Raw genomic sequence first — 143,684 nt, 5'->3', positions numbered from 1 at the left:
TGAAGCGAGTGATGAAGTCTAGCAAAGATTCATCTTTTTCTCGAATGCACTTGAGGATTGTCCATTGCTCCTCGGTATACTTTATTTGCTGGCTGAAGTGTTGGCTAAACTTCTGTTGGAAGTCTGCCCAGTCGTAGATGTGGTTGACCGGTAGACGATCGAACCACGCTCTAGCAGCCCCGACAAGCGTCATTTGGAACATGTAACACCACGTGGGTTCCGTCCAACTACTGACGGTTGCCCCCGCTATGAATCTGTTCAAATGATCATCTGGGTCGGATATACCATCATATGTGCCTATGCTGGACATTTGTTTGGCACTTTTTGGGGCAATTGCTTCTGCAATGTCCCTTGCAAATTTGGACGTTCCTGCATTTGCAACATTTGGTCTGAATGTTTTGGAGAAGTCACGTGGACTTCCACCTGTGTTTTTTGGTTTGAAGGCTTCTCCAAAATGCCTTCTCGGTTGGGAGTCCGTTTCCTTACGCTTCCCTTTTGCCCTATGGCGAGGGTTCGCGTCGGAGTCGGACTCCTCCGAGTCATCGTCCAAGTATTCTTCGAATTCGTCAGTCTGTTGGACGGAACGCAAGCGTTCGTCCAACTCAGCTTGGAATTCCTTCTGACGTGCCTCCGCCCATGCCTTGACTTCATCGAGTGTTTGGCGGGGGAGTCTTGTTCGTTTTTCTAACTGGGTATCGGTGATTCCCAGTGAGCGATTATTTACTGCACTTGCCCCAGCTTGGGTAACTGGGGTAGTGTTCGTAAAATTTACTTCACTTGCACCGGCTTGGGTAACCGGGGTAGTGTTTGTAAAGACTGTGTAGCCGGTATTCCCCCCAGTAGCTGGGGTTGTGGTTACCGGAGTTTCTTTAACCATCTTTCCAGAAGTTTGAAAAAACTGGAGAAAAATGAAGTTCTAGCTTTATGCACGAATGGCGCCAATGAAGAAACACTAGCCGGACCCCGGGCAGATTACTGGTAACCTGGGGGTTAGATAGATGTTTCCCACGAGGGGTTAGACCCGGTAAAGATGGTTCTTCTGATAACCTGCAAAACAGACACCGTGAGCTTGTCACTGAGAAGGGGGGTTCCTCCTTGTGACCACCCTCCGGCGTGAGAATCAGACTAGATTGCTCTTTAAATATAAATGTATATTAAGAGATTGCTAGAGCAGATATCAGGTATAATATGATGAGATATGTTGAGATAAGATGATCATACCATTTGTGGTATTTATAGCCGAAGGTAGGTTTCCAAGGAGGTGTGGCCGGCTGCAACAGTATTCCTGTTCCACCAACAGTGGCCTACGCACGTGCCCTGCTGGTAGTTGGTGGGTAGGCAGCGGCTGATAGTGACCAGGCCTCCTGTGTACTATTCCTTTTCCACCAACTGCCGGCTATGCACGTGGTATGGCAGTAATTGGTGAGTTTATGCCATAGTGCAAAAGTCTTGTTTTTATAATGTTTTAAAGTTTTGGAATCAAAATCCGGGAGAATATTAAAATAACAAGATTTGGGCCCCTTGAAGAGCTGGCCAGCTTTGTCTTTGTAGGGGAGTTCTTCATACATCTTAGATGCCAATTTGCATTTCCCTATTAACATGTTTCTTTTAATTTAATTTGATGGAGTTCACACACGAATGGAATGATGTCATTCATGAAATAAATATAGTGTGAATAATGGTAAAAGTATATTAGTGGAGGCTTCATTTGTAAATGCTTTGAATTTGCATGCATGATTAAAAGTTGCATGAAAGGTTAGATAAGTATCAGTAGCACATGACCGTTAGCGGTAATATGTATGCTAGTGGTAAAATGATTATAAGTGGTTTATCCATTCAACCATAGAGTCACTATGAATCACCATATTCCAATTTAAATGGAAATTTTCAACTAAGGTAGTGATATGCTTAAATAGAATTCTGATAGCTCTAATAAATTAGGAATAAATTAATGAGCAGACATGAGACCTGGATTTCATAACTGAGAGATATATTAAGAAAAGTCGATATTGACATGTAGAAAGGTATTCTTCTATAATTATCAATTGTTGTAACAGCAATCCCAACAGCTCCTCTAACATAATGTGAGAAAGTTTTGCAAATTATGATGGAGTTACGAGTGGTTGTGAGTGTAAATTATAAGATAGAGAGAGAAATGTAGTGATTTTTTGTAAATTTGGCGAGACTTTGTTTGCCCCTATTTATTTCTTAATATTTGTTGAATTGGTTGTGAGTAGAGAAGAGAGAAAACTGTAATAAAAAAGATATAAAAATATATTATTTAATTAAACAGGAGTGGAAAATGTAGTACTTTTTAGTGTAATTATAGAGATAGAGATAAGGGGCCTACTGAGAATGCTCTAAGATTATGTGTTAATGCTAACTAAGATACAACTGATGGATCTTTCAGCTTAAGGTTGTCCATTATGGGTAAACTGTTCAATTGTCGACTGGTATAACCACCGACTGAAACGTTGTTATTGTTCAACCTCTATATAAAGAGTATCATCTTGTATGCTTTACACAATAGATTCACACTTCATTTCACATAAAAAAGAGTAACTTGTTCTTGGTAGAAAACCTTTATTATCCGATTATTTAATTTGTATCATCTGAAGCAGAAACCATAGGAATCAGAAAACTATATGAACCATATTGAAATACAAAATCTACAAAACACATAAACGGTAAGCCCGTGCATTTAACGGAGACCGCAATTGCGACCAAACAGGCCTTAAATTTGAAAACATGTCCTCTTATTTCCATTCTCATGACTTTGTCCAAAGCAAACTTTAACCAACTCATTGATGCCCCCATGAACGTAGCGTATATAAATAAGTGACCATCTCCAAGAATCAACATAGAATAGCAAACAATGTGCATAATTTGTATTGCGATTTGTAAACTACTTTTGATCAATTCATTGTGCGCACCTCTCATATTACAATTGATATACTAAATACCATCATTAGCTTTGTGTGAACCAAATTTAGACTTTTTGAATACAAATTTGAAAAATAAGAACAAATTGACAATGGTGATGATTTTCCGGTTTGAGCGCCAATTGATAAACGTAAGCCCGTGGTGTTTGAATCTCGGTTTGCAAGGGTGATGGTTTCTGGTTTTAACAAATGCTTTGATGTATTTTGCCTCCAATTGTATACCCTAATCGAGGCAGCCGGACCTAATTGAGTCTGAAACCGAAATGCACAAATAGGTTTGGTTATGTATTCCATGTATAGGTCAACCTCAGACCTGGTTGGATTCTACCTGGTTTGGATCGATCTATATTACCCCTATTCTATTACGAGTAGGAATGCATAATTCAACTAATAAGTTTTATTTAGCTTTCTAATTAAATTTCGAGTTAATTAATGCGAGTAGAAACATAACTTTTAAGTATAGAGTCAATACAAAAATATATATTTTTTTAAATTTTTGTTACAACTACTCTACTGTGACATTTGTGGTCTGTAAGATAAGATCAGGACATTAGTCTATTTTTTTGACCGGTTGTAAGATAGGATTAACAAAAACAAAGTGATCGATGATAAATGAAATTGTACAAAGACCAGGGACATTTAATTTAAGATCAACAAAAATACCATGGGTCGATATCAAAGTTATAGTATAATAATATGTATGCTATCATCCTCTTTAACCTTTATGGTAGCGTTTGCTATGCATGAATGACAGTAGGAATGGAATGATTCATTACATGGGAACGAAAAAAGTGGTGTTTGGTTGCTCAAGAGAATGGAATCATCCATTACACATGAATGAATGACCGTCACCATTGTAGGGTTTTTTTTTTTTGGTTTAGGGTTAAAAAGTATTTTGAGATAGGAGTGTTTTTAGTATTTCTGTTTCATTTCTACTATTTTTTGGATACCAAGCAATAAAAATTAATAATTGATTTCATTCCTATAGGTTAACCAAACAAGACAAAGGAATGGCAATGATCAATTTCATTCCCTTGTCCATTCCATTTCTTCTCCCATTCCATTACCTCCAACCAAAAATACCCTATATGTCCTGTACCATGACAATGATATCTCAAAATTCACATATGCGATATACTTTTTTAAATAATTAAAACAAATAAACAAATAAGGCAATAGAGCATTTATCGTGATGTAGCCTTTTGATAAAAACTATGACCCAAGCACTAGCTTGATCTAGTGGTAAAGATCCATTACTATTAACTAAAAGATTGTGAGTTTTAGTTTCGTTTGAAATATGATAGAATTATTTATCGTTTAAAAAAAATAATTATTAAAACTATGACCCAAAACAAAATATTTATTAATTAAAAGATGAAGTGCTAATGTGAGGTGGTGGGTTCAAATTATTATGAGTGTAAGGTTTGAGGGATTAGATGAAAAAATATGTTAAAAAAAATAAAAGGATGAAGTAAAAATTATCTATCGAGAAGCCAGAGAACCAAAAAGGCAAAGAAATAATTGCAATTCTAAGATGTTCGACATAGAGATCACTTTGTGGTCGATTTTTTTTTCTGGCCCATCAATTAAAAGATGAAGTGCTAATGTGAGGTGGAGGGTTCAAATTATTGTAAGGTTTCAAGGATTTATGGAAAAATATTTTTTAAAAAAAAAGATGAAGTAAAAATTATCTATCTAGAAGCTAGAGACCTGAAAAGGCAAAGAAATAATTAAAATTCTACGATTTTCAACATAGAAATCACTTTGTGGTTGAATTCTTTTTTGTTTCTAACCCACCAAATATATCAACATGAAATCACCAAAATAGCCTCTATCAGTTTTCTCCTCTTTGCCAATACCGATAGATCCAAAGTTGTAGAGATGAACTCCATTGGTAAGCAACCTATATCGATTGAATTTTACACCAAAGGACAATTTGTGCCCAAATGAGTCTAGCAAGAGAACATACAATGAACATATAGTCCGTGGTTTTCAAATGATTGTGATATGTGTGTATACTTGATGAATCAAGACGCCCCGTTTTAACAAGACGTCTAAAGTTAGGATTTTGTTTTATTCACGCCCTCGAAGCAAGAATGTTTACATTTTTGGATAACCACTTAAACTTTGTTGGTTGAATTATTTATTATTTAGAAAGAGTTTACTATATGAATGATGTGTGTTCTGTTCATGTATCGAACGAGTTTGAAATTTTGAAACATTAATTGAACATTATGGTTGGTGGGGAGATGAGACCCAAATGTTTGATTCCATAATTATTACCTCAATTATTGTCTTAATTCTTTTTTTTAAGTAACATAATTGAACAAACTTATCATATAACACGCTGGTTTATTCTAATGTTTTTTTTACTAAAAAGGTATAATTATTTTTCTTTATTTATATAAATTTTGTACAAAATAGCTCTAGAATTTTAGAGTGCAGCCGTTAAAAAATGATATCAAACAAAAAAATATATACAAAATACTTTTTCTTAAAATATACTGAAGTAAATATAATCAATATATTATTGTACTCAACTAAGTTACTTTAAATCTTGGTTGATTTAGGGGAATACAATCTTCTTGGTGGATAGAATAATATGTGTTTTCTTACATAACTTTTCATTAGTAACTATTGGATGTTTTAGTCCGATTACTAATTATGTACAAAAATATTTATTCTTGATACTTTACTTTTTTCCTTTAAAACTCTATTTCATATCAAATATTCAACACACAAAACTTTAATTATGTAGGAAACTGTTCGCGTATAAAAATAAAACACTTTTAATAAAATGATTACAATACAAGGAATCAAACCTATCTAGGAAAGCAAGTAAATTACAATACGAATTACACCGGAAAAAATCAAAATTACAATACAATTGAAATAAAATAATGCAAGAAAGGTGTAGAAGAAGAATGGTGTCGTAGTCTTTGTGGCCGAGGATTGCAAATTTCGTAAGGCCGCGATTGCAAGAATCAACCTTATTGAGGTTATTCGCGTGACCGGCGAGTAAGTATCAAAATAGTCTAGACCTTCTTTTTGTCTATACCCTTTGATCACTAACCTTGCATTGTATTTATCAATACTTCCATCAGCTTTCATCTTCCTTTTGAATATCCAACGATATCCAAGGGGTTTACAACCCGGAGGAAGATCTACTAACTCCCAAGTATGATTTTGCAATATAGAATCTATCTCGTTCTTAATTGCTTCTTTCCATTGAGGTGATTCCGCGGAGGTAACCGCCTCGCGGTAGGTATTGGGCTCACCCTCAACCATGTAGCTCACGAAATCAAGACCGAAGGATTTTTCAATCCTTGGTCTTTTGCTTCGTCTAAGCTCACCTTCCTCAATTTTGGGTCGTTCATGTCTCTCATCATGAACAGTATCATCAATCTCTCTTGATGTACTTGCTTCATCAACCGCTCTTGATGAACTCGCATGCGTTTTCCTTAAACAGGGAAACACATTTTCGAAAAAATCGTTGGTCCTCCACTCAACAATAGTGCCTTCATGTACATTGGGATTCTTGGACTCATGTATAAGAAACCTATGCACATTACTATGGTGTGCATATCCAATGAATATACAATCCACGGTTTTAGGTCCTATCGTTAGTGCCTTTGGTGGCGGAACCGTCACCTTGGCAAGCCACCCCCACACTCGAATGTATTTGTATGAAGGTTTTTTACCCTTCCATAACTCATACGGAGTCACGTATGTTTTCTTTCGGGGTATCTTATTCAAGATATAATTGGCCGAGAGAATAGCCCCCCCCCCACAAGTCATAGCTCACGCCCGAGCTAATCAACATGGCATTCATCATCTCTTTTAATGTACGGTTCTTTCATTCCCGCAATGCCATTTGATTGTGGAGAATAAGGTGGGGGTACACTCATGTATTATGCCACTTTTTGCGCATATTTCCGCAAATTGTGAAACATGTTCACCACCCCTATCACTTCGCAAAGTTTTTATTCTCCGTTTTTGTTGATTTTCAACCTCATCTTTATACAAGATAAACTTGTCTATTGCTTCATCCTTCCTTTTGAGTAAGTATACATAGCAATATCGAGTACTATCATCAATGAATGTGATGAAATACTTATTTCCACCTCTTGTGGGGGTGGATTTTAAATGCACACATCGGTGTGGATTAAATCAAGGGGTTCGGTTATTCGTTGAACCGATTTAAAAGGTTTTCTCGTTAGTTTGGATTCAACACATGTTTCGCATTTATATTTTGAATCGATTTTAAAACATGGAATGCTATTTAATTTAATTAAACTTCGAATTGAATTAAAATTTACATGTCCCAATCTACCATGCCAAACATAAGAATTAGAATTTGACGACTCAAGCATGTAAATAGAAGTTGCAATTTTATTCATAGAATTTTGGACAACAATTAAATTCAATTTGAACATAGCATTGTCGGCATAGCCCTTGCCGACAAACATTCCATTTTTTGATAAAATAAATTTATTCGATTCAATCACCAAGTGGAATCCGTGCTTGTTGAGCATCCATCCCGAGACAAGATTCTTGCGAATCTCGGGAACATAGAGAACTTTGGTCAACGTGAGCTCCTTGCCGGAAGTCCACTTCAAGACCACATCGCCTTCCCCCATTATGTCCATAGTCGCTTCATTCCCCATGTAAAGCTTCTGGTCACCTGCCGCCTCTTTGAAATTCTTAAAGAGTTGTTTGTCGCCGCAAACATGGCGGGTCGCGCCGGTGTCAACGTACCACCCTTTGGGAGCGTCTCCCACAACGTTGACTTCCTCGATGAAAGCCGCTTCCTCGGAAATCATCGCCACGAGAGGAGTTCCATCCTCGTCCACCAAATGCGGGCGCTCGCACTTCGGTTGCTTGCACTGGTTCACCCAGTGCCCCATCTCGTTACAGTTGTAACATGGTCCTTGGAAAGGTGGAGGCTTCTTTTTCACAACCCCTTTCTTCAGGCCAAGGTCCACTTTTGCTTTCCCTTTGTTACCTTTGTCTTTGCCCTTGTTGCCCCCTTTGGAGGATTGACCATACTCGACTAAGTTAGCCTTGGCGGAAACATCCACTAGACTACCTTTTTGAGCTCTCTTATTGTTTTCTTCTATCCGAAGTCGAACAATAAGATCATCAATGGTCATCTCCTTTCGCTTGTGTTTAAGATAATTCTTAACTCAACCCAACTAGGAGGCAATTTTTCAATCATCGCTGCCACTTGAAATGTCGCACCAAGTATCGTTCCCTCAGCAAAGATGTCGTGAAGTATAACTTGCAACTCTTAGACTTGACTAATTACAGTCTTGGAGTCAACCATTTTATAGTCCAAGAAACGGGCGACAACAAATTTCTTTGTTCCCGCATCATCCGTTTTGTACTTTTTCTCTAAAGACTCCCATAATTCTTTGGCAGTCTTTATTGAAGAGTACACGTTATACAACGCGTCAACTAAACAGTTTAACACATAGTTTCGACATAAGAATTCTGATGTGTGTCTAATAACCCTATAATAATGACCCTCACAACTAAGCTTTAATATTAAAACGAAAATCCTAAAACCACACACAACCGGCAAGTGTACCGATCGCAAGTAGTATAGACTTAGGAAGTCCGAGTATCGAACACGTGGACACGTTAGAACGCTAAAGATCACTAACCCTAGACGAGACCTACCTTAAAATAATATTATATTGATTTTTGATTTCTTTTAACTTAACTGAACTAACTGGATTAACTAACAAAACTTACCAAAAGTAGAAAACTTAACGGAAAACTAACTGTGTTGACTTAAGATGGAGAAAAACGTCTACCTAGGTCTGAATCAAATTGTAGGCCTAACAAGCTAATGGATTGGATGACTTCAAGACACCGGTCCCTAAAGATGACACGACTAAGGATCGCTCGGGCTCACTGGATCACCTCTCGGTCTCACTCAACAAGCCTAAACTACTCAAAATCGGCTAAAACGACCAAACCGGGAAACAATTGCTAACGTGTTCTAATGAAGGATCACCTCTCGGTCTCACCAACACTCGACCCTAATGGCAATGAATACTACACAACCAAGGATAGAGGAACAATTCAACTTAAACCAAAATAGATCAACTTGTCGCTCAAAACACCTAAACCTGACAAGAAACGAACTCACTCTCGCGCAATCCTTATTCTAGCATGCAAAGGCAGTGAGACAACCCTAACTTCCTATCACCTCTCGGTCTCAAGAAAGGTGTTTAACCGTTGTACTTAATCCAACTAATCATGGAACAAAACCCTACGGTGGTACCTACCGCAAACAAACCCTAAACACAAAGTCTAGAATCAAACAATGCACCGATCAATCAATACAAAACTAATCAATCAACACACGGGGTTTATGCAATGAATCACCAAATTTTCCAGCCCTTAAACACAACCTATTTCATGTCTAAATCAAACTTTACAATAACAATTCAAGTCTATCAATCAAACAATCCATAAAACCTATCAAAACCTAACAAGAATCATCATTCCTAGGTAGAACTAACAAGATTAGCCGAGCATAATTTTTGGACAGCAGCAAACACTTAATAAAACCATTGATAAACTCATACCAATCATCTTAACAATTGCCCAACGATCAACAATAATCATAAACACTTCAATCTCTAACACAATTGCAAAACAAATTAACAATTAAGCAAGAAACTAAAAGTTTGATGAACAAAGTAATGAATGAAAGGATATGAAGATGTTTCGGGCTGCTTCTTGCTGTCAAAAACTATGGGGATTCAATCCCGAGGCTTGGTTCTTGTGTCTTCTTCCTTCCCTAGCCGACAAAACCTTCAAACCCTAAGCCGAAAAAACTTTTTTTGTTTTTTTCTCCCCTACTGTTGGCTGCTGTGCTGCTGTTGGCTGCTGTTGACTGCTGTTGTGCTGCTGTTGATTCCGATCAGCAGCTTTTTTAGGCTCATTAGGGTTTTATTTTTTTTATATAATATAATATAATATGGTCTTGGGCCTCCATGATGCATACGGGTCGGGCCTTGAGCTTTGTCTTGAACTTGTATGCGTAAAAGGCTCGTAGAATGCTCGAAAAGTCCCGGTCTTCTTCTTTCTTTCACCCAAAACCTACAAGATTAATAAATGTATGTAAAACCTATCTAAAACGAGTTAAAACATATAAAATATAATATAATACGTAGATAAAACGTGCGAAAAATACGAGTGTTTTACAACACATCAAATATCCCCACACTTAAGACTTTTTCGTCCTTGAAAAAGAATACTACACAGGATCATACCCGAGTTCAACCGACAACTCTTGGTTTTATTTATTTACTATTATTATTAATATATTTTTTTCTTTTTAAAATATTATAACAAGTACCCTGTTACCCCTTCCAACTTTCACCTAATAAGCCAGATCAGGTCGATTGCCGGTATTGCTGTCCACTTTAAACCCATGCCCCTGATATTTACCGAGGCAAATAAGGTGTGACGATTCTATTAATTTGTATGACTAAGTGGAACCCACACCTAAAAGCCTTGCTGCCACTTCACCAATTCCATTATGGTTTTACCGGGCCGAGCCACCCCAACTTGACTTAAACCTTTTGCCACATGATTAAAACATTTCAACTCAAATACAACCTATAAACTCTAGCTTGGTCGAGATCGACCGACAGTAGTTTCCTTCATGGTGGTTTTGATTTTAACATTTTTTTCTGCCTTTGGCTTTTTGCATTTTTTTTTAATTTATTTTTTATATACCATGTTGGACGAAACTACAGAAATGCATCAAGGCTCAGGTCTGCGCCACCGCGCAACAGAGGGCCGAGCAAAACTGTCTTCTGCTAGCATCAACGTTCAGGGTCTGCGCCACCGCGCAGCAGAGTACGGAGCTTCATAGGAATAGACACATATACAAAAGATTATACAAATAATATACAGACGATCATGTGACTCGAGGCTTGAGTATGACCCGGCTTTTCATTGCAGTCCTGTCACGAGCTTAGTTAAACAAACAAAACCCCTAAGATGTTTCCCACTATAGTCGGGCCATTTAAAAGGTTCAATTAGGTCAACAACCAAACCGCCCTTTCATTCTTAAAGGCTGAGCCTAACGACACACGATTACTGAGTCTAAACCGTTCGGTTACCATACATTACGTGCGGGTCTAATGGGCACTGTTCTTATTTATTATATATATATATTTTGAAAACACCAAGAAGTTATAAAATAACCACTACTCGGTAATAATATCATCTCCTGTTTAACGTAGAGAAAACATATTTCAAGGGACAATTTTTAAAATTTTTTTTTTTTTTTTTTCAAAAATTTTTCTACAACTAAGCAAAATAAACCCCATCCCCACACTTAGAACGAAATCGTCCTCGATGAGTATAAGGAAAAGAAATAAAATAAAATAAAAATAAAAATAAAACATAAAATAAAAATAAAGTATACAAGACTAAAAACAAAGAACGGGTTACTCCCCTGGTTTGTGTGCAGAATCTTCAATAGCTGAGTAGTGTCCAAACGACCGTATAGCATTTCATTCGCGGCCGCAACCTCGGGAGAACCTGTTCCAAGACGCCATCATAGCTACCATGCGCATAATATAACCTGCAAAAACTCAAAATCGCTCGCATGTAGCGGCATACAACACGGAAAACAAAAACATAAACAAATAAACATATTTTTGTGTTTTTGGTTTTTATAATTTTTTTCTTTTTTTGTTCAAATAGACAAAACAAATAAAACAGATAGCACACACAAATACAGAAATACAAACTCTACAACTCGGGCAGTATCCCGAGAGATGCATCCACACGTCTACATCTCGGAGAGTGAGTCAATGTAGAATATCTCGACCGTCTGATCAGTCATCGGCTCGCCAATGTAGTGCATCAGTCCATCACCGTTCACCATAAACGTCCCGCCTTTGTCCTTTATCTCAATAGTGCCATCCGGGAAAACCTCAGTAATAATAAACGGACCTGACCAACGGGATCTCAACTTTCCTGGGAAAAACCTCAACCGGGAATTATACCATAAGACCTTATCCCCACACTTGAACTGCTCAATACCCTCTAACTTACGACCCTGCAGTTCATTCACCTTCTGCTTATAACCATCTGAATGCGCGTAAGTATGGTCCTGTAACTCCTCCAACTCAAGCAACTGATGAACACGATGATCTCCGGTAGGTAACTCAAAATCAGAGGAAGACGACTCAATGTCAACATCAGGGGGGTGTTCAGTCAAGGCGACCATCTCAACCTCCGGGGTCTCCCTATCTAGGATATGTGTGTCTGAGGCGGGGCCTCCACCGGGGTTACTGGAAAACTCCCCCACATGAGTCATGATCGTATCTATGAAGCATAGGGAGTCATCAGTCGATTTGGGATGCTTAGATGACTGTCGAACGCAAACGTGACGTTCTCATCCCCGACTCGAAGGATCAGTTTGCCATCGCGAACATCGATCAACGCATGTGCGGTGGCCAGAAAAGGTCTGCCCAAAATGAGTGGAACATTATCATCCTCATTCATGTCAAGAATAACGAAGTCCACCGGGAAGATGAACTTACCAATGCGAATGAGCATGTTCTCAACAATCCCACGCGGATACTTCACGGAACGATCAGCAAGCTGGATACTCATCCTGGTAGGCCTCGGTTCGCCTAAACCCAGCTTACGATACACAGAATACGGCATGAGATTGATACTGGCACCAAGATCAGCCAGCGCATGAACCACTGTATCGTCACTCAAGGTGCAGGGAATTGTGAAACTCCCTGGATCGGCTCTCTTCTCTGGTAACTTCCTCTGTAAGATAGCAGAACAATTAGCATTCAAAGGGGTGGAAGCGGCCTCAGCTAACTTCTCCTTGTTCGAGAGAATATCCTTAAGGAACTTAGCGTGTTTAGGCATCTGAGTGAGTGCCTCAAGGAATGGGATATTGAGGTAAATCTGCTTCAAAAGATCAAGGAATTTGGAGTTCTGCTCCTCATCTTTATCTCTACGGACTCTCCCGGGGTATGGCAATCGGGGTTTGTAAACTCTCGGTATGGCAATAGTACCTTAAAGAAAATGATGAAGATGATCAAGAATGTTGGAATTTTTTAAGGAGAAAGTTTGAGAAAACACGAGAGAATGTGTTAATTTTGTGTTTTTTTTTGTGTCTACAACCAAGTAGCTCCCTTGGTATTTATACTAGTAGAAAGTTGAAATCATTCAACCATCATTAACCAAAACTTTAATTTTTTGACCAAATTAAAGGAACCATTAACCAAAACTTTAATTTTTTTGACCAAATTAAAGGACATTTTAATGGCTTTGACTAATTGACTAACAACTTTGAATAAAATAATTCAAAGTTTAAACATATATGTTTTTTTTTCATAAAAATTTTCCAACAAATTATGCACAAGTTTCAACGACAATGAGATTGGTTGAGGTGGAAGGTGAGAGAAGGTGAATCGGGAGAAGAAACAAAGAAGGAAGAAAAGAAGTAGGATGATATGTGGCATGGTGATAGAAGCAGGAATATCGCACTCCTTTTCAGTGTTGTGTCAGGAAATCACACTCGGAGGTGGATATGGTACGACTCCTTTCACCCTTACAAAGATTATACGACTCAGATTTTGACTTTTTAGTCAAATTAAATATAGAATAAATATAGAGAGAAATATAGTGAAGTAAACAATTATATAAGCATCTTATATTTTAGAGTTCCAATAAGAAAATAGAAATGTGTATATGATTATCGTAATTTATATTTCATGTATATAATTTAATGAGTTTACTATGATAGAGCTCGTGTGATACACGGATGGTTAAAAAAATAAAACAAAATGGAAGGTTGTGAATCTATACCAATTAAGAAAAAGAGAATGTCAACATTCATTCTAGTTGAGTTGGTAAGCCACAAACATTTTAAAAGCAAGGTCTTGAGTTTGATTCCCACCAGCAACATATTTTTCATTTTATCATTCATGAGGGAGAAATTATAAAAATGGAAATTTGTACACTTGGCAGCCTATGCATGTGGAAAACTTATCTTGCTTTAATAGTAAAGGTAGATGTTTTATTGAGTTGTACTATGTGGTTTGTTGTTTGTACCATAACTAGTATTATGCCCCCTCGTTGCGACGGGGGCGTAAAATCGTGCCAAATAGCATCCATGCCACACCACCGCCAGTTGACGAGTGACTCGTAGGGAAACCGTTAAGCGAGTTAAAAGATATAAATGCATTGGCTTAACCAACTTAATTTCATGGAATTAGTTGACTATGGTTACTCATATATTTGCAGGTAGGAGGAGGTAGAGGATGAAATTACGAGAAGGTGTGCGAAAACGGTGAAGAAAACGGAGTTGAAACGAGAAAGACACGAAGAAAACAAGGCAACAACAACAATTAACAATCGTACCCAGTAAAAATCCCGTCAATAGCCAAGCTATTAACAGGGTCTGGAGAGGGTGGGATGTAGGCAAACAGTACCTCTATCCAAAGAATAGAGAGGTTGCTTCCAGAGAGACCCCCAGCTCTAAAAGTAAATATGTGAAGCCGTATAAAAGGAAACATAAGTGCAACACTAGACCCCTATATAGCAAAGGAAAATCATCAACAAATTAATATGTTATAATAACGCTAATAATAGTAGTCTAGTATTAAATAGATACATGAAAACGTTGATAATAGTGATAGATACTAAATACTAGAAGATAATGTGAAAAAAATAAAATGTTATAATAGTATATCATTTGGACCTTGCAAGTAAATAGATGAATACCTAAACATATTACATTAGGTTGAATTAAAAGCAAGAAGAATAAATGACCAGAAAACCAGCAACACAAAACAAAAAGGGAAAGAAAGACCCCTAAAATACATTTCTAGCAAGAAACTATGCATTGCCCTGGAGGTATTTAACCTTAATCCTACGTCTCCAAGAATTTCTATCCTCAATCATTTCCTCAGAGAAGTGCATATCTATCAAATCATGTCTAATCCTCTCATCCTAATTCAGTTTGCGTCTACCTCTACCCCTCCTCCCCTCAATAGTAATATTTTCTACCAATCTAACATGAGCCGTCATCTGTCTTCTCTTCACATGTCCAAACCATCTCAATCTCCCCTCCCTTATCTTATTTGATATGCAAGTCACCCCTAATCTCTCCCGAACCACGTCATTTTTTATTCGGTCCAACCTTGTGTACCCACACATCCACCTTAGCATTCTCATCTCAGCTACCTCCAACTTTCGTGAATGCGTCTTCTTGATGGCCCAAGAATTTGTTCTATATAGCATGGCTGGTCTAACTGCAATCCTGTAAAATCTTCCTTTTAGTTTTAGCTGGGAATCTTTTGTCACATATGAAGAAAACAAGAAAATGAGAAAAAGCTCCACCGTGGCCCACGGTCAACACCGTGGACCACAGTCAACCCAGCTCCAATCAGATAGTTTTCACCGTACTGTGGTCATTCTATGCAACGTGGATGGACCATGGGCCACTGTCCAACTCGTAACTGCCGAGTTTGGGCCACTTTTTAGGCCGTTTTTTGTTGTCTTTTGACATACTTTTTTATTGGAAACACCTATGAGCGATTTCTGGAGTCCAAGACATTGTTTTTGGTGATTACAATCATTAGTTTGTGTGTTTGATTATTATGAACAAGACAATTGAAGCAATGATGATCAACCAAACTATAAGTGGCTAATTTCATTGGTATTCTCTTGGGATGTAAGGTTAACTACAAGACACTTTATGTTATTTGTTCTTGAATTTGGATTGATTGTCTAATTGTTTATGTTAGTATAATCATGATGTTTGTGTATGCTATCTATTTAGTTGTATTTGGTTTATTTTTGGGTGAGTCTTCGACCTCACGTCACCTGTGACCACCATCACTGGAAAAAACTTCATATGAAGAAAGAAAAAATTAATAAATAAATTGAACGAACAGTAGACGTAAAACATTAAACCAAACAAGCTAAATGTAATAAAAACAATAACTAAGTCGATCTAGGACCCTGCATGTTACGGCAGGCCCGTTAAATGAGAAAAATATGCGTAAAAAGTTTGAATCGCACACGCACGTTGCTACATGTTAACTCGCAAAATATAGACCGAAACATAAAACATATAATTTGTAAAAGATTAAAAGTATAGTGAACCAAAGTTGAAAGTAAAAGTGTTGGGATTAAATCGTAGAAGATGTTAAAGTATTGGATTAAAAGTAAAGTATAACCAAAAGTGGGTACAATCCACTAAAACCCAAAGTAAAATTATGAAGCATAGTTAAGTTGGTAACTGTATATCTATATAATTTACCATTTAACTATTATTTCCTTACACTTTAATGAGTTTTATACTTCTTTTCTTAAAAATTAATAATATTGTAATACTATGTTAGTATCCCATGTAATACACAGGCTGAATAAAGAATATAACATCAATAAAGAAAGATGTTTATATATCTGGTATAATTTAGGAATGTATAACAATTTCTCATATATGAAACTAAATATTTCATTATATAATAAATTTGAAAGCAGATTAAATACAAAAATTGTTCATAAACCTTCAAATATCTCATTGTACAAAACACATGTTGTTTTCCCATATTAATAATTCAATGCTACGAAATGATAACATTAAGATTTTAAAATGGTAATAAATAAAGATTCAAACCAAGTTTAACTAAATTTTCACATAAGACAAATTCTGGGTATTTAGATGTACAGACGCTCGAAAAAGAGATTTTTAATAGTTTAGGCATATGCAGTGGCGGATCTAGACATAAATCTCAGAGATAATGTTCAAAATTTTTTTTACCGCATTTCATACAATGTAAACGAAACAAAAATAGAAGCATGATATATGAGGTGCAAATTTCTCATATACGGTTTTTTAAAGCTTGAAATTGAGCCATCACACCCTATTCTTTTACTTTATAGAACGTTTCTCTTTCACTGCATAAATTAAAGCATTGTTCAAATATTTATCAGCCATCCGCTTACGTAAACCTGTATTGACAAGTTTCATTTTAGAAAAACATATTTCAATGGTTGCGGTTGCAACCGATAAAACCAACGCTAACTTCAATATTTGATAAGCAAAAGAAAATGTGACGTGCTTTCCGATTTCCACCATTACACGAGCAGGGTCACACATTCACCCAAATTTGAAAATTTATCATCTTCCTTTAAATTGTGATAAAAGGTCATACGATCACCTGAAAGACACCATATATTTTCATTACTAAAATCATTCAGATATCATTTCCGAAAATGCCACTATCTTAGATATGCCAATCTTGGAAAACGAATCTCAAGATTTAAACCAAACATATTTTATAACAAACTAGTTAATACCTCACTAAATCTATTTCCAAGTCTTGAATTTGCATATCTAAACTGTTTTAAAATTTTCAACCTCAAAATGATGATTATGTTTGTTTCTGTTTAATGTTTCTCATTCAAGCGGAAGGAAAAAAAAATTAATGATTTCTATTTGTTTTGGGCTATAAACTTTGTTTGAGCTTTATTGATTTGAACTTTTAAAATATGATATTCTATTGAGCTTGTTTATGCTTGAGTCCGTTTCTGTTTAATGTTTATCGTTCATACAAAAGAAAAAAAAAGATTTGTTGTTTTCATTTGCTTTGGGCTACAAATTTGTTTGGGCTTTATTTAATTTGAACTATTAAATTGGTTGGCCTTTTAACAAATAGGGGTAAGGTAAAAAAGTTTCTAGGGGTAGCGAAATACGGAAATGATCCAAAAGGAAAAAAAAATTACACTGACGATGAAAAGTTGAGGGGTAGCACCCTACTTATTAAGTGCATCCGCCACTACATATGTTAGTTGTTTTACGAAAATCAAAAGGATTTTTATAATAATATTTTGAAATAAAATATTTAAAAAAATTAGTTTAAAAGATGTAATAACGAATAAACATTAAACATTTTTTTTATTTATGGAAATCACATTAAAAATGAGAGGTAATAAAAATTAATTTAGGAATTTTATAAATAATAATAAATATAGCATATTAATTTAATAGATTTAAATAAGGTTTAATTTTAAAAATAGCTTATATATCATCTTATGTGGACACTTTAGAAAGATTCCATGTATCAATGTTGTTTGGTTTTAATATAGTGGTAAGATTTATGGTTTTACTTAAATTTTAATCGACTCTATATTCAATTCTTTTAATTTTAATAAAACTTATACTTTATAAATGTATATTTACTTATTTATTATTATTATTATTATTATTATTATTATTGTTGTTGTTGTTGTTGTTATATACTATACCAATTCCTAACCGGTTGAATAATGTTCTTTACTGTTTTAACTTAATTATTCTTTTCTATGTTTTACATTCTTTACCGATTCGACTTATGTATTATTTTCAATGTTTTATATATCAATTTATGTTTACGAGTTAACCGACGTGCATGGTTCAACATTTTTACAACCAAATTCAACGTTTTACGTCTATTTTTATCCTGCTAACAATCCTGTCGCAACGCAAGAGTCTTAAATAAACTAGTTTATTATTAATCATGTGTTGTAACATCTCGGATTTTTCGTATTTGTATTCGTTTAAGTTTAAATCGATTCGGGAACGTAATTTGGATCTTCCGAACTATTTAAAACTTGAATTTATTGGGATTTAACTTTTTTTAACTTATTTTATAATTCCATAACTTTAAATCATGCCAAATAATCCTTAGAAACCTTTAAAATCGCTTAAAACGGCTAAAAATAGCATTTTCGGGAACTACAGGGACTAGTTTTGCCAATTCTTTCCTGTTTTTGATTAAATTACCGAAACTTAAACTCCAAGAAATGTTATAGCTGGTCCAATTTCGTTTTCTTGGTGTCCAAGCCAAATTTTGTTAGTTATTGTACTAGATTTTCTCATTAAATAGCTTATTTTGTTTCGTAATTTGTTTTTAGCATCCAAATTGCTTATTTTTGGCATAAATCAGGTAAATTAAGGTCCAAGAAAAGGATTATAAATAAAATACAAGTCCATATTCTTAAATTACTGATAAATCACGAAATCATTGATATATTACATCGATATTCTCATTAAAATCGTATTTTGTTACTTAAACGAGTAAATCTTCTAAATATAGTTCGTTTTTGTAATCTCTATATAAACACATCATAATTCTCTGCCACAAACCTGTATCCTAACCCTAGAGAGACCTCCTAGCCGTCACCTACCTCTGACCATCACCAAACCCTTCGGTTTTTGCTTATTCGTTGAAGATACAATGCTTGTTCGTTTGACTTTGCATGCGTATGGACCTTTGACTCATCATATCTCTTGATTCTTTCACTTTTCGGGTAAGTTGTAAACATAAGAATCATTCATATACATTCCCTAGTCAATAACCTTCAATCAATTTTGGTGGTTGAAGGGTGTTGACTGGTCAAATCGTTTAAAATTCGTTAAAGGGCAAAATAGTCAACAAGTTTGACTATCCGTTTTCTCATACTTCTGGTCGGATTCAACGTTCGGTCCAGAAGACTTTTATTCTCGTAACAAAATTTTAAGGCTACTGACCAAAACCCGAACTCTGACTTGCTGTTCGGATTCTGGTCAGTACCAGCTCGCTTAAATCTTAAAACAAACATAACTTTAGTTCTAAATATCCATTTGGATTGATTCCAGTGGCCACGAGTTCGTTTCTATTTATATTATCATATCCTAAAATCTAAGATTCTGAATTGTTTATATCGTTTGACATATAGTGGACGACTCGCTTATTCATATTTATATTCGTTATTCATTAATCTAAGGTGAGTTTATCATTCCCCTATTTTATAAACTTTTCTAAATGTTTTGGGGACATATACGTACGTATCCGTATTTCATAATATATATATATATATATATATTCAAATAAATGCAACGTATTATTGTGAGTGATTTAATCAAACATACGTGCTACTTGCTTACTTATGTTACCATTCAATCAATCGCATAGTGGGTGTTCCTGCTGGTGACCAACGTCCGATTCGCTTGGCAGCGGTCTACATACTTGTTTATGATTTGATTATATTTACCGCACTTATCATGTTATGCTTATTTATATTGTTCTGTCAAAACTGATGATATTCTCACTCAACTTTATATTGACAAAACTCCATTTTATACGCATATGCAGGTTGCTTGTATTGAAGATTGAAGTTTGGACACGTAGACAAGACCTTAGGATATAATCAAGATAATCATAATTTGAGTTTATATTTATATATTTAAATTGTTTGTTGTATTTGGATATTGTGTGTATATTTGAAATAAAATAATTAATTAGATATTGTTACTTTTATATTATGATAGTATCTTCGAGCTGTGAGCAATCGGATTACGCCCCGACATTTCCACATTAGGTTGGGGTGTGACATGTGTGGGTTGCCAAATTACTACGTCCTTACATTGTTAGGGCATGTGTAGTGGAGGGGCTACATTGGGAGGCGATTTTTGACATGTGACGCAACGTCAGTAAAGAAAGCGATTTTCATTTTAGGGTTTAGTGGTTTGTAGGCCAAAATCACCCCACTAAACGTAACTTAATATTAATTTGGTTAAATGAAAAGTAAACAAAGAATCATGTGTAACAAGGGCTCTGATAAACAAGTAAGTCGAAGCCCACATTAAAGCCCAAGTCGACATAGAATTTAGAACCCTAAACTTCCGCTACACGGCTTATAACATACTTTACTCCAAAAAGTAGCCGTTAGCCATTGACAAATAAAAATAAAAATGGAAGAAACAAATTCAAACACGATCATCAACTGAAGCAAAATGGTGGATGAAGAGCATAATCGCAAATGTTTATTGAGCCCTGGGTTTAGATCTGTGGCAGCCATGGCCGGTTGGGACGAACAAACTCTGTTAATGGCTTCTAATGATAATGATAATGATAATGATACTCCACCCGATCGTAATTCCAAACCCAAGAGACGACCCGACCCCTTGTTCAAATCCCCGCCTTCTTTTTCCAGAAGGTATGACTACCAAACCCTGATTTTGTATCTGTCAAATAACAGGCTTATTGGATTTTAATAATCCCAAATAATCCAACTTAGTGTATGCCCATTGTCGGTCCCAAATTTTATAAATTAGAAAAAAAAACCTTAACGCCGTTTGATGTTTTAGGGCTTTTGATTAGATGGAGGATACGGCTTTTGATTAGATGGAGGATACGAGTCGATTGATGTAAAACTTAGCTCGGAACGGTGATCCAAACGACAAAACAGTGTTTCAATTCGGGTGCTTGAACTTGCAATTAACACAAAATCAAGTCGTTTGATCACCGTTTTACATCAATTGACTCGTATCCTGATTCCAATCAAAAGTCCTAAAACATCAATTTGAAATCTTAACGACGTTAAGGTTTTTTTAACGGAGGACCAATGAGAGTAGATTTGTTAAAATTTGGGACCACGGGTGGGAATAAACTCGGTTGGGATTATTATCGGCCAAATGGCATTTAGTTGGGATGATTAAAATCCAATTTGCCTAAATTATAATTGGTTTTTGTGATGTTATATTCAGAAAACGAAGAGATCAGAGGCCGAGTTCTGTTTCAAAATTTGTAGTTGCTCTTGAAGGTTTGTTGGGTTAGATTATTAGAGCCTTAATTTGTTTTTTTTTTTTTAATTGAGCCCTAATTTTGGTGTGATGTGTTAATAGAAACTTTAGATAAGAAGAAAGAACAGAAGGTCGATGCGGATGTTAATGGGAAAAAGTTGGTGAAAACTAATGAATCGAGCTCTGGAAACGCTTTGATTTCATGCATCGATCGACTTCGTGAAGAACTCTCGTGTGCGGTAAGTGTTATTCGGTTATATCTTTTTTTAATGAATTGATAGGGCAAAATTTGATTCCGTGTTTGTTATTTTTACAGATTTGTTTAGATATTTGTTTTGAACCGAGCACCACTCCTTGTGGACACAGGTAATTGCTTCACTAATTAATTAATTAAAATCCCCAAAGTAAGTTAGGGTTTTGGTTTCTGATTTTGATTTTGAAATTTTTTAGTTTTTGTAAGAAGTGCCTGAAATCTGCTGCTGATAAATGTGGCCAGCGTTGCCCAAAGTGCAGACAACTTATCAGGTATTACAGTAAAACTTTTTTATGAAACAGATGATCAATTTTACTTTTAGTTAAGCATTCATGATCGAAATCTTGAGTTTGTTGCAGCAATGGGAGTTCTTGCACCATTAATACAGTTCTATGGAACACGATACAGCTCTTGTTTCCAGAAGAAATAGACGCAAGAAAGGTGGTGACTAGAGGTTCAAAGATGGTTGAATCCGGTAGCGTAATTCAAGATTTGAGGAATCAGAGTTTTCGGCCTGCTTCTGTGGTGTTGCTGAACAGCAGAGAATTTCATGGGGATACTGCTTTAGCTCTGAGATTGCAGCGGGAGGAGTTAATGGGAAGGTCTATTGCAGATAGGAATGGCAACGGGGCGGGTTTGGGGCGGGTTTTGCTTAACCCGAACCCGAACCCGAAACCAAAAACCATCCCCGTACCCGCCCCATTACCCGTCGGGTTTAATTCGGGGATTCCCCGTTTGGTTTTTTGTACCCCCCCGACCCGCCCCGTCCCCGAACCCGAAAACCCGAAACCGATCCGACCCGACCCGAAATTGACTATTCTGGGTGATTTTGACCAAAACCTTAGTAATATGCTTATGAAGTCTATGGTCAACTGTTCAAGAATCCATCACAAAACTTACATATTGATTATGTAGCAGCGGCAACAACCAGTGGTGGATGTGCGGTATCGGTTTTAGTGGTTGCGATGGCGGGTGGAGGCGGCGACACAAGGTGGTGTGGAGGCAGTGACGCAAGGTGGTGTGGCGGTGCTTGGATTGCGGCGGTGCAAGTTATCGCTTCACCATTGGTGTTGGATTTGGTTGACCTCAAGCTATTTTAGTCAAAATTAACATGTAAGAATTAAGATGTCTGGATGTAGGTTTTTAATATATATATATATATATATATATATTATTTATATTTATATTTATATATTATATCGGGGCGGGTCGGGGCGGGGGTACCCGAACCCGAACCCGAACCCGAACCCGAAACAATCCCCGAAACAATCTCCGAAACCCGACCCGAAACCGAAAAAACAAAACCCGACCCGACCCGAAATAAGCCGGTTTTCGGGTTTCCCCGTCGGATTCGGGGATTTTTGCCATCCCTAGCAGCAATCTAACTTTTATGTGCATCTTAAGTTCAACCTGTTATATCAGTGTTGACCAACTCGGCATGCAAGTCATTGTAACTCAATGTTGACCAACCTGTTAAAATGCATGTTTTTGTTATAAATAAGTATATGTTTAAATTCTTTGAGTTAAATGTTTTATCTGATTCAGTTTGAAGAGTTTATGTGTTAGCATACAACTCATTTATGATTTTTATTTGCCGTTCAAAAAAAATTTATGATATTTATTTGCGATGTCTTGTTTCAAAAGAATTTCACTTTTGAAAGAAAATAAAATTACCAAGACAAAAATGTGTTGGAAACTTTGGCCATGTGGTTTCTTGATACACATTTTTTTGTAAATCTCCGATTATATTTTGTATATGGACATTTTTTCAAATCATTTTAGTCTATGCAACCTTTTAGACATTGTAATATTTTTCTCTGAAAACAAAAAAGTGCAAACTACATCAATTAAAACAGCCTTCTAATCACTTCACCCAAAACTAACAAACATGATCAAACCATTTAAACCCCAACACAAGTTGGCAGATTCATTCAATATCATCCATCGCTACAAATGTTACAATACTGTTACAAGAGAAGAGCAAGCATGTCCCACTATCAATCAACAAATATAACCTAGCATAACCTGTGTATCACAAAAAAAAAAACTCATAATAGTAAAGCCGACAATTTACGTATATATCCATCTGTATACTAATACGAGAACTCATGACCTCTAAGTGAAATATACTTCTTAACCCAAATAGCAATATCTTCTGCACACGCTTGCGCTTCAGGTGTTCTAAGAAGCATATCAAGAGTAGCAAACTCATGAACACAATCCTTATAATCCAAAACTGGAGCATCAACATTAACCTTCTTCAGTTCCTGCGCGTATGCAATAGCACGGTCCCTCATCCAATCGTGTTCTGCAACAACCGTTAATGTAGGCGGCATTCGTTTCAAAGGGGGGCCACCTCTGTTGGGAATAAGAGGATTGGCTGCAGGGTGGTCCAGGTCAAACTGGTCTTCTGGGAGGAAAAGTTTCCATGCAAGTATGCTCATCGACTTGTCAAAGAAGTAAGAGTTTGATAGTTTTATCTCCGAATGCGTGGGAGTGTTTCCAATAAAGAAAGGGTACATTAAAACTTGAGCCACTACTTTAACTGGGTCCAGTAGGGTTCCAGATTCAATTGCTTTGCGAGCCACGTAATCAGCAATGTTTGCACCACAGCTTGCCCCAAGAAGAACACATCTATATACAATATTAATTAGTAAGTTAGTTAAGCTTTATACACCATTACAGTGATACGTTCACCTTCAATATTTTAAGTTAGTGCGTAATACCTAGATTTTTTAATCAACGCACCACCTACACTTCCTAACAACAAGGTAACACTCTTAGCATTGCATAACTTGAGACATAGATTGATTTATGTGGTCATTAAACTCACTCATCAACATGAAACAACATTAATAGCTAGAGTGGCAAACTAGTTACATGACTAACAGGTTACTTGTTTCATTTCGCAAAACTCAAGATTCAACTATTAACTACGAAGAAGCAATAATAATCTACCTGGATGGATCTCCATGTGCAGCAAGCCAAGGCTCCACTAAAGAAGCCCCAAACGCATCCGCAATATGCCCTTGAGCATCCGCCTTTCTCGAATCCACCTTCTTCCCCAACGACTTCCCACACTCGGCCAAATTCGCCTGCTTCGCAAGCCAATGCATCACTCTCATCCCATCCTCAAATGCAGCCGGATACCGATCCTCAGGCGCCAGCCTGTACCCGACAGCTATCACAATCACATCACACACTTTGGCAATCCTCCTACAAAAAAAATCATTCGCCGCCGAATCACAGCTTCCCGCAACAAATCCCCCGCCGTGAAACTGCACCATCAGAGGCAGCTTCCGGCTTTTACGATTAAACGGAGAGTATCCTCTATACGCACCAACCTCATTACTCACACTCGCATCATCCGTACTAAAACCGATACTATAACTACTCCTACGATTACTCGACACAGCGGCGACATTATCCGTTACGGCTGGAGCGTAACTGTTCCGCCGAGACACGCCGTTGCCGGAATTGGTACGGAGGAATCTGGAATCAAGTTCAGATCCGTTAGTGTTACCTCTAACCCTAGCAGTGTCGGAATGGAGACACGTGTCCGGGAGGAATATTCGAACAGAGAGAGAGGAAGACGGATCGATGTGGATGTCTTTCGTGGCAACGCCGTCGGAGAAGGACGGATTGGCGGCGGCGATGGTTTCTTCAAGACGAGATGTAACGCCGAATGAAGTGTTGTTGTCGGTGGTTAGATTAGGGTTGTGGATTCGGTTGTGTAAGCGTCGTTTAAGTATTAATTTGAATAAGAGGCTGTATAATTTAACAGCGACGCTAGGCATTTCTTCTTCGCAAACCCTAATTAATTCTCGATGTGGATAGTTAATACACCTCTATCATATAGGAATCCAACAAAAGAGTTGCTAGATCGAATTCAGATTGCTTGCTTACAATTGATGAGTGATGAATCTGAAGGTTACTTCAATGGAGGATGATGATGGTGGGGCTGTGTTGGATTTTGGTATTTTTAGGGATTTGTTTTTTTCTTCTTTTTTTTTTTTTAATTTTAAATTAGCTGGGAGAATTGTTTTGGAAAACGGTAATCTCACTTCCTACCTTTCGCTTTTTTCAAGATTTGAACTCTCAATTTGAAATGCACTTATCTTTATACTATGTAAGTAGTTCTATATGTTTTCGTTGAAGTCCGATTTTGAATTCATCTAATAATACTGATACGATTCTATTATTATTATTATTATTATTATTATTATTATTATCTTTTATTTAGTTTCCTTATTATAGTCAAATTATGTTTCCTTATTGTTTATCTTTTTTTATTTTTATGTCTTTATTTCCTATATATTGTAATCTCGTTTAAGAATAACAATAAGAAAGAATTATTATTTTAAGTCTATTTTCTCTTCTTCTCTTGTGCTCTCAATGAAAGCACCAATTAATACGGTTTATTTGAGACAACTGTCAATCTCCCAAGAACACAAGAGAAGAAGAAAAAATAGACCCAAGATAATAATTCTTTCTTGTTGTTATTCTTAAACGAGATTACAATATATAGGAAACAAAGACAATTCTTTCTTGTTGTTATTCTTAAACGAGATTACAATATATAGGAAACAAAGACATAAAAATAGAAAAAGATAAACAATAAGGAAACATAATTTAACTATAATAAGGAAGCTAAATAAATAATAATAATAATAATAATAATAATAATAATAATAATAGGATCGTATCAAATACTGTATCATGCAGTGCTAATTGGATACTCGCTGAAGCCACTGCTGAAACTGCCTGAGCCTGTTGTGGTTCAGACGAACGGTGATTTCAATGAATTATCTGATTTATTTATTTATTTAATTTTTTCTTCTAAATTTGAAAACTAATAACTAAAATTACATTACAATAAAAATATTAGCAAATAATACTAGTCTAGTACAAGATCATCGGGATGTCTAGCCCATAAATGCTCAACCAACTAATGACAAAGGCTTCCGTGGACCTCGCGGTTCTTGAGATATAAGACGTTTTGAAGTTTTTCATCATCGGTGATTGTCGATTTGGGTCGTGAGATGTCACATTGGTAGTTTTGGCAATAACCATACCTTGGTCTTCTAGAATTATACAGGTGTAGACGACATCCATTATGTTCTCCCTTAACCAAAACCGTAGTGGCCTCGAAATCAAATGAATTTTTTTCTTTATAACTCCAAACGCCCAATTTCAATATCTTTACGTGCCGATTCTTGCTTCTTCTTAAAGTACTTCCATTTTGCTTCAACTAGAGATGTATAAGCTTGAACAAGCATCGACCATTCGTTGTAAATCCCATCAACCAGGTAGTAGCCATGCTTGAATATAACCTCATTCGCATAAAACGATTGACTTGGCTCAACCTCGTCAATAATGTCATCGAATATCGTTGACTGTTCCATAACATTTATGTCGTTATTTGACCCGGAAACACCAAAAAACGCATGCCAGAACAAAAGATCATGGGAGGCCGCCGCCTCAAGTATAATATTGGAGTCGGGGTGATCACCCCGGTGGAGCTAACCTCGCCAGACTGTAGGACACATATCCCATCCAACATGCGTACAGTTGATGCTACAAAGCATTCCGGGGGAACCATGTTTTTCACCGTGCACCTCGTATATGCATTAGATATCATACAAAGTTGGTTTGCGCATATCTTCATGAGTAAATCGATATGATCCCTATGTATAAACATTGTCAAGTAAACCCCCGGACAATATATAAAATATAACTAAGCGAAACATACATGTATATATGTATACCTTGACAGAAAAAATGAAGTGAGTCGCGAAACATTTTTAGATATTTCTAGGTATTCATTGTAACATCTCGGATTTTTCAAAACTGTATTCGTTACGTATAACCCGACCCGGAAATATTTTGGATCACTATTATTAATCAAAAACCAAATGATTATAAATATTTAAGTTTCTAATAATTCACTTGAAGCCCTTGTACTTTAAATAGTGTTTAAATCTTATTTATATTATCAAAAGTTCATAAAAATGCTCAAAGACCAAAATACAGGGACTAAATGTGACAACGTGTGAAACTTATCCCCCATACCCTCCGGAGCGCCGCGCGACGTCTAGCCTAATTGCTGGCCGCGCAGCGCGGTGGCCCCCCTGCACCCAATCTTGGTTCGTCTTCGTTCGTTAAAAAGTTTAAGGTATAAAATCGTTTATTTTAGGCATATTAGAGAGAATTAAGTACCAAGTAATCATAATATAACTAAAATACAACTCTTAATTCGTTTTCCCTTGTCCAATATCAGATCCTTATGAATCTTTTGGTGATTCTTTTCTTAAAGCGTATTTACTTGCTTAAACGGGCCAAAAAGCCCATAGTTAGTTTGTTTTATGTTTTTCTATATAAACAACCATTAAACATCTGCTGTAAACCTTAATCTAACCCTAATACAAATCCTTCAACCGTCACCTACCTCTGCTCATTCTCAAACCCTTTGGTTTTTGCATATTCGTTAAAGACACAAGCCTTGACGGTTGACTTTGCTTGCTTTAGGATCTTTGACTCATTGTTTCTCCTTGTTCTTTCACTTTCCGGGTAAGTTGTAAACTGTAAAATAGTTTATACACATTCCCTAGTCAATAACCTTCAATCAATTTCGGTGGTTGAAGGGTGTTGACTGGTCAATTGCTTTAAAACCCGTTAAAGGGCAAAACAGTCAACAAGTTTGACTTTACGTTTCTCATACTTCTGGTCGGATTCAACGTTCGGTCCAGAAGACTTTGATTCTCATAACGTAATTTTAAGGCTACTGCCCAAAACCCGACTTCTGACTCGCTGTTCGGATTCTGGTCAGTACCAGCTCGCTTAAACGTTTAATTCAACATAACCAGAGTTCTACTCATCCGTTTGGATTGATTCCAGTGGCATTAAGTTCGTTTTTATTTATAGTTTCATATCACAAAGTTTCAGGTTCTAATCAGTTATCTCGTTTGACGCGTGTTGGACGACTCGCTTATCCGTTTATTCTTAATTGTACTCACTTGCCTTTAATCTAAGGTGTAAGGCCCCGTTACCGGTAGCCCTACTTTCGTGTTGGATTTACTCATAAACGCAGTTCTAAATATCAGAGTTAATTAAAACATTCGCGGAATATAAAAGCTTTCATAAAACATTTCATAACAAAACACGTCTTGTCTTAAAACATCATTTTGTCTTTCAAAATAAACGAAACATTAAACTTAAACGTCTTGAGTCTTCCGATGCCAGCCTCTTATTCAGTGCCACGTGTCTCCTCAAGCGAGCTGCCTCATCCTACTCACCTGCGTGCATACTAAAAGTCAGCTACGCTGAGTGAGTTCTAGTTAATCATACACTATACAATACACATAAACTTATATTCTTACATTCATACTTTCATACTTTCATACTTTCTTTTGTATTAACTTACTTTCATATCGTACGTTATAAAGAGCATTACGCCCTACCTTCCTCGAGTATTATTAGGACTCGGTACCCTCCTTCCTCGAGTATTATTAGGGCTCGGTACCCTCCTTCCTCGAGTATTATTAGGGCTCAGTACCCTCCTTCCTCGAGTAATATTAGGGCTCGGTACCCTCTTTCCTCGAGTATTATTAGGGCTCGGTCCCTCTTTCCTCGAATATTAGTAGGGTTCGGTTCCCTAGTTCTCAAATATTAGTAGGGTTCGATTCCCTCTTCGTTACCATACAACCATCATTTCCTTCTTTTATTAACTTTATCACATTCATACACATAAGAATACATATCATACTTACTTTATACTTAGCGTTACAACCTGACAGTACGTGCAATATCCGAAGATCGTTCACGTACCGTCAAGCCATCATTCATACATATCACATCATTCACATAAGGCATACACTTATCTCTTAGGATAAGCGTATTGACAAACATATCGAGTATGCACACAGCCCCGAAAACATAACACATAAATGGAGCTAGAAACTCACCTGAATCCTGTTACGCTATCCGTTAATAGTTATTCCCTTGTTGAGCTGTGCACGGCTAACTGTATAATATTTACACGTATTAATTAACTACTACTACTCATGTTGTATTTCTATCTTTATATGACCCACAACGAACGGGGGTCCGGGGGCAGCGCCCCTGGCAGCGGGGTCTAGGGGCGGCAGCCCCTAGCAGGGTCCAAGGGGCAGAGCCCCTGGCTGGGGTCCCATTAATTGTCTTAACACATTTTTCATTAGGTTTTTAATTTATTTTCTAATCGAACTTGACTTTAGGCGAAGTTAAACCTTAGGCGAACTTAGCTTTAGGCGAAGTTAAACCTTAGGCGAACTTAGCTTTAGGCGAAGTTGTCATCAGGCGAACTTAGCTTTTAGGCGAAGTTGTCATCAGGCGAACTTAGCTTTTAGGCGAAGTTGTCATCAGACGAACTTAGCTTTTAGGCGAAGTTGTCATCAGGCGAACTTAGCTTTTAGGCGAAGTTGTCATCAGGCGAACTTAGCTTTTATGCGAAGTTGTCATCAGGCGAACTTAGCTTTTAGGCGAAGTTGTCATCAGGCGAACTTAGTTTTGCAGGCGAAGTTCATCAGGCGAACTTAGCTTTGCAGGCGAAGTTGTCGGCTGCAGCTATTGTTCGTCCTTAATCGTCTTCGTTTATTAACCAAATAACTCGATTTAGGTATCCACGGAATCGTCTGACCAGCGCCTACAAACCCCAACCATCAAATCGACCTAAAATCGATGTTTAAAGGGTAGGATTTAGGCATATAGGTTACGGGTTCTTTTATCAATCGATTAACCCATCAAATCATAACCATTTTCAGTAAGTTTAGCTTTGTTGGATTCGTTTTTACCACACAAACACAGATCTATCATTTCTATACTAATCCAAACCTAAACGACAAGTTCTCGATATAAACGTACCGTAAATGAGTCGAACTACGAACACGAGCTGGTCTTGTTGCTTTGGTTCGTCACGACGATCTAGCACCAACGAGCTCGGGTCCTCGCCTTTGGATCTTGGTTCGGGTTGTGTGTGTTTTGGAGTGTGTAGAGATTAGGATGGATAAATGGATGGAATGGAAAGGATTGGGGTTTAAGGGGGGTATTTATACTCCCTTAAGCCCATGGACCGAAGGCCCATATTTCCTTTTGGTCCATATCTAATCCCATCTAATTATCCTACTAAGTCTTCATATTTTGCTATTATTATTATCGTTCCACTAACTCGTTTATTTCACCCGACAAAATAATATAATAAATATTACTTTAGAAATTTCGGGATGTTACATAAGGTGAGTTTTATCATTACCCTATTTTACTTGATTTTCATAAACGTTTTAGGGACATATGCGTATATCATATTATACATACATATCTATATATACATACATATCAAAAATAGCAAACGTGTAATTGTGTGTGATTAATCAAATCTACTTGTTATGTGCTTACTTGTTTATGTGCGCATTCGTGCTCGGAGAGGTCCCGCATATCCCCATGTATTGGGTTCTCATTCTATTGACCACCGCCCGATTCGCTTGGCAACGGTCTTATTCTTATATGCTTATGGTTGATTTACCGGCGCCCGATTCGCTTGGCAATGGTTTAATCGACAACTTACTTGCTTATGGTTTGATTTCATTACCAAATTTATTACGTTTTGCTTATTTATCATATTACATTATTTTGGTGTCAAAACTTGGTGGTAAACTCACTCAACATGTTTGTTGACAAAACTCCATTTTCTACGCATATGTAGGTTGCCTGAGTCGAAGAATGGAAACTTAGAAAGACCTTAGGGTTATATTGAAGATAAACTTAAATTTAATTGATTGTATTTATTTATTTAAATTGTATTGTGTATTTGAATATTGTGTATTATTTGAATTAAATAATTAATTAGATATTGTAACATTTTATATATGATAGTATCTTCGAGCTGTGAGCAATCGTTTAGCCGGTTATGTTTACTACGCAACCGTTTAGCCGATTACGGGTACCACTTGAAGTTATGGTTGTACGAGATTTGTCATACTCCCATGCTTCAAGGTGAAAGAGCAAAACACGGGAATTCTTAAGGAATTTCCCACAATAAAATATAATCTAACAAAAATTAAGAGGATTTAAAAATATTTTGAAAGTGAGGCGTAACCTCGGAATTTGTGTGTGTGTGCAACAAATAAACAAGATAAATACAATTTAAATAATTAATTTAAGCAAGCTGTAAACAATTTATTAAATAACACATAAGGCAATTTAGATAAGCACGTATAGGGTTCCTAACATATGTCTAGGACCATTTCTAACGACCTATCTTATAACCTTCGGCTCTGATACCAATCTGTCACACCCCAACCTAAGGCGAAAAATGCCGGGGTATAACATCTCGGATTTTTTGAAACTGTATTCGTTGCGTATAACCCGACCCGGAAATATTTTGGATCACTATTATTAATCAAAAACCAAATGATTATAAATATTTAAGTTTCTAATAATTCACTTGAAGCCCTTGTACTTTAAATAGTTTTTAAATCTTATTTATATTATCAAAAGTTCATAAAAATGCTCAAAGACCAAAATACAGGGACTAAATGTGACAACGTGTGAAACTTATCCCCCATACCCTCCGGAGCGCCGCGCGACGTCTAGCCTAATTGCTGGCCGCGCAGCGCGGTGGCCCCCCTGCACCCAATCTTGGTTCGTCTTCGTTCGTTAAAAAGTTTAAGGTATAAAATCGTTTATTTTAGGCATATTAGAGAGAATTAAGTACCAAGTAATCATAATATAACTAAAATACAACTCTTAATTCGTTTTCCCTTGTCCAATATCAGATCCTTATGAATCTTTTGGTGATTCTTTTCTTAAAGCGTATTTACTTGCTTAAACGGGCCAAAAAGCCCATAGTTAGTTTGTTTTATGTTTTTCTATATAAACAACCATTAAACATCTGCTGTAAACCTTAATCTAACCCTAATACAAATCCTTCAACCGTCACCTACCTCTGCTCATTCTCAAACCCTTTGGTTTTTGCATATTCGTTAAAGACACAAGCCTTGACGGTTGACTTTGCTTGCTTTAGGATCTTTGACTCATTGTTTCTCCTTGTTCTTTCACTTTCCGGGTAAGTTGTAAACTGTAAAATAGTTTATACACATTCCCTAGTCAATAACCTTCAATCAATTTCGGTGGTTGAAGGGTGTTGACTGGTCAATTGCTTTAAAACCCGTTAAAGGGCAAAACAGTCAACAAGTTTGACTTTACGTTTCTCATACTTCTGGTCGGATTCAACGTTCGGTCCAGAAGACTTTGATTCTCATAACGTAATTTTAAGGCTACTGCCCAAAACCCGACTTCTGACTCGCTGTTCGGATTCTGGTCAGTACCAGCTCGCTTAAACGTTTAATTCAACATAACCAGAGTTCTACTCATCCGTTTGGATTGATTCCAGTGGAATTAAGTTCGTTTTTATTTATAGTTTCATATCACAAAGTTTCAGGTTCTAATCAGTTATCTCGTTTGACGCATCTTGGACGACTCGCTTATCCGTTGACTTGTTTATTCTTAATTGTACTCACTTGCCTTTAATCTAAGGTGCGTTTTATCATTCCCCTATTTTACTCGATTTTCATAAACGTTTTAGGGACATATGCGTATATCATATTATACATACATATCTATATATACATACATATCAAAAATAGCAAACGTGTAATTGTGTGTGTTTAATCAAATCTACTTGTTATGTGCTTACTTGTTTATGTGCGCATTCATGCTCGGAGATGTCCCGCATATCCCCATGTATTGGTTTCTCTTTCTATTGACCACCGCCCGATTCGCTTGACAACGGTCTTATTCTTATATGCTTATGGTTGATTTACCGGCGCCCGATTCGCTTGGCAATGGTTTAATCGACTTACTTGCTTATGACTTGATTTCATTACCGCATTTATTACGTTTTGCTTATTTATCATACTAACATTATTTTGGTGTCAAAATTTGGTGGTAAACTCACTCAACATGTTTGTTGACAAAACTCCATTTTCTACGCATATGTAGGTTGCCTGAGTTGAAGAATGGACACTTAGAAAGACCTTAGGGTTATATTGAAGACAAACTTAAATTTAATTGATTGTATTTATTTATTTAAATTGTATTGTGTATTTGAATATTGTGTATTATTTGAATTAAATAATTAATTAGATATTGTCACATTTTATATATGATAGTATCTTCGAGCTTTGAGCAATCGAATCACGCCTCGGCATTTCCGCCTTAGGTTGGGGTGTGACATTCATCCTTTGCGTCTGACGAAATTGCATACGCTAGTTGACGAATAGCAGCTGTACATTTTTGGATGGTAGTGAAACATGGTCTACATCTTGCATCTTCTCTTTGTTGATAAAAAGGACACGACAAATCATTAGATAAACGCATGATGTAACATCTAATAAAAACCCATATTTATTTTGGGTTAAAGTTGTCAACTTTGAAAGTTGAGGGATTAAAAATATCCTCAAGATAAGTCATGGAAAAATGAAATGAGAAACATTAAGTATTCTTATGTTAAGGAAATAAGAAAAATTCATCCCACATGGAAAGATGGAAGAAAGTGGAAGCAATCCACATGGGTATAAATAAGGAAAAGATACTTTCATCCCACATGGAAACAAACAAAGAAATGGAAGCTCTTTATAAGGAAGTAAGTTTCCATAGAAAAGTTTTAATGTGACTAACCACTCTCCATAGTCCTAGCAGAGGGTGCGAAGCACCCGACGCGCACGCGCACGGACACGGACTCGGACTCGGACGATGGGCGTAATGTGGCGTTTTGATGGTGCACTTCGCATCGCCGCGAGCCCCATAAGGGCCGCTTTAGTATTTTTGGAAGATGGAAGTATGACCAAGAAGTGGCAAGTTATCAAAGACGAAGGACCAAAAGTGAAAATTTTGATTCTAGGACCCATCGCGCTACGCGGTGAGCCCAGGAACAGCATCATCGCGCTACGCGATGCTCTTCCCCAGAAATCAGAAAAGAAAGGGGGCGCCGCGCTGCGCGATGACTAAGGGATAAGGGGCATCGCGCTACGCGATGACCCCATTAAGCAACCGGTGCCACGTGTCAACACGTGGCAGTATCTCAACATTGCGGCGTCGCGCTACGCAATGCCCTGAGCTAAGGGGCCATCGCGCTACGCGATGGTACCCAAATTCAGCTATAAAGGGGGGGGGGTGTGATCGGCATTTCATTCCACACCACAAACACACACATTTTTCACACACACTAAGCCTCGGTTTGCGTGCCGACCTTGTGGAACGTGCCAAGCTCCGATGCTCTGACGATATAAGCAGTAGTACGCGATATAAATTAGAAGTGCTGCTCGATCAATCATAGGCATATAACTCCAAATACCCGTGTGAGGTAGGGGTTCTGTTTAAATATTATTATATTATTATTATTATATAGCTTAGACTATAGTCAGGGGTATAGCCCGAACCTTGATTACTGATAAGCATAATATAACTTTTCATAAGCAAGGATTATAGTTAAATTATTGTTTCTTCACGATTAAGAAACGTAATCAGTTATATGCAAAGGTTATAGTTAAATAGTATTTTTTAATGATTAAGAAAGATACTATTCATTCACACAGGTTATAGTTAAAGTAATGTTTCTTCTTGAAGAAAAAACCTGGTATAAATGTTTCTTTCTGAAGAATAAACCTGATATATAATTAATAAATAAACAAAGGGACTAAATGTCCACATGTTTTATACAAACAAATAAATTATCAAGGTTACAGCTATACAAAACAGACTACAGGGTCTGAAGCTAGATCGTTGATCTAGATATTTATACAAATGTTATACTCGTACTATAGGTCCGAGATAACAGCCAATCAATCAATCTGAAAGCTGAAAACAGAAACAGGAATCAGTAACAGAAACTGATTTACAGACAAGGGTTAGTAACCGAAACTGATCAATATACAGGAATCAGTGTCAGAAACTGATTACAATCATATAAGGTGAACACGCCCCAACCTTTTACAACTCTTTTAGAGTCTGAATTATTTGCATGGGATTTACGAATCCTTAAAACTTTATGTTACAATAATGAGAAACGGGCATACTCAAATTAAGAGTATACATGAGTCTGGATCCATACATACATGGTGACTCGGATTTCTCCGAGGCCTTGCATATCATCAAATACGCCTCTGGTAGTCTACGGGACTGATCAGAGAAATGATATTGTGTATATGATTAATTGTACATGTACTTAGGGTAATTGTAACCCAATTGAGTTGGGTGCCTAATGAGTATTGTCACAAAGGTATTTTTATTGTTTACACACTGGTATTATTGAGTCAGCGTCATTCACCGGCTGTGTGCTGACGTATTTTTCCCCACATTTCAAGGAACTGTAAAGAATAGAACTAACAGGCAAGACTGATAGAAGATTGGAGATATAGTCATTAGATGTGATCTGATGGCTCAGATATTTTATTCAGAATATTATAAAAGAATGATATTTTCAAAAGATATGTATTTAAATTATCAAACGGGTATTCAACTCCCGAGATTCCAATATAATATTTTACCTGAAAAGACTTCCGCTGATATTTTACAATATCCAAACGGGTATTCTAACCCGACATTTTATAAATGAATAATATATTTTAAAGACTTCCGCTAATAACCCGCAGCTCTGATATATTTTCAAAACCAGATACCAACTAATAGGTGTCGCACCCAGGCCCTGAGTCGGGGTGTGACACATGAATAGTTGTCTACTCGTTCGAAACCGACGCCTAAATGTTCTTCGTCATAAAGGGGATCGGGGCTAAATAGTGACGTACCGAAGTTTCATTAGCGCCCACTCGATCACGACGAAAAGGTGGTTATCTTGTTAGTCTGTGTCGTCCTTGAAACCGTTCAACCAACAGGTTAACTGTAATTCTCTCGGCTTCAAAAATAAGGTCGTCTTCCTCCGAAGAGTCAGACAAAGAAAAGGAATTCCATTGCATTTTTGGTTTGTAATTAGATATATTGGAGAGAAATGAGTAGAATGAATGAGTATTTTTTGGTGTGTGAAACTGTTTGTTATATAGGTAAATACAGAAAGAAAAAAAGTAAAAAAATAAGACTTCAAAGGTCACATCACGCATCCCAAAACATTCCATTCCTAACGTCACTTCACCAACCGCGACCCCAGTCACAGTCACTCGCTCGCGGCACCACTGACGCCAGGCCATTGTGGTGTTCCCTACCTATGTGGCTAGCGCCGGCCACTCGCGGCTCTGGTGGCGGCACCACAACGCATAGCCTAAGGGACGAGTGAGATAACATAGCCTACATAAGTCATAGGCTTCACGTCAAGCAAGATTGCAAGAACAACTTGCATGAAGATCATCGCCACCTAGAGAACAAGTGATTAAATAATGTTTTAAAAATCAGGATGATAATTAAACGAGACTAGTTATTGGCGTGAAGGTTGGATCATTAAACTTGGCTAAAAAATCTTTGAAGTTAAAGTTAAATAACATAAGTCGATTTCTTCGTCAAGGTTATGATTCCTTGCTCAAATATGCAGAAATAAACTATTAGCTTCTCTCTATAAGTATTTTTTTTTCTTTACAAGATTGGATTTTGTTAAAACTACAACTAGCAAGCCACTAGATCCAGCAAATAAAAACATCCACTTATAACACTCGCAACGCAACTTATCTTCAAATATTATTAAAGACTTAACAGTTATTCATGGCTTGATACCAGTTCTATCTTTGTTCTATTTTTATCAATTTTGATATTGTATGCGGTGAATTCAACATTTAACAGTTATTTTAATTGTTCAGAGTTTAATTTGGTTGCACACCAACTGATTGAATCAGGATGGGAGATGATATGGAAAATGAGTCAACCTCAACATGGGAGATCGTGGCTCCAACACTTCCAAATCAGGTATCTCAAGATCAACCATCAACAAGTAAACAGGGATGAAGAAAGAGTACAAAAGCCCCGTAAAATAACAAAACAAAACTTTGGCATTTGTTTATGCTTTTTGGACGTTGTTATGTTGATTTTTTATGGTTATTTAATGCTTCAAGAACTGGTTCATTTGCTTACGAAGTGCATATTCATCATGTTCGAGTTTTTTAGGGCATCATAGGAAGCATGGCAGCGTACATGTTGCGGTGTTTAAATCTAGTAATTAATTAATATTGGAACTTATGCTTTTCAAAATTTGTTATGTTAGATTTTTTATGGTTGTTTTCTGGATTGTATTTTGGTAACGTAACGGATTAGAATTTTGGTATTTATGGTTTCATTTTGATGATTCACTTATTTCTTTATGATTGTTGTTTGTTACTTTAAAAGCTCCTTATAGATGGAAAAAAAGTTTTGAAGTAAAACAAATCAAAATGAGTATTTTTTTCAATTTTCAATTAAATATGGTTATATAAACAATTAAAAATTTGGGTTGGGTGAATATGCATTTAAGGAGGTTTGAAGAGGGAAATATGCTAATTAAGGGTAAAATAGTCATGATACAAACTATTTTCAATAAATAAATCAAAATTGATAAATTTGCCAATTTTTCAATTGAGGATGAGAATATAAGCAATTAAAAATTTGGCCCGGATAAATATGTATTTAAGGAACTTTAAAGGGGAAAATATGCCATTGTCCCTAAAATGTTTTAGAGGGATAAGTATACAACTTCGCTTAAAATATAGATGCGTTAGAGTATCCTCAGCCCGTTCCCTAAAAACATGTGAGGGAGATTTGTAAATTATATGATATGGCTATGAGTGGTTGTGAGTAGAGGAGAGAGAAAATGCTATATGGGAAAGTTAAATTTGGGGTTTTCTTATAGATACTGTATAATTTTTTTAATATTTTTATGAAATAGTTGTAAGTGAAAAAGAGAGAAAACATAATAATAAAGGTACAAAAAAATATTATTTAATTAAACATGAGAGAGAAAATATAATATTTTTTAGTGTAATTATATGATATATATGGATATAGGGTAGGGAACGGGCTGGGAAAGCTCTTATTATAATAAGAGCATTCCCAATTGCTCCTCTAAAATTATGTGAGAGAATTTTGCAAATTATAGGGTGAGTTATGAATGGCTGTGAGCACAAATTACAGAGTAGTGAGAGACATGGAGTGATTTTTTTATAATTTGAAAAGACTTTATTTACTTATATTTATTTTTTAATATTTGTTAAATTAGTTGTCAACAGAGAGAATAGAAAAAACTAGAAAAAGAAGAAATTATTTTTTTGAGTAAATAAGAGAGAGAGAGAGAGAGAATAATATTTTATTGTAATTATATAAAGAACCCCCCTACAAATACATCATTAGTCTTCACGGTGAAATCTATCTGTAGCCTTAAGCAAAGGATAAACGTGACGCAAAAGACAGTCTCAGAACTGATCGATGGTAGCCGAATCTCCACCTGCTGCCATCAAACGACGGAGATTCACCACCATGGATGCTGCTAGCTTTCCCACGGTCTTTTACTTTCTTTTCACTTCATTCCATTTCAAACTTACTTTGTTTTTTCTGTAAATTGAATTGTGTGCCGATTCATCCACAATTGTTGATTAGCTTATTCGCTCGATCACTTATTTCATGTATTTATTTGAATCATTGTATCTTCAACTGTCAGTTAGGGTTTAGGACTTATATCCGATTCAATTGAATTGAATTGTGTGCCTTTCACATTAGATTGAATAAGCTATATTCGTGTGTTCTGATGATATACCGTTTGCTTGATTTTTGGAATTTAGGAGAAACTTGCTGCTGCAAAGGAAAACGACGGTCGAGAAATCTGTGTGTTCGAGACGACACAAGCAACAATTTCTCAAGCATCTAACAACACCTCGGACACTGGTATGAAAGTAACTAAAAAGTAAATTAGTATGTGCATTCTTCTATGTGATTGATTAAGTTTGGTTTATTGTGTTTCACAGAGGAACCGGATGACTTGGAATTCACCGCAGAAGACTATTACCGCATCTTGGCTACTAAAAAGGAAGATAAGTACTTGAAGACAAAGAAGATCCGAGATGCAGAAGCAGCAGCTAGGAGGTCAACAATCACCAAGGTATTTTGTAACTTGTTACAAGTATGCTTAACTTGCATTTGATATAATTTTTTTATATTTATATAGGCTGTGGTTCGTGTAAGGTTCCCAGATAACCACACATTAGAAGCAACATTTCATCCATCCGAGACGATGCAAAGCCTAATTGATCTTCTTGTGAAAGTTGTGGCTCGACCTGACCTCCCTTTTTACATATGTGAGAATACAATAGCAATTACTTAAGTATATACGTATAAAATAAATATATATATATATATATTAGTCAAGTCTTGGTAATTTTTCAGATACCACTCCTCCGAAGAAGCAAATTAAAGACTTCTCTCAAGACTTGTATTCTGCTGGTTTTGCTCCTGGTGCAATTGTATATTTTTCATATGATCTACCAAAAGGTATGATAATATTGTTCATATGATTGTTTATTTTTCATTGAGGATAATATATTATTTGATGGTGTGTTTCTATGTTCAGGTGTTGAGGCCCCACAAGGCCCGTTTCTTAAAGAGGATGTGATGTCTTTGAAGGGTCTAGAATTTGTGCCTGTGCAGAAGGTTGATCAGGATCCTGCGCAACCTGCTTTGGAACCTGTTGTGGCTGCTGCCACATCATCACAAAAGCCTGCTGGCGAGAAGAAAAAGATGGTGAAGCCGAAGTGGTTGAAAATGTGACATATCAAAAGAAATTACAGATACGTTATCGGTTTCATGCTGTCAATTTGTTTCTGTGTAGATATTGTGACGTCTTTGATCTTTGAATACTTGTTTCATTAGATCACTTGTGATTTGCTCTTAAAGTTGAACAATTCATCAAAGCATATCTTGTGGGTTGTGAATGCTTTCTCAAATTGATTTGTGAATGCTTAGATTTTCACCATGGGTGAATTAAACATGTCTCGTTTATTGGAGTGTGTTTTATATTCATGTAAAATCTTTCCCTTCATATGAAATCTTTTCAAGACCTATATGATATAAATTAAGAAACATGTCTTGTTTATTAGAGTGCGTTTTATATTCATGTAAAATCTTTCCCTCCATATGAAATCTTTTCAAGACCTATATGATATAAATTAAGTCGTGAAGACGTTTAATTCGTAAGGAGAAAACTTTATTTGTGCAATCTAGTCTAGGAGTTAGAATTGTCAATTGCTACTAAACACAGATTATGCAACACGTATCTAGAAAGCTAAAATTTAAACCTCACTAACCATGGATAACCCTTGAGGGTGCCTAGGGCTGTAAACAATCAAGCTTTACGCCAAACGGTTCATAAACTGTTTGCTCTGCGTTTGGTTCCTTTACAACTCTAAGGGTACCTGATCATGGCTAGTGGTTTTTCTAGTAATGCGTTTCAAAATAACTTCCTTTTAGGTTCAAATCCCTTTCTGAATATGCTGGTGGCGTTGCTGATGTTACTACCATTACTCATATTAAGAAATGCCTATTTGACATAATATGAGGGGAGTAAAATATCATCATTCTTGTCACTGTATTGTAGGACAATTCTAACCTTTGTGAGGTTGATGGTGATTGGCTTGTAAAAACATCTCAAATTATTATATTTCTTTTTTCCTATTTTTTTCTTTTTTTATCTTTTTATTTAAATATATTGCTTAGTTTTTAGTAATATGCTATATTTGACATTTAATATTTTTCGGTGTACATTTTGATAATATATATATATTTTTTAGAACGGCGACTTTTTATATTTAGGCTACCACGCCCTCCAAATTTGGAGAGCCCCAATGCCCCACTCTGGCCAGACTATGTTGTCTTAACCGGGCTCACGCTGGCTTCAAAGTTTGGCTTGGGCGTTCCCCCGGGAAACCATACCGCCGACTGCCACTTGACAGCCGTTGTGCCACCACAAGAGTAGAACTCTCTGGCGTAACACACGGTGGGACAAAAACCCGGGTGGGCTCAGGATTCGAACTGGCAACCTTTGCACAAGGCTTAGTTCAAATCCATCATTGCCAATATCCACCCAAATATGGCACAAGTGGGATTCGAACTTGAGTCTCCACTGGAGAACCCAAGCCTCCTATCACTAGGTCACAAGTGAGGGATTTTTGATAATATATATAGTAGAAGGAAATTGATATATTTATTAAAAATAACGTATATCTGGATATAGTAAGATTAAAATAATAGTTTATTTTAAATGTATCTCATTTTCAATAACTTTTATATTAATAAAAAATAATTAAATAAAAATATTATGTATTTAATTTTCTTAAGGATGTTAAAATTAAATATCATCACAGAAAAACTGAATTACATGTAAAAAAAAAGAATGAAAAATTAATTATTTGAGATGAATTTGCTTCTTATGGGTTAGGCCAACAAACTTACGTTGGTCATTGGATTTGCTCATAAGAAAAGTTTCACAAAGCTAGCATTTCCAATCCCATTTTTATTTTTAAAATTTAAAGAAATCACCTAAAAACAAAACTCCTCATTTTATTTAGTGGTATTTAAAAATCAGAAATTCTAAATCTTCATGCTAATGGAGGTAAAAAAGAAGACTTGACATTATAATATTTAAAAAGGTGACCTTGTAGAATAAATGGCGCCAAGTGTCATATTCTTGTATTCTAAAATCCGACATTCAAAAGTGAGTATGTCATATCCTTGTCACTCATGTGCTCATTTGGCGCTATATAGTAAAATCACGCCATTACGTTTACCACATTTGCTCATACTACATATTCATGGCTTTGACAACTTCATTCAACCTAACAGTAACAATCACTGTAATCAACTAGCATTTTTGTTTAAACACAAATAAATGAACATTAAAGTTTGACATGTCTATGGGTTAATTAATTTTGTATAGACATCTTACAATAACTGACATATTCGATCACTCAAGCTTTGGGAAGTTTTTATACTTTATACAAAAAAAGACCCATGATAAGAAATTTAGTTGGAAGGACCAAACAGAGGTATTAATTAATTAATAATTATATAGTTGAGGGTTTAAAATGACATTTGTCGTTAAAAGTAGTTATCTGTTAAGCGTGGAGGCTTGAGATCTCAAATCCGTTAAATCTATCTCATCTCTCCGATCAACGTTATTATCATATATTGATCCAAATTCTCAACATCTTCATTTCAAATCGTGCATGTTGTGTTGTGATCACTAGGTAATAATTATACAACAAAATAATGTTGTTACATTTGAACATATATTTATTAAATATTAATAATTAATTGTTTGTTCACAGGAAGAAACCTGGTTGGTATACATATATACATGAGTTGCAACTAGCTAGTTGTTCATCTTCTAAGATTTATCAATGGGTGATTATCAACCGGAAACCGGTTGTCTTTCGATTATTGTGCTCGGTGCTTCTGGTGATCTTGCCAAAAAGAAGACCTTTCCTGCACTCTTTCATCTCCATCGTCAAGGATTCATTGAGTCACATGATGTCCATATTCTTGGCTATGCTAGGACCAAAATGTCAGATGACGATTTGAGAGACCGTCTTCGTGGGTATGCATGCTTTTTCATTACTCGTCTACCATTATCTTATATGGGCCGGCCTATGGCTCCACTTGTAGCCCAAGTTATGCTCTTTTTATGATCAACCCCCTTCTGCCTCATTTTCCCCCGTGTGGCTAGCCCAAGTATGAGTACTCGGCTAACTCTTGGATCAACTCCTTATATTTATTAGGCAAATCAGATAATAATTCGTACCAACAATTTAACCAATGACACTCCTGACTTTCACCTGCGTTGCTAAAGGCAATCACATTAACATAATCATCAGTATGTATTATTAAGTGTAAATCTATGATGATTATGAGTTTAGGATTCCTCTTGGCAAATAAAGTGATAGTTAGGAATGTGATTGGTCAAATTATCAGTGTGTATTATTATCGGCTGATTGATCGGATCCTTAAAATCCAATTTACCTATTTCTTAAACATTAGAAAAGTTACTTTCCAAATATTAAACATTGCTTTTGGCTGGCAGGTATTGTTTTGTGTCCTTAATCCAATAGTCAAGTTTTAAATGGTACTTACACGTTTGGATCACAATGTCTAAGGTATAACATTATTCACTTCTCAAGTCACTGGCTGCAGATACTTGGCACCAAGCAAAGGCGGTGAAGAAACACATGAGGAAGATGTATCCAAGTTCCTTCCACTGGTAAACACAGGACTCACCTTTATATTGTCATTTCCAAGGCTTTGAAAACGCTACAATCTCTCTCTCTTAATCTTGGTTGTTTGTGTAGATCAAATATGTAAGTGGCCCGTATGATGCTGACGAGGGATTTCTGTCATTGGATGAGGCAATATCCACATATGAAAAGTCAAAAGACGATAATGGAGCATCATCCAGGAGACTCTTCTACTTTGCTCTTCCTCCGTCCGTATATCCACCCATTTGCAAAATGATTAAGAAGTTCTGTATGAACAAATGTATGCACGCACCCTACTCGAACTTTGTGTTTCTTAAATAAACGCATTAGTTGTGCACAAATAGAACTTTTAGGTAGACCCAAATTAGCTTAAAATTAAACTTTCATTGTGAGCTACAAACTAATCAAATATGTTAGCTTGTCTGTTCCCTATACTAAACAATCATGTGTTTCTGGTGATAATTTAGAGCAAAAAGGTGGACTTGTTACGAGTTTAAGTACCGATTTAACTAATTTTTTAAGAACACCATATTATTTCTCCAGCTACGGGTGGTTGGACACGAATTGTGGTTGAGAAGCCTTTCGGCAAGGACCTGGATTCATCTGAAGCATTGAGTCAACAGATAGGAGAGTTGTTTGATGAATCACAGATCTATCGAATCGATCACTACTTGGGAAAAGAGCTGGTGCAGAACTTGGTAAGAAAGATAAGACGAACTATTTAATGTTTTATTTTTGTAATTTGTGTTAATTTCATAAAAAATGTTATAACAAAATTTGTTCTAATTTCAGGTGAACAATTTTTCTTACTCTAGAACATTAAATTATTTTCATGTTGACTTTTTAATATGGACCAAAATTGTTATATTTACATACAAGTAACCCTCTTAAGCTTTTTACAAGTTAGTCTGAATTTTGTTTGGAAATGCAGCTGGTGCTTCGTTTTGCGAATCGATTATTCATGCCACTATGGAACCATGACAACATTTCAAATGTACAGGTGAGGGTTTCTTCTTGAACTATGTTACTTCCATATGCTTTATATGTAGTGTAGACTGTAACATACTAAAATATCAATCTCAATATAACATATATTTTGCCTTCGCAGTTTCTTGTTAGGAAATATGGATATACTTAACTTCATATGCTTATTTCTCTTATATATCTTCCTATATATGCTCTTCCAGATTGTATTTAAAGAGGATTTTGGAACTGAAGGTCGTGGTGGCTATTTTGACGAATACGGGTAGTTTCCTTCGTACTAAAATATCTTCAACTGTTTTGCACAACTGATTCAGAAAAAATATTTGCAATTTTCATGAGTATTTACCACATATGAAGATTACCCTTGCGGTTACTGATTGACATGTTGATTTGTTTGTCAGAATTATTAGGGACATCCTTCAGAATCATTTACTGCAGGTAAAAGGAAAATAACTTATTATTATGATTGAATGCAGTTATTTTATATTCATACACGCATTCATTTAATCAATGATAAAAACTTGGCATTTCAACATACTTTATGATATAATAGTTACAAAGTTTGTTTGGAGTGAAGGTGCTTTGCCTGGTTGCAATGGAGAAGCCTGTTTCTTTAAAGCCTGAGCATATTCGAGATGAGAAACTGAAGGTGTTTGACTTGAATTTCTTTAAACGGGCCGGTGGGTTATATGGGAACTGAGGTTTGGTTAATAATAGGTCGGGTCAGGCCAACATACAAGCACATCTTTTATTAATCTTTTTGAATATTGTAAATGAATAATATGCCTACATCAATTACATAAACTATGCTAATATATAGGAATACTTCTTTTCAAAAAAAAGTGTTAGGAATATAAGCTTAACTTTTGTGAACCTGATTGCAGGTTCTCCAGTCGATTCTCCCGATTAAGGACGATGAAGTAGTGATTGGACAATATGAAGGATATAGAGATGATCCCACCGTTCCTATAGATTCAAACACTCCCACTTTTGCAACTTTGGTTATAAGAATTCACAATGAAAGATGGGAAGGTGTTATAAGATGTTGAAATTTTTATTTGTGCTAAAGCTAGTGCCATCATAAAGTGCTAGAATTAACATCATATAATTCGTTTTGAAGGCGTTCCATTTATACTGAAGGCTGGAAAATCAATGAAGTCAAAAAAGGCTGAAATTAGAGTACAATTTAAGGATGTTCCTGCTGATATATTCAAGCGTATGCTAATCTTTGTTTGGATTTGGTTTAATGAAATCAAGAACATTTAGTTTGTGAAACAGTTCACAGAATTTGATTCTGACATGTTAGTTGAGCACGTTTCTGAATTAGAACTTGTTTTTTCAGCAAAGAGCAAAGGGAGGAACGAGTTTGTCATTCGACTGCAACCTTCAGAAGCCATTTACATGAAGCTAACAGTAAGCATTTGTGTTTGTTTTTCAGCTTCGCGGTATGCTTGTTCTCACATTTACACAAATATTTCAAATATTTTTTTCTATTGGTGAAACGTTTTAAAAAAACGCCGGTAAATTGGTGGTTTTTAGATTGGACTGTAAATCTGGGTTAGTCGTTATCTATGATAACGACAACAAAGAAATTCACTTTGCAAGATTTGTCATTTTGCTGCTGTAAGTCGCTATCTCAGATGAGACTGGCTTTTGAAAAGGACAAAAAGTCGTCATCTTATAGCGACTTTACAGAATCCGTCTTTTTGCTGTTAAAGTCGCTATCTCAGATTGAATTCACTTTTGCAAAAGGACAAAAGGCTGTCACCCAATAGCCACTTTAACAACAAAAAGACACCGGTCTAATCTAGTTAGATTAGCATACTCCAAGAATCTAAAGTTATGAGTTTTCTTCTCTCCTTTTGACACGGTTCAATTTAGCTAAATGTTTACTAAACACTTAATATGATCTCAAATGAAGGTCAAGGAACCCGGGCTGGAGATGAAAACTGCTCAGAGCGAACTAGACTTATCATATCGACAAAGATATCAAGACGTCATCATTCCAGAGGCATATGAGCGCCTGATTCTTGACACGTATGCATAATTGTGCATGTCTAATATCTTACTGGCTATGAAAATATGCATGATTTTTCATTTTTGCAGAATACGAGGCGATCAACAACATTTTGTTCGTCGAGACGAGCTGAAGGTATATATAATATTTACTTTATCATAACGCATGCATTGCTGAATGCAACTATTAATATTAATACTAATATTAAATGAGATCAGGCTGCTTGGGAAATCTTTACTCCACTGTTGCACAAAATAGACAAGAATGAAATTCATTCACTTCCATACAAGCCAGGGAGCCGAGGCCCGGACCAAGCAGATAAGTTATCTGAAAAGGTTGGATACATTCAAACCCATGGCTACATTTGGATCCCACCAACGCTGAGTAAGGGCTAGATTATGTCTCCTGCAAGGCTGCACCACCATGGGCATGTGGTTCTTTTGGAATAAGATCATTGGCTTGATCTAGTTAAATAAGATCATAATCTTGTTACTTTCTATGCATCATGAGCGAAACGAGCTCTTGTTTCATATCCTGATATAAGTGTTCCAACATGAATAAGAGCGGCATTTATCAAACTTATGATGATGTCGTATTGTAGTCGTTTAATCTGAATTGAGTATGCATGAGTTCTAGACTACGATCTATCTAACAGTAATATCCGCACACAACAAAGATCAATGAAAAATAAGCCCTAACCAAAAGCAAATGCAAAAAGACTATATAAATATTTTAAAGAAAATAGGACATACAAGCATTTGATTCAATAAATGATCATCAAATGAGTTATAAAATCATCTAGTGTTTATAGTAATCATTATAGAGAAAGCAAATCACAAAAAGATTTTATCAGGATAATGACCATAATGTCCGTTTGGCTAATCAACATCACTAAAAATTTCATTTGAGCAACTTCTTCTCACAATGTCTATACTTAAACCCGTCGAATTTTTAATCATTTACCTGACATGATTTTTAAAATTCCCATAGAGTTCATGATTAAAAGTCAGCAGGTCGAAATGATTTAGCATGAACATTTTGAAAAAAAAATAAGTTGGTCAAGTGGACATTCAATTGATGTTGACTAGTCAAATGTGCATTTTGGTCATTATCGATGTTATAAAGCACATCAAAAGCTAATAAAGAAAAAACCATAGTAACCAAAAAGTTCATTTTAAAGAAAAATTGTTTTTCTCAATTACCTGCCCATCTAGAAGAAAAATATGTAATAATCCAAATACATTGTATCATAATATAGTTTGCTTTACCCAGTTATACTTGATAAGTTACCCATTTAAAAAAAATCTGTAACAACTCAAATACATCGTATCATAATATTGTTTGCTTTACCTAATTACCCTTGATGAATTGCCCACCGCAAACTCACGGTTTTGTTTTCCTATAGTTATCCAGACAAAAGAACGTTTCCACCCACCTTACAAGGAAGACATGGTTTTCCTAATCAACCGACAAAGGAGTGTTACAAAACTAGAGTATAAGTAATAAGAGTAACTTATCTAAGAAGTCCATGTAAAACCTTAAAAATGCAGTTGAAAAAAATGCTTATCAGATTTCTTAGTTCAAAATTAAAGCAAAGGAGTCTCCTTTCCCTTTTGATCACCATATTATTAAACTAGAAAGGAGCCCGCGTGATGCGACAGGATACAAAAAACCTAGTAATCATGTAACAGTTATGGATGCTCAATGTTCGTTTGAAACGTTGAAAACGTTCAAACTAATCATCACTTTTGGTCAGCCGGTTTTCGAATGTTCAAACCATAGCAAACAGTTTGGTTTACGGTTTATACCGAAAATCGGCCATATAAAACCGGACAGGACTGCAAACTTATTATTGAAGCTCAATGCGTGAAACCAAACCATTAGTAACGATTCAGTTTAAATTTTCAATGGTTCAGTATTGGTTTTCAATGATAAAAAAATCGAACAAACGGTTTGGCTCATAGTTTAACTTGGAAACTGTTAAAACCGAATTGTGAACATCCATACGTAACGTGTTAATTTTTTTTAATTGAAAAAAAAACTATAGCAATACTATACTCAAATTAAAAACAATAAAATGCTCATTTTTATGGTGCAATTTAAAAAATATATATATTAACGTATGAAAAAGTTACTGCCGTTAGAAAATCGTTGGTGAAAAGTTGGTTACATTTAAAATCAAAATAAATAAATTTGTAACTATTTCTTAAATTTAAAAAATTTGAGCAAAGTTGAGAGGATGATGTTGTAACTATTTCTATGCATATATTTTTTAATTGACAAATTTACCCGTATCTTACGTTATATTATATAGTATAGATATTAATCCCGCAAAATCAATCGTCCACAGCCACACATGGACTTAGATCTCCTCCACTCCACGGCGGCGGCGGCGCCGCATCCGTCCACCCCACATCACCAATTTCCTAATTGCACTTACTACTACTAATAATAATGTATCTCTCCTCCGATAAATCAAGCAATTTCTACAAAGACACCAACACCGATCGGAACATGTTACTCCACCACCAGCAACAACTCGTAATCATGTCCGACAACAACAACAACAATAATATCAACACCAACACCACCACCACCAGCAGCGGCGACGATCACGAACTCAGGGCCCCAAAGAAACGAGCTGAAACATGGGTTCAACAAGAAACCCGCCTCCTCATCACCCTCCGCCGTGAGGTTGACCGCCAATTCAACACTTCTAAGTCAAACAAACACTTGTGGGAACAGATCTCCGCCAAGATGAGGGACAAGGGTTTCGATCGCTCCCCGATGATGTGCACCGACAAATGGAGGAATCTCTTGAAGGAGTTCAAGAAGGTGAAGCATAAAAACGGTAAAGGGATCAATAAGATGCTCTATTATAAGGATCTCGAGGACTTGATTCGAGACCGTGCCAAGGACCGGAGTTATAAGCCTGCGTCTCCGGCTTCGTCCAAGCTCGATTCGTTTATTCAGTTCTCCGATAAAGGTTGATGATATATCCGAGTTTTTTATATGTTGGTTTTGTGTAGACACTGATTTTGTTCGGTTATAGGGCTCGAGGATGCGAGTATTCCGTTTGGACCGATTGAAGGTACATTATTATTATTATTATTGTTGTTGTTGTTGTTAATTGATATTATTTGAGCTTTTGATTAATGATTATATTTGATGTTTAGGTAACGGTCGATCAACAGTGAATCTTGAAATGCCTTTGGATAACGATGGAGATCCTCTTGCAATCGCTACAGCCGAAGCAGTTGCTGCAAATGCAGTCCCACCATGGAACTGGAGAGAAACCACTGGAAACGGTATGCACAGTTTAAAACATTCATTGTTGTCGGTTTTATTATGTTAATGGTATGGATTTTGAAAACATGTATTGTATAAAACTATAGGTGGTGAAGGCCAGTCTTCTTATGGGAGGATAATAACAGTAAAGTGGGGAGAATACAAGCGACGGATTGGTGTTGATGGATCCACAAAAGCGATAAAAAAGGCGATAAAGTCCGCTTTAGGAATAAGATCTAAACGTGCGTTTTGGTTGGAAGATGAAGATGGCATTATACGCGCTCTTGATAGGAGCATGCCTGTTGGTAGTTATAATCTTCACTTAGATGAAGGTACATGAACAGAGTATATGCGTCATGTCATTTCATTGTTCGGTTTCAGTGTTTCGTTAATAATGGTTTTGCACATGTAGGAGTGTCTATAAAAATATGTCATTATGATGAATCTGAACGTACACCTGTTCATACCGAAGACAAGACATTTTATACTGAGGAGGATTTACGCGAGTTTTTGACTCATCGTAGGTTGTCGGGGTTACGAGAGATGAATGGGTATAGAAATGTGAGTAATGTGGATGATTTACGGCACAGTGCGGTTTACCAAGGGATGAGACTACTTGACTAGAATTGGTTTGTTTGGGGCATTAAGGGAGCAAGATGATCTTTTGTAATCAGCCTATGGTGTTTTTGTTTTGCAGTAGTTTATTTTTTTGTTAACCTTGTTAGATACTTAGATGAGATATGTGAATGAATGAACTTGAAGTCTGTAGTTTTGTAAACTGGAAAACCCTTTATTTAGACACATAATGAAATTACCAAAACTGTTAGTGTATTATTGTCTAGAGAGTTCATTATCATATAACTAACTACTTAAAATAAAAACTTAATATTTGTTAATATGTAAACTGAAGTATAAAATTTCTTCCAATTAAGTGGGTATTATATTCTATACCTAATAAAGAAAATAACTGACCATTTAGAACAAAACTTGGTATAATTTTTTAGCTCTTTTCCGAGGTTCCTAAGAGCATTGCCAATAGCGTCGTCTTATCCCTAAAAAACGCCAACCGAGTTGATGGTTGTCCTTTTAATAGTATGATATATATAGATAGAGAATGAGTGGTTAGAAATAATGATAAAAAAAAAGTGGTGAGATGTGACAATGCTTTTGGATAATTTTCGGAAAATTTGTGTTCAGTTTGGCAATATTTTCAAAAAATTAGTGTTCAATGTGACAACTAATCATGCTTTTGAGAGTTTCCATGTCTTGTTATCGTGGATGATCAAACAATCTACGTACCAACCAACATTTTAAGTTATTGTGTCCTCTTCGACATCACACAACTTAATTATTTTGTAAAATCTTAATTTTGGTTATACATTTATAACCTAAGCGAATAGATTCATGCTAACCCCTAGCAACAACATTCATTTATAAATCTGATACCAATGGTTAGGATATTTTATATATACGGATTAATTTCCTTTATCAAAACCAAAAATACTAGATAAAAAAGACACGTTAAGATTAAGAAAAACATAGTGAAAGATAAACAATACATACCAACTAAAAAAAGGAAAAAAATAAAGACCATGCTAAATTGCTAAGTCTTTGGTCCACCTCAAACCACTAGAGATCCGCCAAATTATAATCACCATCACCTCTTCTCCGCCATTTATGCTAAGTTTGCATGTATATATATAAACCATATTAACCTCACTCTCTACAATACACACATTCTTCCTCAATTAATCATACTTACACAATCAGGGATAATGGGCAAGGTCAAGATCGGAATCAATGGTAATTAGTCTCTCATCCATATATAACCACTTTCTTTTCTTTGTTCAATGTTACATTAGTATTCTTTTGTGCCATTCAGGATTTGGAAGAATCGGCCGACTGGTTGCTAGAGTCGCGCTTTTGAGCGATGACATTGAACTCGTTGCTGTTAATGATCCCTTCATTACTACCGAATACATGGTACATCTCGGTTACCCAATGCTTTTCAGTGGAATCTATGTTTGATCTATATATGAATTTATCGTAACGTTCGTGTTGTTCTTCAGATATACATGTTCAAGTATGATAGTGTTCATGGGCCATGGAAGAAACATGACATCAAAGTGAAGGACGATAAGACTCTTCTCTTTGGAGACAAACCGGTTACTGTTTTTGGCATGAAGTATGCATGCATGCTTCTTCATCCTTGCAACACACCTAAAACCGATGAATATTCTTTTAACCGGTTAACCTTTATTGTATAGGAACCCGGAGGAGATCCCATGGGGCAAGCTGGAGCTGAATATGTTGTTGAATCCACAGGAGTTTTCACCGCTAAGGACAAGGCTGCTGCTCACCTGAAGGTCGGTTTTGACCTGTTTAACCGGTTTAATTAAACATGTCATGTTCTGATTGGCCTGTATAATTCTTTATACTATTTTCTTTAATAAAATTGTTTATAACACTTTGTTTATTTTCTTATTAGGGAGGTGCAAAGAAGGTGGTCATCTCTGCTCCAAGTGCAGATGCACCCATGTTTGTGATGGGCGTCAACGAGAAAGAATACAAGCCCGATATCACAATCGTCTCTAATGCTAGCTGCACCACTAACTGTCTTGCTCCACTAGCCAAGGTCACCTTTAACGCCACTGATACACTAATCGTAGATTAGTAACATTCCATTATCTGGACGACAACCATCTTTAATATTGTTATTCCTTATATACAGGTTATTCATGACAAATTTGGCATTGTTGAGGGACTCATGACCACCGTTCACTCCATAACAGGTTGCATATGCTTCCATTCGGTTTTATTCAACATGTTTATTTGATTGTTGATTAACGAGTCCTCTGTATCGTTCAGCAACTCAAAAGACGGTTGATGGTCCATCAATGAAGGACTGGAGAGGTGGAAGAGCTGCTTCTTTTAATATCATTCCTAGTAGCACCGGAGCCGCTAAGGTAGTGTCTCAAGTCTTTTTGGTAAAAAGATTACTGATACTTATTATTTAACACGAATGTACTCGATTATGTTTTGAAGGCGGTTGGAAAAGTTTTGCCTGCACTTAATGGGAAGCTAACAGGGATGGCCTTTCGTGTGCCGACTGTTGATGTTTCAGTTGTTGATCTTACTGCAAGGCTCGAGAAGCCCGCTTCATATGATGATATTAAGGCTGCTATCAAGTAAAGATAAATTAAAACAAGATTTAAATTGATTTCAGACATTTACATAGTAAATCTGTGGTTATGTGATTATTGCTTTGTTTAGGGCTGAAGCCGAGGGAAGCATGAAGGGAATCCTAGGTTTCACCGAGGATGATGTTGTGTCCATGGACTTTATAGGCGACTGCAGGTCAGTCAATTGTTCGGTTTCAACTCGTTAAAAATACAAAACCGGTTCTGTTTGAGTTATGTTTTAAGGTTTAAAAAACTTGACATGTGTGTTTTGGTATGTAACAGGTCCAGCATATTCGATGCTAAAGCCGGGATTGCATTGAACAACAACTTTGTTAAGGTTGTCTCATGGTATGACAACGAATGGGGTTACAGGTGTGCTTTGTAAATTGTAACTATATAACATCACACCTTTAAAAATCACTTGATTGATCGTTATTTTGTTCTGCGTGCAGTAACCGTGTGGTCGACTTGATTCGCCACATGGCAAAGTCTTAAAGCTGTTGTTGCAGGGAGCAGAGTTTTGCCTACTTATAGGCCGGGATCGATTAATGTTTTGGGAATTAATAATGAGAGGGAATTTGATGTTACATTGTTATGTTATATGAATTTTCTTGAGAATCCATTTTTGCATATTTCATTGATTTAATTATGTGTACATGCATAACATGTTGGGGGATTTCTGCAAATCGTATATTTTTGAAAAATCTGAGAGTTGAGATCACACTTTCAGTTCAAATCTATTTGTGGTTCACAAATGAGTTGATCGGGTAAACCTCAAAATTGAAAGCAAGAATCAAGTACGGATTTTTGTGAGAGATTTTGATGAACCATAAATGAATCGTTTGACCAAGTGACAGTTTATTAGAATTGGGTCCCAGATAACTGTCTTTGACAACTATCATGTATTTGAAATTCAAATACATCAAAATACGCTCCTGTTTATTACATCAAAATTATGTATGAATTTAATAATAATTAAATTTGTAATAAATATTTAATATAACAACATATGTCAAAATAAAATATTTTCAAGCTGATCTGATAGCTCGAACCCAGCCAGGGGCTCAGCCCCTTGGACCTCTATATAACAGAGGTGGAGAGTATTATGATTCAATGTATATAAGTTTACTGGTATAATACACTAAACCACAGTTCTTTAATTTATACACCACAAACAAGATGGTGGCTGAAAGGAAAAATGGAATCTTGAAGGAAATACTTAATTTCTTGTTATCTTACTTAGATTAAGTGATTTATAAGACAAATAAGTTATTGTCTTCTAAGTTTGATATGAATGATCTGGGGAAGGTTGATGTTATCCTAGGTATGATTATAAAAATGAGTGATAATGGTATAATTATGATTTGATCTCATTACATTGAGAAAGTATTGTAGAAATTCAATCTGTTTGACTGTCCTCCCCTTGGTACTCCTATAGATCCTAATATCAAACTTAGAAGACAATAGCTTCTTTGTCTTATCAATCACTTAAACTTGAGTAAGATAACAAGAAATTAAGTATTTTCTTCAAGATTCCATTTTTCCTTTCAGCCACACCATCCTGCTTGTGGTGTATAAGGAACCATGGTTTAGTGTATTATACCAGTAGACTCATATACATTGAATCATAATACTCTCCACCTCTAATTGGCGATTGAAGGACATGACGAGTAAGTTTGCCAAACTGGAGAAATTCGAAGGCCAGGACTTTCGCAGACAGCAAAAGAAGATGCACTTCCTTTTGATTACCATGAAAGTGGTGCACGTGTTGAGTACGCCCATGCCGATGGTTAAGGAAGAAGGTAACCTGGAACAAATTAGGAAGAAATCAAAATGGGAGAAGACAACGACATATCGGCCTTATTCTGAACGGTATGCATGATTTGTTATTTGATTTGTATCAAAACATTGAAACCGCTAAGGAACTGTGAGATATACTTGAAGCCAAGTATATGGCATACTTGAAGCCAAGTATATGGCAGAAGATTCTTCGATTAAGAAGTCTCTTATGAGCAATTTTAACAATTACCAGATGATTGAGTCCAGGTCTGTTGTGGAACAACACCATGAATTGTGTCGAATTTTTGGGCAATTTTTCCAACACAAAATGAACATGTATCAATCCATTTATATTTCATCAATCATTGACAAGTTACCCCCTTCATGGAAGATTTCAAACACAATCTAAAACGCATGTATGGTGAATTAAGTTTGATTGAACTTGGAAGTCACTTCAGTATTGAAGAGGGCTTGAGAATATTTGAAATTATTGATGTCAATGATATTAAAAAATAGGCTGGTCAATCTGTTAACATGATTGAGGAAGTTGGAACATCCAAGGGTAAGAATAAGTACAAAGGGAAACGTAAGTTTCAAGGAAACAATAGCACAGGTCCAAACAAGAAGGCAAAAGAGGGGTGTTGGAAATGTGGCAAACCGGGTCACTTTAAGACGGACTACCAGGTTGGAAAAGTGAACAATAATGGTCCAAAGAACAAGCATGATGCAGGTCCAAGTGGGTCTAAGGACCAAGAAAAGCAACAAGGTCAGAATTTAGTACACAATTTTAATTAGGTTGGGAATTATGTTTCACTAATTTCCGAATCATTTTTTATACAGGATGATGCTGGTTGGTGGATTTATTCGAGCGCAACTAGCCATGAGTGCATTAATTTCAATGGTTTGAATTGAATTAATGCACACATGGCTAGTTGCACCCGAATCACTAAGCAATATCATCATCGTGTACAAAAAAATGAATCACAAATTAGCAAAACATAATTTTCAATCTAATTAAAATTGTGTTCTAAATCTGATCTTGTTGCTTTTCTTAGTTCTTAGACCCACTTAGACCTGCATCATGCTTATTCTTTGGACCATTATTCTTCACTTTCCCAACCCGGCAGTCCCTCCTAAGGTGGCCCGTTTGCCACATTTCCAACAGCCCTCTTTTGCCTTCTTGTTTGGACCCGTGTTGTTATTTCTTTGAATCTTACGTTTTCCTTCGTACTTATTCTTACCCTTGATGGTCTAATGTCCTCAACCATGTTAACAGATTGACCAGCTGTTTTTTTAACATCATTGAAATCAACAATTTCAAATGTTCTCAAACCCTCTTTAATTCTGAAGTGACTTCCAAGTTCAACCAAACCTAATTAACCATTCATGTGTTTCAGATTGTGTTTGAAATATTTCCATGAAGGGGGTAACTTGTCAATGATTGATGAAACATAAATGGATTCATACATGTTCATCTTGTTTTGGGAAAACTACCCTAAAATTCGACACAATTTTCATGGTGTTGTTCCACAACAGACTTGGAATCAACCATCTGGTAATTGTTAAAATTACTCACAAGAAACTACTTAATCAAAGAATCTTCTGCCATATACTTGGCTTCAAGTATATCCCACAATTCCTTAGCGTTTCAATGTTTTGATACAAATCAAATAACAAATCATACATACCCATTCAGAATAAGGCCGATGTAGATGTCGTTGTCATTCTCCCATTTTGATTTCTTCCTAATTTGTTCCAGGTTTTCTTCTTCCTCAACCACTGGCATGGGCGTACTCAACACGCGCACCACTTTCATGGTAGTCAAAAGGAAGTGCATCTTCTTTTGCCGTCTGCGAAAGTCTTGGCCTCTGAATTTCTCCAGCTTGTCAAACTTACTCGTCATGTCCTTCAACGATTGCCCGTTAGAGGTGGAGAGTATTATGATTCACTGTATATTAGTCTACTAGTATAATACACTAAACCACGGTTACTTATACATAATAAACAAGATGGTGAGGCTGAAAGGAAAAACGGAATCTTGAAGGAAATACTTAATTTCTTGTTATCTTATCCGGGTTTAAGTGATTGATAAGATAAAGAAGTTATTGTCTTCTAAGTTTGATATTAGGATCTTTAGGAGTACTAACTGGAGGGCAATCAAACATATTGAATTTCTTCAATACTTTCTCAATGTAATGAGGTCGCGTCTTATATATACCATTGTCATTCCTTTTTATGATCATACCTATGATAACATCTACATCCTCCATATCGTTCATATCAAACTTATAAAACAATAACTTCTTACTAACTGGAGGGCAATCAAACATATTGAATTTCTTCAATACTTTCTCAATGTAATGAGGTCGCGTCTTATATATACCATTGTCATTCCTTTTTATGATCATACCTATGATAACATCTACATCCTCCATATCGTTCATATCAAACTTATAAGACAATAACTTCTTTGTCTTATCAATCCACTTAAACCCATGTATAAGGAAATGTGGTTTAGTGTGTTATACTAGTAGACTCATTGATGCGGTGTGTGGGTATATGAAAAGGTTAACTTTTTCAAAGGTTTTGTTCACACAATGTCGAGTTTTAAATTTATAAAAATGATTACTATCTTAACTAAACCACACACAAATAGGCAAGTGTATCTATCGTATATGTATTATGCAATAAAGTATATATAAGAGCCAAGTATCGATCCACGGACACACTTATTTGATTTTTACTACTAAATCGTTATATTTATTTCAACCGGAAGTGAATATCATATTGGTTTTGGTTTGACAAGTAAATTTTTAGAAAGAAATTAAAGACATAAATTAAAAGATAATATTTTTAGATAGAAGATCAAAGATAAAAGCGTATTATCTTGGTTCAAACTACTCTTTACATGGTTTAACAATTAGTTAGTAAACATTTGATGTGAGCTTGCTATGGTGATTAAATGTGGGATTAACACCTTATTCCAAAGTCATGTTAATCCATGAAAATTAAAGAAAGAGATATGCATAACTTCATGATCTCCACTAAAACATCATTTTATGTAAACAAGTGGTTTACAATAAATATTTATAAGATAACTCACTTTAAAGATGAGACAATCCCTTAAATTACTAAGTGAATTGCCCTTGATATTTTAGTAAAAATAACCTTTGCATCATACATAAAAATACCAATTAAGACTAGTTGAGTTGTAAAGGGTTAACCTTGCATTACCAAGTATTAATCCGCACAACTCTTGAGCAATTACACATAGTCGATACGTTGCAGACATCGGAGATTATTAAATGACCAAATGTACTATCAAAACGACGACAACAATGCCTATTTTCGATTCAAAATGCTTTATTTTATGTTTTTAATGCAGCACTTTTACAATAAGTCAGCTTTAGTTATCATCCCTGTCGAAGCACGAGATGAATCTGACCTGATCCATGACGATGTTTCCACGGATTTCAAGATGAACGAACCACGTCTTGATCTTCTTCTCCGGCTGGTTGGGATCTGCAATGACTTTTTGGGGGTGTGGAGGTGACCGCTAAGAAATCTCCAGGATCTCTTGTTCGCAGACACAAAAATATGGTGGTGGCTCTTATTGAGAATGACCAACCCCTAATAAGGAGGTGGAGACCTCCTTATATAGGGAGCCTCATGGCCACCATCATGGTACCCTAATGGGCCTAGCCCAGTTAGGGTTACCTCCACAAAACCCCCTCAGCCCAATAACATTGTATTAGTCCATATAATAAAATAAGCCAAACATAATAAATTTAGGATCGTAAAACCGGGTTTAGTACCATACCCCTACAAGGCCCCCCAAGTCCAGCGTTGCTCCTGGGCGCGCAAGCGTTTAGGTGGAGCGTTGGACTTTATGAGGTGTGTTAGGGCGTGAGGCGGTTTTTTCCCTTTTCTTCGGCCTTATCTTTATTGTCTTTGAGTTTTGGGAGGTTTTCTTCATGATGGTGACGTGTTGTGGTTTTTATGATAATGATGGTGCACTAGCATGAATAAGATATAGCACGCCGAATAATAAAAGCCTGCGCGCGAGGCGACTTACGAGCTATGAGAATAATAAAGCTTGCGCGCGAGGCGACTTATGAGCTATGAGAATAATAAAAGCTTGCGCGCGAGGCGACTTACGAGCTATAAGAATAATAAAGCTTGCGCGCGTGAGGCGACTTACGAGCTGTAAAAATAATGAAGCCTGCGCGCGAGGCGACTTATGGATCTATGAGAATAATGAAGCCTGCGCGCGTGGCGTCTTACGAGCTATAAGAATAATAAAAACTTGCACGCGAGGCGTCTTACGAGCTATAAGAATAATAAAAGCTTGCGCGCGTGAGGCGACTTACGAGCTGTAAAAATAATGAAGCCTGCGCGCGAGGCGACTTACGGATCTATGAGAATAATGAAGCCTGCGCGCGTGGCGTCTTACGAGCTATAAGAATAATAAAAGCTTGCGCGCGAGGCGTCTTACGAGCTATAAGAATAATAAAAGCTTGCGCGCGAGGCGTCTTACGAGCTATATGAATAATAAAGCTTGTGCGCGTGAGGCGACTTACGAGCTGTAAAAATAATGAAGCCTGCGCGCGAGGCGACTTACGGATCTATGAGAATAATGAAGCCTGCGCGCGTGACGTCTTACGAGCTATAAGAATAATAAAAGCTTGCGCGCGAGGCGTCTTACGAGCTATAAGAATAATAAAAGCTTGCGCGCGAGGCGACTTACGAGCTATAAAATGATGATAATGACTGGCCCACAAGGGCCTCCTCCGCACAGGATGAATATCCCGGCCTGTTTTCAAAATAATAATGGAGGCACAAATGGCCAGATAATAATAATGATGTCATAGGTGTTTGTGCGGCTCGTAGCCGAACCTGCAAAAACATATCAACTAAAAGTGGATGTATTGCATGGTTCCCATCCTCGGGCAAATTATGAGGTGTGCCCAACCTTTAAGCTTGGCGCGTGGCCTATGGGTTTATGAGGATTCCCAACCTTTAAGTATGGCGCGTAGCCATATGGGATATTATGAGGATTCCCAACCTTTAAGTATGGCGCGTAGCCATATGGGATATTATGAGGATTCCCAACCTTTAAGTATGGCGCGTAGCCATATGGGATATTATGAGGATTCCCAACCTTTAAGTATGGCGCGTAGCCATATGAGATATTATGAGGATTCCCAACCTTTAAGTATGGCGCGTAGCCATATGGGATATTATGAGGATTCCCAACCTTTAAGTATGGCGCGTAGCCATATGGGATATTATTAGGATTCCCAACCTTTAAGTATGGCGCGTAGCCATATGGGATATTATGAGGATTCCCAACCTTTAAGTATGGCGCGTAGCCATATGGGATATTATAAGGATTCCCAACCTTTAAGTATGGCGCGTAGCCATATAAGTACAATCATGGTTGTTCTTATCCTGATTTGGATTAGACTGTTCATTTGTTATGTCGCTTACGCGCGGCCTGCGCAATGTCTCCTTTATTCTCACGCGCAGATGTGGTGCGTAAGCGTGCATGATGCGTGAGCATCTAATATGCATGAGCATACGTGAAGCCCAATAACATATGTGATGCGTGAGCATATGAGATGCGTGAGCATGTGATATGCGTGAGCATACGTGATGCGTGAGCATACGTGATGCGTGAGCATATGTGGTATGCGTGAGCATACGTGATACGCGTGAGCATGCGTGATGCGTGAGCATGTGATATGCGCCACGAGCATAGGTTTTGGCTGTCTTCATGAGCATGTGATATGCGTGAGCTGTGGCGTAGAGTAATCGCAGGGAGCGCGCATGCGATCCGCTGTGGCGTAGAGTAATCGCCGGGAGCGCGCATGCGACCCGCTGTGGCGTAGAGTGATCGCCGGGAGCGCGCATGCGACCCACTGTGGCGTAGAGTAATCGCCGGGAGCGCGCATGCGACCCGCTGTGGCGTAGAGTGATCGCCGAGGGCGCGCATGCGACCCGCTGTGGCGTAGAGTGATCGCCGGGAGCGCGCATGCGACCCGCTGTGGCGTAGAGTGATCGCCGGGAGCGCGCATGCGACCCGCTGTGGAGTAGAGTGATCGCCGGGAGCGCGCATGCGGCCCGCTGTGGCGTGTAGTGATCGCCGGGAGCGCGCATGCGACCCGCTGTGGCGTAGAGTGATCGCCGGGAGCGCGCATGCGACCCGCTGTGGCGTAGAGTGATCGCCGGGAGCGCGCATGCGACCCGCTGTGGAGTAGAGTGATCGCCGGGAGCGCGCATGCGGCCCGCTGTGGCGTGTAGTGATCGCCGGGAGCGCGCATGCGACCCGCTGTGGCGTAGAGTGATCGCCGGGAGCGCGCATGCGACCCGCTGTGGCGTAGAGTGATCGCCGGGAGCGCGCATGCGACCCGCTGTGGCGTAGAGTGATCGCCGGGAGCGCGCATGCGGAATCCGAAGTTGATCCACAGGGAGCGATTTTGATCCGCGGTGGCGCGCCCGATCTAGAGATTTTGAATATCCACATCAGGTAGGTTTTATGTAAAACCAACAGATCTAATAGGATTTATAGATCTATGAATATGAAGTGTGACTGTTGCTCAAACGAACCCAGATCTGAAAAAATCATAACTAGATTTGGTATATTTCACTTAGAAAAAACACAGATCTAATGGTTTTCCCCAAAAGTTTGGTGGTATTTCTTCCTGTGTATTTCCAGATCTGGAAGTATTTTTTAGATCTACGGATTTTTGGATTTCCATAGAACATATCTGAAAGAAGAAACCGTAGACCCGAGATATTGATGAACAGATCGGAGGGTCGAGACGAGAAGCGAAGCGTGGTTCATTGCCGTCCCACGGATGGCGCCAATGTCGAAGCACGAGATGAATCTGACCTGATCCATGACGATGTTTCCACGGATTTCAAGATGAACGAACCACGTCTTGATCTTCTTCTCCGGCTGGTTGGGATCTGCAATGACTTTTTGGGGGTGTGGAGGTGACCGCTAAGAAATCTCCAGGATCTCTTGTTCACAGACACAAAAATATGGTGGTGGCTCTTATTGAGAATGACCAACCCCTAATAAGGAGGTGGAGACCTCCTTATATAGGGAGCCTCATGGCCACCATCATGGTACCCTATTGGGCCTAGCCCAGTTAGGGTTACCTCCACAAAACCCCCTCAGCCCAATAACATTGTATTAGTCCATATAATAAAATAAGCTAAACATAATAAATTTAGGGTCGTAAAACCGGGTTTAGTACCATACCCCTACAATCCCATAGTATGGTTACCGACTTTTGTAGATGTTGATCATGTGTTAGTCCTCCTCTTTCCTTTAAGTTGGTTGGCTATTCCCTTCCTCGTGTATCACTCCATTTCTCTCCCCTCCCCCTTCACACTTTCTTCTTCCTTCCTCCGCGTCTGTTCATGTAATTGAACTTTCTTCATGAAAACTTGTGTTGTTTTAGACCTTTTATGCCATCGAAGCGTTAGATAGGCAGCATGCAAGCCCAAGGACCTCCAACAAAGTTAAATTATTAGATGATTCGTTAACAAGGAATGCGACATATTGGTGATTTTAGTATAAAAAATATCATTTAGTATAATAAGATATATTTAAGACCAGATGAGAAATTGAAATAAACATTGATTGGAGTTGTTAGGTGTAAAATAATTAGTTTATAAATATTCTGCTATGATTTTGAACATCATGGAACCTCGACAACTCTAAAGGGCAAAGCCCCTAGACTGTCCCTAGGGCTGTGCAACGGTTCAGAACCGCGAGAACCGAACCGGAACCGGAACCGTTAAATGTTGAATATAAGAACTAGAACCGAATCGTATTTTAACGGTTTCGGTTTGGAACCTAGTTGAACGGTTCTTGTGTAACCGGTTCTTACCAGAACCGGTTTTCAATTAAAATTCTAATATGAAATATTAGAAGGTGCAAGAAACAAGCGACAACCCATAAAATAAAACATTATCATATCAACATATTATATTTTAATGAAGGGGATTGAAAATAGATTAGAATAACTCTAAATATTTCAGAAAACCATTATTTTTTAAAACAGATTTAGGGTCGTGGAAGATGATTGTTGTTTATGATATTGTAAGGGATTTAATGTAACCGGGAAAGTGAGAACGTGGATGGTTGCTCGTACATGGAAGTATGAAAGCCTACTAAATAAATAGGATTTTATATATAATCTTCAAAGTTTAAACCTAACCCGGTTCTAGCGGTTCTATGCCTGGAACCGCCGGTTCTAACCGGAACCGAACCGGGAACCGTTTTTAGCCAAATTTAAGAACCGGAACCGGACCCGAAATACAATAATATGGTTCGGATCTACCGGTTCGGTTCCGGTTCCCCGGTTCTAGCGGTTCGGAATCGCGAATTGCTCACCCCTAGGTGTCCCAAAGGTGCATCCATCTGGCGGGGGTGAGTGATATTGAAACGTTTCACCTAAATCATTGTGATTTTCTACCCCTACATAAAAGATTCATTTGGTATGTTTTATAGAGATATAAAGTATGGGTCAAGTTATTCTACAAAGGGAGACAAAAATGAGAAGGATAAGAAGGATTTATAACAACACAAAAAAAATGACAAAATAGCAAAAAACGTCCTTTACGTATGAATGTTTTTTCAGTAGACGTCCTTTAGCAAAAGTTATGGTAGAAAACATACATTATGTTTTAAATCCTTATCATGTTATGTCCTTTGACACTAACCCCGTTAATTTTTCTCGTTAAATCCAGTTACGTGCAATGCACATGAGGGTAGTTTTGCAATTTCTTATATATATATTTAATAATTAAAACTAAAATAAAAGAAAAAACTTTTAACAAAAACAAAAAAAAATAATAACCTCTTTCATTCATCTACCAACCATCACCACTCACCATATCCTATCTTACTTCTCCTCTCTCTATAATATCCACCACCACCCGCAACACCATCACAGCCGTCGTAGCACACCACCACCTACAACCACCGCCGGCTCCGCCTCCACCTGCAACCACCGTCAGATCCGCCACCACCTACAACCACCATCGGCTCCACTTCCACCTCCAACCACCGCCGGCTCCGCCTCCACCTACAACCACCGCCGACTCTGCCTCCACCTGCAACCACCGCCGGCTCCGCCTCAACCTCCAACCACGGTAGCTGCCATCGATTTAAAATAGCGTTTCACTTGTGGTGGAGTTTGGTTTATTCTAACACAGATCTAGGGTTTCAATTGTGGTATGGTTAGGCTTCGATGAGGGGGAAGAAGAGGGGAATGAGAATGGGAATGGGATACGGCTACATCGATGAAGATGACGATGGTGGTGGGATACAGTTGGTGCCAAGTGTTGTTGGTGGCGGTCGGATGTAGTGGGTGCGGTGGTGCATATGAGGAGTTGAGAATGAGAATGGGGATGAAGATTAGGGATAAAAAGAGTTTTATATTTATTTATTCAAAGACCAAATTTTTAAGCTAATTACAGAAGTAACCCCTCAAGTGGTAAAATGACTAAGTTACCCTCATGTGAGGCACACATGACTAGATTTAACGAAAAAAATTAACGGGGTTAGTGTTAAAGGACGTAACACAATAGGGATTTGAAACATAATGTATGTTTTCTGCTATTACTTTTGCTAAAGGATGTCTACTGAAAACGTTCAAACATAAAGCACGTTTTGTCCTAAAAAAACCTTCAAAAAATTAAAAATAAATAAATAAAAAATTATAACTCAAAATTTAATAAAAAAACAAAAATGGTTCACCGTCTTCCTCGTTCTTAAAAAAAAGAAACTCGAAAAAGACACAATGTTGAGTGAAAAAGACCATTGTGTCTTTTTGTTTATCATTGTGTTTTGTGTTTATTTTCGTCATTGATTGTATTTTTTTTCCTTGACATTGTGTATCTTTTCTTGATATTGTGTTATATTACTCAACATTGTGTTATATTTTGCGATTTATTGTATCTTTTTTTAGTTATAATTGTGTTTTTTGTTCATTTTCGTCATTGTGTCTTTTGTCTCTGTATTGTGTCTTTTCGGAGTTTTTTTATTTTATTTATTTTTTGGAACGAGAATGAAGAGGGAAACATTTTTGGTTTTTAAACTTTTTTATTTTTTATTTATATTTTGAGTTATGAATTTTTTATTAATGTTTTGGAATTTTTTTTGAAGGGTTTTTTGTGTGGTTACAAATCATTCTCACATTTCTTATTTTTGTCTCCCTTTGTATTTAAAGTATTACGAGTACTTTGTTTTAACATACAAAAACATCCTCGGTCTTTGTAAAAATTTTCTTGTCTTATTTGATTATGATATTGTATACACAGGAAATGCATTAACCGGGCGGTGAATTACGATTGCAAAAAGCCGTCTATTTTGATTAAAATATGAAACTCACATCCAACATTCCTACCGCCGAGTACTGGTTTTGAGCACCATGAGTTTGAAAAAGACGTGAATACTGAATACTATTAATTATTTTAATTTTTCAAAATGAAAGCAATCACAATAGTTTTGTTTGAATTAGCCAAGTTTAAACACAATCTTTCATCTATCAATTAATTATTATTTTGGTATCGTGTCGTGAGCATTTGGGTAACGCAATTTGAGATTCCTAACCGGTAGCAGCCACCCCGTTTATTGACTTCCCCTACGAAATGGAAATTTCCTAATACACGTCTGTCTAAAGCAATCTTATATATTTAAGGTTTAATTAATAAATAAACAAGTGATGACTTTTGATTTAATACCTACATAATACGAAAGTTTGTTATTATAACTTATATGAAAAGACATAATATTTGAGTAATTTAGGTTGTCCAACTAGCTCATCTTTCGTAACTTGTTTGTAATTCAGCTACGTGACTCAAGCTATTTAGCTCGTGTAAACATTACTGAAGTTGACGGTAGCTTGTTTCGATAAAACTCTACCTTGATGTTCTTATATCCATACTTTTGTACCTTATTGAAAGATATAATTTGATACAATATTTGTTAACTTATTATTTGATACTTGTATCAAAAACATAAAAATCACTAGAATTCAAAATAAACGAGCGCATTCACTCGAGTTGAATACGAGCTCAGTTTCAAACTTGGATTGAAGATTACAAGTCGAGCCAACTCAAACCGTATTATTAGAAGCTCGGGGAAAATTGATGTAAACTCAACAATACCCACATATACTTCTTTTATCAAAACCCAAATACTTAATTGTATCCATGTGCAATGTCTTGAATATACACAGAAGAATCGAAACAAGTATTAAACGACTTTTGATTTTTCTTTTCTACGATTTTAAATTAATAGGTAGAATTATTTGACAAGCAAAAACACGAAACTTAAAAGGGCCAGGCTGGCATATATTATTGACTTGTTGGCCTCAAAAGGATATTCCTGTTGAATATAAGATTGAAGCCATTAAGATACCATCAAATCAAAGATTTCATTATTAATAAATGATATATGAGAACCTTAACAACTTGTATCAAGAATTCCAGATCCAGTCTGCCTTAGCTGAATATGCAATAGTAGTGGGAATCAGTAATTGTTTTGCGCGGTATCAAAAGGTTAACTCAAGGGTGTTATTGTCCTTTTACATGTTTGTTTGCATTATTATTATTATTATTATTATTATTATTATTATTATTATTATTATTATTAGTACACTGAGCTAAACCCTTTATATGACTAAAAATAATAAAGAATAAACAAACGCATACTATATTGGATTCAAACATAGGAATCGTGAGATGTTATTTATGTCATCGAACAATCACATAATAATAATAATAATAATAATAATAATAATAATAATAATAATAATAATAATAATAATAATAATAATAATAATAATGTAAACAAACATGTAAAATGACAGTAGCATCCCTGAGTTAACGTTGAATTTAGACCGAGTTAGCAATTTGAGTGAAATTGGTAAAAAATATTTTTGGACGAAATACGCAAATGTGACCAAACCTTAGGGACGATTTTGACACTTTACTCATATAATAAAGAAAGAGTGAAAAGACATGTCTACCCCTGACTTAACTATTCAATTTAACGGGGTTAGCGATTTGGATGTAAGTGACAAAAATTGAAAAACGTGGATGGTCTATGTATAAAAAATAAACTTTTTGGATTAAATTGGCGTTATTTGCTAAACCACAACGACAAAAATAACACATTTTACTCTAAAGAGATTAACAAAAAGTTGATGACGATATTAAAAACAAAAACAAAAAAAGTCCAACAAAGGCAGATATTGATGTTGATGGTGATAGAATGGAAAAGTGAAGTTTCTCACGTTTTTTCTATATAAGCGTGAGCAGACGTAGACACATGAACCCCAATTAATAAATAAGGTGTTTGGTTTCATTATTTATTTACATACAAATTAAAACCACACCTTCAATTATATTCATATTCATATATTTCTTATCTTTAAACAATATGACATTAACAACTCCCTTGGTATGTCTTCCTTTCTTAACTCTTGTTCTTTCTTTTTTTATTTTAATTTTATTCAAATCTTTATGATCACAGGTTGACAACCGAACCGATCACGAGCGAGCCATCGACGAATGGCTCCCGGTCACCTCATCCCGCAACGCCAAATGGTGGTACTCCGCCTTCCACAATGTCACTGCCATGGTTGGAGCCGGTGTTCTCAGTCTCCCGTATGCTATGTCCGAGCTTGGCTGGTCAGTTGTCGGTTTTTCGATCTTTAATGACAATACATAAAAATTTTTGGGTCCGCCACTAAAAAAAATTAAAAACTATTGTTATGAATATTAACTTCAGGGGTCCAGGTGTATCAGTACTAGTAATATCATGGGTTGTAACGCTATACACATTATGGCAAATGGTTGAAATGCATGAAATGGTGCCTGGAAAGCGGTTTGATCGGTACCATGAGCTCGGGCAGCACGCGTTTGGGGAAAAACTCGGTCTTTACGTAGTGGTCCCGCAGCAGCTGATCGTTGAAGTCGGGGTGAATATTGTGTATATGGTTACTGGTGGCAAGTCTTTGAAAAAGTTTCATGATCTGGTTTGTGATGATAAGTGTAAAGACATAAAGTTAACATACTTTATCATGATCTTTGCTTCGGTTCATTTCGTGCTTTCGCATCTCCCCAATTTTAATTCCATTTCGGGTGTGTCGTTGGCTGCAGCCGTCATGTCTCTCAGGTACTATGCGGTTTTGACCTGTTCTTTATAAAAACGGGTCGGGTTGAGTTAGTTGTAGGGAATATCACGAAAATGAACATTTGACCAAACCTTTTTTTATCAGTCATTGTGAAAGAATAGTCATTTTGAAAGAGTTGATTTACAGAATAGCCTTGACAAATAATGAATTTACCGATCACCCCGGGCGTGTCATGTATCATTTTGGCGTACATATCTCAATCTGGCACAACAAATTTCAATCTTACACGACAGATTGGATCATTTAGAACTAATTTCTTAATTAAATAAAGTCAAATGCTATTTGAGTAATAAAAAAAGGTATTAGGGCTTTTTTAAAATAAATTCTCAAATTGATATTTTAGTCACGAGTTAAGTGTCATTTTAGTACCTGTGGTTTGTTCAATTACGCAACTTTAGTATCGGTTTTGAATTTATTGCAAATGGCTACCTCACTTTTCTAAAACTTGCAATTTTAGTACTTTTTTCTAACCCCGTCTATTTTGTCCGTTAAATCAGGGGCAAATTAGTAATTTTGATTATTTTATTTATTTTCTCTTTTGAGCTAAGTGTTATTTTCATACCCGTGGTTTGTTCAATTATGCAACTTTAGCATCTTTTTTTGAATTTATTGCAACTAGATACTTTTATTAGTTTTAAATTTAATTGTAATATGTAATGTCTCTTTTGATTTGACTATCTATCCAAAACTAATAAAAGTATCAAGTTGCAATAAAATTTAAAACTAACAAAAGTATTCAGTTGTAATAAATTTAAAAAAAAGGTACTAAAGTTGCATAATTAAACAAACCATATGTATGAAAATAGCACTTGACTCAAAAGAGAAAATAAATAAAATAATCAAGATTACTAATTTGCCACTAACTTAACGGACAAAATAGACGAGGCTTGAAAAAGTACTAAAATTGCAAGTTTTAGAAAAATGAGGTAGTCATTTGCAATAAATTCAAAACTGATATTAAAGTTGTGTATTAAAATGACACTTAACTCTTTAGTCATTCTTCCTTTTATTAAAATGATCTTGAACTTTGAATTTTTCTTTTTAATTAATTTAAAAAGCAGTTAAAAGAAAAAGAGTAAATGATATGAACTGATATTGATAATGTGATGCAGCTACTCTACAATTGCATGGTCCGCGTCTGTGAGCAAGGGCGTGCAGCCAAACGTAGACTACGCAATTAAATCAAACAGCACAGCAGATGAAGTGTTTAACTTCTTCAGTGCATTGGGTAACGTGGCATTTGCATTCGCGGGTCACAACGTGGTGTTGGAAATTCAAGCCACAATTCCTTCGACACCCGAGATGCCTTCAAAGGGTCCAATGTGGAAAGGCGTGGTTGTTGCTTATATGGTTGTCGCCATTTGCTATTTTCCGGTTGCAATTATAGGATATTATGTGTTTGGAAACCAGGTTTCGGACAATATTCTCATCAGTTTAGAGAAGCCTACATGGCTCATAGCTATGGCTAATTTGTTTGTTGTTATCCATGTTATTGGAAGCTATCAGGTTCATAATCTATCTATGCCAAACCAATCTAAAGTTTCTTATATTTATTTATTTATTTATTAATCTTATTATATTTGTGTGTGCAGATTTATGCAATGCCTGTATTTGATATGATAGAAACGGTACTTGTCAAGAATTTATATTTCACCCCTAGCTTTATGCTTCGCTTTATTACGAGGAATCTTTATGTTGGTAAGTGAACCTTTTAAAAAGGGTCCTACTAGGGTCTAGGGACACTTAGACGCCCCCCCTCCCCCTATAAGCCCTATACGGGGTCATATACACCCCATATAGAACTATACCGGGGGGGATATATGTGACCCTATACGTCCCATATAGCCCTATATGGGGCGTATTAATTGGTTTTTTAGCAAAAAGGTGTGGGTGTCCCTAGAATTCTCCTTTGAAAATCTTTTCAGGTGACAAGTGAAAACAAGCTAAAGCCAAAATAATATTTTTTTATGAGGTTGACGGGTTGCGCTCGTAAACTTCAGCCAATTTTGTATAATAAGTAAATAACTAACTAGAGGTGAAAAAAACCGGTTTGGGTTTAACTCTATAGTTTGTAATAGATAATGTTTATATTTGAATTATATTGATAGATATCTTTATATTTATAATTGAGATTTATCCCTAACAGTTAGGGATTGCTTTGTATTATAAATATATTGTAACCATAATGAAGAGATCAAGAAAATCACGTTCTTCATGGTATCACAGCCATTGAAATAACCCTTGTCGATTTTTTTCTTTTCTCCCTGTCGGCATTCCTCTCATCAATCCTCTGCCTATCTCCGATCACATTCTCCCTCATGGAATCCAAAATCCATCCGGCCGTCACGGTTTCAAACATCAAAAACTTCGTCCCGATAACTCTCGACAATGAAAACGTTCAATACAACACATGGTCCGACTTTTTCGGATTCATTGCCGATCAGCTTTCAAACGTTGACGTGCCACTCTCAAACACTCAATTGGTTCTTAAGGTTCTCGGGGGTTTATCAGAACAATATGCCACTTGCCATCATCCGGAACACCTAACCTCTCCCGGATTTTAATACCGTCCGGTCAAAGCTTCGTGGGAAGAAACCGAACGACAGGCACAGGCGTTGCAATCTTCTCAATCGGCCGGCCAAGCCCTCGCAGCTTCTGGGAAACCGGACCAACAACAGCAGCAAGACTACTCAACCTGCCAGGAACACTTCAACGGCAGCAGCAACGATCGTGGACGGGTCGGGCCCACGGCCGGGGATGAAGACGTGGCCGTGGGTATTCTGCTCTGGGACGCGACCCGTTTCAATAGCTCGGGTACGTTCCATGGGCTCCATTCTTGGGACAGTGGCCAAACGCTCCACAACTTCAACCAACTTGGCAACAGTGGGCAGCCACACCACCATGTCCCTACCCGACTTCAAACAAACCACCCACCTCGAACACGGGTCAAGGAATATTAGGTCCGAGACCGGCTCAGGCATATCCCATGGGATACACACCGACCGACATAGACTAAGCTCTACATACTATGTCGCTTTACCCCCCAGAGCAACCTTGGTACATGGACACCGGTGCCTCTAATCACATGACGAACAATACAAGTAATTTCTCGTCTTTTTCTAATACGGGTATTTTACAAAACATCATAGTTGGTGACGGTAATTCCATTCCGGTAACCGGCCATGGCAATCAAACCCTACCACCACCCTACCCTCCGCTTAAATTAAACAATGTTTTACTTGCACCTCATATTATCAAAAACTTGTTGTCGGTCCGTCGCCTTACAACCGACAACCAAGTCTCGATTAAATACGACCCGTATGGTTTTCTTATGAAGGATCTCAAGACCAAGGCACGTATCCTACGCAGCAATAGCACCGGGGACCTCTATCCTCTCACACCACAGATCCTATCCAAGATTCAATCACCATCTTCGCTTACTGCCATCTCCCAAGACGTATGGCACCAACACCTGGGTCACCCGGGTCTTGATTTAATAAAGTCACTTAGGAATTCAAATTTTATTCAATGTAATAAGACTAGTTCTAAACTTTGTCAATCTTGTGTTTTTGGTAAAAGTGTTAGACTACCATTTGTTAATTCTAGTACTTCCACTTTCATGCCATTTGATTTATTGCATAGTGACTTGTGGACCTCACCCGTTAGACGTTAGTAGTACCGATGGCCATCGATATAACATTCTGTTTGTCGATGACTTCACCAATTTTTTATGGACCTACCCACTTTGCCACAAATCCCAAGTGTTTCCCACCTTTAAACAATTTTTCAACCTAATCGAAACTCAATTCGAATGTAAAATTAAGCAATTTCAATGTGACAACGGGAAGGAATACTCTAATAATTCCTTTCAAACCTTTTCTCACCAAAACGGAATGACACTTCGATTTGCTTGCCCTTATACCTCTTCCCAAAATGGTAAAGCGGAACGCAAAATCCTCTCTATCAATAACATCATCCGTACCCTCCTAGCTCAATCTAACCTACCCAACACCTTCTGGCATCACACGCTAGAGGTCGCCACATACCTAATAAATATTCTCCCTTCCAAACTACTTAATAATAACACACCAACCCACATCCTATTTCGCCGATCACCATCCTACGAACACCTCCGCGTGTTCGGGTGTCTATGGTACCCGTTAATCCCTCACACCACCATCCACAAACTACAACATCGATCAAAACCTTGCGTTTTCCTTGGGCACCCCACCCAACATCGCAGGTACAAATGCCTAGACTTATCCACTAATAAAATAATTATATTTCATCATGTACAATTTGATGAAAACGTTTTCCCCTTCAAAAACGTTACCCGTCCCTCTCTTCAAACTTATAAATTTATGACCGACAACATACACCCGACCCATTGGGAACATGTTGATCACAATCCATTATCACAATCCTCATCTCAACCTAACCCTCTCTCACCCTCTACACATACAGAACCCATGGCCCACCATCCTTCACCCAATCTACTCACCCCATCACTCAAACATACTCTCGCCGTCCCAAACAACCCTCTATCCCTAAGGCCCAGCAACAACCACCAACTCAGCCCCCTGTTATACCACCACAGCCTCAACAAACTCTTCCGGCTCCTGCGCACCGTACCATTCGAACGCGATCGATGGACGGTATTCTAAAACCACGACAATCATTCAATCTCAACACTACCTCCCCCGTACCTCTACCTCGAAATCCTAAAATTGCCTTGTCCACACCGGAATGGCGCCAAGCAATGAATGTTGAATTTGATGCCCTTATTAAAAATAAGATGTGGGAATTAGTCCCGCGCCAACCGGATATGAACATAATACGGAGCATGTGGCTTTTTCGCCATAAATTCAAATCGGATGGTTCACTAGAACGTTACAAAGCACGGTTGGTCTGTGATGGTCAAAACCAACAGTTGGGTGTTGATTGTGGCGAGACGTTTAGTCCGGTTGTTAAACCGGCCACCATCCGCACGGTTTTGTCGTTGGCACTAATGGCGTCCCGGTCAATCCATCAACTTGATGTGACCAACGCCTTCCTACATGGCACATTAAATGAAACAGTATACATGCATCAACCGATGGGTTTTCGGCATCATGATTATCCAGATCACGTTTGCCGACTCAAAAAGTCATTGTACGGTCTTAAACAGGCCCCCTGAGCATGGTACCAACGGTTTATGGACTTCGTTTCTACCATGGGGTTTATGCAAAGTCGTTGCGATAATTCCCTGTTTGTCTATCATCGGGGTGCAGATACATCATATCTACTTACATGAGTTCGTGCAAATCGGTTCCGACACCGGTCGATACAAAACCAAAGCTTAGCAACAACGACGGTGTCGATTTTCAAGATCCAACTCTTTATCGCAGTCTCGTCAGTGCTCTGCAGTACCTCACATTCATGAGGCCTGACATCTCGTATGCAGTTCATCAACTGTGTATTCACATGCATGCTCCTAAACAATCACACTGGAATGCTCTTCTTCGAGTACGCCGGTACTTACGGGGTACCCAAACCTACGGATTAACTCTTGGTCCGTCTAATGCCCCGTCGTTACGCGCATACACCGATGCGGACTGGGCAGGTTGACCAGCCTCTCGTCGGTCGACCTCAGGTTATTGTGTTTACTTTGGGGACAATCTGCTATGCTGGTCATCGAAACGGCAGTCAACGGTGTCTCGTTCGAGTGCGGAAGCTGAATATAGGGGCGTTGCAAATGTTGTGGCGGAGATCTGTTGGCTACGCAATTTATTACTGGAATTGCACCGTCCCCTTTCTGTTGCCACTTTGGTGTACTGTGACAACATCAGCGCCATTTACTTGTCGGGTAATCCGGTTCAACACCAACGAACAAAGCATATTGAACTGGACATCCATTTTGTTCGCGAACAAGTTCGTCGAGGTAAGGTTCGCATTGTGCACGTCCCGACACGTTTTCAGATAGCAGATATCTTCACGAAGGGTCTTCCAAAGTTATTGTTCGACGATTTCCGATCCAGTCTCAGCATTCGGCCACCTCCCGCTTCGTCTGCGGGGGTGTGATAGATAATGTTTATATTTGAATTATATTGATGATATCTTTGTATTTAGAATTGAGATTTATCCCTAGCAGTTAGGGATTTCTTTGTATTATAAATATATTGTAACCATAATGAAGAGATCAAGAAAATCACGTTCTTCAGTTTGAAACCGGGGGTTGAACCCGGTCAAACCTGACCCGAACCGTTAAAGCCCCGGTTTCAAAAATGGTTAAATCTATTTGACTTTAGGTTAAAAACCAGTTCCAACCCGATCCGGCTTGGCAAGAAGCTGATATTGATTGTTGTTGACCCAACTGAGCCGGTTTGGGCCTGGAAACACATTTGTGCACCTCCATAACTAACGCCTTAAGCGCGGTTACAAAAACACCTATATCATCACAATTAAAATCCAACTTTTTAGTTTAACTTTTGATTTGGCCCGTTTAAGATAGGGCATTATCAAAATCGACCTATTCATCATCAAATGAACCGTAAGCATCGACTCTTAATTCAATGATTCTTTCTTTGGAAACAGCATTAACAATGTTCATTGGCATTTGCTTCCCTTTCTTCGGTGGACTTCTCGGTTTCTTTGGCGGATTTGCATTCGCCCCGACAACATACTTTGTGAGAAACTCAAATTCTTACTTCTTACATACTTATAATTCTTTTCGTTTATCATGAGATGTGTGGTTTTTAATTGTATATTGTGTTCTTGATGGTTTTAGTTACCTTGCATCATGTGGCTTACAATCTATAAACCAAACAAGTGGAGCTTATCTTGGATTACCAATTGGGTATGCAACATAACATCCCACAAGTCATTTTTTTTTTCAACCTATGTTTATCATGTCGACTGACAAGTGTTCATATATTCCAGGTTTGTATCATACTAGGAGTTGCTTTGATGATTGTATCACCTATCGGGGGACTAAGGCAGATCATTGTTGAAGCCAAAGACTATGAGTTCTTCTCTTGAAATATAAAAACATACGAAAAGGGGTTTATCAGTAGTTTTGCATAGGGGAGATTCATTAAGGATATCTTAAAGTAAATATACATGTTGAAAGATTGTTTAGAAGGAAATGGTCATAGAATCAGTCAAGAAACTTGCTTGCAGAAGTTCCATGTATTCCTTCAATTCATTTTTTACTTCATTTTGCGCGTGTTTGTGTAAAAATAATAAAATATATTCATATGTAAAATAATAGAAGACACTTGTGAATTCTACTCTACATATCTTCAATTTACAACAATAACTACTTTAGTGAGAGAAGACAGCTATGAAAATGCAATTTGAGATAAAGCATATGAAACTTTATTAACACTTGCACTCATTTTCTTTGTGAAGTTTAGTCTGCAAATATTATTAATGATTGTAGAAACTTTGGTTGCAAATATTACTAAAAAAATAAATAACTTCAAAATGGCTCCCTTATTCCTTGCTTTCAAGTTACAAAACAAATAACCAAAAACACAGCTACTTTCATACATAAAACAATTATTTCTCATTCAAAGTCTTGTCACAAACCTTTGACTGAGAGAAATTCTAGTTGACCACATCAAGAACGAGCTTGCGGGACTTGAGAACAGACCACCTCAAACGCCTATAGTATGCAGCTTGAAGCAGAGCCAGTGACAGTACAAATATCCACTTGAATCCCATCTGCAAAACCGACCCAAAATCAATATCATTATTCTACACGGTTTAAAATTACAAGTATTTCCTTGAGGGCACTTACCAGTTTCCTTTCTTCCATTTCTGGTTCATCAGCCCAGCTTAAAAATGAAACAATATCTTTTCCCATCTGCAGAAATTAAATAAAAATAAATATTAACTTTCAAAATACATATATTAAAGAATGATTTACACGAATGGTCGCTGACGTTTACCCAAATTACGGATTTCATGCATACTTTTCAAATATTACACCTTTAGACCAGACATTTTTAAAAAAGTAACACATTTAGTTTGTTGTTTATTATAAAGGGTATTTTAGTCATATAACCAACCTGAGCCTCTGTTGCAGGAGTGCCATCTTCATACTCAACCGCACCATCATTAAGCATTTTAGGCATTGCAATAGCGCCCCCAGGAAAATAAGGATTGTAATGCAGACCCTCCCTGATCTGCAATTAATTATAGGTTGATTATTATGATGACCAAGAAAAACCGTAATAAGATATAGTGTAAGATTCGCTACTGACCGAAACACCGGCGGGAGGATCACGGTAACCAGTCAGAAGTGCAAACACGTAGTTTTATCCATTGTGACAAGCCTAGAAGAACAAAATGTATAAACTTGTTGACATTTGAAACGATGATAATACCCTTGAATAGTTAAAGCATGAGTCATGAACTCATGGCTTACTTTGGTGATAAGGCTTAAGTCAGGAGGGTAGGCCCCGCCATTAGCGAATCTAGCAGCTTGCTCGTTTGCGTAGGGTTGAGGGAATCGGTCACTGAGTTTGCCAGGGCGGGTGAACATCTCACCCTCGTCATTAGGACCGTCAACAACCTCGATTTCCGCAGCCATAGCTTTGGTTTCCTCTTCGGTGTATGCAACGCCCACCAAGTCACGGTATGAAACCAAACCCATTGAATGGCACGATGCACAAACTTGCGTGTACACTTGGTGACCACGTCGGATCCTGATTAAAAAATGATGTCAATTTCAATGGGTGATCATTTCATCCCGCTTACTTGTTAATAGGTCAATACAGTTTTGTGTATTATATAAAATTAGCTAGAAATGAAAGGAGGCAACCTCACCAACGTTTATTTTAAAAACGCATACAACCTTCAAAACTGTTTTACTCAAAGATTAAGATAATTACTATAATAGTTTTGTTATATGTTAATAGATAATGCATTTATTAGTTATAAAATAAACAAAACGTCTTTGTGGGTCAACTAGACCTGACCTACATTGTGAATTAAGGGTGTGCATGGGTCTGTTTTAAACTAAAAGCAAACCAAAAACTTGGTTTTTTAGTTTTGGAAAGCTGCTCGATTTTTTCATTCTGTTATTTGGGCTAGAATTAAAAACTGGCTCACAATAATGAATTTGGTCTAAATACTTTTGTTGATTAATGATTAATTAACCACCAAAATTTTGGCTAAAAAAATTGGGTTGAATAACTTTAACTCTTATAAATTACTTAGCATTCAGTCATTCAGAATATAAAATATAAAGTACATTACTTTACATTCAAGATATAAAGTACATAAATTCGGTGTGGTTCGGTTTTTTAGTTTGTACTACATGCAAAACTGAAACCAAACCGAAAACTCATTTTTTTACAGAAACATAAACCAAAACGTCGGTTTTTGTTTGGGTTCGGTTATTTTAGTCTTTTTGGTTTCATGCACACCCCTATTATAAATAACCCTTACCAAACCCACCTATCTTGCCCTGTTTAAAACATTCCACTGCATCATCGATATTTCAGCAGTAAAGTCTAAAGGTATCAGATTATTCGAAACTAACAAGAAGACGAGCCACACGAAATTGTTAAGAGAAAACAGAGACATGCAATCTAAGTTTGACAATATAGCACCATTACATAGAAAATAATCAAACATGCATCCATAAGGTAGAATAAGGAACCATCTGTATCCTATTTATTGACTAGGTTCAACTCAGCTTTGATTTTCATTGCAGTCCAATACTAAGGATTAGAAATAAAGTAATTATAAAAAGAAGGTAAACAAAAGTTGGTTAGAAAACAAGCTTACGAAGCATGGTCATATGAACTGAGAATGCCTTGGTGGGGCCAAGGGTAGCTTGGAGACTCGAGACCATGTTCGGCCTCATCAGCAGCCACTACCGTTGTGAAACTCAGAAGCCCTGAAACACCTGCTCCAAGGAGTGCTATTCCTCTCAGAGACTTCATGCCAGAACCATCTTGATCCTTCTTTGTAGTTAGAGTTGACAAAACCTGAGGGGCCTAAATTTAATATAAGTTGTAAGTAATTGCAGCAACCAGTAAACAAAATACATAGATAAGGAAAGACAAGATGTATATATATGTCATGTTTGAAATTGCTAAATGGAAATCAACGGTCATTATATAAGAAGAAATCCATCTAATTGCCAGCTAGAAACAATGCCATACTTTGAAAGTGGAAATTTAAAAAATGTTAGCTTAAAAGAGGTATTTTAAACAAAAGCATAGAACTGGATTTTTTGGCATCACAGGCTCACATGAGACAAAAACGGAGAATTGTTTAAAACAAGACGATCATGCTTACAGTGGATTGAGAATGAAGTCTACTCCTCAGCAAGTGGTAAATTCCCCTACCACCAGCCATTTAAGCCAATTTCCTGTGAATACATATATCATAATAAATCAAAGTTAACTTCTGTTTCGTCTGCAACTAGTATCAAATTCACACCCACACTCTATAATGCCACATATACATTAGCTCCAAAGAATAAATCAACAACTAGTAACAATATTTCTCACACTTGATATGTTACTTTTCAAACTTCAAACTTTTTAATTGCATTATGTGTGTATTTGCATAATTGCATTTTATAAGTATAGTTTCAACACCAAAATCAGGTAGTAGACCTTTTCATAAAATCAAGTATCTGTCATAGTAATCGATAGACATACAAGCAGCCACCTAAGAAACAATTTAATTAAACAGTGCATCACCTACAACTAAGCACATGGATCCATGAAATGAAGATAATGAGCCACTGATGTAAAGAATAAGCAGTAAATGTACCAGCAGTAATGTCTAATGAATACATGCATAACAACCAACAAAACGTTGCCCTAATTTTGTGGATTGGGAAAACTAATACATAAAGGAGTGAAGATCTAATTAGAAGGAAGATATAATATAATAATAGCTACGAGAAACAATCAATGAATAATACACAGAGATTGCAACACATTTCTTCGCATAGATGAACATACATACTTACAGGGAGTTACAGAGCACACATGGCACACACATAATAATTCATATTATAAAATTATAACTATAACACAGCGTATATGAAAATTAATGTATTACCTCTATTCTTGTATCTATATAATGTGTACATAAGTTGATTTTATTTATATCATAAAATTATTTTTTCAAATGAATTTAATAAAAAAATGCTTGTGCAATACCTGAAAATATTTGTTTCTATTGAAAAATCCATTCTCATTGTCATATATGTATAATTGAAAAACTTTTGGTTATGAACTAATTTAGGAAATAAAGCTTCTCATACGATGTTACTAACCACTCGGTATAAATACAAAAGTGGCGTTACTTTTATTGATATATTTATCAATTTACCACTTATTAAAGAAAAGTAGAACATTAAATTGTAACAATTGATGTTCTTCAAGAGGTATGTTTTTCTGAGTTACACAATGAAAAAGATTTTGATAAGTTTCAGAGGGCTTTTCGACTTTGTCATAATGACAACATAAAAAATAACATGTTAACCCATCCAATTTTGTGAGTATTTTGTTTCAGTTGAGCATAGTTTTCATGACATGCTTTTCATACAACGTTCTGATCACCATTGAAGGAAAAATTAATGTTGACATAAATGTTTCAAAATTGATAAAGGTTATAATCATTAATAGGCATGGGGGTGGTATGTTAAAAGTGTTCGCAATCTTGTCTTACATTTTAATCGTTGAGAGAAAATAGTCAGTTTGCCAAATCCCGAACCTTTGATTATTTTAAAAAATGCCCTTAAAAATAAATTTGAAACCCGAATCATGTTTAAAATTTTAACTTTCATACTTTTGACATTTTAAAGTCAACACTTTGAACCCATAACAAATTTGACGATAAATCTATAATGAATTCTCAAACATTTAAAAATACTCAAAATTTTCATTTTTGACCCGTAACAAATTTTGACCTAAATGTAGTTAATTTGTATCAAATAATCTATTTACCAACTTTTGACCCATAATATCAAATTTAAGTTTCATAAAAAACCTGAAACAATTTTCATTTGAGAAGTATGATTTGTTGTTGAGTTTTGAAATTCACCAAGTATTTTGAAAGTCAACACTTTGAACCCATAACAAATTTGACAATAAATCTATAATGAATTCTCAAACATTTAAAAATACTCAAAATTTTCATTTTTGACCCGTAACAAATTTTGACTTAAATGTAGTTAATTTGTACCAAATAATCTATTTACCAACTTTTGACCCATAATATCAAATTTAAGTTCCATAAAAAACCCGAAACAATTTTCATTTGAGAAATATGATTTGATGTTGATTTTTGAAATTCACCAAGTATTTTGAAATATGTAGTAAAATAATATGTTAATATTTATATTTATAAAAATATATAGATATTATATAAATATAGTGTAAAAGGAAAGTGAATAATTATTGATTTATCTACCTATTCTAATAAAGTAAAATAAATGTGAACACTTGTCATGTTTTGGTTAATTCGCACAATTTTTTCCCTCCAAAACTAATATACCCTGATATATGTAATAAATCAATAATTATTCACTTTCCTTTTACACTATATTTATATAATATATATATATATTTTTATAAAGGGATTACTCTGTAGAATAGGAACCAAGTTTCAGAATTGTTCTAATCAAGTCACTGAACTTTTAAAATTGTTTAAATCCTAGGTATTTAACCTGAACTCTAGGTTATTTAAGAGTATATATTATATTATATCAATATATACACACACATACATAACATGTGTTAGAAACTTCACACAGACTACTCTAGAGCTCCATCTTTAACCAACGGATGGTGCCACCACTCAGCCAGGCCGCAACCATCAACAATTGCACCACGGCCACTGTCAACCACACCCTGATATCTTTGCACTTCCAGAATCATACCAAATCCCAAAGGCCTAGGCACAAAGCCCAGTTCCGACGAGGGTTTCAAAATCTATTTCTCGTCTTTCCGATCGCAACCCTAAAACCCCTTCGTTTTTTGGATCCGGACATCACACCGCTTCGTTTTTAGCGCGTTAAATGGTTGTCGTCGGTGATGGTGGCTACAATTTCTTCAGAGGCGAGGTTCCGGAGGTGATTGTTTTTGGCCGAAATCATTTTGCAATTGTGTTCGGAGTTGTGGAACATTGTAAATTAGGAGTTGGTGGTGTCGGTTTTGGCTGGTGGTGTTACAATCTTGGTGGTGGTGGGTGGTCAGCGACTAAGTTTGCTAAGGTGGTGGTGGGTTGTTGATCGGAGAAACCAGGAGGAACAAAGAAGGCAGTTGTTATGCTTTATTAATTTTATTGTTTTTATGTCATTTGTTTTATGGGATTTTATTAATTTAATAAAACTTAAATAACCTACTGTTCAGGTAAACTATTTTAAAAAAAGACTAAACAACCTGGTATTCAGGTAAAATATCTAGGATTGGAACAATTTTAGAAGTTCAGTGACCTGATTAGAACAAATTATTTTATCAGTGACCTGATTAGAACAATTCTGAAACTTGGTTACTATTCTACAGAGTAATCCCTTTTATAAATATAAATATTAACATATTATTTTACCACATATTTCAAAATACTTGGTTAATTTCAAAAATCAACAACAAATCATGTTTCTCAAATGAAAATTGTTCTGGGTTTTTTTATAGAACTTAAATTTGATATTATGGGTCAAAAGTTGGTAAATAGATTATTTGGTACAAATTAACTATATTTAGGTCAAAATTTGTTACGGGACAAAAATGAAAATTTTGAGTATATTTAAAAGTTTGAGAATGCAAAATAGATTTATCGTCAAATTTGTTATGGGTTCAAAGTGTTGACTTTAAAAAGTTAAAAGTATGAAAGTTAGAATTTTAAACATGATTCGGGTTTCAAATTTATTTTTAAGGGCATTTTTTAAAATAATCAAAAGGTTCGGGATTTGTCAAACTGATTATTTTTCCCTCAACTATTAAAATGTAAGAAAAGATTGCGAACACTTTCGACATACCACCACCATGCCTATTAATGCTTCTAACTTTTATCAATTTTGAAATATTTATGTCAACATTAATTTATCCTTCAATGGTGATCAGGACGTTGTATGGGAAGCATGTCATGTAAAACTATGCTCATATGAAACAAAATATTAACAAAATGGATGGGTTAACATGTTTTATGTTGTCATTATAACAAAGTCGAGAAGCCCTCTTAAACTTATCAAAATCTTTTTCATGGTGTAGCTCAGAAAAACATAGCTTTTAAAGAACATCCATTGTTACAATTTAATGTTCTACTTTCCTTTAATGAGCGGTAAATTGATAAATATATCAATAAAGGTAACGCTCCTTTTATATTTAGACTGAGTGGTTAGAACTACTATCGTATGAGAAACTTTATTTCCGGAATTGGTTCATAATCAAAAGTATTTCAATTATACATATATGACATTGAGAATGAATTTTTCAATAGAAAGAAATATTCTTGGGTACGTTTTTGCATGAGCATTCTTTTATTAAGTTCATTTAAAAAAATAATTTTGTGATATAAATGAAATCAATTTATGTACACATTGTATAGATAAAAGTATAGATATAATACATTTTTTTCATATACGCTATGTAATTATTTGTTTTACTTGTAACTTTTTAATTTGAATTATCCCGTGTCTGGCACGGGCTCTAAAACTAGTTACATATATTATGGTATATTAGTTTTGGAGGGAAAAAATTGTGAGAATTAACCAAAACATAACAAGTGTTCACATTTATTTTACTTTATTAGAATTGGTAGATAACTGTTCAAGGCTTTTTCAATGGTAGTTAACTAATTTTCAAATTAGACACCTCTCTATAGCAATCATTCATTTTCAAGATTAATTCCATTCATTTTCAAGTTTGATTTTAATATCTTTTTTTTTCATAATTAATTTTTAACATATATAACTTACAAATTTTAAAATACAATGTTTTCTTAAATTCCGAATATATGGACGGTTAGGACATACTCATTTTAATTTACGTTTCAGTATGATCATCTATCATAGTCGGATTCCGCCCTTGTTGGCGTTGGAGTCACGGTGGCTTTACCAATTGTCGTGTCTATTGTTAACTATTTAAATCGACCGCCCATATAACGCGGGGTAAAAAACCTTGTTTATTAAATAAAATGCAACTATATTTATCGTATTAGTGGATACCCGACCGACCGATAATCAAAAACTTGTACCATGTCCATATCCATATGTATTAAGTATATTATACAATATTAAAAGCTAAATAAATCTTTTTTAAAAATTTGTTGAGGTTCCTAAAGTTTTGAAAATTTTAGAACTATACTTGACAACTTGATATCAAAAATATCAAAAACCGTCCCAAAGTTCAAACTCATGCCTAGATTTATGTTTTCTGTTTTAACACACACTCCTGACTTTGTTAGTTGACCTTTTTTTTTATGAAACAAGTACTATTTTACATACAATCGGTTTGACACTAGTTAGAGGTGTACCAAAGAAAAAACAGTTTTGGTTCAACCCGGAACCAAACCGGTTTTGACCAGAAGCGTAACCGGTTCCAACATCGACCGTAGGGCTAAAACCGGTTGAGAGCCCCTCGGTTGAAACTGGTTTGGAATTGGTTAAAACCAAACTGAACCACTTTGGAAATGATCCTTTCCCAAGTGAAAACCAGTTTGGATAGGTAACGGTTTGGATAAAAACCGGTTTTGACTTTTGTTGACCCAAGCCAAACCGGTTTCGAAAATAAAACGGTTTTGTGCACCATCAAATCTCACGTCATATTTATTTGTTTAGATGTGGGTAATGCAGCAAACACCATCGGCCGTGGAACACCTTCAAACATGAACGACCAGCCTCTCATTCACCGGCAAATTTTGGAAATCCGCCTTTCGCCATACCTCAGAAACATTCGGGCACAATATCCTAAATTAGTAATCAAAGCCTTTTTTTAATGGTAATAATTATTACCAATATTAAACTTAAAACTTCCAAAAACTTATCACAAGGACTTTGAACCGATGGCCCTACTGTCATCCGTGGATTGAAGAACCACCAACTGCAGATGATCTAATGGCGTTTGTTATCAGGCTACCAACAAGCTGATATACCAACTAACATACCAGGGTTTGTGAGTTGTCCCATGGCGCACTACTTGGAAAGTTAAAGGGGCTAGATATATTAAAAGCTACTGATGTTTAATGTGAAGCTGGTTTTGCTCATTTCATTTGACACTAGATGATATTCGATAGGAATCAACATTTTCCAGGACTGATAGGTGATGCATTCTATGAGCAAACACATTAATATACTCTCACCTGCTTTTAACTAAAGCTACCAGAAACAAGCAATTAGATTCATGTTTTATCATCATTTTGGTCCATGTACAAGGCGTGAAACTTTCTCATTTATACAACAAATCAAATTGTATCAAAAGAGCACAATGACCATGTGATTTGAGCTTTAAATGGAACAGAACACCTACGGATGCAACACCATAAAAACAGCAATGCATGCATTTTCTAACCTACATACATGTCTAGTCCAAAAAGTTTACTCAGCTTAGAAATCCCGGACCCAGTTTTATCATCTTAGTATCGGGGCATAAGGAGCTGGGCATGGAGATATAGACAGATCTGGTAATTTGTTTATCAAATCAACTGTTACCTCCAAACATCTGCTTAATATTTTCTTCTCACACCTCAAAAGCTGTGTAGCAACTCGTTTCTTGGGATCAATATCACATTCTGCCAACTGTATTCGCCAACACCCATAATTAATAAAAGAATTCACAGCCCATTTGGCTTGTTATCCAACCCGCGTCATCTAAAATTGAAAAATAAAAAAAACAATGTATTACCAGGGCTTCATCTTCACTTAAAGTAGTGGGATAACCTGCCAGTCTTTCTCTAAAATAAGTAGCTAGTTGGTTCAAAACTGCATATTCCATACACGGGCTTACCTGTATTATCATAAAAATACTATAATAAAGATACTGAACTACTATTGCTCTTAAAACTGAAATTGGCAATGGGTCCCACAAGATGGACTTACTGGACATACTGGACCTTGAGAAGATATAACCGACTCCATCTCTAAAGGATCTGAAACATAACCTAACCTCATATATGGAAGCATATCTAGAATGGTTTCTCTTTCCTTTCCCACTTTAACCTTGAGGAAGATAAGATTATAAATTTAAAATCTAATCAATATCAACACCCAACTGCAACATTATTTTAAAACGAATACTGCACAAATGGTCCCTGAGATTTGGACTAAACATAACCCCTTACCAACATTTGGACTAGGTTTGCGATTTTCAAATTCCGGGGACCAAACTTGCAATGTGGTCAAATCACAGGGACCATTTTTTAAATGTTCACAAAGTGAAAGTAAGTGTGAAATATACCTGAAAAGTTTGTATAGTTAGCCTTCCATTTCTTTGAGCAACCAATCTCTTATCTTGATATTGAGGATCCTCTGTATTCAATGCTGCCTGGAAACCAAGTGAGTCAGATTCTTGAAATGGTAAAATTTCATGAAGATATGAGAATTTCAAATTAACCTCGACCACCAAACGGTCATAAGAGTTGTCTTCATCAACAAAACCGTAATTGATTAGTAATTTTGAATTTGGTTGTGGGCCACACCTACAAACATTTGTATAATAAAGATCAACACTATGCTCTCACAAACAGTCAAGTATGGTATAATATAATCCAAAAAAAAAGCAGATAGTATACCATACTACAATAGATTGTCCAGCTAGGTATGGGCGATCAACAACCAATTGGACAGCTCCATCTACAGCTGTTAACATGGCCTTGCAATTGCTTCTATAGGTCAGTAGAGGAGGTCCAAGTGGAACCAATGCAAACCTTCGTGCCAAACTCACATTCTAACGGTAAATACTCCATTAAAAAAAGACTAATCACTAATGAAAACCAGGTATTATCAAATAATAAGAGTATAAGACAAACCTGCAAATGCACGACACAGGATTGAACTGCTACAAAGGCTTGCTTAAATATCTCAAATGGAAAGGCCTCAGTAGGGATATCAAATGGATATTGCTGCCCAAAAAAGAACAAAAGAGTAAATTAAAGCAATCAATCATGTAAAGAACTGAAATTTAATATACAAAAACCAAAGTAAAACACCTGGAATAGTGATCCAGCCATAAACCAGACCGTGTCAAGCTCGTTGTACTCTTTCCTAATACCTTCTGCTCTTTCAAGAACTTCAGCCTGATATATTGGCATGGTGATCAAAAACCTACTGTCCCGTTGTGTGAAAAGTTTCTTGTTATAATATTACAGTCAGAGCAGAAAGAAATACCTTAACTGGACTTCCATTCAGATAACTCAGTTCAGATTCAGACCACAAGAGTGGTGATTCAACAGCTAGCTGCCCCCTACCGCGCTGGCGGTCAAGCTCTCTTATATACGGGTACCAAAAAGACTCCTTTCCTTGTTTTTTCTCATACATTAGATACAAAGCAAGGCAAGCTAATTCCGATAACTTGTTTGTAGTTAACAGTTCAGCTGCATTTACAATAACGAAAAAGAGTCCTAGTCATAATAATGATCTATCAAACAGAATACAAAACCTAAATCAAGTAGCTAAAGAATATCATAAATCTACATTTGCATATGTTCAATCATTTATATTAAATTTGAGATTAGGGCTGTCAATTGGGCACCTGTTTTAAGACAGGATTAAATCTATTAATAAAAAAAGTACACTGTGATTTTTTTAATTTTTTAAAAATAAATATCAAACACAAATACTAATAAGATGCGTTTTACTACTTTATATCTTATGTCTATATCACAGTTTTAAGTTTCATATACCGATAAGGAGAAATGATGGAGTCATCCCTACCATAGCATTGCTATTGGTGGGATATACTGAGTACGATGTGTTTGATATTTGTGTTAAGTGTGTCTGTCTCGAACCTGTTTAACACGATAAGACCTGTTTTGACAGCAGTATTTAAGAATCAACCAACAATGTCAACAATATGCACATCTAATATATGTAATTGAACAGCAACTTACCAACAGTCTCATTTCCCAAAACTCGCTCAAGCGTTACAATCAACGGATTCGGAACAGAAAACGCAATATCACCTGCCTACATTTCAGCATAGATTACACCAACAGTTAACCCTGGGTTCACACCAATTGGAATAAAACAAAACTTAGTAAAAATAAAAAATGGTGGAACCTGTAAATCCTCACTTGCAGCAACGTAATGAATGGGACGATGGCGTGAATCATACGCTGGACGTTCTTTGAGAACCACTTTGCACGGAGGCAAGCCGTTATTATGCATCCAGGTTTTCAAATCTACATCCTTCTCGTGAAACGACGACGTGGTGGAGACGAGTGTATCGGAGTTTGAAGCCACGCATGTGTTTGAAGTACGCCAACGGAAATCTCTCGGATTTGAAATTGAAACCCTATGGTGATGATGATGATGATGAGTTGGATTGGAATTGAATATGCATTTGGTTAGTTGCAGACACGCGAGGTCCATTGGTGAATCAGGTGTGGATCATTTAGGTGGGAAGATGGAATTAGGGTTAGGGTTTAGGATTGAATGAAGATGGAATTGCTGGTGGTGGCGTTCTTGTGATAAGGAGATCAAATCATTTTACCTACCGGTCTTTGATTCCTTATTTTACTTTACCTCCATTAACTCATAATTCCGAAGTTGTAACTTATTTTCTATCAACATAAGGATTTTTACATATATTATCCATCCTCTTCCTTTATTACATATTTTCTCAATGCTAAATCTTAAATTACATGTTTTCTCGTCTAGTCTTTAATTATCATTTTACCATTTTACAACTATATGTAAATGTCCCTATATTTATTTAAGCTTAGGTGAATTTTACGTAATTTGACATTTTGACGTTGATATTTTTTATAATGTTGTTTTTATTGTAATTAATAAAATCAATTTAAATAAATTTATTTCGTAACCTGCATGTAGAAAGCAGTTGAAATTTTATATATATTATATAACCATATCAGTGCATTTTTTAAATAACTAATACGTAAATTTTTTTTAACGATTAAAAAAATTGACCCCAACTGAATTTATTAGCTTCGATATGTTCGTCTTAAAACCAACTTAGTTTGGGTTTAAATTGGGGGTATATGTAATTGATACTATTAAGAAGAGGATATATGTAAATTAGTTCATTAAGGGTAAAATAGTCATTTAGTTAGTTAATTTAAATGAAATTGGAAGATATGTAATATATGTGGTTTTGGGAGAGGAAATATGTAATTTAAGGTTTAGCATTGGGAAAATATGTAATAAGAGAAGTTGAGGAGGGGATATATGTAAACGCCCCTAACTTATAATCCATAAGTTATAAGCTATAATTATTTCTAAATAAGGAATCCCAAACACCCTTACTTGCCTTTTTTAACCACCAACAACAAAAGAATACCCCATACGTCATGCTATGTAGAACAACGGCAAGCCCGCTATCTTTTGTTCTGAAAAAAGCCACCGCCCAAAGTCACTATGATAAATCCCTGATGAAATCTGATTCTAAATCCCAAATCTTCATTTCCCATACAATTTATTAGTTAGTTTTTACTTTAAAACAATGATGAAGCTTTATGGTGGCGCGAGTTCCCCCACCCCTCCTCTCTTTCCCTTGTTTTCTTTTTTCAGTAATGTAAATTTACTTGTTTTCGTCGAAAATTTACTCGTTTTATGAAAAAAAAAGACATAAAACCTTTTTTTTAATTTAAGATTGCCAAACAGCTTCTTACGTAATTTTGATGTATTAAAAATGCAAAACTATTAAAAATTGGTTTGACAAGGTACTCCATGTCATCAAAAGAATAAAAAAGAATCACAAGAATTCATTTAAAAAAAAACAAGAAGAATCAAGTGAACAGCCTACACATCTTTCACACTAGTAAAACATAAAAGAGGTGTATGTGTGATAATATAATGAGATCGCGATGCTTTTGGTACTATTTGTTTACGCTAGTAGCGTAGTGGTCCCCTAGATAAGTAAAAAAAATTGAAAGAGAGAAACAAAAAGGAAAAAAAAGGCCCAAGTTGCAGCCCAAATCAAGAGAGAAAAATAGAAGGCCCAATCAAGAATGATAGAACCTGCTAGCGTGTAGAGGCGAAAAAAAACCCGAACACGACACCGGACCCGAAAAAAATACGCGGAACCAGTTATTTTAATACCGGGTTTTTAATACCCGAACCCGACCCTACCCGTAGGGTACGGATAGGGGTATGCATTTTAGTACCAAAACCCGTACCCGGAACCGGGCCCGATTTATACCCGGTAACACCCGGAACCCGGAACCGGGTTTTTCCAATACCCAAAACTAGGTTTTTTAAATACCCAATCTATACCCGAAATTACCTGACAAATACCCGAAAATACCCCTAAAAATTGTAACCCCTTAAAAAAATCCAATCTATAGCCGAAAAAACCTCAAAAAAACCCAAAAATAGGGGTTTTTAATACCCGGAAATAGGGTATTCAAATACCCGGTTTTAAAATACCCGACCCGAACCCGATGCATAGGGTATGGTTTTTAGAGACAATACCCGGACCCGAACCCGACCCGGGTATTACCAATACCCGATTTTGCAATACCCGGTTCCATACCCGAACCCGGGTATTTGAAAAACCCGATTTATGCACCTCTACTAGCGTGCATACATTGATAGAAGGCCTGGAATGACGAAGATAGCGCATGCGCATGTATGAATCTTATCTATATGTGAAGTTCAAGTTTCCCATCTCCATTTCTTTGTAAAACGTTTCTATTCGCATGTCCTTCTGTAACCAGTTTCATATGAATTCAAAAAAATCTGAGCTAAACGTACTGTATTCATACGCATTAATTATTGCTATGGGTTTGAGAATCATATGACAAGAATTATCAACTATCAATTATAAATAAAGAAAAGTAGATGTCACTTGTTGCACTATATTATTGATTTCCTTGCCTAGACATACCTATTTTACATGTGTAATCTTATAGCATCTATCTTAAAGAACATTTTAGAGTTTATTTTTCTATATCAACATATTTATTTTAGAAGTATTCATGACTTTTTCTCTCTACTTTTTAATGATTATCAGAATACTTGCAGATAATAAGATAAAGTATTGATGTAATGATGTCTACTGGCTTAAATTCATACATAAATTGCGTTTATTTAATCACCTACCAAACATTTTTAATTAATTGCTAAACCAATGATCACAAGTAGTAAATTCTTCATTGGGACATGTTAATATACATGCAACAATATCAATCATTTCCAGCCAAATTGTGTGGTGCATGATCAATTATTGTACCAATAAATATTAAATTTCTCAAAGAAGGTTGAGAATACACCTATAATTAAATATTTAGATCCATCAATGACATGCTTAATACAACAGCATAATGCAATTGCCCAGTAGCTACAACATTCATCAGCTTTAACATACATATTCTGTCAAACCAAATTACACTCCATACTGGATCATCATGTCATTACCGCATCTGGGACCCACCGCAAATCAAGCACAAGCATTCTTTTTCTTCACTTTCCTCTTAACAAGCTTTTGAAAATCCTCATCTGAAAGCGACAACACCTGGTTTAAAAGCAACTGCACCCCACTCTCCTTAACAAACTCGTGCCTCGGTTTAATCCGGTCCTCCAAACTATACCCAAAATACCGAGGAAACTTAACCAACTCGGTCTTCGGGTATTCCATACTTATAAAATATTCCCATTTCGGTAACAAATTATCCTCCACACTAAAAGTATAAATAGCCCCATATCTAGAAGCCATTAATGCAAAATCAGCAATATGATATCCCTTTTGCAAAAAGAATTCGGTAACCGGTTTCAAACTCGACTCAATGCTCAAACCAAACGCTTGTGGACACCGAGACATAACAACCGCAGGATTAACTCCAATTGTAGAGAAGTAATCAGCCGTGGGCCGTAGCTTCTCCTCCACACTGTAACTTATGATGGACGGGTAGCGTGTGAGCACTTTCCCGACATCTTGAGATGAAAGCCCCATTTCGTAAAGGTAATCGACGGTTGTTTGTAGCTTTGATCTACTGTAAGTGAGGAGCGCAGGAAAGCGGTGGATAACTTTTGCCCATTTTTTCTTGTCGACGCCTAAATCTTCTAGAAACGCCATTGTTGGGATTAAGTTATCGGTTAGACTAATACCGCATAACTGTGGTCGTTTACTGATAATATTGGGAATGTCGGATTTTGCGATACCGAGATCGAGAAGGAACTCGACTACAGGCTTGATTTTTCCCTCCAAACTGTAGTAACCGAAAGCAGGGAATTTTCTAATGACTTCTTTGATGACATCACGCTCCATGCCGAGTTGTTCTAGGTAAACAACATGCGGAGGGAGCTTTGGTGTGTCGGTGATATTATTTGCGCGTGTTGTGGTTGTTGGTTTTTTGGTGGGTTCTGAAACTGTGGAGACGGGTGTGGTTGTAGTTGTAGTTGAGGTATCGATGACATTAGAAGATAGTTTTGGCACGGTTTCGGTTGACTTTTCTTTGACTAGTGGGATAGGAAAGTATTCTAGCACTTCAACAAAACTATCTCCGTGTTCCTCGACGAGTTCTTCTAGGTATGGGATGAGTGCGTCTCTGATTTCGGGAGTCGTCAGTTCTCGACCTGCAAGTAGTTGTTATATTATGACAAGGAACTGATTCAAGAGTTAGCAGACTCTTACATGGACTAGCTTGATAGGATAAGACAGGGCACAAAAGGCCCAAACAGCTTAAAAATGTCACTCCCAAATTCCACCTTTTAGATTCAACGCGTTTAAATATTTTTCTTTGACCCGACTTCGCCAATAAAGATTTTTTCCAAAATTTTGCAATCTTCTAGCCTTCCCTTATTTAGACTTGAAAGCGTTTTTACACTGATTAACATAGTTTACGTTCTTAATTTGAGTCTTAATTTCATTATTTATGAGTTGATTTGTAAATTAAAAAAATTGGCAGACCTACCAATTTTAAAATTCCCTTTATAAGAGCATCCTATGTAATTTTGGCCCAAAACCGTAACCATAACCGAACTATCGGTTAACCAGAGAATGATAACCGATCAGTTATGGTTAATCTGTTTTACACGTTGTTTTAGCTTGGTTAATCGTAAACTATAACTGGTCATCACATGTTTGGGCCTGACTAAAACAGCCTACAACAATGCAATTGGGCTTCAAAACCGTTTACTAACTGTTATTAGACATTTGGGCTTGAATAATTTGAGTTTTACCATTTGACATTCGTATATATCACATGGCATTAAAAAAATTATATAAAGGTAGTGAGTGGCGTCGGTTAACCGTGTTTTACTCAATCATGGGTCGGTTCAGTTTTGTCAGTTACAGAAATATGAATAAACAAAACCGACCCAACAAGATTGTTATTCCGAGCTACAAATATTAAACAAAAAATCTTGACAAATATGAATCATACCTACTAAATATCTGGTTTTGTAAACCGTGTGAAGCCTGGACATAAGATGGTCAACGAAAAGGTCCAACTTCTTCATCTTTCGGGCTGCACTTACACGGTTCATTCCTTGATTTGTCAAAAACATGTGCAACACAGCCTTAGCTTCCTCTCGTTCTGCTAACAACAGACTCGGAGGCACGTTTACTAAGCTTACCGCCCCATCTATCACAGATTCAGCATTTCAAAATAACATAACAGTAAAACATTGGCCTAAATAATAGAAAAAGACAAGATATGATAATAATGAACTTTTACTAGCTTACCAGTTTCAGCCCGACAGAAAACGAGCCTTTGAGGGAAAGAAAGTTGGGTCCTGAATTCATAAGAACTAAGATTGGTGTTAATAAAGACAAATAAGCACTTGAAGAATCCTATATATGTAACTAAAACAGCTAAAAGAATGCTTATTTGCTAAATCATATTTTTAATTTACCTAAGGGATTTTTAAAAACATAATAATAAATATTATAATAAGCTGAAAACATTGATTCTAAACATATTAATAATAAAAGATAAGTGTTTTGTACAATTCAATCTCTTGTAAAAGCAACCTTAGCATTAACAAATAACATAACAGAAACTGATGACTAAAGTAAAAAGGTGAAATAGATGATGTTTACTAAACAGCATAGGCCTAGAATTGAGGATTGAAGAATATATTACCGGGAGGATACTGAGGGCGAGGCTGCAGCGAAGAGGGAGAGGGTGTCGGAAGTACGGAAGAGAGTGAAAGCAGCCTGCATTTGGAATGGAAGGCGGTGGTGTTGGGTGATAAGCTGTATATGGAGTAAAATGGTTCCGCTATTTGGATTGGAAAAACAACAAGATATGGTTTACTTCTTGTTTATCTATTGAAATTGTGTGACTGCCACAGCTATCATATGTAATCAAAAGTAAAAAATTTAAAAACTCGTCACTTTTAACCAAGTGAACACCAAATAACTTCTAGTTCAATAGTATCTTGGTGGTGGGATAAGACTTAGTGACCATAAGATCCTGGGTTTGAATCTTACAAGAGAGGGTTTTTCTCAAATATTGAGTTTCCTCCTGAATTGGTGGCTGGTGGTGGATATGATCGCGTGATATCACTCGTGCCACGATGATACTCCAGTGGTCCGTGAGTGATCCAAATTAGTCGTTCAAAAAAAAAAACTAATTGAACATTTATTCCATAATTAAGGGAAAATTCTGAAAAATAGTCCAAAAAAAATAAAATAAAAGAAGGTATCAAAATAGTTCTTGAAATTTTCAATTTACCAAAACAACCAACCCAAAATCATCGGCGCCGCTACATTTGGTCTAAAATTCGCCCACCACTAAATCATTGACACGTGTAAAGTGGTTGGCACAATCCGATAGTTTTGCTTTCAAATCTATCTGTCCCGATTATTTTGGTCTGAAATTCGTGTTCACGTGAAATTCGTGGATCCAACCATCTTCTTCTTCATCTTCATATTCGTCATATTTAGGGGCGGACCTACATAGTGGTCGTCAAGGTCCCATGACACCAATGTTTTTTAAAATTTCTTTAGAAGCGATATAGAAATTTTTTGAAGGACCCCGTATAAATTAGCACTTGGACCCCATAAACATATTACTTATCTACTCTAGTGGGAAATATCCCGGTGTTAGGTGTGGAACGTCCCAGGTTTTAGTTTAAGAGTTAATTATGCAATTTGAAAGCAAACCAAGAAACAAGCAGCACAAGAAAGCAAGAAACCCCAAAAATAAAAGTAAAAACAAAAACATATTATCGGGTTGCCTCCCAGGAAACACTAAGTTTACAGGATAGTCTTCATCCGGACTCGCTCCCGAAATCTCAATCATGAGGCTTTTCTTTTATCCAACCCCGTCTAACCCATTAATTCCACCCGCCTAACATATTTAATCAAATAACAGCTAGTGAAACTAAAAAATAATTTAAAACATTCAAACGTGTTGGACCACCAACACTTAAATTTACCTGGACCATATAAGCTCTTGGACGGGGGCGATGGGTGGCGGCGGTGGCGGTGAAGGGAGGATATGACCAGTGGCGGACCCAGGATATTTTGACAACGGGGTCCCATTATTTTCGGTGTTCAAATTTTTTGGGTCGGTCGTTGTCTGGGTCGGGTCGGGTCGAGAAACATATAGCAAACAATATCATTATAATAAAACACACAAAATACGATGTCATTCGAAACAATAAGAGAAAACATTACAAATTCTATTGTGTGATGTTTCTCAATAAAAAAAAACTGGGCTATATCATTCAAACCCGCATATTTCAGCAGTGAAATGTATAATATGAATAAGTTACATGCTTCCATATGCAAAATCAAAGCTTTGCCATCGCGAAATAGAAAGTAACTAAATACAGGCTCTAAATATTCCTTGTGCCAATAATTAAAATTTAGAAAAAAGAATCGTTTTGACCCGAGCCAAATTGAAACATTCTTAAGATGAACCGTTTTGCACGATCTAAACCGTGCTACTCTCCCCAAACCCTAACTCCATAGCATGGCTCTTCTCTAAACCTTTCCAACCTTCAAACCCTTTCCCCATTCTTTTCAATGATTCTTGCATAATTAACCCTAAAATTCAAGTTTTTAACACACCAATATTTAGAGGTGTTTGTGCTCCGATAAAACCGATGGAATGTCCTTAACTTTTAGTTGTGGATGCAAAAATGGAAAATGTTAGTTTAAGGGGTGTTTGTGCTCATTCTTGATAGTTGTTAACAATAAATAAAATAAAATAAAATACACATAAAATACTCGAATAATACGGATTGCATTCGAAAATGTAAGGCCCTGAACCCGGTAGCCCTACTTTAGCGTCGGATTTACTCATAAACACAGTCCTTCAAAATCAGAGTTTATTAAAACTTTTCGCGGAATATAAAACATCAATCATTTGTTACAAAACATTAAATCCTTTCTTTAATACCATAACACAAAACTTTATATTTAAAACATCTTTACTTCTTTCTTCAGATGCCAGCCGTTCAATCCATGCCGTGTGTCATCCTCATGCTAACTCTATAATCAGCTCACCTGCGTGCATACTAAAAGTCAGCTACGCTGAGTGAGTTCTAGTTAATCAGGCAACATACAATTTTATTCTCATATATTTCTTAACGTATCCGAAGACACATATTTCTACCTTAACCTCGTATAAATATCCATAGGAGGATCATCACGTAATATCTAATAAAAGAACCTTTACCATTACCATACTATATAGAATTTCCATAGGAGGTACACTCTGTATACTTTCCATAGAAGGAACACTTTACTATCCATAGAAGGAACCCTATACTTTCCGTAGAAGGAACCCTATACTTTCCATAGAAGGAACCCTATACTTTCCATAAAAGGAACATTATACTTTCCATAGAAGGAACACTATACTTTCCATAGAAGGAACCCTATACTTTCCATAAAAGGAACATTTTACTTTCCATAAAAGGAACATTATACTATCCATGTAAGGAACTCTATATATATCCATATAAGGAACACTATCTATAAGTTATTATTTAATATCCATGTAAGGAGCTAATCACTTCCCTTGACGATACGTGCAATATCCGAAGATCGTTCACGTACCGACAAGCTTTCATTCATAATGTTTATACATCATCCTCACATTACATACAATATTAATATCTTTATTTACATCCTGACAGTACGTGCAATATCCGAAGATCGTTCACGTACCGTCATGCAATCAATCATATCTATCACATATATCATACACGGCATACACTTACCATTTAAGGTAAGTGTATTAACTATCACATTGAGTATGCACACAGCCCCGAAAACGTAACACATAAATGGGGCTAGAAACTCACCTGAACTCTGCTTCTTTCTTCTGATAGCTGTAAATCCCTTCTTTAACTGAGCTCGGCTGACTGTACAAGTTACACGTATCAATACTCGCCTGATCTAATCTGGTGGTCTAGTATTAGCTTACTTTAACTTATCGCTTTTAATTTATTTTCTAATCAAACTTAGCTGTAGGCGAAGTTGTCATCAGGCGAACTTGGCTTTAGGCGAAGTTGTCATCAGGCGAACTTGGCTTTAGGCGAAGTTAAACCTCAGGCGAACTTGGCTTCAGGCGAAGTTAAACCTTAGGCGAACTTGGCTTCAGGCGAAGTTAAACCTTAGGCGAACTTGGCTTCAGGCGAAGTTAAACCTTAGGCGAACTTGGCTTCAGGCGAAGTTATCATCAAGCGAACTTAACTTTATAGCGAAGTTGCCATCAGGCGAACTTAGCTTGCAGGCGAAGTTCATCAGGCGAACTTAGCTTGCAGGCGAAGTTCATCGCTTGAAGGCGAAGTTGCCCAGATGAAGGCGAAGTTGCCCAGATGAAGGCGAAGTTGCCCAGATGTCCGCTGTTTCGGTTTCTGATCAACATTTCGGGCGATTTTAACACCCTTGTTAAGGTTCAATACCACCCACTACACTTCCCGACCATTTTTGGTCGTTTATACACTAAAAGCTCGGATCTTTAAACTTCCAAGATCAAGATTCATACCTTTTGAGCTTGTTTGGATCTCGTTTATCTTGGTATCACCACTAATCTTTCTCTCTTACCCGGACCTCGCTCGATCCTTCCTTCTTTCTCGGCCCGGCCGGCGGCGGTTTTGGGTGTGCTTGGTGTGTGGAGTGTGCTTGGATAGAGATAGAGTGAAGATATTTTGGGGTGTTAGGGTATTTATAGCCCTGAGATCCCATGGACCTAAGGCCCATTCTCATTTAACCCATCCTAATTAGTCCAAGTCCACAACCCACATCCATTACCCAACACTAGCCCGACCCATACCAACTCCTATTCTATTATTTACTTCCTGATAACCCGGGTAAACTTTCTCTCTATTATTAAGTAATATACTTAATATTACTTGGAAATTTCGGGATGTTACAGAAAATCAAACTAATTGCAAATGTCGGGTCGGGTAAAGGTTACAAATACACGAAAACGAAAACCTGAAATGTTAAACTCGAATACATGTCGGCCTAGCTCAGCTCAAGATCAAAACTTTAAGTGGGCTGAACATGGGAGCTTGAGCTTGGCTCATTCATAAATCGAGCCAACTCAGTTTAACTTGAAATGGCTCGAACCTTTTTCTTTTGAGATGTTTTTTGGTCTTTTTCATTAGCTTGAACTTAGCCATAAGAGCATTCACAATAGCTCTTCTATAATTATGTTAGGGAGTTTTCTAAATTCTTTTAAAGGGTTGTTAGTGGTTGTGAGTGAAGAAGAGAGAAAATTTTAAAAAGATGAGTAAACTTGGAGGAACACTGTTCATCATTTATTTATTTTTTAATATATTTGAAAGTGCTTATGAGTGGAGGGAAGAGAAAAGATAATGATAAATATGTAAAAAAGTACTATTTAATTGTATATAAGAGAGAAAATATAGTGTTTTTAGTGTATTTATAGAGATAGAAATAAAAAAGTTGAGAATGCTTTAAGATCTTACTTTGATTTAATTGGTATGACCATTATATACAGGGACCATTCAAGAATGGAAGTTTTAGAGGTAGAAAAGTATATTTGAGGACCACTTAATGTGGGAGGCTAAGGAAACGTGAAAAATAATTTTGGAGAAACATGTTTCAAACTTAGGAAGGAAAGCCCTATTGCGCAAACCAGTGTTGACAGGTAGCAAGCCAAATGCGCTGGAACAATTCTGATATTAAAAGGTTGGATGTATAAACTAAATACTCTACATGGGTGGATTAATCAAGCTATCGAGCAGAGCCACCCCTGGCTCTAGCTTGACTCGATTACAAAACGAGCTAGCTCGACTCGGCTCGATTTCTAATCAAGCTTTTTCAAGCGAGTTTTTTATCAAGCTTTGGGCGAGCCGCGGGTTTTTGGACACCCCTACATGTATAAACCACCAAAAGAATTACAACTCATATCCAAAATAATATTAATTGTTGTTGATTTTATTCTTTTGATTTTGTAATTTGAATTACATAAATGGGAGGACTGGTTTTGTAAATTCAGATTTGATAAAGTAAAATAGAACATGAGCATCTTTATGCGTTTAAACATTTTATAGGTTTATAATGCATATCTAAGTTGTACTTTAATGCTTTATTGACTCATACATTATAACCTACATATCGGTTTTAAAAATTTTTTTATATATAAAAGTCGTAATGGCAGGTTTTGTTTTTTCTTTAAACATAATATATTTAAAGATATAGAGGGAAACAAAAGACGAAATAAATTTGTTAAATTTTTGGATAAAGATAAGGGGTTACATGTGTAACCATTCCTAGATATTACAAAAGTTATATAAAGTTTAAGAGTAATTATTGTAACTATACTATAGAATGAGAATGAAATGCATTTATAGGCTTATAGTTGTATATCTAAGTTGTACTTTAATGTTTCATTGACTTGTACATTATAATCTACATATCGGTTTTGAAAATTTTTTATATCTAAACTTCGACAAAAAATAAGCATGTCGTAATGGTAGATTCAATTTTTTTAGAAACATAATATATCTAAAGATATAGACGGAAACAAAAACAATAAATAAATTTGTCAAGTTTTTGAATAAAGATGAGGGGGTTAATGTGTACATATTCTTAGATATTATAAAAGTTATTTAAAGTTAAAAGAGTAATTATTGTAACTATAGAAGGATAATTATTGTAATTATAGAATAAGAATGAAAATTTACGTTTAACGAGTGTTAAGCAAAGACATACATACCCCTAAATTTAAAAATGCATGCATTCAAAAGTTGTACATATTGAATAGTTGTTTATACCTCTTAAAAGTTAAGTGGTCCTTGAGATTCTCTCTATATATAGTATAGATAAAAAGAGAATGAATAGTTACGATTAATGAGTGCTGAGTAAAGACATAAATGCCCCTAAATTAAAAAATACATGCATTCAAAAGTTATGCATATTAAATAATTGTTTAGACCTATTAAAAGTTAAAAGGTCCTTAGTATTCTTTTTATATATAGTATGGATACTATTAAAATTTTAAAAAAGATATTATAAATATTTACAATATTAATAGTAAAAAAATCAATTAATAATAATAGTTTAATAGTTTTTAATTTAATATATATAGTGAAGATTATTAAGTGAAAAATGTTATATGGACAAGTATGTAAGTAAATAAGGTTAAAAAGTAATAGTAATTGATTTAATAAGTTCAGGGAGGTATACATTAAGTAAAATGGTAGGAGGGGGGGGGGGGGGGGAGGGTGTTATGTTTAGCAATACCTTTTTTTTTCTTTTTTACTTTTAGCAAAATGTAAATGTCAAAAAGGTGATTTCGTATTAAATTAATATCAGTAAATAAGAAAATAAAAACTAAAAGGAAAATTACTGGATAAACAGTAATGGACAAGATAGTAATTTCCAAAAGATGTAGATGAACAAATAAAAATTTCATGTTAACACGTGATATTCATATAATTTATTTTTAATTAATTATTTTCTCTGAACAGAATGATCATTTTGTTTTGAATGAATGGAGAGAATCTTAAATATTGCTAGGAGACATGGCCAGCATGATTATCCTTAAAGGTAAAGGGCCAAAGAGCCAGTGTTGTCATTCACTCTTTCATAGGAGTTTGTATCCTTGAATTCCACCCAAAATCAAAGTTCCTTGCTTAATACTTTTCCTTTTTTCTTCTTTTATTCATATATTATGATATAAATATTATTTTTTTCTTTCAAATATAATCTTTTTATCACAATCCTATCATTAGGAAGATAAGTAAAAAAAGAAAAAAAATAGATATCAATAGCTTAAACTTTATCATTGCCATTAAGGTTCTAATTAAATAAATTACTAGGTGGTCGTTTGTGACATGAACAATAGGTGGTTGTTTGTGACAAACACGCAATATTGTTACAATTTTGTTTTGGCGATGGGGTTTTGGTTTATTCATAGCAAAGAACGCCTCCGGGCATATGTAACTCCTTACATACATTTTAATATTTATAAATAACACATTAACACCCCCCTCTCATGTGTATGAAGTAACTATGGCCACCATCACCCTAACTTTTCAATGAAACATCAAACATGTCATGTCCAAAAGAGACATGATTATAAACTTGATATTTCATTTTGTCCTAAAACATAACCAACAACATAAATTAAAGCATGATGTGGAGCAACACCGATATTTAAATTTCCAGCCCCCACCCCACCCCTCCTTTCTTCTTTCACTTTCTCTTCTTCCATAGCAACAGCTTTCTACTAAATGCCTTTGAACTCTCATCTCCCATGTCTCCAACTACCTCCTCCATTACTCCTTAAGTTCCAATTTTATCTTTTACTTACCATACACACACACCCAATTAATTCTCCACAACCATATCTTCATTCTTTACAAACTCATGTTTAAAGTTCAACCTTTTATTTATATAGTTATCCAATTTCAAGATTCTTGAATAGATTTTTATATTTTCCAAATGTGTTCATCCCACTTCTTTCACATACTCTTTCTTTCATGGGTTTTCTTGATCACACAAACCCATGAATTACAAACCACCCAATCACTAATTCTTCTCCAACTAAGAAAGCATTTGGAGTACCCAATTCAATTAACAAATTGGGAAACTTTCAATGGTGATTTTTGCAATTTCTCTCAAAATGTTCATGTAACCATCAAATGTGAAGATGACTATATTACTGAACTCAAGATCATGGGAGATGATAAGCTTCCAAAGGTCAGTTCTTTCCATGGGTTTGCAATTCGAAACCAAACGTTATCCGAATCTTTCTCGATGGATTCCTTAATTGTTACATTAACAAGATTGACTTCACTTAAGGTTCTCAGTTTAGTATCCTTAGGAATATGGGGGCAACTTCCTGACAAAATCCATAGACTTAATTCACTTGAATTCTTGGACATGAGTTCAAATTTCATGTTCGGTTCGGTCCCGAATGGGATTTCAAGATTACAAAAGCTTCATACTTTAACATTAGATGGAAACTTCTTTAATGAATCTTTACCTGATCACTTATTTGATTCATTATCAAACCTCACCATTTTAAGCTTAAAGATCAACAAATTAACCGGTCATTTCCCTTATTCGATTTCCAAAATCGCAACAATTACTGACGTCGTTTTGTCTCACAATCAACTCTCTGGCAAGTTACCTGATTTAACTACTTTATCCAATCTAAAGTTACTAGACTTAAGAGACAACCATCTAGATTCTGAACTACCATTATTACCTAAATCAGTTACTACAGTTCTGTTAAGCAATAACTCATTTTCGGGTCAAATTCCCGAGCAATTCGGGCAACTTGATCAACTTCATCATTTAGAAGTCTCATCCAACGCCTTGCGAGGAACACCCCCATCGGCATTATTCGTGTTACCAAACATAACTTATCTGAATCTAGCATCCAATATGTTAAGTGGGTCACTTCCTAACACAATCAAATGTGGAAACAAACTCGGGTTTGTCGATATTTCTAGCAATCAGTTTACGGGCCGGCTTCCGTCTTGTTTAGACACGGTTTCTAGTAACAAACGGGTTGTGAAGTTTACTGGGAATTGCTTACTTGTTGGTCAAGGAAACAGTAAAGAGCCTGACTGTAAAGAAGGGAGTGTGATAAAGAAACCATATTGGGGGAAAGCTTTATGGGTTCTGATTGTCGTCATTTGTTCGGTATCGTTTGCGATTGTTGTACTAGTAATCTTTCGTAAACGACGTCGTCGTTCAAGAGAGACGGTCCCTCTACAGCACACGATACAGAAAGTTAGCGAGAACGGGGCACCAATGGAGATCGCTTCCGACGCAAGTAAGTCGCACTTGATCTTCGTTTAACACTTCTAATGCACTACCGTGTTATGCAACTAACTAGAGGAGGCGATCTTGACCTGAAGGCTTTCAAATGGGTCAGGTTGGGTTGCTTAAAATTGTATGTGTTGGTTTGGGTAAGATATTTTAACTAAAAGGTCAGAATGTGTTTATTGAAATTCCACCTTGTTGTTTTCGGGTTAAAGCGGGTCGACAACTTTAAAGAAATGGATCTATGTGTCTCAGTGTCTTAAAGAAATGGGATATGTTTCAAATCGGAACGGGTTCAGTTTCGGAATAGGTTTCCGCAGGACACGGGTTCTGCACGAAACTGGTTTAGTATTGGAACGGCCCGAAAGAAACCCGTTATGACCCGAAACCATTCCGGCCCGTATCCGTATCGACTCAAACCAAAGGTATATTAATGATATTAATGCTGAAATCATGTTTTTAGCACTGAAAATTTAACAATAATAAAAACAAAAAAAGAAAAAGAAAACCAGCCAGCCCGTTTTGTCCCGAAACCCATTCCAGCCCAGACCTGCTCTGACCAGAACCCGTTTTGACCCAGATCCGTTCCAATCCAGACCCGTTCAGACCCGACCCAAAACAACCCTTTTTTAATTTGACATGTTTCGACCCTAACCCGTTCTGACCTGACCCAACCCGTTTGCCAGTCCTACAACTAACTCTTTAACAGTATTTTTCGGCTTCTCTTTACTCTTGGGGCTAAAACTGAACCAAAGGTTTTTGGGTTTTTGAAAACTTTAGGTTTCAGTTTTCATAATGAGTTCGGTTTGTTTTCGATTTTACCATTTGGCTTTAACTATTTCGGCTGAAGAGAATGTCTAAAATAATGAAGTTGAGCCTTAAACTTTGGGATTAAATCTTTTTTATTAGTAAATGATTAATTAATTATTAGATATATGTACTTAAAATTTTAGAGCTACACTATTTATTAAGTTTTACATCTCACTTAAAATTGGTTTTTTGCTTCGATTCGGGTATAATCAGTTTGTTTTAGTTTTTGGTTGATGGCAAAATCTAAACCGAACCGAAAAATCGATTTTGATTGTATTCAGTTATTTCGGTTATATTGGTTATTCTGTTTGTGTGCTCCCCTCAATTTTGTTTTAGGGATTGTATCTGAAGCATCAGAACCGGGGACCCAAGTTTCCACATCATGTAGAGTGTTTTCGATAGAAAATTTAGCCGAGGCCACGTGCAACTTCGATCAATCAACGTTTTTGGGTGAAGGGTCTATTGGCAAGGTATCAATGATATTAAAATCTACATGATCAACTCTTTAAAACAATGGATGATGAGTTTACTTGTTTGCAGGTTTACAAGGGGAGATTAGAAAACGGAAGCTATGTTGCTATACGATCGCTCTCCTTGTTCAAAAGATACTCGAAACGAAACCTTAAAGTCCGGTTGGATTTGATTTCAAAGCTTCAGCACCCGCATCTGGTTAGCTTTTTGGGTTATTGCATTGATGATGGTGGAGTAGAGGATTCCACTTCTAGCAAAATCTTTCTAGTATACGAATACATATCTAATGGAAATTTTCGAGCTTTTCTCTCAGGTTGTCGTTTACAATAACTGCATTGATCATTGGTCACCGCAGTCGTTTTCTATTTCTAACTCAACAATAATGGTATGTACATGTTATGCAGATAATGGTCCGGAGAGAGTGCTTAAGTGGCCCGACCGATTAGCAGTTTTGATAGGAGTTGCAAAAGCGGTACACTTTCTGCATTCAGGAGTGATCCCAGCTTCTTCTAGCAACCGTTTAAAGACGAACAACATACTGCTTGATGATTATCGGATCGCAAAGCTGAGCGATTATGGAATGTCTGTGATCACAGAAGAACTAGATAAACTTGAGGTGTAAATCTCTTACAATCTTGATGATTATCGGATCGCAAAGCTGAGCGAATATGAGCATGAAACTTTTGATTCTAAATATACTTGTTAGTTAATGATTAGCTGATTATTAGACATTCGAGTATACATTTTTGTGATACACCGTTATGCGCGTACTTAGTCATCGTTTTTGTAATGTAGGCAAAGGGAGATGGAGCACGGTAAGGAACTCCTTTTAAAGATTCCATCGCTACTAACCGCCGTCACCGACCACAATCAATCACCAAATACGCATGCTCTATATTTGCATCTTAACACGAAATTGTGCGCTGCAGGCGTTTAAAGAAGTTAGCAGACGACGTGTATGATTTTGGATTCATTTTGCTCGAAGCACTCGTGGGGCCGGTAGTAAGTGGCAAAGGCGAGGCCTTTTTGCTCAATGAAATGGTACGTTAGCCATAGCGATCGACAAGAATTTGGAGGGTATTGGTTTGAGTTTAATGTGTAAATGTTGTTTTGAATATGAACAGAGCTCTTTTGGAAGCCAAGATGGGAGACAACGCATTGTGGATCCGATTGTGTTGACGACATGCTCTCAAGAGTCTTTGTCGATTGTGATATCGATCACCAACAAATGTATATCGCCCGAACCAGCTAATCGGCCGTCTTTTGAGGATGTGTTGTGGAACTTGCAGTATGCAGCTCAAGTACAAACCACAACTGATCTTGACTTGAAATCGGAAAGTGCTTGGCAGTGTTAATTGCTAACCGTTTCACTTCATATTCCACAATCAATGTTAATTCTTATTTTAGGTTGGTCGAGACAATGTTTTTCATGCAATTTTCCTTTTTTTTTAATTTGGTATTTGTATTTCTATAATTATAATAAAGGCTACATATGTAAAAACCTAAACAAAAAAGGTCCAAATGAACTTAAAAGGTGAAACAAATGTCTTAAGAACCGGAGTTGGTTGATCAAATGAGAATGATATTCATATTCATATAATGGTTTATAAATAAATGTGTGTGACGCGAGTAAAAAGAAGGGGAATTTATACGAACCTACTAATACAATTATAGAGGAAGCATTATTAACAAATCAGAGTGGCGCAGCGGAAGCGTGGTGGGCCCATAACCCACAGGTCCCAGGATCGAAACCTGGCTCTGATAGAAAGAGTGGCTTTCGCCTAATAGTTTTTTCATTAACGATATTGTGCCGTTTTGATAATATTTAAATGGCTATTAACCTATATTAATATATAATTTTTTGTTTTATTATGACTCTAAATTTTTTATTATTATTTGAATGGTTCAACATTTCAAGAATGTAAGGTGGAAATTTGTGAGTTTATATTTAGTTACTCATTATTATTGTTTTTGAATTGTTCAACGAATGCAAGGTGAAAACTGTGAGTTTAGATTTAGTTTTAACTCAGTTTCAAGTTAAATAGTTAAACAAATTTAGCAAAATAGGTCGAGTTTATGTTAAACCGCTAGCCACATTTAGCCAAGCTAGTCTTGTTTTTTTTAAGCCAACAATTCTTGTTATGGGCTAAGCCCATTAGTTTCACAATAAAATATAGGATTTTTCTTCAATTTAGGAAGTGAACTAGCCCGACACGACCGCTTAAGTTAATTCGGACACGACATGTTTTTAAACGACTTAGATATGCCAACTTAGTTTTATGTGTTGTGTACGGATCAAGCCGAAAATTTGCCACTTCTAATAGATATACATGAGGCATGATTATGAATTTTCTTCATTTTGAAAAGCGAACTTATCCTACCACAACGACACAATCCGAGATGAATCCAAAATGATTAGAAAAATTATTTGTATGTTATTGGATTAACCAACTAGTTACTTTGGTTATTTATACTCAAGATTCCCTCGCAAGTAAATGAATCCTTGAAGAAAATAAGGAGAAAACCTTTATAGGATGTGAACGGGGAGAAATCTAAAATTCATTGGATTGCATGGGAAAAGGTAACGACTCGAAGGATATCGACAGGCCCGATAGCAGTTCCCTGAAAAACAGCCAACCTTGTTTTACTTGCTAAATGGTGGTGACGATTTAAGGTCGACGATCAAGTTTGTGTTGAAACTTGATAAATGCAATTCATCACAACTCAAGGTTGTGTTATTCAATACCTTTTGCAGCATGTTTCTCTTAGCACTTGGAAGGACATCACAAGAATTAGTTTAGATTTGGCTGAATCAAATACTGACATCCGTAAGTTGATGAAGTGGGAAGTGGGGTAAGATCAAATTCTGGTTAGATTGCTTGTCAGACCAGAATCCTTTAGATGATCATTTTCGAACAATCTTTTAATTAGATTTTAGAAAGTCGTGTATGATAGCTAATAGATACCGAAAGATCAGCGACACAATTCAACTTTCAACAGAATTAAGTAAGTCGTGCATGAAGATTGCCATCTTAACATATTCTTTCTTCTCAGCAACACTTGTAACTTTCCTTTTACTCCCAGTAATATGTGCATCACAACAATAAGTTCGTCACAACAATGGCTTTCGTTGTTGTTTCTTTTCATCGTCACCACCTTCGGTAATTGAAGTTATCTTTGATGAAGGACCGGGTTCTTTTGAAGGATGAGGGCATTCATGCTTGAAAGTTGAAATGATCAAACTCTTGGCAATTGTAACAACTTTAGACTTATCAACTTTTCTCACAACACCATTGATTCCTTTTCTTCCGGTACGATTTAAGAACTTCTTGGAACTAGATCTAGAGATAAACAAACCTACAGGTTTTTATTTGCACTAATAAGGCGTCTCATCATATTGCGTATATAATATATAGATATTATTGTAGTGAGCCTAAACCCGCCACTGTCGTCATGAAGGGGCTTAGAAGAACTGAAAGATGAAATTCTTTCCTCTTTGTTGTTCCTAACAACAAACTCCCCATCCCAAATCACCTGGCTAGCTTAGAGTTTGTTTCTTGATGTTGTAAGCTATGATGGTATACTGAGGTCATAGAATAAGTTCGATAGCATATTTTTATTGACTCTTAGCATTCTCAACTCATCCCCTAAATTTTTATGAGAGGTTTTTGTAAATTATAGGATAAGGTTAAAGGTTAAGAGTGGTTGTGAGTAAAGGAGAGTGAAAAGTTAATGATTTTTTTTTTAAAAACTTGGGGAAAGCTTGTTTGCCCCTATTTATTTTTTTAATATTTGTTGAAATTGGTTGTGAGTAGAGTCGAGAGAAACGGTAACGATAAAAGTATAAAAAATATTATTTAATTGAATATGAGAGAAATATAATGTTTTTCAGTGTAATTATAGTTATGTGAATGGGGAACAGGCTAGGAATGCTCTTAGTTACACGGTATGACGTTAGCCATAAAACCTCTATTCACCTGCAATTGAACCAATATTAATAGCGAGGTGTTGCATGCCAAATTAGGGATTGGTTAGCAATTTTGATGTAGAAAATGATATGTGCCTAACTCTGCCTTGCCGCCATGCATTGCCGGAAGTTGTGAACGTGGAATATTTAGTTTATCTCATCCATTACCTTAACTTATTTAGTTGGTCTAGTTAGTTAATGGTTAGTTGGGGTCTAGTTAGTTTATAATAGTTAGGGGTTAGTGGTTTACTTTCTTGGTTATTTTCTTTTATCAATGTAAGCCTATGAATGGCCTTGGTGGTATTATTTTAGGGAAGGAATGAAAATATGTTGATTGAATGATCAAGTCTCTTCCAAAAACCTATGAATTCTAATCTGGCTTCTCTTTAGATTTCTTTGCCAACGATTAAAAGACGTTGGAACCACATCAGTGGTATCAGAGACGTCGTGATCCCCCCGGACATGGCTGCTCAAACTCTATCCGAAACCGAGTTCCGTCAATGGGTGAATGAATCCTTTGTGAGACTCGAGTTCAAGTTGAAAACCATCCTCAATGAGCTACACTCAATCTGAAACATGTGGGAAACCAAACCCACACAACCAGCTTCCGCCATACCGCCACAATTTGCTTTGGAACCGCCACCAAAAACCATTTCCGTCACCACAATGCCAACACCAACCACTACGGCCTCACCACCACCAACCATTGTCATCAACCCACCACCGTCTATGCCAAAGTCTTACAAGCCGAAACCTTCTTTGTTGATGGTTTCTTTTTCAATCAGTGTCTCCTCCAGCCAAATTTCAACTTCTCCAATCACTACGTTCCTTAGCCAAAAAAACCCTTGTACCAACCTTGTGTACAATGTATCTTCAAGGGGGAGGGAATGATGTGTGCCACATACTCGCATGCAAACCTTTTGTAGATGAAGATGTAAGCCGGGAGTGGCACCCACCATGGTGTGCGGTTGCGACCGCCCCAAATGTTGTGGTACGATTCGAATGGTGTCCCTATGGACGTTCGTTATATGGTATCTAGATTCTGAACAGTGTGGACACGGTTTGTTTAAGCTGTGTGGAATGATATGTTCCTAACTCTACCTTGCAGCCATGCATTGCCGGAAGTTGTGAACGTGGGATATTTAGTTTATCTCATCCATTACCTTAACTTCTTTACTTGCTCTATTTAGTTAATGGTTAGTGGGGGTCTAGTTAGTTTATAATAGTTAGTGGGTTAGTGGTTTACTTTCTTGGTTATTTTCTTTTATCAATGTAAGCCTATAAATGTCCTTGGTGGTATTATTTTAGGGAAGGAATGAAAATATGTTGATTGAATGATCAAGTCTCTTCTAAAAACCTATGAATTCTAATCTGGCTTCTCTCTAGATTTCTTTGCCAACTATTAAAAGACGTTGGAACCACATCAGAAATGCTCATCATTGAATGAGACCCTAAGAATGAGTCCAACAGTAGGCAATTTCCCCTATATGGACAATAAATCAATCTCTTGGGAAGGCATAACAAGCGAGCATTCTCATTTGCTTACAATAGGTTCCTTTTAGGAGTTTTCCTTGGTTTGACAACCAACACACATAGCCAACCCGGCTTCCATTCAAACTTAGTAATAACACTTGCGTCCATATCTAGCAAATAGTTTTTCTCACCTTGGATTAGAAAAGACTCAACACCACTTTCAAGCACAAAGTTTCTGGTGTTGAATTGATGATCAGAACAGTGGTAAAAAAAAGACAATGTTTCCAACTTTTAATTTTATTAATCAGAAAACTTAACTCAATAACTGATTACATCATCGAGATTTATAGAGTTAGACATCTCCTAATCCAACTCAAATTCATATACTAATCAAAGTTCAGACTATGTTTATCTAATATTCTAAAATAGATAAACCAACGTGTTTATTTATTCCTTAATATTAGAAAAAGTTTGATTACGACTTGAACTCGGTTGGCCCAACTCACATAACTGATTTGGTAATTCCCGACAAGGTTAAAATCTAATATATTCCTTTAAGCATTCTTTACTCCGAGTGACTCGCTACCACCAACCCTTGACTTTGTTTGGATTTCTAGTTCTTTGTCATCTATGGTTTCATGAACTTCATTGTCAATACGAGTAAGCATTTCATCAAATACCTTGTTTGGAGGTAGGGTAATAGACCCCAGGTACGACATTTACTTATTACATTACGTGTTGTAGTTGTTATATTATTATTATTATTATTATTATTATTATTATTATTATTATTGTCTACTAACTAGGCCCAATGGGCTGGGTGTTGTGGAGGTAATCCCTAACCGGGCTTAGCCCATTAAGGTTAGGGTTTCATGATGGTGGTCATAGGGTTCCCTATATAAGAGATCTTCATATCTCATTTGAGGGACTATTGGCATCCACCATATTATTGTGTTTGCAAATAAGAGGACAGTCACCTCCACACCCTCATTTTTTCATGGTAGATCTCGAGCAAACTGGAGAAGAAGATTGAGGTGTGGGTTCTTTCTTCTTGAAGACTAGAGAACATTATTCTAAGTCCACCAGGGGTTAGATTGGTGATTATCCAATCTCGGTTGAGATATCAAGCTAAGCCTACCCAGTAGAGGTGCATGAAAAAACCGATTACGGACCCGACTCTACCCGCGGGTACGGACCGGGCTTTGGGTTTCTCCTTGGAACCGGAACCGACCCTGACCCGGTGGAACCGGTTCCACCAATACCCGGACAAAACCTGACCTTACACGAAACCCGAAAAAAACCGAAAAACCCGGTTAAATACGTGACTATATCCGGAACCGGTTCCTACCTGGTTTCAATTCCTGAAAATACCCGGTTTGTGCACCTCTACTGCCCAGTGTTAGATTGGTGTTTCTTCACCTTGAGAGCAGTAGTTGGTATGGTCAGAGAACCAAACCGTTCACAAGAGAATTCTGAAATCGGACCATGTGGTTGATTGAAATTAGTATTTCGTCAGATTAAACCGTATCGCTGGCTCACAATCAAAATAATCCGAGACATAAAGGAAACAATCGGTGGCATGAATAACATAATACATAAAATGCCTTTCAGCATAAACAATCCATTTATCCTGATTCGCACCATTGAATTGAGGCAAAAGTGGCGTGGGATCGTCAATACAAATTCACACCAATGTTGTGAATGGATATACAAATTGAAGATATTGCAGCATTATATATACCAAAAATACAAAAATCAGAACTAATCACTATTATATAATTGAGTATTAGACTAGAGATTGAGATGGGAAGAGATAAATCCATTTACTAAACATTCTTCACGCGCTTTTCTTTCTCCTTTCTCATTTATTTTTCTAAGCGTTGTTCCTTCGTTTGGATTGGGCTTGTGTAGATCTTATTCTGGACACGTCGGAGTTCATCTTACTATAATATTAAATCAATATAAGGTTTTCCCATTATATTTAACTAGCATGTCCACACAGGCTTGTAATTCATCAATTTTCCATTTATATATTTTCCACATGTTAATTTGAACATCAATTTTAAACATTAACTCCTAAGCTAAAGAAAGTTTCAAAATAAATTGCTATAATCATCATTTTTACTGAATAATAAAGAAAATTAATTGTTTTCATGGTTATGTTTTTAAATTTTGAGACTTTGTTATTATTATTTTTTTTTTGGATTTTGGGAAATTATTTATAAATGTTTAGACCGGATGTATAGATGTATGGATTGAAATGGTGGCTTAATTCACGAGGTTTGAATTATATTATCGCTTTATTAAACGCGCGGTTTAATAAAAATTATAATTATATATCATTGTTATGTTCATCTTTTTAGCATTTTTTATGTTGTGTACTTAAATATTTTAGACAAATGACAAAAGACGTCCTTTATGTTTGACCTGATTTTCATTAAACGTCCTTGTCACACCCTCAAAATCCACTAACGGAGTTTTACCGTCAGAGGGTGTGAACTAACAGGATCGGAATCATTAGTTATAATCAAACCATATAAACGTTTAAATGAAAATAAGTGCGGAAGCGTAAAACCATAGAAACCAATGTTGCGTCACGCAGGACGACTTAAAAACCCAATGATAACAGTTTAAAATAAATTTGCATAATTAAAAAAAAATGTTCAAGCAATGCATGTTCCTAAACCGCGCGCCCGCCTCGGCTACCTGAGAATAACATACTAAAAGTGTCAACACAAGGTTGGTGAGTTCACAAGTTTAAATAAAAATAAAGTGTTCAGCGTTTGCGTTCAGCGTTGTGCGTTACAGCGTTACAGCGTTTTGCGTTACCAGATAGTGTTATGTCAATTATATATCTATAGGTAGCTAGCCTATAAAGCAAGTATTACTAAGTGTTCGACACCGAAGCTGACTGTTTATCAAGTGCCTTGTCACTAGGTCCTCCAGACCATGGTACGTGTTAGCCAAAATTACACCCGCTCGACCTCCAGTCGAGTTTAGCGTTGGGTGGGGTTTGTCAAACCCAGTAGTACTACTCAACAGTGACTCGCTATTCCAAATATTAACCGGTTCGATGTGTAGGAATTCAATTGTTTCGTTTGCCACTTAGCCTTTACAAGTGATATATAATTTACTAACAAAATCTTAAATGCGTTTATCGGAGTATGTATCTCCCCCAAGTGAAAAGCGTTTAAAACAGTTTAAAAGGGGTAAGTGAAACTCACTGTTTGCAAAGAAATTCCCAAATTAAATCAACAAGATGCGCGTCACAGAAAAGCTCTCTCTAACGTTCTAAAACAACAAAGAGATCTTTCTAAGTGTCGGAATATTATCGAGTCTCTAGACCCGGCACATAATACCTATGCACATAACAAGTTTCGTGTTTCGTTTGTGAATCGTGTGTAACTTTAACAAATGTATTTGTGATACATTACATGTGTAAGCAATCATATACGTGTCATGTATTCATAAAGTACATCACTAGCAATTACTCCCCGTAAGGGCATTTTGGTCAAATCTTGACAATTAACTAGCCATTATTCCCCATAAGGGCAATTTGGTCAAATTATGACAATCAATTAGCAGTTATTCCCCGCAAGGGCATTTTGGTCAAAACACGACAATTATCTTGCAATCATTCCCCTCAAGGGCAATTTGGTCAAAACACGATAATAAATTAGCAAGTATTATGTTTCATGCATTTTCACAAATCTCAGCAGCTAGTTTCACCGAGACAGAAATTCTACTTAAAAGACTGTACTATTCCACCGATCATAGCATCTCAAATAATTTACCAAAAATCATCACAGAAGCATATATGTCTTAGGTTTCTAGAACATATTTTATTATATTTTTATTTCACATAGTTTTCTCACAATCATCAAATCATTACAGCAAACTCATAACAGTCAAATTCATGCGCAACAGAATGTTATTTGCAATTCCCGTTAAACGAAAGATCCAATAAATGCAAGACCACTTGGGTTAGGTTCCTAACTCAATAAGTCAACTTCCAGAAGTGGAACCAACCCAATTGGTCTCGTGGTTCATGAGATATAACATTTACAAAACAACCTAACAGCAGGTCTAACAGCTCAGCTTTGCACAACGTTTTTGTAAAATCATAAAAGTTAACTTCTACTTGTCCAAAAATTACAAATTTATACTCTATAGAAACTAGACTCAACCTAGTTTACTGTAGTACCAATAATCTCAACCAATTTTCACATTTACACTTCGTTACAGTCACTTAAACATCAAATACACATTCTGTCCAGAAACTGTTTGCATCCAAACTCAACATATTAACAATCTATGAACTATCATGCATTCATATAACATTCTAGACTCCATAAACACCATCCATGCACATCAATTACACATTACATACATGATTAGGGTTTTTGTTTGAACCCAAATCAAAGACACAACAATCAACATGTTACAATATCAATTCTAGTTATCAAATCATTACTCAATCAACAACAATCATATTGGTTACATGTACACATGAAATCGGCAGCTTAGGGTTTTCAATTAACCCAACAAACATCAAAATCAAGTAATAAGGATGTATAGGATAATCAATTATACCTTCCTAGCACCTAATCCTTCAATCAAACACTTGATTTGATGGTGTATATGTGTGTGAAAGTCGACGGCAGCCAAGGAGCAAGGGGGGTGAGGTTCCGATCGGCACTTGTGGGGGAAGGCGAATAATAGTTAGGGTTTGGTTAATGACGTATTTATAAACATAACAAGTTACACTCAAGTCCCTCAACTTCTAAGTATTTCTTTTCTAGCCTAACTAACTTGTTTACATCTTGAGTTAACGTTTATAATCATGTTATCACATAACACATAAGTCTAACACATAATTATCACATAATTACTGTTTTGACGTTTTTCGTTTATTCATCAATCGTTTGCGTCAACTCGTTTGCGTTTCGGTGCAAATCCCGAAAGACTACACATGTAGTAAGCGTTAAGCGTCATTTAAACCCTAGTTTAAATGTAATGAAGTGTGTGTTATAGATTCAATGATCTTAAGTTTGAATTGACGGAGTTGAGTTAACGGAGTTAACCTGAAATTGACGATTGTCACAGTCCTTTAATGAAAAAAATAGCAAAAGGCATACGTCATGTTTCAAATTCCTTTCACGTTATGTCCTTTGGCACTAACCAAGTTAATTTTTTTCGTTAAATATAGTCATGTGCAAGGCACACGAGGGTAAATTTGTCTTTCTACTCCTTAAGGGACTATTTGTGTAGATTGTTTAAAGTTTGGGAAAAAATAAAAATTAATAAAGATATTTGTGTAAATATATTTCTATTTCTCTCTCATATTCTCTCTCTCTCTCACACACATACACACTCTTTCCTCTCTCTCTCTCTCTCTCTCTCTCTCTCTCTCTCTCACTGATTCATCCCACCATCCACCACCGGCTCACTCCACCACCGGCTCACTCCAAAACACCCCGTTGCAACCACCACCTGTAACCAGCCACCCGTTGCCACCACTCGCCGCCACCACTTGCCGCCAACACCCCGTCGCCCAATTTCCGTCGTCGGCGGAGGGGTTGCCGAAGAAGCTGATGTCGAACCCCCAATTTCAGGTTCAATTTTGGATCTAGGGTTAGACATATATGACGGTTCGGTTTATTTGCTTCATAAAAAGATGGTCCGATTCATCCTTCTAGATCTAGGGTTTTTAATTTTGCTTCATCTTCATTTTTTATCTGAATCGACGGTTCAGTTTTGTTCCCCCTGATAGTGGTTGTGGTGTTGGCGGCGAGTGGTGTCAACTGGGTGTGGAGGACTGCGACTGGTTGTGGTGTTGGCGGCGAGTGGTGGCGTTTGGGTTTGGTGTGGTGGCTGACGGTGGTGGCGTTGGGAGTTGATCGGAGTGTGATGTGCTAAAAGTAGTTTAATATTATTAACTAAAATTACGTTAATCTAGACACTAAGTAATACTCTAGACTCTCTAAAACTCGACTAAACTACTAACCTGCAAGTGAACCGATCGACTCTAGTAAATCTAAGGAAGTCCGGATATCGAACCCACGAGACTCTTTTAATTACGTAAACTAGCTAAATTAGACCCCACTACAGACACGACTACTTATTTGTTATTTGTTTAAGGGGGGTTTTACTAATTTTAAAATTAAGAAAACTAAAGACGACTTAAACTTAGAACTTGGACTTAATTCAGATGATGATGAGATAACTACCTAGGCTAGAATCCCCTAAATTTCAGTTATTAATTAATCGGGAAAATATTTAGTTATGAACTGGGATCGTAAAATAGACACCTAAGAGAAAACCCGAACAGGACCCCTGACCCTTCTCAAGAGATACCTATGGGTTTCTAATAAGTTTTAACGCACACCAGTATTAAAAATCAAGTTTCCTTACGGTCACCTAATTATTTAAGACTTAGTTCCTTTATACGAAATCCTACCTTACAGCGCGGAAATCAAAGGCATTTTAATATATTTAATTGATTCAATATGCAATAATTAAATAATTAAACCTAGACGGACTCCTTATGAAGAACTAAATCTAGCAAGATCAAATAATAAAGATCTATCAATTACCTAGCACTTTACAGATTTAGGTTAGCAGTACACTTAGGTTTATTTAATTAATAATTATTATTCCTATGATGTAATCGCGAATCAATCATAAAATAGTCAAAAACATAAAGTAGATGACCTAATAGCAACCTATCATAATGACAAACAATAATCAAGGTAACTATGGAATAATAACAATTAATCAAACAATCCTAAATATCCATACGCGTCAATTTAATATAATTAAACCTTTTACTAAATCATAAAACCATAACGATAAATAATCCCAAATCAAAACACAACGTCAAAATAGGTTCATCATAAACCTAGGCAGTCTATAATGTTTAGCCTAACATCTTAGGTTTAAACAAAACAATCAAATAAGAATTCATGGCGGATATAAAAGAAAACGAAAGAAAACAGAAGATAAAACCCGTGTTCTTCGTTTTCAACTAATACGCGCACCACCGGATGATTCTTCAACTCCAAAGCCTTCAAAAGTTGCAATCCTAAACCTTGGAACTCCCATGTAAGGCCCCGTCACCGGTAACCCTACTTTCGTGTTGGATTTACTCATAAACGTAGTTCTAAATATCAGAGTTAATTAAAACATTCGCGGAATTTAAAAACTTTCATAAAACATTCCGTAACAAAACACGTCTTGTCTTAAAACATCATTTTGTCTTTCAAAATAAATGAAACATTAAACTTAAACGTCTTGAGTCTTTCGATGCCAGCCTCTTATTCAGTGCCACGTGTCTCCTCAAGCGAGCTGCCTCATCCTACTCACCTGCGTGCATACTAAAAGTCAGCCACGCTGAGTGAGTTCTAGTTAATCACATAATCATACAATACATTCTTACATTTCATACTTAACCTCTTAACTTTCTTTCATACACACCTAAGTGCATATACTTTCATTCTTACCTTCGTACTTTCTTTACATACATAATCATACGTTTTAAAGAGCCTTTCGCCCTATAACCTCACAGATATTATAAGGTCTGGTCCCTAACATCACATATATTATAAGGGTCTGGTCCCTAACATCACAGATATTATAAGGGTCTGGTCCCTAGCATCACATATATTATAAGGGTCTGGTCCCTAACATCACAGATATTATAAGGGTCTGGTCCCTAACATCACAGATATTATAAGGGTCTGGTCCCTAACATCACAGATATTATAAGGGTCTGGTCCCTAGTTCTCGAATATTAGTAGGGTTCGATTCCCTCTTCGTTACCATACAACCATATATCATACCTCGAGTATTATTAGGGCTCGGTACCCTTTTCGTAACCATACAACCATACAACCGTCTTTTCCTTCTTTTATTAACTTTATTACATTCATACACATAAGCATACATATCATACTTACCTTATACATAGCGTTACAACCTGACGGTACGTGCAATATCCGAAGATCGTTCACGTACCATCAAGCAATCATTCATACATATCACATATGGCATACACTTATCACTTAGGATAAATGTATTAACAACACATCGAGTATGCACACAGCCCCGAAAACATAACAAGGAATGGGGCTAGAAACTCACCTGAACACGGTTACGTTCACCGTTAATCGTAATCCCTTTCTTCAGTTGTGCACGGCTGACTGTATAACAAGTATACGTATCAATTAACTATCACTTCTCATATTGCATTTCTATCTTTATATGACCCACAACGAACGGGGGTCCGGGGGCAGCGCCCCTGGCAGCGGGGTCTAGGGGCGGCAGCCCCTAACAGGGTCCAAGGGGCAGAGCCCCTGGCTGGGGTCGAGCTGCCAGGTCAGCTTGGAAAAATTTTATTTCCATTAACTTTCTTAACACATTTTTCATTAGGTTTTTAATTTATTTCCTAATCGAACTTGACTTTAAGCGAAGTTAAACCTTAGGCGAACTTAGCTTTAAGCGAAGTTAAACCTTAAGCGAACTTAGCTTTAGGCGAAGTTATCAGTTAGGCGAACTTGGCCGTAAGCGAAGTTATCAATTAGGCGAACTTGGCCTCAGGCGAAGTTACCAGTTAGGCGAACTTGGCCGTAAGCGAAGTTATCAATTAGGCGAACTTGGCCTCAGGCGAAGTTACCAGTTAGGCGAACTTGGCCGTAAGCGAAGTTATCAATTAGGCGAACTTGGCCGTAAGCGAAGTTATCAATTAGGCGAACTTGGCCTCAGGCGAAGTTATCGCTTTGAAGGCGAAGTTATCGCTTTGAAGGCGAAGTTGCCTAGTTCAGCCGCTGTTTGGTTTCTATCAAACATTTTTGGCGATTTTAACACCCTTGTTATGGTTCGACATCACCCACTACGCTCCCCAACCGTTTTCGGTCGTATAAACACTATAAAGCTTGGATCTTTAAACTTCAAAGATCAAGAATCATACCTTTTTGTGCTTGTTTGGATCTCGTTTAACTTGTTTAATCACAACTAATCGCTCACTCTCTCTCGAATCACGCTCGTTCCTCTCCCTCAGCCGCCGGCGGTGTGTGTGGTGTGGGTGTGTTTTGGAGTGTTAGAGAATAAGATGGAATGAGTGATGTTTTAGGGTTTAGGGGATATTTATATCCCTTAAGCCCATGGACCTAAGGCCCATTCTCATTTAACCCGTCTCAATTAATCTAAGTCCATGATCCGCTCCTTACTCGATATTAAATAATCAATAACGCGAAATCACTAAACATAACTTTCTTTATTCAACCTTAAAATTTTAGGATGTTACATCCCAAAATTTGTATGGCTCTTCTAGGGTATTCAGGTTATGATTAGGGTTAAGTTTATGGGTGTTTATATAGACTTTCAAGGCCCATAAACTTAAAATTAGTAGTAGATTCGGGAAATCTGAGCCCATAAATTTAATACTTGTAGAAGATTCTAGAAATCTTAGCCTATAGACTTAATATTTGTAGAAGATTCTAGAAAACTGAGCCCAAAGTGCCGCGCGACGGGCCTTTTCCCATTTTGCTTATTTTCGCCCTCTTTTTGATATGATTGTAACTCGGAACCTAAAATATTCAAATGAATTAGTAATATACAAATTCTAATAAAAACCAAACGAAAACTAATAAAATATTATATTAAATATACAAGATATTTATATATATTTAGCCTTATATCAGAGTGGTTGATGGTGGTGGAGTGAGCCGGAGAGTGGTGGCGACAGGGTGATTGAAGAAAGAAAAAGATGATGATGAAGAGAGAGAGAGAGAGAGTATTTTTTTTCTTTTTAAGTTTTAATTATTAACTATTAAATAATTATATAAAATTACAAAAATACCCTCAGGTGCCTTGCACATGATCATATTTAACATGAAAAATTAACTGGGTTAGAGCCAAAGGACTTAACGTGAAAAGGATTTGATACATAAGTATGTTTTCTGATATTTTTTATGCTGAAGGACGTCTACTGAAAAAACGATCAAACGTAAAGGACGTCTTTTGCCATTTTGTCAATATTTTATATTTTCAATAAAAATAGTTTTTATAGTACACAAGTTATGTTACAACATCTACATTGTTATGCTTCATAGTTTACAACATATGACTTCAGTAGATGATAAAGTTTTAATAAATACGTATTTTTTTTGTTTCATGGTATAAGTTAGAAATATATGACATAACTTAGAATTATGTTTTAAATTGTTATTTTTCTCTATTTGTCTTTGTATGTTGGATTCTTTTAATTAAAATAACAATATGATACCTTATAATAACAACGCTATATTATCTGACGGTTACAATTCATTAAAATGTATAAAACACACACGTGCGCGCGCACACACACACGTATATGAAGTTTATATATTTTCCGCCCGTGTGTAACACGAGATCTAGCCTAGTAACACAATATATTAACAAGTAATACTTTCTAGAGTAAAGTGTCAAAATCGTCCCTGAGGTTTGGTCAGTTCTATGACTTTCGTCCAAAAAACTTATTTTTTGCAACTGGACCATTGAGGTTTCTCAATTCTTGCCAATTACGTCCAAATTATTAACTCCATCTATTTTCATAGTTAAGTCAATGGACATTTATGTCTTTTTACTGATTTTCATAGTTTATTTGATTATTATTACTATGATTTAAATTCTAAATAAACTAAAAAGACAATAAACAAATATAAATGAAAAACCATCCATCAGTCTCTTTCTCATTTTAATCCCCTCTGTAGCACTCCACCACCACCACCACCACCATTATCTCCTGGTCTTCCACCATCTTCACCCTCAAACCTTTGAATCAAGATCAAACCAGAAACCCACATCACCACAGCAGCTGCCTGAAACCCCATCACCGCAGCTGCCAGCCTGCCAACAACCGCCATCACGTGATTCCGACGCAAATGTTCACCACCATGATCGATTGCATCGCCTGAGTCTCATTATCGTGTTCAAGAGAGAGGCGTCAAGTGGTGGGGGTGCAAAATCGGGAGTAGGTTTGTAAACCATTTAACTACCACCGTCACGATTTGGATTTTGATTTTGATTTCGGGTATTGGATTTGACGAAAATTGTGTAGGAGAACCGGAATTGATGGTTGGGGGTAGCGAGAGCGGTGGGCGGCTCCGACGGTGGTCGTTTACCCCAATATTTGGTTTTGATTAATTGAACTTAATGGGACGAAATTAGAGTTTGAAAACAAGTGGGTCTTGTTCGTTTAGTGGCTACGAGATGGTCTGGAACATTAATTTGGTTGTCTCGTTTGCTTTGAAGTTAGTCGGAAACGTGGCCGGACTAGGCACAGGAAGAATGAGACCCAGAAGGAGATGAGAGTGAAATGAATTTTAATTATATTGCCATCTAGCTTATTATGACTTAACCTTAACTTTTATTTCAAATTAATCTCAACTTTTCCATAATTGCCCCTCTATTTAACCATAGAAAATAGACAGAGTTAATGATTTGGACGTAACTAACAAGAAGTAGGAAACCTCAATGGTTCAGTTGCAAAAAATAAATTTTTTGAAGGAAAGTCACAGAACTGACCAAATCTTATAAACGATTTTGACACTTTACTCTGCTTTCTAAAATAAGTTTCAAAAAATAATAACAACATATTCTTTCCATATCCGGAAATTGAGTCATGAGTACTCATAACTCTATTCCACATTTTTAAGTCATCCTCCATGGCTTCCCCTTTTCTAAGTTTCTTTCTTTCATCTACTTCTCGAACAAATTTCGGTATAAAAGTGATTTAACAATTGTTGACTTTGAACATTAGGGGTGGTCCACATTTGACATTTATTTTAATTTTCTTTAACATTGTTTTTTCCAAGTCTATTTTTAATATAATTTTAACCATCCTTAATTATTCGAACCTCTAGGTCGGCCTCGAAAATCTCCCGTAATTGAAAACCCCTGCAACTAAAGATGCTTTTTTTCTAATTTTTTTTAACTCTTAACCTAATTAAGTCAATTTTTAATTCAGTTTGGCCATTCTAATCGTTACATTTCCTATCAAATTTCAAATTTCTAATAAACTGAGCTACTTATTTTAAAAACAAGGGTTATTGGATTTTAATAATCTAAACTTTGTCTTTTTGGCCGGGAATAATCCCAACTTAAGAAATTCTCTATGTTAATCTCAATTTTCACCATATTGGCCTCTACCGAGCTCTTGTCTAACGGAGACTAACCCAGTTAGTTAAACGTTGCAAAAAGTCGTTAGGTGAGCCCTAGCGGTCTACTGGGGAGTTGGGTGTACTCGGAGTACTTGGGGAGTACTTAGAGAGTACTTGAGCATGATAATATAATGAAAATTAATTTTTGGATATTATATATATGTCAAATATTATTAGTTTACTAATATTTATAGCAAAATATGTGAATATCAAAATAAAGTAACAGAAAGTTCACAATTAATATATATATATATATATATATATATATATCTACCTATTCAAATAAAGTAAAATAAATATGGACACTTGTCATGTTTTGGTTAATTCTCACAAATTTTTCCCTCCAAAACTAATATACCATAATATATGTAATAAATCAATAATTATTCACTTTCCTTTTACACTATATTTATATAATATCTATATATTTTTATAAAAATCAATATTAACATATTATTTTACTATATATTTCAAAATACTTGGTGAATTCCAAAAATCAACAATAAATCATGTTTTTCAAATGAAAATTGTTTCGGGGGTTTATTTTTTTGTGAAAGTTAAATTTGATTTTATTAGTCAAAAGTTGGTAAATAGATTGTTTAGTACAAGATAACTACATTTAGGTCAAGATTTGTTACGGGTCAAAAATGAAAATTTTGAGTATTTTTAAAAGTTTGAGAATGCAAAATAGATTTATCGTCAAATTTGTTATGGGTTCAAAGTGTTGACTTTAAAATGTCAAAAGTATGAAAGTTAGAATTTTAAACATGATTCTGGTTTCAAGTTTATTTTTAAGGGCATTTTTTGAAATAATCAAAAGGTTCGGAATTTGGCAAATTGACTGTTTTTCCCTCAACTATTAAAATTTAAGAAAAGATTGCGAACACTTTCAATATGTCACCCCTATGCCTATCAATGCTTCTAACTTTTATCAAATTTGAAATAATTATGTCAATGTTAATTTTTCCTTCAATGGTGATCAGAACGTTGTATGGGAAGCATGTCATGCAAAACTATGCTCAAATGAAACAAAATATTCATTGAATTGTTATTTTTTATGTTGTTATTATGACAAAGGCGAGAAGCCCTCTGAAACGTATCAAAATCTTTTTTATGGTGTAGCTCAGAAAAACATAGTTCTTGAAGAACATCCATTGCTACAATTTAATGTCCTACTTTCCTTTGATGGGTGGTAAATTGATAAATATATCAATAAAGGTAACGCCTCTTTTGTATTTAGGCTGAGTTGTTAGAACTACTATCGTATGAGAAGTCTTATTTTCGAAATTGGTTCATAACCAAAATTCTTTCAATTATACATATTTGACACCGAGATTGAATTTTTCAATAGAAAGAAGCATTCTCGGGTACGATTTTACATGGGCATTTTTTTATTAAGTTCATTTAAAAAAAATCATTTTGTGGTATAAATAAAATCAGTTTATGTACACATTGTATAGATACAAGCATAGATGTAATACATTTTTTTCATATACGCTATCTAATTATTTGTTTTACTTATAATTTTATAATTTGAATTATCCCATGTGTGGCACGGCCTCTAAAACTAGTATATATATATATATATATATATAATAAAAGAAATACATTTTTAAATAATAAATGTTTCTTAAAATTGCTAATCATTAATTAAAAAAAATGATATTTGTTATTTAATATTATAGAAATGCGAATTATGTTTATTTTTTAAGTCAAAATTGACACAAGTTTACCGGACTAAATGTGATTCTGGATGAGGTTTGCCACATTTGATCGATTCTTAGTAACTAGGCGGAGTTAAAGAAACTTCAGTCGGCGACATACCTTGTAGCGAGTACTCGGCCTTGTAAACCTTCTGTAGATCATTACTACTTAGTTTTAGGGTAAAATATGACAATTCTCCAAGTTGATTGGGTAGAACAAAACTTCAATTTATTTTGCATATGTTACTTATTTCATATGATTTTTGTATATTATGATTATATGTAACTAAAACTTCTTATTAATTATCGTAGGAAATGAAAGTACTTATACTCTTGTTGATGAGGATGGTGATAATAGTGAATTTCATCTTTTAAGCGATCGTGAGCTCGATGCATACAACACTTTGATGACATAAATATATTGCGAGCTTTTATTTTAAAAGAACTTTGTTTGAAAATCAAGTAATTTTGTATTATTGTTTGAATATGGATTAACTTTTTGAATGATAATTTATTATGGAATTATGTATTTTTTTTGTTTTTTTTCCAGTTAAAGTTGCATTTATATGAAATTTTAAGGTAAACTATACAACCCGGTTGAATGTTCAACCGGTTGTACCTCCCGGTTCAACTGGTTGTACCAATTTTTAGTCCAATCCAGTACGAATAAAATACCAGTTTTTAAAACATTGATTATAACCTAGGTATATTTTTCTTCTCCAACTAGGGGTGCAAAAGAGCCGAGTCAAGCCCGAGCTTAACTAGGCTCGAGCTCGACTCGTTTAACTTACACAGATCCTAAGCTCGAGCGTGGCTTGCTTCTATCTCTATTTCTAAAGCTCGAGCAACTTGAAATGAGTTTCTATTAATTTATAATTATTTACGTATATTTTTTTAGTTATAACTTTCTATAATATGCATTGTATATTTATTTTAATAATAATTATATAAAATTTCATACCCTCCCTTCATAAATAAGTGGTGGCGGCGGCGGCGGCAGCGGTTCTCGTTAAGAAAATATTCAGTGAAGGCTAATAGGGTAAAAATTGGAATTACCCTAGGGAATTTCTTAGGTAACTACCGGCAATATGCTAAAATTTGGATTATTCAATATCCAATATCACTAATAACTACTTTTCTTTTCAACTTTTCATTTGATGATTTGATCATATATGAACCCACACGGAAAAAAAACATAGGGCCAAAATTTTAGTCAATATTCTTTATAAACGTTTCTTAGCAGTTCGGTTTAAACTTCACTCCACATTCACATAATCACACACGTAAAAGGTACATATGTATATATAGAAACCTAAATATTTTAGTTTCATTCATATACTAAGTTTCTTGTCTTTTAAGTTTTCATGGACAAAGAGCAACAGTACAAGCATGTTTTTAGACGTTTGGACAAAAATGGTGACGGAAAACTATCGCCGACAGAGCTCCAAATGTGCATCGAGAGCATAGGCAGAGAGTTGTCATCAGAGGAAGCGGAGATCATGGCAGAACTAATGGACTCCGATGGTGATGGATTGTTGAGCTTGGAAGAATTAGTTAGAGTGGTGGAAGGTGCAAATGATGAACAAAAAGTAAATGACTTGAAGATGGCTTTCAAGATTGAAGAAACACTAAGTGAACCCTGGACAGAATATAGATAATCTGGGGGTTAAGTAATGTTTCCCACGGATGAGATCTAGCTGAGAAGGTTGTTCTTCAGGAGACCTGCAAAACAGACACCGTAAGCTCGTCACTGAGAAGGGGGGGGTTCCTCCTTGTGACCACCCTCCGGCGTGAGAATCAGACTAGGTTGCTCTGAATATAAGAGTATATTAAGAGATTGCTAGATAAGATTGAGATATCAGATGATGTCCTTACCATTCCAAGGTGTTGGAGTATTTATAGCCGAAGGTAGGTTTCCTAGAAGGTACAGCCGGCTGAATAGTATTCCTGTTCTACCAACAGTGGATTATGCATAGGCCATACTGGTTGGTGGATAGGTTACGGCCAACAGTAACAAAGTCGGCTGCACTATTCCACCAACTGTAGATTATGCACGTCCCACCTACTGTGGATTATACGCAGGCCATGCTGGTTGGTGAATAGGTTACGGCCAACAGTAACACTATTCTACCAACTGTAGGCTACGCACGCCCCTCAGTAAGAGTTGGTGAGTAGGCAGCGGCTAATAGTGATAAACAGTACTAGAGGGTGCTCCTCCTCGTACTGTTGTCGGTGAGCTGTCACCCTGTGATTGGCTCATGGGTTGTTCTGGTCAGATTGTCTGTCCTATCCATACCTTGGTAGGTATAGTACAAAAGATCTTTCAGAATCATACGGACTGGCTCATTTTGGCGGGATTGTTCCCGCCTTGCTCATTCCTTCATGTGACTACTGAAGTAGCTATTGCCTTGTGCGTGTAGCCCTGCTGTCTGCGGGTAGCCTTCCCTGATGGCTTGTATCCGCAACTGCGGGAACAGGCGGGGTACTTCACCATTGGGAGGCTTTCCCTGCGTGTACAGCTTGCGTACTGCGCGTAAGATTCTATGAGCATGGTGGGTCCTGCGGGAGCAGATGGCCTTTGCGCAGACGTCCCTGTTCAAGGTGAGTCTTGCGGGACCAACTGGTCTCTGCTGGGACCTACCTCTTCAAGTCCCCCCAGTCCAATGTTCTTCTCATGAATGTTTAATAAAGTGAGGTGAACTTTTGGACTTTAAGCAAGGGGTTTTGAAAAGGGTTTTTAGTTTTAAGGTTCTCCGTGGGGATTCTTCCCGCGGGTTTCCTAACGTCACTTGCAAAAATTCCCGATTTTTTTGCTTGATCTTTGGGTATGATGCGGGTAGGTATGTAACCTTCTCGCAAGTCAGGAGCGTTGAGTCTCACTTGTGTGGATTCTCCTTGAGGTTTTAGTGGTTTTGGACATAGTGATCAATTATGTTTAAACCACCAATTCCATCCTGGAGCCTCAAACAATGTAGTTCTCGACGTTCCCGCTATGCGGGGATGTTATTTCCGTTTCCGCAAGCATTGCCCAGAAGATCCTTCTTGGTTTCAATTCCCTGCGGAGCGCTAGGTATGTGAAGGGTTTTGCCTTAACACTGTACCCGCGCTCGTCTTACGGTTACTTTACTTTCAAGGTACCCCTGGCGTCAATTCCCTGAGGGTGCTAGGTATGTGAAGGGTTTTGCCTTAACACTGTACCCGCACCCGTCTTATAGTTACTTTGTTGCCGGGGTATTCTTGGCTTCAATTCCCTGCGGGTGCTAGGTATGTGAAGGGTTTTGCCTTAACACTGTACCCGCATCCGTCTTATGGTTACTTGGTTGCCAAGGTAAGGGGTATTTTCCTGCTTACTTTTGAATCTTTTTGAATTTTGAATTTTGAAATTCGAAAGGTTGGTGAGGATAAGAACAGTCCAAACATCTGAAACGTCGTGCGACGGTTTCTTCTGACTGTGTCAGGACGTGCAGGAAGTTATGGTGACGTGACAGTACATGGTCATTCCAGACGCTTTTTCAGGCGCGTGGGCGCGATTTTTCGGGCGCGTGGCCGCGAAATTACTGGCACGCGTCTTTTTGACAGCTGTTGCCAGCTTGCTTTTTGCCACGCGTCATAGTTTCATTGCACCCTCGATTTCTCTCTCCTCCGCATTAAATTCACCGCATTAATTGCGATTAGTATATAAAGGGGGAGAGGGTCCTTTGTAATTCACACCTTCACCCTTCTCTTCTTCTTAGCGATTTCCGGCAAATACTCCCCTTTTCAGGCAAGCATTTTCCCGAAATCGCTTTCTTTCTGCAAGATGTCTTCACATGATCTCGAGTCTACCACCGATGACAGGAGTACTGCTGGTGAGTGCCAGTGTGCTCTGCCCGGCGATCAGTACCGGTATGTTGTTAGGAAGTTCATGCTCGATCCTTTCGAGCCTGAGTTTCCTGAACCCCATCAGACCGTGTACGATGCCCCCAGAGGCAAGATCGGGGTTTATGCAGCATTCTTTGTCTATGGGAATCTTAGGTTCCCATTGACAAAGTTTGTTTACCGTGTCCTTGAGAGGCACGGTGTTCATCTGACCGAGTTGCACCCCATGGCGATCGCCAAGATTCGCCATTTCGAGTGGGTGTGCCGGATTCTGGGCATTGAGCCCTATGTGGACCGCCTGATGACCTTCTATACTTGGAGGTGCATCCAGGGGTGGTACACCCTGACAACCCGGATCAAGGGTTTGAAGATTTGCGCGACCGAGCGCAGTCTCCGATCGTGGAAGCGGGAGTTCTTCTACATTTCTGCCCGCGCCATCCCCATTGCCATGAAGTTTAAAAATGGCCAGGCAATTCCAAGCCACCACGCCACCAACTACCAGGAGGCGGAATGGTTTGCGAAGATATCCCGGGTCCAATCTCCGGTTTACCGGTTTGCGGAGTCCGGGATGGTGATGCTGGGGATGAGCCGGGTATGGAAGGAGGCGTCTCAGGTTCCCATCCTTCTCGAATACGGTTTGAAATCTACTCCTTATGGTATGTCTTGTCTTTCTTGCTGATATGAGTTTGTCTTCTAACTGTTTCTTTTCTTTCAGAGGGGAACAATTTGGAGTCGCTCCTGTACCCGCGGGAAGCTGACGATCCTGTGCGGGTGGGTACTCGTGCTCTTGACGAGAACGAGTTGCCCATCCTGGAGCAAACAGCGGATCGGTTTGTGGAGGTCTATCCGCTGGGCCAAGAGATCCTGAGCCACCGGCGGCCAGGTAAGGCGTTATTCTCTCCTCCACCCCTCAGTGCTGTACCCGCTGCTGGAATTCCTTACATCCTGTCTTCTTCTGAGGAATCCGCAGATGGTCCTCCGTTTGTGCGGAAGAAGAGGGCTGCCGGCGGGAAAGGGAAGGAGAAGGCGGCCTCCACAGCCGATCCAGTGCTCCTATCTGACACTGAGTCAGATAGTGAAGAGGTGGCGGGGAACCCCGGTGGTGAGAAGACCACTGTTCCGGAGGCTACGACTGTTACCTCCGGAGAACCAATGACGACGACGGTGACCGGCATCAAGAGACCGGCTCCATCGGGTTCGTCCCCGCCCGTCCGTACGTTCAAGCTCAAGAAAACCCGTAAGTACAACTCTTAGCTTTTATCTTCGTAGTTTAATCCAAGTCTTTTAACACTTTTCTTCTTTACGCAGGCGTGGATGTTGGCGCATTCCAGGGTGAGGGGCCGAGTACTACCTCTCCGCCAATGACGGTAGGCTTGGTCAGCCTACCTGAGGCGTCGACCCAGGCGCCTGCGCCTGCTTCCGCTGGTTCAGTTGCTCATTCTGAGCCGACTGTTCCAGCCGAGATGACGTCACCGCCGGCTGTGAGTGCGATTTTTACAGCATCCTTCACAGAGCCGGCGGTTACTTTTGCCGCGGATTCTGCGGCAGCGACCGCGGCGGCGACCACGGCGGCTGCTACCATGCCCCCGTCATCGGCAACGACGGCCGGTCCCTCAGGTACGCGTGGGGCTTCTCGCATCTTTCCGCCACTTTCCCATCTGCCTGACCTCTTGGACGGATTTCCTTTGGGTTCAGGTGATGGGTTCGGCGGCTATCGGTCTGTAATTGACCCTACAGGTGCGTAGGGTTCTTTTGGCCCCTTTTTTCTATATATATTTTATCATCTTTTCCTAACTGCTTTTTGTTTTCTGCAGTGTCGGATTCCAATGAAGTGTATGTTCCGCGATGGAACATACGCCGAGGAACAACCCTTCGTACCCCTGTGGAGTGCGTGGAATGGGCTCGCCACGCTGCTCCCCATGGTGCGTTGGGGGAAGCCATGGCTAGCTACCAGGAGGGTAGGTTAACCAACGAGCTTCGGGTTCTCCAAGCCCGGATGCAGCCGCGCGTCGAGCTGCTTTGTCGTGAAAACGACAAGTTGAAAGCAGCTCGCGCCAAAGAAGTATCTCAAGCGCGGGCTCTTCGGGAGGAGAACCAAAAGCTGTCCGCAGCTGCTACGGAGAAGGAGAAGGCCTTCAAGGCCCTCGAGGTTGAGGTTCAAGCGCGACTCGAGGCCCGCTCCAAGGCTGCCCAAGCTGTTAACGAACAGCTTCGGCTAGCTAAGGAGACTGCGAGGAACGCGACCGAGAGGGCCACCAAGGCTGAAGCCGTTGCTGAGCCTTTACGCATGGAGAACGAGGAGCTCAAGGCCAAATTAGAGGCTCTCCAACGTGCTCATGATGCCTTGGCGATGGAAGATGCCAAGAAGCTCCAGGAGATCTTGGACCAGAGGGGCGTGCTTGACCATACCGAGCGTAAGCTTAAGGGCGTCGAAGAGGCTGCCGCAAAGGAAGTGCTACTTGCCAACCTTAACAAAAGCGAAGCCGAACGCGCCTGCACCCAAGCTCAAGCCGCCCTTAAAGAAGCTCTGGTTGCCAAGGAATGGCTTCTTCGAGAAGCGTTGTCTCAGGTATGTCTATCTTCATGTCTTCACGCTTTTCTTTGTAAATAGGGTGCTGACACTTGTATATTTTCTTATGTAGGTTGTGCATCGGGTCTTTTCAGAGACATCTTACGACGATGCAATGAGCGCAGCCCTCAACGCTTCTCACGAGGATGGGGAACGGGTCGGCTTCCTGCTTGGTCTAGGGTTTGTTGAGAAAGGCGTCCCGCCATCCAACTTCCCTTTGTATAATGTAGATACCGAAGCCATATATGACCAAGCAGTAAATCAATACGCCGCCTTCCCGCATCCGGTGGTGGAGAAGGTGAATGAAATTGCTGCTGCTGATGATGGGCTGCCTATCCTTAAGGCTTTCCTTGAACAGCCACGCTCTACTGACGGCGCTGGTCCAAGTGGAAGTGGCCCTGAAGCCTGATCCTGAAGATCCCTTCCCGCTGCTAGGATAGATTTAGTTTGTATAGATTTACTTTCTTGTAGGCGGGTAGTCACCCAGCCATTCTTGTAACGAATATTTATGAAATGTAAATCTTTGTGCGGCTAAGACCGCTTGATTCATTGGATTCCTTGCTTTATAAACTTTATATGACTTGCATTCTTTAGTTTAAATTAGCAATTTTCCAAGTGTTTAGGATAAGTTAACCTTTGAACGTGGTAGATAGGTGTGAAGTTTTGCTTCCTCCTTCGTGATTGTGCGGGTATGACCGTCACTTGCACTTAGTAGGATGGCTAAACTTTACCCATATCTGACCTGCGTGTAGGTTTTCCTCATCTTTGAGGATAAGTTAACCTTTGAACGTGGTAGATAATCGGTGTGAAGTTTTGCTTCCTCCTTCGTGATTGTGCGGGTATGACCGTCACTTGCACTTAGTAGGATGGCTAAACTTTACCCATATCTAACCTGCGTGTAGGTTTTCCTCATCTTTGAGGATAAGTTAACCTTTGAACGTGGTAGATAATCGGTGTGAAGTTTTGCTTCCTCCTTCGTGATTGTGCGGGTATGACCGTCACTTGCACTTAGTAGGATGGCTAAACTTTACCCATATCTGACCTGCGTGTAGGTTTTCCTTATCTTTTTTTTTTTTTTTTTTTTTTTAGGATAACCTTTGAACGTGGTAGATGATAGGTTGAAGTTTTGCTTCCTTGTTCGTGATTGTGCGGGTAAGACCGTCACTTGCACTTACAAGGATGGCTAAACTTTACTTACATCATACCTGCGTGTAGGTTTCCCTTATTAACGTTGTGTTTATGCGGGTTTTTTCCGCCTTCCACACGTAACGACTTACTTCTTCCCGTTTACGCGGTGAATACCGGTATCAGTGGGAAGTTCATAAGTATAAAGGTAAACACATTATGAAAGGAGAATCATTTCCATTAGAAGTGGCTCTAGGCCTTTTCTTTACAAGTTTTGGAATTGATCTACATATAACATTTGCGTAATTGAGCTCCATTCCATGTTCTTGGGATGGGAGTGCCATCGAGCCTTTCGAGCCGGTATGCGCCCTTTCCCAGGACTTCTTTGATAATGTATGGCCCTTCCCAAACCGGGGCCAGCTTTCCCGGGCGCTCTTGGTTTGAAGCCTCGTTGTTACGCAGTATGTAGTCTCCTATCTTGAAGTTGCAGAGTTTTACCCGCGTGTTGTAGTACTTTTGCATTTGTCGTTTGTAGTTCTCTTCACGCACTGCGGCTAAGTCTCTGCGTTCCTCGGTTAGCATAAGATCCAACCGTCTTTCCGCATCATTGTCTTCTGGCTGAATAAAACCCTTGGTGAGGGTAGACCAATTTCGACCGGGACCATGGCTTCAGTGCCATAAGTGAGGCTGAACGGGGTTTCTCCCGTACTGGCCTTCTTCAGCGTTCTGTTTGCCCAAAGGACGTGCGGAAGCTCGTCCACCCAGCCGGATCTGTGTTCCGATAGTCTCTTCTTGATGCCTTCGACGATGCTCTTATTTGCTCTTTCCACCTCACCATTACCTTGCGGGTGTGCCACTGAGGTAAAGGTGTGGGTGATTTGAAGTTCTTTTATCCCCTGTTGTAGCTTCTTGTCAGCAAAGTTGGTGCCGTTATCTCTCACCAAATTCTGTGGAAGTCCAAAAAGACAAATAATAAATTCCCAAATAAATTTTTTGATATGTTTCGCGGTTGTTTGGGCTAAAGGTTTTGCTTCTATCCACTTGGTGAAGCAGTCGATGGCTACCACTAGGAACTGAACATTTCCTGCTGCTGTAGGAAATGGGCCTGTCACATCGATGGCCCACTTCTGAAATGGCCATGAAGAAGTGACTGGAACCAGTTCATTCTTAGGGCGGTGCGTGTTGGGTGCGTAAAGCTGGCAAGACCTGCATTTTCTGATGTATGCCAGTGCATCCGTATGCATCCCTGGCCAAAAGTATCCCGCGTTGTTTAGCTTGGCTACAACAGCGCGGGGACCTGTGTGTACTCCACAGATGCCTTTGTGTACTTCCCTTAGAAGGTAGTCAGCATCTTGGTTGTCCACGCATCTTAAGAGTGGGCCAAGAAAGTTACGTCTGTAAAGGATGTCATTGACGAGTTGATAATTCAGTGCTTTACAGCGTAGTTTTCTTGCCTGTGTTTTTGACTCTGGTAGTGTTCCTGCTGCAAGGTAATTTATTATTGGTGTCATCCACGTTTCTGTACCGGTTTGGATGACACAAATTTCCTTGTGCGGGACTGATGGTGCTTCGAGGAGTTCAATGCGGATGTCCTTTCCCAAGTGGGTGAAGGCTAGTGATGTAAGCTTGCTTAACGCATCCGCAGATTTGTTTTCGCTGCGCTTGACGTGTATGACTTTACAATCATTAAAATCACGCATAAGGGTTTTTGCCTGGGCGAGGTACAGGGCCATTGTGTCGTTTACAGCCGTGTACGTCCCATTTATTTGGTTGGCCACCAGCATGGAATCCACGTGGGCTTCCAAGTTTTTCACTCCCATCTTACGCGCAATTCTCAATCCGGCCAAGAATGCTTCATATTCGGCTTCGTTATTCGTACTTGGAAAATCCAACCGAATAGCGTAAGTATATTCTTGGCCTGCTGGGTTGGTTAATTTTAACCCTGCGCCTGAACCCTCGTTACTGGCTGCTCCATCAGTGTAGAGTCGCCAGACATCATTGATGTCCTGTGCTGGGGAGGGTTGAGCCTCCTCCTGGCACTCTTTCTCCCGCGAAGCGGGGACTTCTGCAATAAAATCGGCCAGGACCTGGCCTTTTATGGCTGGTCTTGGCTTGTATTTAATTGCATATTCTCCCAATTCAATTGCCCATTTGGCTAGACGTCCCGATAATTCGGGTTTGCCTAGAACGTTTGAGAGTTTGAAGTTGGTGAGAATGGTGATTGGGTGGCCCTGGAAATATCGTCTTAACCTGCGTGAAGCGTGTATAAGTGCTAAGACCAATTTTTCGAGGGTAGAGTACCGGTTTTCTACGTCTGTTAGTACACGGCTAACATAATAGATTGGCATCTGGATGCCTTTTCGTTCTATTAGCAGGACTGCCCCGGTTGCTCTATCTGTTGCGGAAAGGTATAGGATTAACTCCTCTCCCGCTTGTGGTGCTGTAAGTGTTGGGAGTTCGATCAGGCGTGACCGAATCTCCTGAAAAGCTGCTTCCGCTTCTGGTGTCCAGCGGAAGTGCGTTTTCTTTAAGCAGTTTCTCAATGTTGACACGAAAGGAAACGACTTATCCGCATGGTTTGCCAAAAAGCGATTAAGTGCGACTAGTCGTCCGTTCAGTGTCTGAGCCTGTTTGATGGTGGTAGGTGATTCCATTTTAATAATGGCTTCGACCTTTTCAGGGTTCGCTCTGAAGCCATCTTTAGTAACAATGACTCCCAAGAACTTCCCTTCTTCCATCCCAAATGAACACTTGCTCGGGTTGAGCTTCATGTTTATCTTTCTGAGCGTGTTGAAAGTTTCTTCAATGTCTTTCAACATCGCTTCTGGCTCGGGGCTTTTGATGACCAAATCATCCATATAGACTTCCAAGTTTCTCCCGATTTGGGCATAAAACTCTTTGTCCATCAGTTGTTGGTACGTGGACCCTGCATTCTTAAGTCCGAATGGCATCATTTTATAACAAAATGTACCATCGGGCGTCCGAAATGCGGTTTTGTCCTGGTCATCTACGGCCATGTGGATTTGATGGTACCCCTTATATGCATCCAAGAAGCATTTAAGGCGAAATGGTGCCAACGAATCCACCTTAAGATCAATTTCTGGTAACGGATAACAATCTTTGGGGCATGCTTTGTTCAAATCTTTGAAATCTATGCACATGCGCCATTGTTTGTCATTCTTCGGTACCATTACGGGATTTGCAACCCATGTTTGATATCTACTAACGAGTACGATGCCCGCGTCAAGGAGTTCCTTGACTTGGGTTCTACACGCGTTAGTTTGTTCAGGCCCCATTACTCTGCGCTTTTGTACGACTGGCGTAACAGCCGGATCGCACTTGAGCTTATGCTCCGCCTTAACTCGGGGTACACCAGTCATGTCAGCTGGTGCCCACGCAAAGATGTCAGCGTTTTTCTGCAGTAAGCGTTTGAGTAGGGTGCGGGTGGGATCAACGATTGTTGGTCCAATGGTAACGGCCTGGTCGGGGTATTTGCCATTGAAGGCCCATTTTTCCGGTTCGGTGATGGTTGGTTTAGCCATTTTCGGTTTGGGTTTGGATGAGACAGATGCGATGCATACCTGGGGAATGCCAGTGATCATCGCTACACCCTCAGCTGTTGGCCATCCCATCATGCCGTGGACTGAAGATACCACGGCGTTGAATCTTGCCATCCCGTCCCTTCCGAATAGGATGTCGTACGTGTGGTGTGGCTTTTTCATCACGACAAAATCCACGTCTTCTGTGCGTGAATGATTCCCATCGGTAAGAGTAACGGGGAAAGATAGGATACCCAGGGGGGTTTCTGTACTGCCGTCAAACCCTTCCATTGAAGCGTAGACCGTTTCCAAGCGTTCTTTGTCTTCATCATCCAGCTTATCAAAGAACTGCCTGTACATCACTGTCGACGAAGCGCCGTTGTCAGCAAGAGTGCGGGAAGTGATGTAATGCCCCAGCTGGCTTCTGATGACGATGGGACCTTCTTTGCTGGGGCCTCCTGGCACTCGCGGGAAGCGCACCTCAGCTTCCTTCCACGCGCATGGTTCTGTCACTCGTCTTTTTCTTCCTCTGACCTTGCCATGAACCATGTTGATGCTGATGTCGACGGGCTTTCGTCCCTTACCTCTGTACCGGTTGTCATTCCTTCCTCCCTTCCTGATTGATGCCACGGGATGTGCAAGTCTTCCATCCTTGACAAATGTCTCAACAATATCCTTCAAGGATGTGCACTCTTCAGTACCATGACCCTTTGTCCCGTGGAAATCACAGGATTTGCTTTGATCCGCATTAGGTTTCTGCCGGATCAATGGGGCTTTTGGCCATGGCAATTTTTCCGTGGCAAATATCTCCGTGACGCTCTTGGTGAGTGGCGTCCACCGGTGTTTTCGGTTTGAAGGGTGTGTGTTGTCCCTTCCGCCAACAAGAGGGCGAGAGCTGGATGAGGTGTCAAAGTTTACCCTTGACTGCCAAATACCTAGCCTTCTCTTTTTGTTCTGCCGGGCGATCCGGACATTGTTCTCTCTTGTCTTCTGCGTGTAGAGGTGTGTACTCTGGGGAAGATCCCCTCCCAGTTGCTTTTCCGTCTCGGCAAAGCGCTTTGCCGCCGTCATGATGGCATCCCAAGTTGATGGCATGCCATCCTTACCCGTCAATGTGCGGATAAGTTCTGGGTATTCGGCGCCTTGGATGAAGGCGGCGCGAACCAGATCCTCACTTATGTTGCCGAGACTTAGCTTTTTGGAGTTGAAGCGGGTGATGAAGTCTAGTAAAGATTCATCCTCCTCTCTCACGCAGTTGAGGATCGTCCACTGCTCTTCAGTGTACTTCCTCTGTTGGCTGAAGTGCTGGCTGAACTTGTTCTGAAAGTCTGCCCAGTCATATATGTGGTGGATCGGTAAACGATCGAACCATGCCCTGGCCGCTCCGACCAGAGTCATCTGGAACATGTAGCACCACGTGGGTTCCGTCCAGTTGCTGACGGTAGCCCCCGCAATGAACCTGTTCAAATGGTCGTCTGGGTCGGATAGACCATCATAAGTGCCAATGTTGGACATCTGTTTGGCACTTCTCGGGGCAATTGCTTCCGCAATGTCCCTTGCAAATTTTGACTTTCCTGCATTCGTAGCAGTTGGTCTAAAGGTTTTGGAGAAATCTCGCGGGTTTCTCTCCGCATTTGTTGGTTTAAAGGCTTCCCCAAAATTTCTTTTTGGCTGGGAGTCCGTTTCCTTACGCTTCCCTTTCGCCTTATGGCGAGGGTTTGCGTCGGTATCGGACTCCTCCCTCTCGTCGTCCGAGTACTCGCCCTCGCTGTTCATAATGAGGTGTTGGCGAGTACTGCCGAATTCGTCAGCCTGTTGAACTGAACGCAAGCGTTCGTCCAATTCAGCTTGGAACTCTTTCTGACGTGCTTCGGCCCACGCCTTCACTTGATCTAGTGTTTGGCGAGGGACCCTCGTTCGTTTTTCCAGCTGGGTATCGGTGAACCCCAGTGGAATATTTACTGCACTTGCCCCGGCTTGGGTAGTCGGGGTAGTGTTCGTAAGGATTGTATAACCGCCGGTGTTCCCCCCAGTTGCTGGGGTTGTTACCGGGGTTTCTTGGTCGGTTACTGGCCTTTGGACCGGAGTAACGTTAACCATTTCTTCAGAAATTGTGAAAAAACTAAAATAGTTCTAGCTTTTATGCACGGATGGCAACAGTACAAGCATGTTTTTAGACGTTTGGACAAAAATGGTGACGGAAAACTATCGCCGACAGAGCTCCAAATGTGCATCGAGAGCATAGGCAGAGAGTTGTCATCAGAGGAAGCGGAGATCATGGCAGAACTAATGGACTCCGATGGTGATGGATTGTTGAGCTTGGAAGAATTAGTTAGAGTGGTGGAAGGTGCAAATGATGAACAAAAAGTAAATGACTTGAAGATGGCTTTCAAGATGTATGAAGACATAGAAGGTAGTGGTTTTATAACTTCTAAAAGCTTGAGGAGAATGCTTAGCAGGTTAGGAGAGTCAACAACAGTTGAGGAGTGTGAGTTGATGATCACCAAGTTTGATCTTGATGGCAATGGTATCCTTGACTTTGATGAGTTTCAAGACATGATGTCGTTGCCATCGTAATCATCTTTAACATATTCTTATTCTTATTCTTCTATAAATAATAATTTTGTGTCTTTAATGAATTGTGTGTTGTTTTTTACTTGCTCAGTTAGTTGTTTGCGATTATTTTGTAGTAAATATGTCAAATATTTTGGTTATTCTTCAAAAGTTATGTTTCTTCACGATTTATATGCAAGTGCATAAAGAATGCTACATGAACGGGATTGGGCCATACTGAATCCAAACCATCCCACTCGAGCCAACAATTATAATAATTGAACGGGATTGGGCCATATTCAAAATAGGGAGGAGATCGGTACCCTACCGTTAAAAAAACAAAATTTTGGTATCGGTACCGAAATGTTCAGTTAGGTACCGGTATTTAATGTAAAATTCGGGGAATACCGGTACCGAAAACTCAAAACGTTGGTAACGATTCGATTTCGGTACCGGTACCAATACCGAATTTGCTCATCCGTACTTCAAAATCTTTTGCCTAACAAAATAAGCCTATAAAAACTCTCCAATCTTGGTTGTTGTCACATGACGTCCAATCAGTATCGTAGAGTTTGCAAAAAGGTAGCATAGTCAAAACTCTCCTCAAACTCTGCAGCAATCATTACACATTTATGTTTTTTTTTTAATTTTTAATATAAAAAAAAATGATTGAACCCCCCAATGTTGTCTACACAACGTTAACAACCAAATTTATTTTGGGGGCGTTATGGCCTCAAAACGCCTCAATTCTCTACCAAGTACGCATGGTCTAACATCTGAATAACCCTAGGTTACAAATCTAGTAATTCCTCAGATTTCAAAAATTATCAAGTTTACTAACCTTCTATCAGGGTTGCAAATCAACATATATCTTGATAGTACAACAGCAACTGCTACATCTATTTTAAAGGAATGATGTCTATTACAATTCTAAGGGTGAGATCTTGTACAAATAGACATATAAAAAACTAGAGTGATTATGATATATAAAAAATAAAATAGTGTAATAATAATTTGTATAGTTCAAAGTTATAGTGTAATTACTTTTCACGATAAAAAAATCATTTGTATTTGGACAAATCCTTACCATTCTAATCCATTTTTCTTCGTTTATATTGTATCTTCGTTTATTTCAATTACAGTATCTATCTAGATTAGTTTCATTGTATATATCTACTTTTATAAATAGTCTTTAAATATCCGATGATGTCATGGAGGTCGTTGGAGAATCACAACATATAGCTGTTTAGATTGAACCTCTCACATGGCATTGCTTGCAGTCGCTCACATCACATGTCTCAATTTGATTTTATATCACAACATTCTACCCTTGATTATCTTTTCTGTTATTTTTTTTAAATAATATTGGCTGCTACAAAAATTATCTATTATATTGTTTTATTAAATTATAAATTAATGTTGAAACATGATATATACAGTCATACAGAAGGTAAAACAGAAGCAACCTAAGACAATCATTGGATACATGTTACGATCAATATTTTTAAACTAACGCACTTCTAATTATGTAATAATATTTAATAATATCATTTTTTTATTATAACTTTGAACCTTAATTCATCTATTTTATTCACAATAACTAAATGTATAACAACAACAATAGGGGTCGTAATTTTCTTTTGCATTCTTTATTATAAATAATAAATAAATTAAAATTAAAATTTTATTTATTTATTTAAAAAACTAAAAGATATTTAAAAAGAGGATAAAATTGGAGATGGGAAAATATCTAGGCATGTCAATTTCAAGGTAAAGAACAAAAATAGGACAAAGTTATAAATCCACATGAATGACATGGGGACCAAGGTGCTCTTGGTTTAATCATCTTCATCTTCGTCTTATCTTTACTCTTGCTCTTCAATTCCCCTGACAACTTTTGTGAGTTTGATCAGGAACAAACATATCAGATCAATATCATCATGGGTAGTTGTGTTTCAACTCACCACCAGTCTTCTGCAACGAAGCTACAAGTTGTTAACATCGTTAAGCCTCCCGTCGATCTTGCTGCAAAACGTCCACGCTCTCCCGCCAAGTCAGTCCCGTCTTCTTTTCGAGATTATGGTATGATCATTTCTGTTCTATCATCTCCATTCTTTATTGTTGCATGGCTTCTTGTTTATTATATATTTAGTTTGTTTATCAATTTCATGAGTTTGATTGATTCATCGTCGAGGGTCAGATTAATTTGTAATGATGTTTAGACTTTAGTTTATATCTTGGAAGTTTACGATATAAATCATCGAATTTGGTTAGTTAGAATTCGATATAATTTAAGAAAATTGAAATCCAATTAGTACGTTTAGAGCATTCCCAACCCGTTCCTATCATGTATCCATATATATCATATAATTACACTAATAAAACAAATTGTATTTTCTCTCTCCTGTTTAATTAATTAATATTTTTTATACTCATATTTTCTCTCTCTTTCACTCACAACTATTTTATGAAAATATTAAAAAATTATACAGTATCTACAGTGAAACTCTAAATTCCCATATCACATTTTCTCTCTTCTCCACTCACAACCACTCATAACCATACTATATAATTTGCAAATCTTCCTCACATAATTTTAGATAACGAATTGAGAATGCTCTTACTTGTTTGGTTTGTAAAATTTGTTGGAATTAAAATCTAAATTGGAAAATGAAATGGCTGGAGGCAGTGGCACAATAAATTGGAATGAATTCTCTCAACAACATTGATTTCAAATAGTGACAAAAGAATTCAAATGAATGAACTATATATTTTTTTACCCTAAGTGCCTCCTAATATATTATGTAATCTATCTTATACTTACATCTATGTGATTTCAAAATTATTGTTTCATTGTAGGTAGTAAAGAGGAGACATTTTTTGAGTCACAGGCATGGTTAGATTCAGATTGTGATGATGATTTCATGAGTGTTAACGGTGGTAAGTGTCGAAGCACGAGATGAATCTGACCTGATCCATGACGATGTTTCCACGGATTTCGAGATGAACGAACCACGTCTTGATCTTCTTCTCCGGCTGGTTGGGATCTGCAATGACTTTTTGGGGGTGTGGAGGTGACCGCTAAGAAATCTCCAGGATCTCTTGTTCACAGACACAAAAATATGGTGGTGGCTCTTATTGAGAATAACCAACCCCTAATAAGGAGGTGGAGACCTCCTTATATAGGGAGCCTCATGGCCACCATCATGGTACCCTAATGGGCCTAGCCCAGTTAGGGTTACCTCCACAAAACCCCCTCAGCCCAATAACATTGTATTAGTCCATATAATAAAATAAGCCAAACATAATAAATTTAGGGTCGTAAAACCGGGTTTAGTACCATACCCCTACAAGCCCCCCAAGTCCAGCGTTGCTCCTGGGCGCGCAAGCGTTTAGGTGGAGCGCTGGACTTTATGAGGTGTGTTAGGGCGTGAGGCGGTTTTTTCCCTTTTCTTCGGCCTTATCTTTATTGTCTTTGAGTTTTGGGAGGTTTTCTTCATGATGGTGACGTGTTGTGGTTTTTATGATAATGATGGTGCACTAGCATGAATAAGATATAGCACGCCGAATAATAAAAGCCTGCGCGCGAGGCGACTTACGAGCTATGAGAATAATAAAGCTTGCGCGCGAGGCGACTTATGAGCTATGAGAATAATAAAAGCTTGCGCGCGAGGCGACTTACGAGCTATAAGAATAAAAAAGCTTGCGCGCGTGAGGCGACTTACGAGCTGTAAAAATAATGAAGCCTGCGCGCGAGGCGACTTATGGATCTATGAGAATAATGAAGCATGCGCGCGTGGCGTCTTACGAGCTATAAGAATAATAAAAGCTTGCGCGCGAGGCGTCTTACGAGCTATAAGAATAATAAAAGCTTGCGCGCGAGGCGTCTTACGAGCTATATGAATAATAAAGCTTGCGCGCGTGAGGCGACTTACGAGCTGTAAAAATAATGAAGCCTGCGCGCGAGGCGACTTGCGGATCTATGAGAATAATGAAGCCTGCGCGCGTGGCGTCTTACGAGCTATAAGAATAATAAAAGCTTGCGCGCGAGGCGTCTTACGAGCTATAAGAATATTAAAAGCTTGCGCGCGAGGCGTCTTACGAGCTATAAGAATAATAAAAGCTTGCGCGCAAGGCGTCTTACGAGCTATATGAATAATAAATCTTGCGCGCGTGAGGCGACTTACGAGCTGTAAAAATAATGAAGCCTGCGCGCGAGGCGACTTACGGATCTATGAGAACAATGAAGCCTGCGCGCGTGGCGTCTTACGAGCTATAAGAATAATAAAAGCTTGCGCGCGAGGCGTCTTACGAGCTATAAGAATAATAAAAGCTTGCGCGCGAGGCGTCTTACGAGCTATATGAATAATAAAGCTTGCGCGCGTGAGGCGACTTACGAGCTGTAAAAATAATGAATCCTGCGCGCGAGGCGACTTACTGATCTATGAGAATAATGAAGCCTGCGCGCGTGGCGTCTTATGAGCTATAAGAATAATAAAAGCTTGCGCGCGAGGCGTCTTACGAGCTATAAGAATAATAAAAGCTTGCGCGCGAGGCGTCTTACGAGCTATATGAATAATAAAGCTTGCGCGCGTGAGGCGACTTACGAGCTGTAAAAATAATGAAGCCTGCGCGCGAGGCGACTTACGGATCTATGAGAATAATGAAGCCTGCGCGCGTGGCGTCTTACGAGCTATAAGAATAATAAAAGCTTGCGCGCGAGGCGTTTTACGAGCTATAAGAATAATAAAAGCTTGCGCGCGAGGCGTCTTACGAGCTATATGAATAATAAAGCTTTCGCGCATGAGGCGACTTACGAGCTGTAAAAATAATGAAGCCTGCGCGCGAGGCGACTTACGGATCTATGAGAATAATGAAGCCTGCGCGCGTGGCGTCTTACGAGCTATAAGAATAATAAAAGCTTGCGCGCGAGGCGACTTACGAGCTATAAAATGATGATAATGACTGGCCCACAAGGGCCTCCTCCGCGCAGGATGAATATCCCGGCCTGTTTTCAAAATAATAATGGAGGCACAAATGGCCGGATAATAATAATGATGTCATAGGTGTTTGTGCGGCTCGTAGCCGAACCTGCGAAAACATGTCAACTAAAAGTGTTTGTATTGCATGGTTCCCATCCTCGGGCAAATTATGAGGTGTGCCCAACCTTTAAGCTTGGCGCGTGGCCTATGGGTTTATGAGGATTCCCAATCTTTAAGTTTGGCGCGTAGCCATATTGGATATTATGAGGATTCCCAACCTTTAAGTATGGCGCGTAGCCATATGGGATATTATGTGGATTCCCAACCTTTAAGTATGGCGCGTAGCCATATGGGATATTATGAGGATTCCCAACCTTTAAGTATGGCGCGTAGCCATATGGGATATTATGAGGATTCCCAACCTTTAAGTATGGCGCGTAGCCATATGGGATATTATGAGGATTCACAACCTTTAAGTATGGCGCGTAGCCATATGGGATATTATGAGGATTCCCAACCTTTAAGTATGGCGCGTAGCCATGTGAGTACAATCATGGTTGTTCTTATCCTGATTTGGATTAGACTGTTCATTTGTTATGTCGCTTACGCGCAGCCTGCGCAATGTCTCTTTTATTCTCACGCGCAGATGTGGTGCGTGAGCGTGCATGATGCGTGAGCATCTAATATGCATGAGCATACGTGAAGCCCAATAACATATGTGATGCGTGAGCATATGAGATGCGTGAGCATGTGATATGCGTGAGCATACGTGATGCGTGAGCATATGTGGTATGCGTGAGCATACGTGATACGCGTGAGCATGCGTGATGCGTGAGCATGTTATATGCGCCACGAGCATAGGTTTTGGCTGTCCTCATGAGCATGTGATATGCGTGAGCTGTGGCGTAGAGTAATCGCCGGGAGCGCGCATGCGATCCGCTGTGGCGTAAAGTAATCGCCGGGAGCGCGCATGCGACCTGCTGTGGCGTAGAGTGATCGCCGGGGGCGCGCATGCGACCCGCTGTGGCGTAGAGTGATCGCCGGGGGCGCGCATGCGACCCGCTGTGGCGTAGAGTGATCGCCGGGAGCGCGCATGCGACCCGCTGTGGCGTAGAGTGATCGCCGGGAGCGCGCATGCGGAATCCGAAGTTGATCCACAGGGAGCGATTTTGATCCGCGGTGGCGCGCACGATCTAGAGATTTTGAATATCCACATCAGGTAGGTTTTATGTAAAACCAACAGATCTAATAGGATTTATAGATCTATGAATATGAAGTGTGACTGTTGCTCAAACGAACCCAGATCTGAAAAAATCATAACTAGATTTGGTATATTTCACTTAGCAAAAACACAGATCTAAGGGTTTTCCCAAAAGTTCGGTGGTATTTCTTCCTGTGTATTTCCAGATCTGGAAGTATTTTTTAGATTTACGGATTTTTGGATTTCCATAGAACATATCTGAAAGAAGAAACCGTAGACCCGAGATATTGATGAACAGATCGGAGGGCCGAGACGAGAAGCGAAGCGTGGTTCATTGCCGTCCCACGGATGGCGCCAAT

General features: G+C 37.5%; 11 protein-coding genes, 1 non-coding gene and 1 pseudogene across 15 annotated transcripts; 9 read left to right on the top strand and 4 right to left on the bottom strand.

The window, feature by feature from the left end:
• The first annotated feature begins 20,772 nt into the window (after positions 1-20,772).
• Positions 20,773-22,914, top strand: LOC143571764 (uncharacterized). Its single transcript, XM_077057106.1, has 7 exons — positions 20,773-20,975; positions 21,526-21,581; positions 21,664-21,800; positions 21,878-21,927; positions 22,012-22,086; positions 22,174-22,448; positions 22,676-22,914. The coding sequence occupies exons 1-7, from the start codon at positions 20,773-20,775 to the stop codon at positions 22,912-22,914; spliced, it is 1,035 nt and encodes a 344-aa protein (XP_076913221.1).
• An 854-nt stretch (positions 22,915-23,768) lies between these two features.
• LOC143571756 (putative carboxylesterase 16) lies at positions 23,769-25,611 on the bottom strand. The gene is made up of 2 exons (XM_077057098.1): positions 24,773-25,611; positions 23,769-24,448 (listed from the first exon to the last, which is right to left on the bottom strand). Exons 1-2 carry the CDS (start codon positions 25,609-25,611, stop codon positions 23,908-23,910), a joined length of 1,380 nt encoding a protein of 459 aa, XP_076913213.1. The 3' UTR covers positions 23,769-23,907.
• Positions 25,612-39,566: 13,955 nt separating this feature from the next.
• On the top strand, positions 39,567-40,685 carry LOC143571755 (plant UBX domain-containing protein 1-like). The gene is made up of 5 exons (XM_077057097.1): positions 39,567-39,700; positions 39,781-39,914; positions 39,981-40,110; positions 40,199-40,303; positions 40,383-40,685. Exons 3-5 carry the CDS (start codon positions 40,047-40,049, stop codon positions 40,577-40,579), a joined length of 366 nt encoding a protein of 121 aa, XP_076913212.1. The 5' UTR covers positions 39,567-39,700; positions 39,781-39,914; positions 39,981-40,046; the 3' UTR covers positions 40,580-40,685.
• Positions 40,686-43,190: 2,505 nt separating this feature from the next.
• Positions 43,191-47,480, top strand: LOC143571754 (glucose-6-phosphate 1-dehydrogenase 6, cytoplasmic-like). Its single transcript, XM_077057096.1, has 14 exons — positions 43,191-43,403; positions 43,997-44,063; positions 44,152-44,338; positions 44,602-44,756; positions 44,990-45,058; positions 45,246-45,304; positions 45,444-45,480; positions 45,620-45,691; positions 45,927-46,074; positions 46,163-46,258; positions 46,385-46,455; positions 46,964-47,079; positions 47,149-47,194; positions 47,278-47,480. The coding sequence occupies exons 1-14, from the start codon at positions 43,207-43,209 to the stop codon at positions 47,452-47,454; spliced, it is 1,497 nt and encodes a 498-aa protein (XP_076913211.1). The 5' UTR covers positions 43,191-43,206; the 3' UTR covers positions 47,455-47,480.
• A 2,061-nt stretch (positions 47,481-49,541) lies between these two features.
• On the top strand, positions 49,542-50,875 carry LOC143571753 (trihelix transcription factor GT-1-like). The gene is made up of 4 exons (XM_077057095.1): positions 49,542-50,045; positions 50,112-50,150; positions 50,236-50,367; positions 50,455-50,875. The coding sequence occupies exons 1-4, from the start codon at positions 49,574-49,576 to the stop codon at positions 50,685-50,687; spliced, it is 876 nt and encodes a 291-aa protein (XP_076913210.1). The 5' UTR covers positions 49,542-49,573; the 3' UTR covers positions 50,688-50,875.
• Positions 50,876-52,839: 1,964 nt separating this feature from the next.
• On the top strand, positions 52,840-54,098 carry LOC143571752 (glyceraldehyde-3-phosphate dehydrogenase, cytosolic-like). The gene is made up of 7 exons (XM_077057094.1): positions 52,840-52,982; positions 53,079-53,139; positions 53,216-53,313; positions 53,393-53,535; positions 53,621-53,704; positions 53,812-53,901; positions 53,982-54,098. Exons 1-7 carry the CDS (start codon positions 52,884-52,886, stop codon positions 54,022-54,024), a joined length of 618 nt encoding a protein of 205 aa, XP_076913209.1. The 5' UTR covers positions 52,840-52,883; the 3' UTR covers positions 54,025-54,098.
• Positions 54,099-67,682: 13,584 nt separating this feature from the next.
• On the top strand, positions 67,683-75,744 carry LOC143571762 (lysine histidine transporter 1-like). The gene is made up of 8 exons (XM_077057104.1): positions 67,683-67,795; positions 67,868-68,025; positions 68,126-68,512; positions 69,644-70,037; positions 70,124-70,229; positions 75,105-75,196; positions 75,298-75,366; positions 75,450-75,744. Exons 1-8 carry the CDS (start codon positions 67,775-67,777, stop codon positions 75,546-75,548), a joined length of 1,326 nt encoding a protein of 441 aa, XP_076913219.1. The 5' UTR covers positions 67,683-67,774; the 3' UTR covers positions 75,549-75,744.
• Positions 75,745-75,967: 223 nt separating this feature from the next.
• Positions 75,968-78,897, bottom strand: LOC143571751 (cytochrome c1-2, heme protein, mitochondrial-like; annotated as a pseudogene). The gene is made up of 7 exons (XR_013142150.1): positions 78,825-78,897; positions 78,309-78,520; positions 76,942-77,221; positions 76,778-76,849; positions 76,583-76,699; positions 76,312-76,377; positions 75,968-76,235 (listed from the first exon to the last, which is right to left on the bottom strand). The product of XR_013142150.1 is annotated as a cytochrome c1-2, heme protein, mitochondrial-like (transcript).
• Positions 78,898-85,062: 6,165 nt separating this feature from the next.
• On the bottom strand, positions 85,063-88,071 carry LOC143571750 (uncharacterized). Its single transcript, XM_077057093.1, has 11 exons — positions 87,760-88,071; positions 87,591-87,666; positions 86,869-87,074; positions 86,691-86,777; positions 86,511-86,603; positions 86,274-86,428; positions 86,096-86,180; positions 85,940-86,026; positions 85,582-85,701; positions 85,388-85,489; positions 85,063-85,281 (listed from the first exon to the last, which is right to left on the bottom strand). The coding sequence occupies exons 1-11, from the start codon at positions 88,069-88,071 to the stop codon at positions 85,114-85,116; spliced, it is 1,491 nt and encodes a 496-aa protein (XP_076913208.1). The 3' UTR covers positions 85,063-85,113.
• A 2,833-nt stretch (positions 88,072-90,904) lies between these two features.
• LOC143571749 (transcription termination factor MTERF5, chloroplastic-like) lies at positions 90,905-93,847 on the bottom strand. 2 transcript variants are annotated; one of them, XM_077057092.1, is made up of 4 exons: positions 93,747-93,847; positions 93,347-93,396; positions 93,045-93,245; positions 90,905-92,235 (listed from the first exon to the last, which is right to left on the bottom strand). In XM_077057092.1, the coding sequence occupies exons 1-4, from the start codon at positions 93,824-93,826 to the stop codon at positions 91,100-91,102; spliced, it is 1,467 nt and encodes a 488-aa protein (XP_076913207.1). In that variant the 5' UTR covers positions 93,827-93,847; the 3' UTR covers positions 90,905-91,099. The 2 variants fall into 2 exon arrangements, with proteins under 2 accessions (XP_076913207.1, XP_076913206.1); XM_077057091.1 differs by having other exon boundaries at positions 93,347-93,411; positions 93,747-93,826.
• A 7,661-nt stretch (positions 93,848-101,508) lies between these two features.
• On the top strand, positions 101,509-105,583 carry LOC143571748 (putative inactive leucine-rich repeat receptor-like protein kinase At3g03770). 2 transcript variants are annotated; one of them, XM_077057090.1, is made up of 7 exons: positions 101,509-102,884; positions 104,021-104,154; positions 104,225-104,468; positions 104,560-104,771; positions 104,951-104,960; positions 105,066-105,196; positions 105,280-105,583. In XM_077057090.1, exons 1-7 carry the CDS (start codon positions 101,543-101,545, stop codon positions 105,508-105,510), a joined length of 2,304 nt encoding a protein of 767 aa, XP_076913205.1. In that variant the 5' UTR covers positions 101,509-101,542; the 3' UTR covers positions 105,511-105,583. The 2 variants fall into 2 exon arrangements, 1 of the variants encoding a protein (XP_076913205.1); XR_013142149.1 differs by lacking the exon at positions 104,951-104,960 and having other exon boundaries at positions 105,085-105,196; positions 105,280-105,418.
• A 264-nt stretch (positions 105,584-105,847) lies between these two features.
• TRNAM-CAU (transfer RNA methionine (anticodon CAU)) lies at positions 105,848-105,919 on the top strand. The gene has a single exon. It is a non-coding gene; the product is annotated as a tRNA-Met (tRNA).
• An 18,943-nt stretch (positions 105,920-124,862) lies between these two features.
• On the top strand, positions 124,863-137,166 carry LOC143571761 (putative calcium-binding protein CML31). The gene is made up of 2 exons (XM_077057103.1): positions 124,863-125,087; positions 136,750-137,166. The coding sequence occupies exons 1-2, from the start codon at positions 124,863-124,865 to the stop codon at positions 137,164-137,166; spliced, it is 642 nt and encodes a 213-aa protein (XP_076913218.1).
• The last annotated feature ends 6,518 nt before the right edge of the window (positions 137,167-143,684 follow it).

The sequence above is a fragment of the Bidens hawaiensis genome, unplaced genomic scaffold (genome assembly GCF_021521415.1).
Source record: "Bidens hawaiensis isolate Kalapana, Puna unplaced genomic scaffold, B.hawaiensis_p1.1 tig00025571_1, whole genome shotgun sequence".
NCBI classification, from domain to species: domain Eukaryota; kingdom Viridiplantae; phylum Streptophyta; class Magnoliopsida; order Asterales; family Asteraceae; genus Bidens; species Bidens hawaiensis.
Note: the sequence above shows the minus strand (reverse complement) of the source record. Positions and strands in the feature narration are given on the sequence as shown.

Bases quoted from the DNA above. Each gene is read 5' to 3' on its own strand.
- LOC143571762 (XM_077057104.1), top strand. From the start codon at position 67,775: ATGACATTAACAACTCCCTTG. The intron at 67,796-67,867 runs GTATGTCTTCCT...TTATGATCACAG, and splicing joins TGACATTAACAACTCCCTTG to GTTGACAACCGAACCGATCA. The intron at 75,367-75,449 runs GTATGCAACATA...CATATATTCCAG, and splicing joins TATCTTGGATTACCAATTGG to GTTTGTATCATACTAGGAGT.
- LOC143571754 (XM_077057096.1), top strand. From the start codon at position 43,207: ATGGGTGATTATCAACCGGAAACCGGTTGTCTTTCGATTATTGTGCTC. The intron at 43,404-43,996 runs GTATGCATGCTT...CACTGGCTGCAG, and splicing joins TTGAGAGACCGTCTTCGTGG to ATACTTGGCACCAAGCAAAG. The intron at 46,259-46,384 runs GTATGCTAATCT...TTGTTTTTTCAG, and splicing joins TCCTGCTGATATATTCAAGC to CAAAGAGCAAAGGGAGGAAC.
- LOC143571750 (XM_077057093.1), bottom strand. From the start codon at position 88,071: ATGGACCTCGCGTGTCTGCAACTAACCAAATGCATATTCAATTCCAAT. The intron at 87,075-87,590 runs GTAAGTTGCTGT...TTGTAAATGCAG, and splicing joins TTTGGGAAATGAGACTGTTG to CTGAACTGTTAACTACAAAC. The intron at 86,604-86,690 runs GTGTTTTACTTT...TTTTTTGGGCAG, and splicing joins TGGCTGGATCACTATTCCAG to CAATATCCATTTGATATCCC.
- LOC143571752 (XM_077057094.1), top strand. From the start codon at position 52,884: ATGTTTGTGATGGGCGTCAACGAGAAAGAATACAAGCCCGATATCACA. The intron at 53,140-53,215 runs GTTGCATATGCT...TGTATCGTTCAG, and splicing joins CACCGTTCACTCCATAACAG to CAACTCAAAAGACGGTTGAT. The intron at 53,314-53,392 runs GTAGTGTCTCAA...TATGTTTTGAAG, and splicing joins GTAGCACCGGAGCCGCTAAG to GCGGTTGGAAAAGTTTTGCC.
- LOC143571761 (XM_077057103.1), top strand. From the start codon at position 124,863: ATGGACAAAGAGCAACAGTACAAGCATGTTTTTAGACGTTTGGACAAA. The intron at 125,088-136,749 runs GTAAATGACTTG...GGATGGCAACAG, and splicing joins GTGCAAATGATGAACAAAAA to TACAAGCATGTTTTTAGACG.
- LOC143571753 (XM_077057095.1), top strand. From the start codon at position 49,574: ATGTTACTCCACCACCAGCAACAACTCGTAATCATGTCCGACAACAAC. The intron at 50,046-50,111 runs GTTGATGATATA...GTTCGGTTATAG, and splicing joins TATTCAGTTCTCCGATAAAG to GGCTCGAGGATGCGAGTATT. The intron at 50,151-50,235 runs GTACATTATTAT...TTTGATGTTTAG, and splicing joins TCCGTTTGGACCGATTGAAG to GTAACGGTCGATCAACAGTG.
- LOC143571764 (XM_077057106.1), top strand. From the start codon at position 20,773: ATGGTGGATGAAGAGCATAATCGCAAATGTTTATTGAGCCCTGGGTTT. The intron at 21,801-21,877 runs GTAAGTGTTATT...TTATTTTTACAG, and splicing joins GTGAAGAACTCTCGTGTGCG to ATTTGTTTAGATATTTGTTT. The intron at 22,087-22,173 runs GTATTACAGTAA...AGTTTGTTGCAG, and splicing joins AAGTGCAGACAACTTATCAG to CAATGGGAGTTCTTGCACCA.
- LOC143571755 (XM_077057097.1), top strand. From the start codon at position 40,047: ATGCAAAGCCTAATTGATCTTCTTGTGAAAGTTGTGGCTCGACCTGAC. The intron at 40,111-40,198 runs GTGAGAATACAA...GTAATTTTTCAG, and splicing joins TGACCTCCCTTTTTACATAT to ATACCACTCCTCCGAAGAAG. The intron at 40,304-40,382 runs GTATGATAATAT...TTCTATGTTCAG, and splicing joins TTCATATGATCTACCAAAAG to GTGTTGAGGCCCCACAAGGC.
- LOC143571756 (XM_077057098.1), bottom strand. From the start codon at position 25,611: ATGCCTAGCGTCGCTGTTAAATTATACAGCCTCTTATTCAAATTAATA. The intron at 24,449-24,772 runs GTAGATTATTAT...TATTGTATATAG, and splicing joins GCACATGGAGATCCATCCAG to ATGTGTTCTTCTTGGGGCAA.
- LOC143571749 (XM_077057091.1), bottom strand. From the start codon at position 93,826: ATGCAGGCTGCTTTCACTCTCTTCCGTACTTCCGACACCCTCTCCCTC. The intron at 93,412-93,746 runs GTAATATATTCT...CACCAATCTTAG, and splicing joins TCGCCCTCAGTATCCTCCCG to TTCTTATGAATTCAGGACCC. The intron at 92,236-93,044 runs GTATGATTCATA...AACTACTTGCAG, and splicing joins CAAAACCAGATATTTAGTAG to GTCGAGAACTGACGACTCCC.
- LOC143571748 (XM_077057090.1), top strand. From the start codon at position 101,543: ATGTGTTCATCCCACTTCTTTCACATACTCTTTCTTTCATGGGTTTTC. The intron at 102,885-104,020 runs GTAAGTCGCACT...ATTTTGTTTTAG, and splicing joins GGAGATCGCTTCCGACGCAA to GGATTGTATCTGAAGCATCA. The intron at 104,469-104,559 runs GTTGTCGTTTAC...CATGTTATGCAG, and splicing joins TTTTCGAGCTTTTCTCTCAG to ATAATGGTCCGGAGAGAGTG.